The sequence below is a fragment of the Anabas testudineus genome, chromosome 3, assembly GCF_900324465.2.
Source record: "Anabas testudineus chromosome 3, fAnaTes1.2, whole genome shotgun sequence".
NCBI classification, from domain to species: domain Eukaryota; kingdom Metazoa; phylum Chordata; class Actinopteri; order Anabantiformes; family Anabantidae; genus Anabas; species Anabas testudineus.
In genome coordinates this window covers 13,856,291-14,000,469 of record NC_046612.1, presented here as the reverse complement: position 1 = coordinate 14,000,469, position 144,179 = coordinate 13,856,291, and the positions used below count along the sequence as shown (strand labels likewise).

Here is a 144,179-nt window from a genome sequence, read left to right as displayed (position 1 = left end):
CCCTCCCCAAGTCGAGTCATTTGTTATCACCTCATAGCTCCTCCAATTCACTGTGCAACTAGCCGAGTTCCCTCAAGGTGAAGGGTCAAGCCTTTAAAAGGGAATTACTTCACTGACACAATAAGAGATGACAGTTTATTTGACATCTCACCACCACTTCACTTCCCTCCTACATCCATCCCTACCCTGCGTCCCAACTACTCCCTAGGGTGCACTGGATCTCTCTCTCTCTCGCTCGCTCTCTCTCTGAGTACCTGTTTTCTAAAATAAATGCTGAACCTGAATATTTTGTGATTGAACCGTAATCATATACAAATAAAATCTGATGAGGAAAAAGTGAAAATACCATATTAGAAATGAGTGCAGTTGGAAAAACATATATTGAAAGGAAATGTAAGTGCACTTGTATTTCTGGTGTTGGAGGACCACTGTACCATGTGGTACTGGTGTATCCAGAATGTGTTCTGTTGTGTGTACGTGTGTGTGTTTATTACTGCATCTCTGGCAGGTGTATTTAGAAAGAATAGACTGCAGATGTTACTTAGGATTCAAAAGCAGTCCTACAGCCTTCGTTTGTGTTCATGTACTTGCATGTGCGTGTTTGTGAGTGAAAGAGAGTCAGAGAGTGAGTGATTGACACCAGACGTGCGTGTCAGACCCAGGGGGATTGGAAGAGGCCATGTAGCCAGTCTGGCAGGTCATTATCAGTGTGTCACACAGCGGCGTGACGGCTACTTCCTCTGAGACAAAACACACACACAACTCCTTCCTGAGTCATTGAGGAATGCCTATCCAAGCCAATCAATTGGGCGATCAATTGGGGACCAACTGGCAATCCCCTGCAATCAATTCGCCCCGTGTTGCATGGCCACAGAAGTGCCACAATGGCTGTGGCACTTAATTAAGTTGTTAATTGCTGTGTTAAGCTTTCTCAGGTACCCTCCCTAGATGGTAATTGAGAGTGTCTGGACAATTCGGCTATCGGCAGCACTTTGCTAAATTTAATCACAAATCCAAGTAACGGCAAAGGCTGTAATACAAAGAGCCGAACGGTGACAGGGTCAGTTTAGCTCGAGGAGAGACACAGCAGACCGTGGTTGTCCGACTTCTTCAAACACTATTTCTGCTGAGCACCTTGTTTATTACACCATATAAACATCTGGATGACATCACCCAGCTGTGGCAGTCAATCGCAGAGTGAATCACACGCTTTTTTTTTTATTCTAAAAAGTTCCTCCAATGTTTGCTAGAAGTAAGGTAAATTTAACACAATTCTTCCCCACAAACTAGTTAACAAACTGTTGGACCTAGGACTCCCACACTCCACCTGCTCTTGGATCAAGAGCTTCCTCTCTGATCGCAGTCAGAGGGTGAGAGTGGGCCCACACACCTCCAAGGTCCTTAGTCTCAGCACTGGCTCCCCACAGGGCTGTGTGCTGAGCCCCCTGCTCTACACTCTTTACACTTATGACTGTACACCGGCTCACCACAGCAACGCTATCGTCAAGTTCGCAGATGATACCACAGTGGTGGGACTCATCTCAGGGGGAGATGAGTCTGCCTACAGAGACGAGGTGGAACAGCTGACATTGTGGTGCAGGGGGAACAATCTGCTCCTTAACACCTCGAAGACAAAAGAGGTTGTCATTGACTTCCGGAGGACAAAAACTGAGGTCCCGCCACTGTACATTGGTGGGGACTGTGTTAAGAGGGTGTCAGACTTCCGTTTCTTGGGGGTCCACATAGAGGAGGATTTAACCTGGGGAGTACACACCTCTGAGCTGATAAGAAAGGCCCAGCAGAGACTGCACTTCCTAAGGGTACTTAGGAAGAACAACATCTCCCAGAGACTGATGGTGTCCTTTTATCGATGCTCTATTGAGAGCATCCTTACATACTGTGTGTCTGTGTGGTTCAGCAGATGTACAGTGGCTCAGAGGAAAGCTCTCCAGAGAGTGATCAAAACAGCACAGAGGATCACCGGTTCCCCTCTCCTCCCTCTAGAAGAACTTCACAGTTCCCGCTGCCTCAAAAAAGCCCAAACAATTCTCAGGGATACTACACACCCTGGACACTCTCTCTTTGAACTGTTGCCATCAGGGAGAAGGTTCAGGTCCATCAAAACTAGGACTGACAGATTTAAGAAAAGCTTTTATCCAGTAGCAATAACTACATTAAACACCATAAAGAACGGACCATAGTGACAGTATGCTCACTTGTGGGAGTGAGAGCTGGTCTGGAGCACAAGTGATGTGACCTCTTGATACTTGAAGGGTTGTTTGTGTCTTATTTGGTCTTTTGACTGTCTCGATTTATTTATTCTGTTTTTGTTTGTTTTTTATTCCTTTCTTCTATATATATATGGCACAGACTGGTTGGCACCTTAATCTCGTTGTACGATGTTGCAATGACAATAAAGTTTATCTTTATCTTTATCTTTATCTTATCTTTAAAGTTAGAAGGATTGGTTATTGATACAAATATTGATCATGAAAATAAATGAATTTTAATAAAACTATCAAACTAAAACATTTTATTAGTTTTTGTTAAAATTCTTGAGCTGTTTTCATTATGACCTCCATGATAAGGTCTCTCAGGAGTCCTTAAAAGCAGCATGAGGTGCAGATAAGTCACTAAATATAATCACTGAGAAGATGTTGTTCTCTGGATTCTGACGTAGTGCGACTTCATATACAGCATGCTCGCATATGGAGGTACCCAAGATTATGGCAAACAACATGAACTGTCGTTTGAATAGATTTGTCCTTTAAAGTCATTATCCACCACTGTCTGATTACTGCATATCTCAACCTGAAATGTTCAATAAAATCAAACGCTCAACCTCCCTCATAGCATATAGCTTATTCCTCTGTCCTCAACATGGTGCTTTGACTATGGGGGGTTATTATCAGCACTGCCTCCAGCCTGGGTGGGGTTACAAGGGAGGCAGACCACTGCTGGCTGGCACTTTTATGGTGTTATTAACACATGTCCCAATGTTGTGATAACATGCCTTTTGTAGCCTAATCCCATTACTTTCAATGCTCAAATGGAATTCAGAGGGAATGGTGTCCTCCATATTAAGAAACAACTCCAAACACAGCAGGTGTCTAGATTCTTATCCCTGCTTTGCTGGTAAATTAGATCAGTGCACGCAGGAGCCAGAAGCGTATCAAATCATCATTACAAAAAACAAGCTTTTACCGCACACACGGTGCAGACAGTTTCACCGGAGCACATTCACTTCTCTGAGGCCTGAAAATGCTGCATAGCTCTTCAGAGATTTGGTAAAAAAAAAAGTGTTGGAGTGTAGTGGAGCAGGCAACATGGAAGTAGCAGTGAGACAATGAGAAACAACTACTGCTGCTCTAGGCTCTGTGAACAGGCTTGCCATTGATTAAAACAGCAAGGTGTGCAATAAAGCGCAAGGCAAAGTGTTGCCTTCCATATGGACCCCGAGACCCTTAGGCTCTGGCCACCAATTGAGGCTTTCTTTCTGCTCGCTGTTACCCCTTTCTCCTTCCTGCCTCTCCTTCTCTCTCCCTCGGTCCCCCGATGGTAAAAACAATTTTCCAGCCCTCTGTCTCTCACTGCTGCTGCCCGCCACTCTGCAGCCACAAAGGGTCCTGGCTATGATTCAACCATTTACTCCAGTAATTAACAGCACCCATACCACAACAATTACAGTCACTGGGCTACTACAGTCCATATATACACACAGACAAACGCACTCACAAACGCACACCATGTGTTAACAGTGTCACAGTGCGAATGAGAAGGGATAGTAATAGCCAGAAGCGATAAAAATAAAATTTAAATAGTATTAACAAAAAGGTGAGAACAACATGCTGGCACTATGGCATTGATTACCTCATAATTAGACAAGACAAAGCTCTCTCCCTATCTAGTGGCAAAACACTGTAATTACTGCCGTGACAGAAAATCAAAGGCTACTTTGTAAGCAGCAGGAAAAATTAACATTTCAGCCCCCGAAGCTGTATGTCCTGATTAGAAACGTATTAAATCAATGCAGTGCTAACTGCTGGGCATAAATACGTCCCCTCCTGAAGAGGCCTATAATTGCGAGAGCAAAAAAAAAAAAAGAAAAACTGTGACTGTTTCAGTCTCACAAGGATGTGTCATTTATCGTAATGGCAGTATTATGTGGTAAATGTTCACTCCTTTTGTTATAAGACGATGCACATAAAGCAGCAGTTTTTGTCTTTTAGGTTGGAATGAAGATCAAAGTGTATTTTACATCAAATGTTGGAGCCCCCAGGCTAATGTGCTTCTCATTGCAATGAACCAACCAACCCACAGCACCGTTGTAAACGCCATATACACAGAACCAGAAAATACACTGATGAGCTATTTGATACGAAGCTTAATAATAGCAGTAATCCATATGTTCCATGTGTGCGTTTTCCCGTACGTTTACTGTCTTTTATTGTGTTTTTCTCTCATTTTGCTTTGCAGGACATGTTTGTGCGCTGGTAACTTAAATCAAGGTTAAATAAAAAAAGGATTAATTATGTAATAGTCATTCTACAAAATTTAATTAGTGATGTAAAAAAGCTGCTGCTGAACCGTACCCTGGTCATGGCTAGGAGCAATCCAAAGCCAGTTTTATTTGCTTAATTTCACAAGGTGGTGAGTAAAAAAGAAGACGATGGTTTGCTGTTAATCACAAAGCTCAGCTCCTATTTAAATTTTCTAGCACTGCAGACATTTCACCTTGTCTAATTTCTCTGCCTGCACTTTGAACATGTGACTCATCGTAAGCCACATGGGTTGTGACCCACCTAGTTTCTGTTGCTGTTTAAATTGATAAAAGCTGCTAGTGGGAAAGCAACTGATCCCTAGCATCTTTAACATGCTCACAATAGGCTCCTTGGGAATACAACTAATTACTTCACATCTGTATTTATTTGATCCGCGTGGAATTCTCCCTTCTGTCACCAGTGCCGAGCGATGCCAGCTTGGACTAACAGTGATTTATCTAAGTGACACTTCTGGCGCAGAGTCACATCAAAGCAGCACCAAAATCAATAGGGGAAACATGGGGAAGATGGGGAGGAGCAACTTTTTTCCCTTCAGCAAAACTGTCATGCATAAAATCCACCAGCATAAATAAAGCACGCCTGTGCTTGCAGGTTTGCTGAATCAGATAGAGTGGAATAAGACACAAGCTGTTGGTTAAATGGGATCTTAAAGAAAGACTTTCACAACTGCAGCATATTTTGGGAACTTTTAGTCCACAGCAGTCACTGTGATACACCAGCTCCGATGAGAAAGATGTGGCAACTTCATCCAAGAGCAGTTTCTAGTGACCTCTGTTGTAAACTGACTGAACTGCAAACCGCGTGCCCTGCTGTGGACTGAGTAGTAACCGGTGCAGTGAATCAGCTGGTGTAAAGGACTGGGAGGACGAGAAACCCCTAGTAGACATCACATACAGCACATACATACAACCAAAATATATGTTATAAAACTAAAGTAGTGATCCCTTGAAGTTACAATAGTAAACAAACGCACACCATGTGTTAACAGTGTCACAGTGCGAATGAGAAGGGATAGTAATAGCCAGAAGCGATAAAAATAAAATTTAAATAGTATTAACAAAAAGGTGAGAACAACATGCTGGCACTATGGCATTGATTACCTCATACATTTAGTTAGTTATTAGTTATTACTTTGTACTGTGGTTATATGGAGCAGGTATAAATGTGACTTTTAGGTTTAGTTTGTTTTAGTTAAGGTCAAATTACTCTGTTTAAAGAAAGGATAAAATCTTTCCTCCATCGCCAGATGAACATGAATAGCTACGCAGCTGTGTGGTTTGTCCTCACTCTGTGGAAACTCGCTGTGCTGAAGTCGACGTTCTAAAATGTTTAAAAAAAAAAATCTTGTTTGCAAAGTTCATATTGTGGCCTAAAGGTGTTGCGAGAGGAAAGCTCATTCAGTTTCCAAACTACCAAAAAATGGTTTATCACCTGGGGAAGCTGATTTAGTTCCTGTACAAGAATGGATGTTTTGTGTTAATCATTTCGCAAACGAGTCAGAAAGTCATTGACATACATGCTTTGTGGACCATGATCATGCACAACATCCTTTATAGAGTAACTAAACTTGCTGATGTTGACTATGAGCCATTAATGCAAGTTGTTCACTGAAATAACAAAAGTACACACATTCAAAGTTTTTTTATTCTTAAAAGTTTATGACCTGCTGAATAAAATAATGCACTGCAGCCCATGATGTTGATGTTGATGTTGACATAAACTGTAACATTAAAAGAAACTTTAATTCAAAGAATCAGAACAGTTAAATATAATGTGCTTAAAAGAAATGTATATATTTTTAGCCCTATTCATTTATCTTGTGACCATATTTCTATGGAGACCCCCTGATATGAGAATGAATACACTGTGACAATAGTAGAAATAAAATGGTAGTTACAGTGGTGTCTACTAAAAATAGTAAAGTTTATCTATAATGTTTATATTAGATTTATATCAAGATATTCAGTGACCATAAACCGGTGTCCAATTCACTTGATGAGTTACTTTGTCCCCAGTGAGTCCTCGGGTGTCGTGGCACATCTCAGCATGAGGCACCGTCACCTTAACATGCTGTTTCCCTCCAGAACACAAAGAAACGGAGGTCTCTATAAATAAACAACAAATTCTCAGTATCTTTACAACGTCAGGTCTCGGAGGTGATGGCTGCTCCTGGCAAAGCATTCATATAACTGCATAGTTAATTTAAAACAAATCTACATTGTAGTGTTGATTACTTAAGCGCAACTTAGAAAAACAGGACTTCTTAATTATTCCTGTTCACACTGCATTTCCCATACACACAATCGCCTTAAGTGCAAATAAAGGCTCCCATCTGTTTGTAATTACACCACATAATTTCAGTCATTGTGGCTAATCATTTTGACTGCACATTCGATTAAAAGTAGTGCAGCAATGGTGCAAGTTTCTCTGAATTTCCGTGTTAAACCCTTTGTGCTACATACAAATCCAGATGTGTAGCGTGTGTTGCAATAGACGGACTGGAAATGTATAAAAGCTTGTGTAGGCTAACTGGCTCAATACCAAATCCTTTACAGCCCATTTTCCATGAGCACCTAAAATTACACCACTGCTAGAATACTTTCCTGCTAGCCTGTGTGATGCTCTTTATTTGCCTAATCCCCGAATTAAATGATGTTTGACGCAAGAAATTTTAAACCTCATGTCATCAAGCCTCTGCTCTCATCATGTCCCTGTGGTGTCCATGGAATAGGATACGCAGTCTGCATGGCAGGCTACTTCAATAAAAGGAGTTTAGAAACGTCATGTAACATTGTTTTATGGCGTCTCTATGTAAGCTAATGACATTATGAACCCTGGGGCAATGGTGAAAGCTAATGATGGAGGGATGATGGCAATGCAGTGTTGCCATAGTAGCCAATTTCCAGTTGCTTACCAGATGTTAAACATCTAAATGTGCATTGATCGGTGACAGCATAGCCCATAGAGATTTCTTTATTTGCCCCAAACTAAAACAAGGTTTGACTATGTCCCTTTTTAGTTTAACAGAGACTGAGCAGAGAATAAATCATATTATTTTAATTACAGTGAATGCATATGTAAAAATATCTAGTTAATTCAGTTAGACTGCAAAATGATTTCACTAGCAAAGGGTAGATTAGATGGTGTAATTAAGAGAAACACACACACACACACACACACACACACAGAGGACACCCTAATTAAAAAGTGATCAGTACAACAGTTTTGACTTAAAAGCTGTTGGCTTTTTGTTAATAAGGAGAAAATTCACAGTAGTGCTGTAAACTACTGTGCAAATCATTAGTTCATCAATCAATTAATTGACCAACTAGTAAAAATAATTTCATTTATTTAGGAAGCAAGTATTCTCTGTGTTCTCAACTTCTTTGTTGTAGGGATATATATATGGCTCGAGTCGGCTCACCGCTCACATAAGACAGATCCTGATGTCATGTTAGCTGTTATACTGAATTTACGAAATTATTGAAGAATAAATGCAGCATATACTTCTCTCTATTGGACAAGAAAACCTGTAACAGTAACACTGAAACAGAAACATAGTAATAGCCGAAGTAGTTGTCATCATTCCCATCGGCAAACGCTACATGATTTTTCTCATGACCAATTAAAACTCCTCATATCTACCTGCTTATTTTCTTTTCTAATGTAGGTGCGTGGATGGACTGCTCCTCTCTGCTATCTCGTGTCGTTTATCTGCGCCTTTCTTTCTGCAGAGTTTATGTATTACAGTGGTTGAAGCTTCCCTCTCTGTGAAGTTGGCTGGTTCAGCAGCTTGTGATCAGTGCTGAGTCACACACACGATGCTGCACTGGTATCGTGCATCATCTACCATCTTGCGTTCGCTTGGTTTGGTGAAGGATAACCTGTGCCAGCCATCACGCTCATTTGAGGACTCAAACAACATTATTATTCACAGTTAGAGCCTCGCCGGTTAAAAAGGTAAATCACTAACATGATCTTCATGACACCCACCACAATGAGACTAATAAGAGCAGCTCTAGTTACTGTCAAACCGATTTTCTCAGCTGCACAAAAGATGACAACCAAAACACATGACAGGGCCTAACCCAATAAACACCCAACAAGCAATTAACCCAACTATCACCCTATAATCATGAACTGACTGTGGAGCTAGCTGATTCCCGCTTTGCTAGTGATTGTCTCCATTTTGGCAGCATCGCCTTTTGGAGGGAAAACATGGAACATCTGGTGGAAGCAGACAGGGGCTGGCGCTACATGATGGGAGAACAAGTGCCTGAAAGCTTCATTATGTCCCAGCTGTTGGGCTTGCTGTTGCCCTCAGCAAAAACAACCCTGGCAGGATGATGTTCTTGGCAAATACGTTGCAGATTATTTGAAGCAAGACCATTTCTGTGGGGAAACGTGAGCAGAAGCTGTTTGGTGATTTTTGTATTTTCAGCGTGAATTGACCTGTGCATGAGAGGTGAGAGGAGGGAACACATGTGTACAGTAGCTCAACATAGAGTAGTTATTTCTATTTCTCCCATTAATCCTAAATATTAACTTTTAAAAATGTACTGACAATTTGGCTGTGAGTGAAATATCAGCTGTTGTATGCATAGCCTTGAAAAAATCCACTTTGCAGATGAACTGGATCCACTTCTTTCTGTATCTAACAGGCAAAGGATGGTGATAATCATATATACTAAACGTCTGCATGTTACAGCATGTTTTACAGTAACATAATAGCCTATCAGCCTATACCTGGAATTTAAAAGTATTTATTTACTCTTACTCATTATTAGCTGACTTTACAGCAAAAAGTTACAGAGTGAACAAAGTGATTTTAGACACAGTCACGAAGTTGAGCAAAGTATTCAAGGTTCAAAGGTCGCGTATGATGTCTCGTTTTCCGTTTCTAACTTTTCTTATTTTCTTATATCTTTCCTGGGCACGCAGCAGCAGAGCCCACTCTCTCAGGTTGGACAGCTTGTTCGAGTCGAATGCTATTAGTTCTGGGTCAGCACCTGGGCTTTCTCTACACCTCAACAACACCTTTTCACCAGGCACAGATTCCAGCCACCATTAATCAGAGTGGTGACAGCCCATGGATGTCAGTAAATATGTTTCCCTTACTGCCTTTTTCCCCCTTTCCTGTTTCCTCTACTGCTTACTTTATTGTTCTTTTCTCTCTTCATCTGGGTTTAATGTTGACCTGCTCTTGCTTTGCTCTGTTTTATAAATATCAGGAACAATAATTCAGCAAAGGGAGCTTTCCTATACATGTTTAAGTTAAGATAGTTTTAGGTTCAATGCCTGGTTTTGGCAGGGAGAGAAACAGAGAACATATTGACAGGAAAAAAAAAATGGACCAAGGAGCAGAAAATTGCTTCAAGGTGCAAAACTGAACTCTATTTTTTTCTGCTACACCAAACATTCACTTACAACCAGCTTGTTTTTTATACATTTGATATGCATGTTTCTGCACTGAACAGAAGTGTTGGCCAGGTGCTTATGAATGTTGTCGGAACTAAATGTCTATTCAGTTGAGACCGTGTGACAGTTTCCTCTCCTGTGCGGGTGGTACATCTGACAGGGGGAGTGTTGGCTAGCACAGTGACTGGTGTATCTGTGAGTGGGTGACATGTAGGCAGAGGGCCAATGGCAGCCGGTTGGAGGAGTGGGCGCCCATCTCTGCTGGCATGCGGGGCCGGGTACCTGCTGCTGTAATGTAGCCACCCATGGCCGTGCAATCAGGTTGGCGGCTAGTGAAAGCTGATAAAGCTGCAGTCCGCGCGTCTCTCTGCCTGGCAGATGGACCTGCAACCAACCAACGGCAGACGTTACTCATGAAAATAACTCAAGCCGGAGCCAGAGAAGTAAACAGAGAGCAGGAAAGAGCAGGACGAGTGAAAGGGAGAAAGAGATGAGGAGATAAAGAGAGACAGAATGGAAACAACAAATGGTGACCTTTGCAAAGATGGATTTGTTTACCAACAAATGTCCTCGCTGTCAACACCTGCTCCAGAGTGACCTTCACAATGCGGCAGAGCTGACAGCTCTCATCTGTTCATCTTCGTGCCAGCACAAGTCATATCAATTCAACAGACAACATGAGCCATGTTCCTGCTATGTCTGTTGATGCATGGAGCCCTTTCATAGCCCTGCATCTAGTCCTAGTCATTTAATCACTATTAGCTGCAACCATGTGTGCTCAATAAGCCCTAAACTGAGTATCTTGTGATAATAATTCTCACAGTTATTATGGTTTGGATGGACAAAGTCTATCAAAACTAATAATGCTCAGTTCCATCCTGGTGGCCTCAAGGTGTAAGTGTGGTCTGAGAGATCATGTCATCTCTTCAGCATCAACTATAAAATAAAGGCCCACATGCAAAATTAAAGATGTATAAGCCTACAGTACATAAATAAATTAAATCTTGGGGTCATTTCACCGTTGGGCTTTTGTTCATGGGGCTCATTTTCTAATGAGCACCATTAGCCAGCAGACAGCAGTGTTGAGCTGAAAAAGTTCATTGCATAGACTGTGTGTAAAGATCCAGTCTTTGGTTAATTGTCATCAGTTCAATAACACTACGCATAATGCGTAGTGGGAAATATGCCGGCTGGAATATCTTCTATTTGTTCAAATAGTTCAACAAATCCAAATATTGAATCTTTCACTCAGTGTAAACATCAGATCTTAACAGTTCAAGTTCAGTTGGCGTAAAAACAACTCCACTTAAACTTTTAGCAACTTTTCCTCCTGTCATCTATCTGTTTATCTCATAAACAAACAATACGTCGACACAGAGAGATTGCCCTCTTGACAAATGAGGCTTCTCTTAGTGAGAAGGTATGAGGTTTCTGAAAGGCAGGGCCAATTGTTAAACAGTAAAATTCTTCAGCTCATAGATGTGGGCTGTTTTTAATTCGTCACCAAACCTTCATTTTAGTGAATCCATTCAAAAGAATGGTATCAATGTGTTTGTTGAAACATGTAAATGCTCGGATTTCATTGTGACCACAGTTTTTATGTAATAGATTTTTTTATGAGGCAACTCTTTTACTGGAACTATTATGTCTCTGCTGCTTTATGAGAAAACACTAAACAATTCACTGATTAATCAGATATATACAAGAAATGAATAATCCACTATTAATAAAATCCTTCGTTGCAGCCTTAATACATATAATTTCAGATTTAGGAATAGTTCAGACTGTTTCAAATAGATTAAAACTGCTTTTTATTGCAGGCAAATTCCAGTTATTTCAAAGAGTGAACCAGAATAAAACTCCATTTGGCTTTGGTAATGCCACCATCTGTCTTTAACAATTGATTTTCTCATGGTCCCAAAGTATTTGTCATCACAGTAACAGTGGTTTTGAAGCATCTAGCAGGCTGTTCAGCCAACTTTACCTTAAGGGCATCAGAACAAAGTGTGCATTCACGTTCAAAGCGGTGCCGTGCCTCTGTGGCAGCACGAACGGTTTTGGTTTGCATTTGTTTTTAACATAACAATAAGGGAGGAAAAATGCGAGTGTCTGCTTTGGGCCAGTAATTATCGTTTGTGTCTGTTTTTGCGGACAGTGCCAAATTATCTATGACAACTTAGGAAATTTCCAAACTACTAAAGGAAACCTAAGGAGAAATTTTAACCCTGACGTGTCTTCAGAAAGGTCTGTAGTAAGAGTATTTAAGTGCTGACAACTGACCAAACCTAAAGTAAAGTATAAAGTTGAGTGTACACAGTAACTGGGATTTCTAATAATTAATTAATAATTCTAATTCCATAACCTTGATAGTTATTGAAATAAAAATGTGGTTTGAAATGTAAGATATTCACTACCTGACTTCAGCTCCCGCTGTACTTTGTATATCAGCCCTGGTATCACCACAAGATATATATTTTATTCATAGACCAACAACAATAAACAAAAATGTAAAGCAAGACATCAACTTTTTATAGGCAGAGAAAAATAAAAGGTATAATTTTATATAAGACGTCTAAAAAGATCAATTCAGCACAGAAGCATAAATCACAACTAACAAAAATGATTACAATAAACCATTTAAACAAAGGGAAAAACACAAGTACTATAATTTGAAGAGCATATAAAAATTCAAAACGTCTTTGAAAATATTCCCTACTGGGTAATTACTTTGACTATGGGTTTAAGAGCCCATTAGGTTCAGGACTGCTGCATTCAAGGACACTAGAAGCTCTACAAAGAGCTATCATGTCTCAGATTGGTAGATGCTACTGTTTCTGAAACAATCCCACTTTTTAAATCTGTATTTTTAAAAGTCATCATCATTTAGCAAAGGTGTAAATTTACCAACTTTAGGGGTAAAACCATATGGCTTAGCTGTTCTATAAAATGTTGCAGATTAGCACCAATGGGCTGCTATTGACTTCAAACGTGTCAATGTAAATAAGTCCTGTTTGTTACGTTTCAAAAGGTTCACCCACTGTGTCTTTGTGAAGTGTTATGAAACCAGAAGGAAATCAATCCACTTCCACAACAGTGGGTGGCTAAAAGGAAACAGGACCAAAACTACGACTGCGCTCTTCTATGGTATTTAAACAATAACCTTTCCCAACTTCAACTTATTAGTTTTTTATTTTTAGTCTTCCTCATCCTCCTGCTTCCCAAACACTCAATGTTATAAAAATTAATGGCCACATAAAAACACATGTATGTACTACATGTACACCGGCCTAAAAAAATAGGGACATCAGATTTAGAAGAGCTACAGTTATTTACATGCCTCTATCTATCTAAAGATTTCCCTTTGTAAAAAGCTGTGCTTTATACTGAAACTGCCTCATCTTTACAGGTACAAAAATAAAACATGTATCTCCACACCTGCAAGAAGTATTTTCTGTCATATCATGCGAAAACACTTGGAGAGAACAAAGTTGTCAACATGTTATAACCATCCTACAAAAAAAATTCATTGGTAGCAAAATAGACTTTAAAGTCTCAAAAATCATGCGTCTGTCATTTTCACTGGTGTCTATACATAATTCGGGTGTTTCTTTTACAGTCCTGAGTGTGCAAAAAGTCAATATTACTGATGGATAAAAATAAGACCAATGTTATGGACTGGTGAGAGAGAAAATTAAAAAAAGCAAAGGCATCTTCTCGTTACACTTGAAAACCTTCTGCAGAGTGGTCATATCACATACAAGCGTGAGTTCAATTTGCAATCCAACTAAATGTTTGCAGAACAGTACAGTATGAGAACTACTACACTATATGATGCTGCACAATACAGTCTATGCTGTATATAACATACACCTCTGACAAGCTCTACTGCAACTGTGAACTACAGCTGACATTAGCTGCAACTGAATTAACATTTCACAAATATACATTGTCTACTTTAATGTATCCTGAAGGGTCAGATTAGAATAATCTGGTCCACAGTTCACATTAGTTTCAGGATTACAGCTGTCAGAGGGGGAAACGTTTGAATAGTTCCTTGTTTTGTCATTTGTCTTCAACTCAATATGAAGTTATTAAACTTGCCAGAGTAACACAGGATGCATAAAATGACTGAGTATGAAAAACCTAAACAGTTTTTCGGATTAGGCTTGCAGTATGTTCCTTCATACAGTGTTTACAAATGATGGTTGACCATTTCCACGGTGTCATGATGTTCTATCACCTATCAAATGCCCAAATACAGAAACAACATCAAGTGAAATGCATTTAACATGATCTTATACATGCTTTACAAAATTGTTATTAATGCTAAAAAAAAATTATATTCATTTTTAAAATCCATGGTTTGCATTAACATCTGTACAAAAAAACATAATGAAAAATGAGATTTCATCAAGAGGAAAAGAAAAATAATCTCTTAACTGAAAAGAAAAAAACTTCTCTTGTTGCTACAACCCTTCTCGCACATACATGTCAAAGAAAAAATGAAAATAATTCTGGACAAAATGTGGAGATCACACTAACACGATACTGCTTTAATGCACTTGTCCCCTTTTGCCACAAACAGCATGCGTATAAAAAGTGCTACTGACAGCTGGTGGGGAGGAAGGGCTAAATTGGCTGAATGAGTGGAGACTCATCATCTTTCTGTACTGGTGTAGCTGTTCTTGTCTGCAAACAGTCTGTGTGTTTTTAGTCACTGATAGGAGACATTGTGTACAGGAAGTGGGTGGATTTCCCTAAGAAACACTGGAGCAGCGGATGCTGGGGGAGCCCATTTGTGTGAGCACCTTGTCGAGCCACTGCAGAGGCCCATTCAGGTGCAGCTCAATCCAGCAGGGGGTGCTGGTCACTGTCTGTCGCCTGAGACACACAAGAAGAGATGAAAACAGATGGGACATCAGTGAGAAAACTTACAAAGTCAGGTTTTAACAAAGTCAAATGACTCTAAATTTACACACCTTAATGTCAGTTTTACCTCTAATAATAATTTTGTTGTATAACCGGTGGATGTACAGTTTTCTTCCCTGTGTTCAACTATTTTGTTCTTGATTCTGAGCTGAAATGTTTTCAAACATTAAACCTCCTAATCTACTTAGGCTCCTCCCTGAACCCTGCAAATACTATTACTGCAAAGAAGTACTACAGAGAGGAGAAGAAATTGTGCTACTAATGTAATTTATGTGAACTTAAGAGACAGTGTTTATGTGTAAAGTGCCTGGTGAAAGACCAACATCAGCTCAACACCACAGACACTAAAACCAGCTCGTATGTGCTATAAAAAAGAGGAGTCACATTTCCAAAAAAGATTCTGGTTTCAGTGCCTCACCCAGTGTTCACCATGTCAGTTTGTGTCTGTGCTCTGCCAGGGACTTCTTTTAGTTAATGTGCTTTTTGAACGGACAAATCACATTTTACACCAGTGTTGTTTGGACTCCATGTTTTGAGGTAAATTGCGTGAGCTAAGCAATTCAAACCACTAATACTATAATGCCTCAGTCCATGCCAACAACAGCAAGTAAAATTTTTCCTGTATGCTGTCATATAACCGCTTTATGTATTTGACAAACCAGATGAACGTAGACACTTGCCAGGTGTACGACTTCCCTCTAGGAAAATGGTACTGGAAATATGTGTCTGTCTAAAAGCACTAGATGCAGCAATCATCTCAAACGTATTCATTTATTTCATTGTTTGTATTTTGTGAATGAAAAAAATAAAAGTTGTGGTAAAAAAGACAAACAGTTAAAAAAAAGACCCAACAGCCAGCCTGGGAAAATAGGAGAATGAGGTGTGGGTGGAAGTGGTGAGGGAGGGCCTGGTTGGTCCAGTAACCTGAATCCTGTTTTTGAAGTGTCTCCAACTGTCAGCATGTGGTCTGGACAGAAACAAACGTTTCTCCCTTGTGGAAAACTCATGTGCTGAACCAACTCTCAGCCAATCATCTGCTCCTCTTTTATTCCGTCACCTCCTGTCTTGCTATCAGTCAGACTGTGTGGAAAACGGAGATGGGATGGAAGAGGGAAAGTCTGGCATCTCCTTGACACAGCACATGTGTGTTTGTTTAAAAACTGTCTGGGATCAGTTTCTATTGATGAGGGCTCAGCAACGTCATACACCGGATTCACCAACAGATGCCTGGGTACGGGGGCGGATGCATTGTGTGATGTGATTCACAGTCTGTTTCTTTCTATTGTCTGCATTTACTTATGGGCTAGCTATAACCTTGATCGCTCACAACTGTGTTGCTGACAAGTCAGTTGTGGGTTAAGAAGTTCAGGTGATCTGTGACTGCAGGCGTACCTGTACTCCGCTCCCCAGCCCTTGACAAAGCTCATGCGGATGGTGCACATCCTGGTGAGCTGGTACACAGCCTCAAAGCCCTGGTTGACTGACTGGGCAAGAAGGGCAGCAAACTCCTGGTTGTTGAATATCTTCAGGTTACACCCTGGAGCGAACAACAAATCAGGACAGAACCATTAGACAACACAACCAAGAGTCACCTGAGTACTGGAGCTGAAAGATTAGTTCATTAATCGTTTTTGATAGATGGGTTTTAGCTTTTAAGTTTAATTTTCAGATCTGCTGCATTTTCCTTGTCATATATCATCAAAAACTGAATATGTGGAGGTTCTGATATTTGAAGCACATTGACATTTCATTAGTTGCTTCCCAGCTATGTTTTGAGAAAATGATGGCTCAGACGGGAAGAGGAAAAAGTGAATGTAGCAGAGCTCTGAACATAACATAACTTTGATTAATCAGATCAGTATGTGTTATTTTTTTAATTAGTGGACAGTCCACTCTATCTTCCAACCTACAGCTACTCTTCACTTCCAGTTCTGCCTCATGATTTTCTCTTTCCATTTATCTCCCTCACTCCTTATCCTTATTATCTTATTTGTCTCACACTCTATCCTTCTCATTTATTTGTCTCTCTGTCTCTCTCAGCTTGACACACACCTGGAGGGATCTTGCAGACTGTGGCAGGATGCCAACCATAGCGTTGGTTACAGTTGGGGCTCTGGACAAAAATGGCGCTGTCGCTGAGACACTCAGCAAACACTTCTCCTCCGATGTAATACAGCCTCACACCACGGCCTGTTGGAAAACACATAGGACAACAAACTCCTCAGATAAAACTCAAGACAAAATGAACAACAATAATTCCACATGCAGTGTTTTATTTAATGTTGGTAAACTAGTGTAGTGTCTTTCACTATTGTAAATAAACAAACAAACGTCCAGTAGAAAGAAAACAAAAGGCTAAAGCAGCATTACGTGATTGTAAATGATTACTATCTGAGTGAGGTTGTCATGAGCCGTACCAATGTGTCTGCGTGTTAACTCCACAGCTGCGTTGCGGTTAACATTGGACAACAGGCCCAGGCAAAAACGCTCTGAGTTAGAGGGGTCTGTGAAGCCATCCACTGTCAGTGAGGGCTGTGAAGCATGGAAGGTCTCTCCCACTCTCTGGTTCAGTTCATAGTATGAAATAGAGCACCAGAAGGCCGGCTCACAGTACGTCACTGGCTGAAGGTCTAAAATGTAGAGACACAGAAAAGATACAGTCAGAGAGAAAGAAAAAAATTCAAGGTTCAAAATTTTGTGCAATGCTGTGGCTAATATGGTGGCTATCTCAATCTTGGCTACTTTCAAAAGTAAGAAGAATGGGTTTGATTCTTGAAATAATACAAGACGAAAACAGCAACAGAAACAAAAAGAAACAGGAAAAGTAACAGGAGACAAGAGTCAAGGTTGGTAGAATAAGGACTGAGAGAAAACCAGAGAAATAATAGCCAGAAAACTAAATAGAGGTGAAGAGCAACAATAACAGGAAGAGACAAAATGGGTGAAACGTGGGGAGAAAAGGGGCAGAGGTGGACATACAGGGGGAAGAAAAACACCACCAAAAAAACATTAGGCTGAGCTTGCGTCATGAAATGTCAAAGCCATATTCTGTTTCCCAGAAGCTTTTACCAGACAAACTGTGGAAACTCAACCGACCCTGGAACCAAAACGGTCAAATTACAGGCTTATCCATGATAGTTTTCAGTAATTTCAACTGGTTCTGGTAATTTGCTCTCTTTTTCCTTCAACATGGCCACTCTCTAACAACTTCAACATTTTGCCTTGGCTTTGAAGTCCAGAACAGAACTGGGCGGCAGTGCCAAATTAAACTGGTCACCAGCAGCTCTCCAGCCAAAGCCCCCTGGTGTTTTTCCGTCCTCACAGAATAAACGTAGGATATTGTCACTGATGTTATTGTGGGCTGGATGGTGTCTTAGCTTGTTGAATGATTCACATGGTGCAGGAAGACAAAGGCTTCTTTCATCACCTGGTTTCCTCTTGTAAAAATGGAGTCAAATCAAACAGACAATTCCCACCGGGGAGATGCACTGTTGAAACGTTTGTCTGTAAATGCCAAACAGTAAAAAGTACACAAACACACAGTCCTTACCTAAGTTGCTGTGTGTTGGTGAAACAGGATTCGGTGACAAGTTTGGGGAGCTTGTGTCCATGCTGTGGGTCATCTGGTGATCGCTAGTCTCTCCATCCTCACTGAGGTAGCCTGGGGGTGGCGTTTCTGAGACACACAAAAACACGCGGAGACACGCACAACACAAGTCAGACAATAATTATTGGTTATCTATAAAGAACTACACAAAATTAATGTCAACTACAGGATTTTTTTTTGTCTTTAGTTCTTCTCACTTCTGTTTCTTTCATTAACTTCCTCTTTTTTTGACAAGTCTTGCATTAAATAAAATTCTCCCACAACATGGAGGGAAAAATACAAAATATCCGATCTGTGTTTTTCCTCGCTTGTGTTAAAGCTGTGTTGCCTAACAACTGTTGGCCCCTTTAGTTTGGCACCATAAGTCTGAAAGCTGTACTAACCCCAAAAAGTCGTTGAATTATCACTTTTTTGAAACAGCACAATGCCAGAATCTGAGTTAATTGTTTTTATATTTACAAATGCAGCGAACCATATGACGGTGCCCAACGCATGTCCATGTATAATGTTAACAGCTTGACACAGACCATATTCTAACTCAAGAAGCTTGCTGGTACCTGGTATGTAGTTGCTCTGGGGCTCAATGCCAGCAGGGAAGTTGGTGTTCTCAGGGATTGAATGGCTGTAGTCATCCAGTGGTGGGAACTCACTGGGGATTTCTGTGTGTCTGGGCACCAGCACTGGCGGGAGTACTGTGCAATGGACGTAGGAACAGACAGACAAGCACCCACAACAAGTAGTTCTTTAGAGTGTAGCATAGTGATTGGATAAAAAATATAAAAATGTAATGCAACATAACAATAACAATATACTAAAAAACGTGTTAAACTCCTGTTAGAACCATGAAAATATCTGCAGCAAATAAACAAGCTGTCGTACCTGGTGTCTCTACTCTCTGGTAGTGATATGGGTTGACACACACTTCATCCTTCTTCGTGTGGAAGGCATACTCGCACAGCTCCACCGCCCGCAGTTCATGGTGGGACTGAAGGTCGGGCCAGCGCCACAGACGACAGTAGATGACGTGGGGAAGACCCTTTCTGTGAGAAACCTGCAGACGGCCATCCAGAGACCTGGAAACAAGAGGACAGGAGATGTTTGTCAGCATTTTTTACATTTTGTTAATTTCTCCCCGTACCTACCTTCTCAATCTGATTTGTAAACTTATTGTCACAAATAAGATTGGGGTCCCAGATCTTGCATTGCCCATTTAACTTTTCATATAAACATCTCCTTACATCTATTTATGTTTCACATTAGGAAAATGATACCTGACAAAGCTCCACGAGTCTCTTATGTATAGACACACAACCCATACCTCACTAAACCGGTTGTCATATTAGAATTCATCATACAAAACTCTGTTCTGAGTGGTGTTTCCTATCGTTTGCTACTGATTAGTTTGGGCTCGGACACAGCTTCCTACGGAGGACAGTCCCAGCTGTGTGTGGACTGCTTATGAAGTGATGTCTAATAATACACAATGGAAATTACAGATTACACTATATGTAACTAGAATTTTATTGTGTTGTATAACTGCACTCCCTCAGCATGCTGAATCTAATAATGATGCTACCACATAGTAATGACTGTAGTTTGAGGTTACAGATTGACATACTGTAATGGGGTTGTAGCCTGTAATCTCTGAACACAATGACCCACGAAAGAGAAAGAGAGAGAGAAAAAACACTCATCATCTTATGCAAGAGGCAACGACCACATATGTCCTTTCTATCTCTGTCTCACTCACTCACACTCACACAGAAATACAGAGTAAGGGTCAAAGGCTTAAGCTAAAGCCCTTTAGAAGGACAAATATCAGTCCCCAAACAAAAACAAGTCTGTGTGCTGTCACACAGCTGAAAGCTCCGTAGCGTCTCATCTGGGTCACACATTGTACATCCAGCAAGTGAAGGGTGGTGTTTAAATTTTTCATGCTAAAAGCTACTTTTACTCAGTGCCTGCATATTTTAAAAAAGCAGGGTATGTATTTGGGGGAAGGGTATGTTAAATTTCTAATGGTGTCTGAGTGCTTTATGTGCATTCAACTGAGGAAGCAAGCTATCACTGGAGGAAAGATTAGGATCTAAAAAAACACATCCCCAAAAGCACGCAAGTGAGACCTGGTGTTTTAAGATCAGCCTGAGTCACACCACAAATCTGTGCCCAAACGCCTGATAAGAGAACAAATGTTGTAAGAATTAGTCATTACAGGCCTTGTACAGTATGATAGGATTCCTCATATGATGAAAGTCAAGTAATGCTCTGTGAGGGGAAAGGCATCTGAGAAACTACGACTGAGTTGTAAAACAGCAGCCAGTTACTGGTGCTTTATGTTAATAGTTAGTTAATAGCAGCCATGTCCTCAACCATAACAACTACAGCCCATCAATAAGACATTTAACAGAAGGTTTTTATTCATAAATGACACAATGAAAAGGGAAATTGTGCTCTTTATTTTATTAAGCAACTGAGTGTATTTTAATGTCTCTGTAAAAGCTTGACCTTAATAATAGGTAATGGGTGATCTCAGTTAGCCATAGTAAAATCCCACAGGTTTGTCAGCAACATGATAATAATAGATTTCTGATGCTTGTCTGATGAAAAATAACTGCAGTATAGAAAATTATGTGAAGCACAATTTAACTAAAATGCAGAGATCTTTGGATAGCTAAACCACTAGCTATTGAAAGGCAGGTTTACTTATCTCCCTGTGAAGAAAAGACTTTGTTTGCTTTGTGATTTAGGTGAGATTGGCACTGAAGTCCACTTTTATACTCTATTGTTCGATATAAGCACTGTGCTTGTTGTAAAATGTCCTCAATTTTCTGGATAAATGACCATAAGAAACATGAATTGCGTTTTAGGAAGGGAACCTTTTATGTGGAGGAGTTTATTTGTAGAGCATGGGATCTATTACATGCTGGCTAAGAACATAACAAAGCTAAATGGCAGGGGATACCTCATGATCACACAGCCAAAACAGACAAGTGTTTGATCAAAGAACTGCCAAATTTCAGGCTTTTAAATCAAAGACAAACAACAGTGCTCGACTCTCCGTATTTGATCTAAGTGTTGAGAGAAAACATCCAATGATACTGAATCACTGCTCCCACAAGTACAATCTGGATACTTACACAGAGTACATAAATAAACAGGTAAAGAGTTTAGACCTCTGCAAGTCTGTCAGCATTTTGAAGTTGTATTGTAGCTTTATTGATGTTTATCAGCATTTTCCTGACTGTATTATGGTCAGCGTTTGTTAATATCTACTTATGAATACAGTTCCTCTTTTCAATTGTCACGTCTGACCTAGACTGTCATAATTTGATGAGGCTGTTTTCCTAAACCACGTGGGATGCAGCAGCAATTGAGGCCTTTTTGTACCAAGTTAAGTCCCCTAAAAAGTTACTTAAAATGTTGTCAGGCCTCCATTACATCGGAGTGGTATTTAACCTACAGGCACGCTCAGCAAGGGTTGGTCTGGAAACAAAGACTGATGGTAGCTCTGAAGATGAATACTAAATCACAGTTACAAAGGCAGTTGAAAACTTGGGAAATTGGAAAATGGGAAACACATGAAAAGTGTTTTTGAAGAGGAACAGTCATCACGTGTAGCTTCAGTGCTGAAGGAAACAAGATGTGTAACTGTGCATTCAAATATGACCATAAGATTAGCACAACAGACCAGAATGTCATTTGGTGTTACTGTGGCAATGATGTGTTGGCCTTAAGACCAGAAAAAGTAAAAAACTACTAACTTTACTAGATGTGTTGTATGGCCAGACAGGACTGATCTGATGTCAGTGGTATGTGTGTTAGGTCCCTGCTGCTGGGTGGGTGTTTGGTGGAGCCAGACTCTGTGTGGGCTGAAACTAATGTGCACACAATCTGCAGCGGAATTACTGGCCCTTCAGTGTCCTACTTACTGTTCTTCTATTTGCTAAGCCACTTCCAGTCAGTGTTTTTAAGATTTTGAAATTATGGTACGAGTCACAATAATACGTTCATGTAGCAGTGACGTCATCCAGCATTGCCAATTTTGTCCCACTCAATCATCATTAATTATTTCACATTATTAGAAAAGAAAAAGCAGGTTCATTCATATATGCACAGTTCTCTGTCTCTGCGAGATCTGAAGATGCACAAAGACAACAGTTTACACCCCAGCCTAAAGTCAAGACACCCAATGGACAATGGAAAATAAATATGGTATTTGGAAAAAATGAAGAAATGTAGGTAAGGGTTGATATAAATTTGAATTCTGCGTTTCTTAAGAACAAATATCTCTGTGGCCTAAAAAACATGCAATGTAATGTTATTTAGAAAATCATCAAGTTAGAGAATTAATTATTTCACAAAGTTTTAGAAAATGACCATAATCTCCATTGTACATTAAAAAGACTAAACTGTATTTTCTGTCTAAGAACAAATTCAAAGATACTTAATTTATTAGTATGTTAGGCAAGGGAGAAAGCAAAAGTGATTACTGAATCATTAAGATGATCTTACATCTAGCCCTCATAAAAAGTCATAAAAACAGGTTAATATAATATACTATAACATCAGACTAAGAAAGGAGCCATTCTGCATGATGAGTAGTTTCACTTTTCATAATTTGAAGACATTTTTCTTATGATACTCGTACTTACTAAGTAGGATTTTAAATCCATGTCTTTTATTCATAATGGGGTATTTTGCAATGACAATATTCATACTTATTATTAACCTACCAAATGATGTGAATACTTTATTTTTGTGAACAGTTAAAAAGAAAAAAACAGTCACAACACTACATGAAACACAAAGACAAGTCCAGACTCTCTTTGTACCCTTCTCAATCTGAGTGACTCACTTTATTGAAGAGATTTATGGTGGCACATTCAATGACACTTCAACACCTCCCTGACAATAAAAACCACTCCTGCACCACCATCAGGCCTCAGCATGTTGTTTAGAAAAAGTGTCAGTATCACTGTCTAAATAGCCAAATTCCAAACCTGCAAAATGCTCAGAGTTCAGGGTACTTCATCTGTGTTGCAGAGGCACGCAGAGAGGGAATAACTTTGACTCCAAACCTCGTGCCAGGCTCCTGTGTGTTTTTGTGTTTGTGTGCATGCACTTCCAGACTGAAAATTTAAAGGAAACAAATGGGATCTGAAGATTTCCTAGATTTCAGTCCAGGCTGCAGTTTTCAAGCTTCAGCTTCTCCCCACACTGACTGATTTTAACATAACTCACACTGGATATCAGTTATAACACAACACAACTATAAAATATCTAATTGTTTTTAGCACAACTGACTTTGCATAGAATAAATCAATGTTCAGGAAATAATAGTAATGATTTTTGAAAGGGCAGAAGTAACAGTAGAGATAACACTACTACAAAATAGGAAAGTAACCATATCACTACAGCTATGTTTTATATGCAGGTAAACTATACAAAGTAGCTAAACCTCACAAATAGATATAATAATTTCCCAAAAAAACTGAACTGGACCTTTCTGTCCTGCTTTGGTTTTTATTTCAGTTTTTAACATGCACATGCAAGACTATTTAAAATTTGCAAGTGAATCTTCTTTTTGATTCCTGTCCTGATTGAAAACAAGAGTCAGTCCGCTGACATTTCTCTGTCAAGAGACAGTCAGAGTGAAAGTGACATCAGAAAATGAAGAGGCCAATTCGTATAGATTTTTTGCCACGGTGGAAATTGTGTCAACCTCATTGACTGTCATGACCAGAAGCCATGGTTGAACCTGACCTTTACACCCAACCGACATGCCTATGACGGGACTGCAAACTGTGAGTGCACACACGCATACGCACACACACACACACACACACACACATATGAACACGCACACATTTAGTAATCATCTGTGTAAAGGGACTGTCTCATTCTCTTTCTGGAAAAGAGGGAGGGTGACCTTATTAGAATATGATGTGACATTATTATTATTATTATTAATATAAAGAGTAGTATATACATGCACACATTTTATATTTGTGTGGGATTGAGTGTGTGTGTGTGTGTGTGTGTATGTGTGTGTGTATGTCTGTGTGCGACATTCATAAAACTGACTGAGACAGAGCAGATTGAGCTTTACTGATCTGGGAGGAGGGGGGCAAAACAAACACTCTGAGACATTCCCAGTTATGCTCAGAGACACAAACATATACACTGTGTGTGTGTTCAGGCTGGCGATGGGCCGAGCAGCACTAAACAAACACACACACTCTCTCTGTGGGCTAAGACTTTTTACAACTCTTTGCCAAGCTTCGAGCTCAAATGAAAGTCTGAGCTTTAGAAAAAGTTGAAGGCAAATACTGTGAGAAACTAAATCCATTGAGAGTCTACTTTATTTTTGTGCTGTGTTCATAGGTTGAGGTCATCAGGCTGTAATATACAAACTTTATTTAACTAGATAAACACTCATGTGTAATGATTCTGTTATTAAAATAATAATAAGCAGTGGAGATTTTAAGTGCCTCTAGTCATTATCTGTCCTATAAGAGCACAGAGCAGGGAGGACAAAGTGGGTGATGGATAAAGAAAAGAGTGTGCTGTTGGACAATAGGGCTGGCAGACTGTCTCAGCAGCTCAGGACAGCTCAGAGTGTCTGTGACTGGGCCCCCCTAAAGCCCCCCTTGCCTCTCCTCCGTCTGTCCCACTATCCTGCCCAGCCTCCATCCCACTACTGAGAGAGGGCTGAGTGTGGGAGTGTGGGGGTGGGAGGTGAAATGGCCTTTGTGCCTTTCATAGAGTCTGCGGCCGGTCTGTCGAGCCTCGGCCAACAGGCTGCAGCCCAGTGACATTTAGCAGAGGATTGCTGTCTTCCAATAGCAACATGAGAAGAGAAAAAATCATTCACTAACTCTGGAGAAGAGGCTGCAATGAGCTTTGAATAGGCAGCAAACGTCAGGAGTTATTTTCCAGTGTTTAAGTTTAACATTTTTGGTGTTCTTTCCCTGAAACCACTCCTTTGCTTCTATGACGTCACATGATAATGAACACATTTTCAACCCACGCTGGACCTGTTGTGCGACTGCTGTCACAGGCTAATCCCTTGTTGTGCCACCATTCATACAATATGCAACTGCAGCGTTGCACAGAACTACAGCTACATTACACGATCACAAAAGAAAGACAGTTGCGGATTGAGCTCTCTCTCAGCCTCTGTCTCTTACTCTCCCACTTGAATTGAGTCTGTGATTTGAGCTGTAATCAGAAAATGCTTTTAAATGCCAGAGAGTGCTGATGTGAAACCTGTGAAGGAAATGAGTGATAGTGCTACTAGCTGTACTGACAATGACCCCGGTAAAAGCAAACGGACGTTGATGAGCAAGTGAATAAGATGCGAGACAGGGACAGGTGTTGTTATTCAGGTCAGCTGGATCAAAATTACAGATTAATTTGATGGTGTAGAACCATGTTGTTCTCCCTGTAGCTAGTGTCTGTTTGTAGCCAAAGATTGTTTGTGAGGGAAAACATTATCTGTAACACCGCTCGACAACTGCAAGTGAACTGAATGTCAGAGTCAGCCGTCTTCAATCTAATCCAGTCCAACAATACCAGAAGTTGCATTCTCCCATTTACTCTTTTCATTAATATTAATAGTTTAAGCACATAGACATTATAGCCCTGAACCAGAACCTCCGGTTTTTGGTTCAAAGATAGAGCTGTTATTTGAATATGTCACATTTATATTTTAAACTATTCACTGTTTTAAAGCATCAGACTTTATGTATTAAAACTGAAGGACTTAGTCAACTAACTAAAAGTTAGTGTTCCCTTTCTTTTAAACCAAATAATCAAACAATCTTACAGCCTACACTCAGAAAACTTCATTCTTAATCTAATGTTTGGGTTCACACAGACAATTTATCACTGTGGTTCAGCAGCAATCAACTTTATCACAGAAGAAAATGTTCAAAGTGTATAAATCTTGGCTGGTGAACACATTCCAGCAGTGGTGCAACTCACACAGAGGAACATATTCCACACACACACCTCCCACTCTCTCTGGAAAAGCCATCAGACTTCTCTTTTACTTACAAAAGAAGGGAGGGAGGGGGTGAAGGAACCCAAGAATAGAGTGTGAAAGAAAAGCAAGTCTGACCGTGGCCCACAGGTGATATCATAGGGCTGGAGTGTGCTGTGGAGGAAGGAGGCCCTTGTGTGAAATAAGAAACCAGGAGACAGACGACCAGCAAGGCTAGACGACAAATAACAGAGTCTGAACTTGAAAAACTGGGGAGACGATACAGGACTGGGAACCATTAGTTTTACTGCTAATAGTCAATGAGCTGAGCAGCCCGCTTCCCTTTTTCTGAATCAGAATGATGAATGACTCAAACTATTCCAGATGCAAGTCATCAATAATTTTTCTCCATAGCCCAGTTAAGTCAGATCTACTAGTCCATTAAAATTCATGTTTGTTCATTCTTTTAAACAGATGGCCCACACTATATTATCCTCCACCTGCATATGATATCACACAAAGTGGCATTTCTACTATAAAAAATAAATATATATAAGCGTGATTTGAGTGGCAGTTTCATTAATTTGGTATAACAAATTAGCTATTATATTGTTTAGGACTCTGTCTTAAATCAACTGTATTACACTTACTCACTTAAATTAAGTCTTTGATATTAGCTTTCATCTATAAATACGAGCACAGATGTTAATTTACATGGCTTTTCCTGATGCATGCCTGATGCTTTTGGAGCTGAGAGTTAAGGTCATTTGCTCAGTAATTTTGGTGACAACTGTTAACTCTGAGGTCAGTCCCACAGTTTGTCCATGGTTGATTGCTGATTGATTTTTGTTTGAGCTGATAGTCAAAGCTCTGTAATATAGGGCAAAATAATGCTATAAAGCTATGTGAGCTCAGATGTAACTAAGGGTTTAAAAACTGCTTTATTCAGCCCTTTTGCCCTCATATTCACACCTAAAAACTATTTTGAGTGACCAGTATATCTCACCTTCATATTTTTATACTGTTGGATGAAACTAGAGTTCAGAGTTCCTAATGATCCAGTGAGAATAATCAAGATAATATATTTGGGAAATATAATATAATATAATATAATATAATATAATATAATATAATATAATATAATATAATATAATATAATATAATATAATATAATATAATATAATATAAAATAGCCATGTTACACAACTGTGACATTCTGCAACGATAAGCAACACTGCTCCTGAGTGACTATATTTAAGTCAACATTTCACCAGATTGGTGTTTTTAGTTGCTGCCTTGACATCATAGTCTATCAGTGGAGGTCTTAGGTTTCTTGCATTTGCTGAAAAATATGTTGTCATCTTGAGATTCAGGAATGAATAACATAATACAATAAATGCTTAACAGATCATTTTTTCCATTCAATGATCAACAAAGACATTTCCATTCCCTTATTTACTCATCTGAGTCCTGGAGCACTACAACCTCTTCATCATCACCAATGGATGCAGCTATTTGTCAACTACTTTTCCCAAATTGTTCAGCAATCTATTGCTTAGCTGTATTTCTTAAAGTATTTTCAGACTTTCACTTATACATGTGTCGTGACATTTTGCTCTCTCTCTTATTTTAAACCCCCTGCTCCTTCATGTCAAGTTGTTTCCCCACTCAAATCCAGCTGCAGTCCAGCACCCGTAGCTGCAGCAGCGGTGATAGTAGCCAGTGGCACACAAAGGCAGGCTTGTTGTCTGCCTGTGTGTGAATGTGTGTGTGTGTGTGTGTGTGTTCCTGCCTCATGCATGCGCACTCCCCCACAGATAGCGAGACAACCAGGGCCAAGTCGAGCAGAGCAGAGCTGTCTGTCTAACCCCCCTCCACCCCTGGTGAAAGCCACAAACCAAACAACAACCCACTCCCTACTCAAAGCTCTCGCAGGCAGAAAGAGCATTCCTCTGAGCTGAGTAACCACACACACACGCACACACACACACACACACACACAGAAGCATGTATAATGACGCAAAGTTCATCTTTCAAGTTTCCTCTCAGTGGAGTGATGTTTGTATCAATGTAAAGTATACCAATGCTGACTTGCCTATAGAAAATCAAATCCTGTAACTCTAATGTAATTTCAACTAAAATATCCGATGAAGATTTCTTTATTCATGTGAATCCTAAAAATACTAGTAACAACACTGCCATAAAATCATAATATTTAGATATCATCAGTTTATAACTCCACTTAAAAACAATAAACAATTAAATTACCCAGCAGTGGCCGTCAGGTAAAACTACCTGGCTTCTTACTCATTCAGTTGTTTCTAGAGTTTATAAGTCTTTGGTTACAAGTTAAACACCACAACACAAGTACGCACACATACTTGTGCTGTTTTTCGTCGTTCTGTCAAGCAAATCAAACAATGACAGGAATCCTGAACCTAACTAAAGAGGGCAACTTATTGCGGTCATTAGAGCAGCCGACACCACGCAGACAGACAACACACAGGAGCTCTCTGTAACCTGTCTTCTAACGCGTCCTGGCTGAACAATGCTGTCTCGGATGACTCAGGTGTGATACTTGACAAGAAAGCTGTCTGAGTGAGAGACGGTGTGCAAAAAGGAGATGGCACTTTGACCCTATTGAAGCATAATGTAGAAGAAGGTCAGAGGGAATCGCCCAGTATCCAACTGTACTGTTTTTGAAAGTGTTGGTTACTTTGATTATGCAAATCACTATTTGATTTTCAAACATTGTAAATCTCAGACACTGCAGTGCAAATTGTGTCTTCTACATTTCAAGTATTGAACTGTTTCCAAATAATCTAGATCTGCAGCTCTACTGTGCTAAATAATATGTTGTGCATACCACAGCGTGTATAGTGCTGCATTCATGCAGGTGGAGTCCAAAGTGACACAGTAGCTGTCTGTGTGTATTTAATGCCTGTTATCCAGGCTCTCGTAGACACACTTCCTTTGATGTTGAACTACTGTCTTTCTGGAAGACAAACCAGTTTTATCTCAACTATTAGCAGGTCTCTTCTTCTTGTATACAGATCTCACTAACCACAGTCTCCCTTTGATAAGCCGGAGAATCCAACACACTGTCTGTTGCCAAATATTCAGTCTCTTTCTCTTCCTTTATCTAAACCCTCGGTTTTCTGGTTTACCTTTCTCTTTCACATACCGAGGTCCTCAAATTTTAATCTCTTTATACACCTCCAATGATTTTCACTGCTCTGTTCTGTCTTCAATCATTTATGAGTCATCCTCCCTTTATTAAAGCGCATTTTTTCCACTACGATGACAAGGCCACCCCTGTAGCAACAGACAAGACAAGACTGGGAATTCCCAACTCCTCTTCAGTGTTGTGTATTCTCCGTTCTCTCTTTACACGTTTTCTCATTCATCCTCTGCCGCTCTCTCAGAGCCCTAACACTACAGCGCGTAAACTGCATCAACACTTACTGAGTCTGACATTCATCCTAACCAGGTTTTGCGTTGATATTAAAATGAGACCACAGAGTTTGGTTTATAGAAAATTACTACAAGGCCACTTTGGGATTGGTTAAATGCATCTACTTGTTGCTCATTCATTCATTCATACATCCATAACCATTTTTAATGGACTGATCAAAATAATATTAATCTTAAATGCATTATTTGGACCTATTCAAATGTCGTGATTAAGGAATTTATACTGTAATTTGAAAGTAGTAAAACAAAATTTTGGCATAGACTGTACTGTGTATGGGGGGTCTTTAAATTCAAACATTTAACACATCATTCACACCCACTTGATATTTTCATTTTGATTTTCTACAGTATTTAAGTTTTTATGAAGTGTATCAGCAGCCCGTTTGGCTATTTATATCTCTTCTAAAGCTTCTTCAATTCTGTTTTTAATTCACAACCTCACCAAAGTCACTTTCTCTTCCCACAGGTTTGGCCAGTTTTCTTTCCCTTCTTTCCTTAGAGGTGTTGAAACAGTATGGTTTCAAATTTGGCACAGTCTTCATGTAGTCACTGTCAAGGTTCTTCCCAGGCTCTGGGTTTACATGCTCAGTGAACGTTTTCATGGTTCTACATTTGTTGAGCCACTTTTTCCAAATATAAAATTGGCATCTGCACATGGGCAAAGAACAGTTAAATCCAGCAGTAGCCACAGCTCAGGTTGCCTTTTTCATTGTACTCTAAATAATTTCAATATCCTGTATGGTGAAACCTGTTGGCTAAGCTAAAGTGGAAGATACACTGCCCGTCCCAAAAAAAGCCACACACTCTAATATTTTGTTGCACGGCATCGTTTCGATAAGCTTCTGCAACGTCACAACATTTATTCTCGCCCAGATTTGCATTCATTTTTCACCAAGATCTTGTATTAATGAGAGTGGGACCATTGTACAAAGTCTTCTCAATGGGGTTAAGGTCTGGATGGTGGCCAATCCATGTGTGAAAATGATGCGTCATGCTCCCTGAACCACTCTTTCACAATATGAGCCTGATGAATCCTGGCATTGTCACCTTGGTACATGCTTGTGTCATCAGGAAAGAAAAAACCCATTGATGAATAAACTGTTCATTCAGTATATTCAGGTAGTCAGCTGACAATTGTGGTCATCTAAACTTGAACCAATCATGGTACATGGTTTAATTTTAGGAAACTCCCCTCATATCACAGGAACTTGAGTGTTATCAAGTGTCCTGTCTTGTCATTATGACTTCCTGTAAAATGACTTTCCTTTCCAATAAGCATATTTTAAAATGGTTTGACTGAGGAGGAAAAAGTCATCAAAGACATCAGTGACCTTTATATTAAACTGTTTACAATGTCCTCCATGAATCTCAACAATCCCAGCAATGACACAGCTGTGGACCTGGGTCTTGTCTTTTGAATGTCACTTAAGTAATGAGGTCACTCAGAGATATCAGGTTACACGAGTAATGTGCACTGTGGCCGCCTGGTTACTATAAACCCACAGATACATGTAGTAGTTCAGTATTCAGACTTCTCATCTCAGATTTACTCTGGAGGTTCACAGATTTTAGCTGTAAGCTGATATAAGCTAGACTAGACTAGAAGACTTGTACGGGTTAATTTGTGTTAGTTTCAGTTATTATTTTAAATTGATTTAAATGTGATTTTGAGTATAATGATCTCTCACAGTTACATTTTCTGTCTGCAGTGTCTATAATCAGAGTACTGCAAGAGAAGTCTACCTTCTTCGTTTCTCTGTATTTTTTATTTTATCCTATCTTTTATTTCTGTGGGTGGGAGTCTTAATTCCCTCCCTCCTGCCCCAACATGCAACAGTGTGAATCAGACGGTAGTTTTGCTGCCAGGAAGGATGTGTGCAGACAAGACGAAAGCTGGGGAGTGCTTTCCAGAGTGAGTTAAGGTAGTTGGGAGAGAGAAATTTACTCCCCTAGGCTCTGCGAAAATGCACAACACACACATACATGCAACAAACAACTTGGATGAATTATTTTAATATAATGCCAGTGATCCCACATTAAACTGCTACTGGGATCATTCATTACTTTTTGGCTCTGTAAAATCCTGTGCAACCAGATTCATTCTCACACACCCCTATTTCAACACCAGACTCATTTCTACCCACTGTTACAAAAACAGGGTGCAGTTAGTAAAAGTCTGCAACCTTAATGTTTTGCCCGTGATTGAGATGCAGCATTTTCACAGCAGATTACAGCCTTCACTGTTTCCTAGTTGTTAGTGATAAGAACTGAATGGTGTGGCATTCTTCAATGTTTTCTGACATTTAATTTCTTGAACACTAATTGAAAACAATAGCAATAACAAAATAGCTCTTTAATCATCTTCAATAACCTCTAATAGTCTTTTTTGGATAAACAGTTAAGTTTGCATGCCAATGTAAACTTGAAACGAGAGGCCGGAGTAGTCTGTTGCAGAAGTGAATGCAATGAAAAAACAGTCCTAATATTGTATGATGAGGAAGTGACCAATTTAGAAATTTGCAGTACACCATAGTTACACCATAAGTAACTGCAAATATAGGGCAAGTAACAACAACTACATAAATATACAACCTTAACTCATTAGTCAACAACTAACTTTCAAAGTTATGCAAGTAAATACAAAGTTTGAGCATCCAGAATGAAACACAGACAACATATGCTAGTGCCTTTCAAATTACGTAAAAATAACGTAATGTTCTGATCTGTTGTGATTAATGATAACATGTAGACAAGTTTAGACACTAAAATGATTGGGTTGGGATAAAGGAAAGGTCATGGTTTCTGTTACAATAGCTTACTGGTTAATTTTAAGGAAACATGGTGGTTTGCGTTTAAAAAAACCTACTTCCTGTAGGTTAGGTGACCTTCGTCATTATGGTTAAAATTAAGGAACAGTCATGGTCATGGCTAAAAGAAGCTAACACTGACAGTTGAGATAGAACAAGAGGAATCACAATAGCAGAATCCAGTGTCAATCTGACCCTTTAACCTGAAATTTCCCTCTGCAGCTGACTTTTAGCTATTGAAACATTTGTCAGAAGACAGACAATCGTTTGCAATTCTTTTGACCACTGGAGAGCTTTAACAATTAAAGAGCATAAGAATTTTTAGTTACTGGGCAGATAAAGTATAACCTAGGGTCTTTGCCAACACACAGATACAACTTGGCTCGAGTGAGAGTCTCCCTACACAAAACAAGGAAAGTCATTTGTTAGTCATCCTGTCAAATTCAGGCTGCCATATTTCTCATCCACCCCTTAGCCATCGGAAACTGGTGGACTTTCATTGCTTGACGCACTTTACACACCAATGTTTGTGACTAACTCAGGTTTACAGCTCACAGAAAGAGAGGATTTTGAAAGGAGAAAAAAACAGGGAGGGAAGGTAGGTCAACACCACAACACCACAACGGCTTGCTGTTGAGTGACTAACGCTTGGACTTGGACACAAGCCTTCACATTCACTTTGCTTATTGCTCCTAAAAAAAGTAAAAACTGCTCATTGTGAAAACCACAGTGACCTAAAAGGCATGAAAAGCACTGGTCCCATCCAAATGATGGGCAAATGTGATATACTGTAAGGGCCTTTGTTTTCAACGTCAAATGGGAGTGTAAGTTAAAGTGCCTGTGACTAATGTTTTCTCTTGGGATGTGGGCTTTATCTCTTGGGTACACGCATTGTAGCATATATATACACATATGGTGTCCCACTGTCCACATCAACCACACAAGAACAAAAATAACATAAGTGTCTCAATCAAACTCACTGTGTTGGGAGACCACGGCTTCTAACCAGGGACTGACATGTTATTTTAAAATCAAACAGCTTTCTCAAAGCTTAGAAGGATCTCATTTTTACCATGTGGCAATCTGAAATGTACAGGAAAGAGACACAGCAGCACTGAGATTTCCAAATTTCATGGCTTAGATTTGATATCTGAATCAGTTCTGATGAGTAAATCACTTGTTTTTCCTGCTTTCAGCAACAATAATCCAACCTTAAATTATCCCAACAGGTACCTGATCTGCTATTCCACCACCGGATGCAACTATTGACTCAGCCTATGCACTGTGTCTGCCTCCTTCAGCACTCAGCATCACAGCAAGCCATCGACAAGAGGGGTAGCAATGAGCCTAATCAGGGAGTTCATGTGTCAGAGAGATAGGAGCTGACCTCCCCATGGACAGGCCTGAACACGCAGGCAGCTGCTGTCAGCAGGCCAGAACGTAGGGGAATTAATAGAAACAGCAGCTCTCCAGGGACACTGTCAGCCCACACTGACAGCCAGCTCTGATCTGGGGTCATCTTAATGCACTCTGCCTCTTCCCCTCTGCATTAGTGGTGGGAAATATAAAACCTGGATCATGGCAAACATTATTTAACTTTCTGAGGTAGGCTTAGCTGTGAACGCTAGCCCAGGCCTATGCAAGCTGTGATATGCACACTTGTGGCAATCAGGAATGTAGGAGTGCCCCGTGTGGGGTTCAGTTTTCATCCGACACACAGTGTGCTATTAAATCTAAATTGCCCACACATGCAAGTGAGATTTTGCAAGTGGCATAAGCAGAGGTTGAGGTGTTCATTTGTTACATACAGCTCACATAAATAGAAAGACTATGAATAAAACAGCTGTGAATACTAATACTGACTGAACCGAACACAGTCTAAAATGACAACAGTGAAATAAATGCTATGTTTATAAAGGTCCATTATATCTGTTGAAACTTGTAAGAAGATGTGTTATTTCAGCTGTCATTTTGTATATGGCAGATAGTAGGATGGTGTGCACTGTACTTAGAGGTGTTGTTATTTAGACTACCTTCATTTAGGCAAGGCAGCAACTTATAATTGTTTACATTATTGATTGATCTACCGATCCTGATTATTGTTTATTGTTTGGTCTAGATGTGTTTCATATCTTTTCCATAGCCCAAATATTCAAATGTTTAGATGTAAATCCACAAGATATTCAGATTATTATCAGACATGACGAAGAAAAGCTGGAATTGATACGTCTTTGGTATTTTTACTTGAAGAATTACCACAGTAATTTACTGAATACAAAAATAAAATAGCTGATTCATTTTCAACTTAGTGATTTAATCGTTTCAGCTGTACCCTTACAGATATATACTGGATGTGAGATAGACAACATTTAGATAAGTGTCCTAAATGTCTGTCAACTCAATGTATGTCATTATATGTTGAACTGCAGTTTAACATGTGCCACATTACTCCTACTAACATGACACACACATTACCAGGAAGTAAGACTTTGGCATCTCATACACTTCTACCTGTCTCAGCCTAATTGCAAGGAACTAGTTATACAGAACCTTAACATGATAATTTGATGTTGAATGGTTGGGTTGATTATTTGAGAGACAACTAACAAGGTTAATGTAATCCCTTGTATTTAATATGACGTAATTCATTAAAGTAAGATTAAAAATACTGGTGAACATGCATGCATGGATGGTGCAGTTGTCCACTACTGGCTGATGAACTAAGTTGACAGGTGGCTACAGGTGTGATGGTGTAGTCCTAAAAGGGGGGGGGCAGCAGCCTCCAGCATCATTACTGTCACAACAATCCCTCTTCTACTTTGTGCATGTCAAACTTCACACACAGCCACCTCATCACTGTCTGCATCCACTAACACGTTTATACCCAACACTACTGCCTGCAGCATGCAAAATACTCTCTATGAAACTTTGAATTTGTCGGAAACTGAGAATTTGTCTTAGTTTTTCTTAGAAACTAAGCAGGTTTCTAAAGGATTTTCAATACCTGCACAAACCCTGAGAGAGACTGAAAGGAGAGAAACGAGCTCGGCTCCACAGACTCGCCTACGCACTATCACTGCAGCGCTAGAAAGCGTCCCAGATTAAGGCCAAGTTATATAACTTGGACTCCATTTGTGGTTTTGCATCGCATGTGCGTTGCTGGCTCCTCCGTGCACAGGTTATATCACTTCTCCAGCAAGAAGGCTGGAGTGAAATGCTAAATATGATGATCACAGGAAAGTGCTAAATAAAACCGTGCCAGCCGCCGCTAACTTAACGCAAAGTGCACACATGACGACGAGGCAGCGATTGTTTGTTAGCTTCCAGTGTGTGGAGCGATGTTAGCCGGTCAGGCATTAGTTACCTTAGCATGTTACCGTGTTAATGTTAATGCACAACAAACGTAAAGGAAACAGAAATATTGACGCGAGTGAGGAAGTGGAAGTGTCAGCTCCTCTGGCAAGAAAACATGTCATCCATGCGTAAAGAGGAGCAGGCTACGGTTAGCAGGCACCACGACACGTCTGCGTTTAGTGTAACTAAGCTGTAATAAATGAAGCTAACTAGCTAGGATGCTGGCTTCACGGTCAACATCACCGGGGCGCTCCCACCCCCCTCACCTCGGTATGGTGATGCATTTGGTGTTGATATTCTGGGTGGTGATGGCTTTCTCCAGTTCGTCCAGTTGTCCCGTCTTCTTCAGCTTCTTCACCAGACTTTTCACCGCCTTCTCGCACCATTTCTCCTCCTGGCCGTTCTGCTCTCCCTTCTTCCAGCCTAAAAGTCTTTTGACAATCGGGGGGGTGAAAGGCAGGATTGACATCTTGGGTTCAGTGACGACCTTCCAGCGTCGACGAGTCCGTCGCTTTGGAGGAAACGCGCAGACAAATGTTCTTCAAGCGGCCCAAGCAGCGCAGGTGAACGCGTTGTTTAGCTGCACACAGGTTGTTGGTGTTTGTTAGACGCCACACAGAAGCATCCCGGAGTTGAAGCCTCCAGTTTCAGGGCTCCCGGACTGTCTGGACCGAGATCAGCGCTGAACTGTGCACCGCTAGTCTGTTGCGCCGTCGACTTAGTGCTACTCCGCCTGAAAATCTAGTCCCGTCTGCACTTCTTCAACGCCAAGCTTTCACACAAACGCACGACTCCAGTCCCACACAAACTTCGGCTTCAACTCGAACAACATTCAAACACAAACAGGAATCTGCTTTGGCTGTGTTTCCCTCCCCGGTGCACTAAGTATCGATTAGCAAAGTTTAGTTTAGTTCATCCGCGGTGCTCGGTCCGCCGACTAAAGTCTGCGAGAAGTCTGCATCAAATGCAAATGCAGGAGCTGCAGCTGAGAGTCTGCATTCAGGCTCCAGGCTGCACAGCAGACCTGTGCAAGGCCACTCTGAGCAGCTGGCTAAAAGTGCTCTGCTAATATTGCTCAACCCTCGCAGCCGCCTGCTGATAAAAGTGCATGTGGCTCTGCTCAGGATGAGTGGTCATAATCACACACTTCACAGATGATTCAGTTACGTAACGCTGCACAACACAGTTTATTGCACATGAGTGTGATCAGAAGTGACTCTTTATTGTGCTGCTGTTGATTTCTGGCCATTGCCCCAGGACCCCACACCTCCCTAACAGTTGGCTGTACATTCACTGCCAGTCAAAAAGTTGGAGTGACATGTTAATTAAGTAAGTTAAGTTTTTGAAAGAAAAGGAGATTGTATAACATCAAATTGTTCAGAAACACTGTTAGACATAGGCATTACCAGTATTGTAAATGCCTGCTGAGGAATATTTACATAAACGTACAGAGGCCTACCATCAGTCTACTGTCTACCAACTGGATGTTGTTTTTGCAAATGCAAATGTATTAATGTTAAAGGATAACTGTTCATTAGAAAGGCCCTTTACAATGATAGTAACACAGCACGTATCTTTTCATGAAAAACATGGTTATTCATATGCGGTTCTCAACTTTTCCAGGTAGTGTGTTTTAATTAATTGTAAGTAGCTTTTTGTGGATTTTCACTGTAACTCTTGCTGTTATAACTCATGGATCATACATACAAAAGAGCTATATACAAAACATACATTGCAGTATTGGGACTGTTAGTATGCATAATTATATTTCATGCTGAAAGAGTCTAAAAAGCAACAAATGTGGACATGTTTAAATAATTACAGTCTGGATTGTAGGCTACATAAGTTCTACTTAAACTGAGGAAAAACTATATTTCCACAGGGAAAGATGTTTCATTGATTCCGTGGAAATCCACTTGAAAACTCTCCAAATGCAATCATGCATGTGTTTTAGTTTATCTACGCAACACAATTAGGATCCAAAATGGGCCACAATGTACCGAGCTCCTTATTTCCTTCCACATGTTAATAAAGTTTAGTTTAACTTCAAGAGGAAAACACTCTCATTTTCCTTTCCATTTCATTTTTGGAAAATACACACATTCTTACTTATCCTACTGGAAATCATGTGACTGCCATTGCATAAGAATACATTTCACTGAGCCTTGGTGTACAAAGACTTATGAGTTTGACATTCACCATGTCCAACACAAAACCTTCCAGTAATTGCTGCTGGGTTGTTTGTCTCCACATGCTTAAAAAAATGTAGGAGCTGCTGTAAGATGGAGGATGATAGAAGTCATGTAGACAGGTACAAGATGTGCCACCGACTTGCCTGAGCTTGTTAGAGGTGCGAACATATGATGCCTTTTTAACAAGGCGGCAGTTTGGTTTGCAGTGTGGCTCAGCCCCTAAAACCGCAAAATATCGTCTGACATACAGTATAGGCTCACTCATATGCATACACATGTACATCCCCCTCCCTCACACACTCACACTCACGTGCACAAAGACACACACAGTGTCAAAGACTCCAAACTCCAGATGTACATTAGAGTGTGCAGCTCGGCTGAGCTCACCACAGAGAGAGTGATAGTCGAAACGATTTAGGGTGTGAAGCTGTCTTTGTTCTTCAAACTTCAAAAGAAAGTCTTTATTGCATTCAAGTGCTCTGTACAAAGAAACTGGTGCATAAACTGGGTTTTCATCAACAAATTCCAGCTTTTAAAGTTGTGAAAAACACCATAAAAGTGAGATCTGCTCATGCAAAAGCAGAATAACCTGCATGCAGACTGGAAAATATGGAATAAAAGACTTTACTCCCTTTTTTTACCATCTATTGAACTGCATGGTTAAGCCAAATTTAAGGATCCAACTCTTAAGATAAACAGGTTTCAAAAAATTATTTTCCCCATCCTCATATCTTATCAGCAGTTTCCCTTTAATCTTTAATGAAGAGTTCACAGTCATAAAAGAATAGTAGTGTTGACCTGTGGTTACCATTTTAGCATGTGTGTGTGCAGGTGCATTGACCTGCATCCAGCCTCCCCCTCTCTGTGCACAGTGTGTAGTTTGTGCTAAAAATACAACTGGCTCTAGGCTCAGCAGGACAGACCCCTTCCCTTTTATCTATTTTGGTGTCACGGCAGTGTATATTTTTATAACTGTTAAAAGCATGCCAGGGCTGTTTCTTCATATTTAGGGTCGAAAGATCGTATGAGGAGATTTACACTGCACAATGATGTATTGAAGCAAAGAACAGATACAATATAGAAATTATTTGATAAAAACATTCAGGGAACTGTTAAACGTACTTTTCTAACCAGTTCTATCACAGTAATTTACTGTGACCTGGTGCAGTGAAATGATTTTATATGAGCTGGTTTTTACACTAATAGCCATCAACAGCTCCTTGTCTGTGGCAACAATCAAGTCTACAGCTGTAAAACACACCACTCTCTCCCTCTCTGGTGTGTTGGCAGGTTGGAGGAGAAGGCTGGAGGAGCGTGCAGCCATGTGTCACATGCTGAGGCCTTACGGCCCTCTCGGCACCTGTTTACGCCCCCCGGGGACACAACCGGCCAAGACAGCTGGTTTGTTTTGGAGAAGTGTAGAGCAAGACAGGGTGGATCTGGAGAGGCAGGACTGGGGGATGGGATTACAGATGGGCCGCAGTAGACGGGGGGCTAGGACGGGGCGCACAGGGGGAGGACCATGGAGGGGAGGGGTCCTCTGTGAGATGAATTACTGAGCACAAAAGGTACGTCATCGAGAATGAACGGGCAGTGACCACGTACAATCCGATGGATGATAATGACATTGTGCTGGTTTCAACCTCAGGGGACCTGGTTCAGAGTGCGTGTCTGTGTTTGGGTGTGCATGATGTCAGCTGGTGTCCCAATGGAATAGAGGGGTCAGAAAGAATAGAAACTGCGACTCTCTGGATGACGCGATAAGGACACAGATGACCAGTGTTTGACCAGTTTAGGGAGGAAATTACAATTACTCTTAAACACAAACATTAAACTTTAAAACTTATCTGTATTAAAAATACAAGATAAAGTAATTTACTGCAAATTACCCAAATATAAATTTTAACATTTTTCTTATGTCCTAAAAAACTCACTTAATAACTGCGCCACTACAATATCATATTGAACTTGAGCTTAGGCTATTAAATACTTTATTTGCATTAAATGTTATGTTTTAGCTATGCAACAGTGTGCATGTACCTCAAAGCAGTATTAAGTACAGTATGAGCAAATGCTCTCAGCTTTCCACTGGTGTTTGAATGATTCTAAACAGAGATTTCCAGAACATTGTGTAACGTTTTTAGTCATTGAGTCTCAGTGTCAGTGTCAGTGGGACTGCTGCGTTTTTCTCCATCCTCTTAATAAAAGACCAATGTTCAGATGTGTCAGAATCTTTTTTTTTCTGTGTGACTGTGATTATCTATGTGAAATACAAGTGGGTGTTCAGGTACTTTTATGAGTGCACAGCTCAAGTCAAACTTTTGAGAACGTATAAAAGTGTTTCCACAGATCTCCTTGGCAAAATCAAGACGCGATGAGAAAGCGATCAATCGCTCAACAGCTCCTGACAGCTCCTCCAGCGACTGGTGCACATGCTGTACTGAAGGCTGAACATCATAACTGTCTCTCTCTCTCTCTCTCTCTCTCTCTCTCACACACAAACACACACACACACACCTTTTTTTACTTGCAGCAGGGCCCCTCCTTTCTCACTTCAGTACTCTGTAGATGACACTTCCCTTCTTTCTCTCTCTTTCGTTTTTGTCTGCACTCCTCTCACAAACATCCCTTTTTCACATCTATACACAGTTAGTTTCAGTTAAGTTTGTATTTATGTGTGACCATTGTTTAGATCACATAATCCACTTGAGGAGGGGAAACAATTCTCAGTTCAGTTCAAGTCCTCTGTGACAAATCTTTTGAAACTTCAGGCTGTTGCTCAACTCACTGTGCTATGAATAACAGGAAGACAGCTATTTTTCCTCTTAGTATAATTGCCTGTCACTTAGCAAAGTCCTAAGTGGCTGCCTACTTAAATGCAAACCACACATAAAGGTCCACACCATAAACATAAGCTTTGAAAATAAGAACTCTTAAGATTAGTTTACCTTTCTGTGCTTTTCTTTATCATATATGCAGCTTGAAGGCAGGTACTGTGCCGTGCATGTTATATACGTACATCTGATAAGCTGCTGTTTATACATAGATCTGTCTATTGAAGGATAGACTTTAGACTTTTAGGCCTATGATCAAGCAGCAGACAGACTACGTTCTAAATTTCATAGTAAAAAATGAAAATGAATCAAAAGGAAATACTCCCGTACATTACATAAACTGGTTCTACCTTTGTTGCTTTATTGGTTAAGGATTGGACATTTAGATGCATTTCAGTGAGTGTCCTCACAATTATAGAAGTGAGAAGTCAAAATATTTCAAAGTGCATCAATACAGCAGAAAGAAAGGAAAACTACTTTATTCAGATCAGTTACTAGAATACAATATACATAACACATATAATAATTTATATTATCACTGTGAAATTGTAGTTTCATTGTCCAACATGGAGGTCCAAAAAGTGTCCTTTGTCTCTATTGCTGTCTCTAATTGTCTGTTTTGCAGACTCTCCACAGATTAAATGCAAAAAAATGCCCATAAAACATTTAGTGCTCTCAGGCGAGTAAGTTCTGTTTTTGTTTATGTCGAAAGGTTGAGACACTGTGTGTGACTCTGCTGATGCGACTTCTCCCTGATACTGTGTGAACACACTTGAGTGGATCAAACACAAACACATGACTCACACCCTAGGTAGGTCCATTTTCTTCCCTTATACAGTCATGGTGACCATAATTTTTGTTCCAGTAAAAATTTTACCTCCAGTTTATCACCACTGAGCGGTGACTCGTCATGTGAAACAATAATTCCAGAGATAACCTGGTGCTCCTACGATGACTAATTACAAAAATAGAAGCTTGTCCTTTGCGGCCTGAAGCCCAACTGTCATGACTTACCTCTGAGTCACGAGTCACTATAAATGGCTGTTGGTCAATCCCTGTGAGAGCAAATTTCCTGTTGTTAGCATGCCTGCATAATCTCATTGATAGCAGACAGGATATTGAGTTGAGGTCATTCAGTTTGAGCTCATGCGCAGAGGAACAGTCGGCTGCATGTGACATTGTCATTTGGGATCATTTAATAACACATGCTCTACAGGAGTACTTGAACTAAATTGGTTTGGGATGTTGATTCAGCTGAATTTGTAGAGTTTATCTCCTGTATTAGACAACTTGTACTTGTTCCTAAACATTTACTTTAAAGGATGTGTAACTAAAAGTGTGTAACGTTGTTGACAGTAGGGTTCTAAGTAGAACCAAATCATGAATGCTCACTGATGAGCCACTTAATAGGGCTGTTGGTAGATCAGTCATTTATAAAAACCCCAGGGTCAGCGGCTCAACTCCGGGTTCCTCCTGACTACGTGTTGAGATGTACTTGGACAAGACACCAAACCCCACAGTAGCGGTTTCATCTACTGCAGCTGTCCGAACAACAGTGTCCCCAAAGGGATCAATAAAGTATGTCTTTTTTTAAGTAAGTGTCCATTATGAATTCCCAGATTCGGTTTCTTTTACTAATGATTCTTAATCTGCTTCAGCGTGGCTATTTTTGAGCTTTCACAATCATCATCACTTGAACAGGTGTCACTGACACTGACACCAGACGTCAGCGTGGAGGAAGTCCGGCCTTTATTTTGAAATGAGACTCTGTAATATGAGAGCATACAAAAATTTGTACAAATTGAGTAAATGTGCAGCAATTCTTGTTGCATTTTAATGGTAAAACATTCTTTGCATATTTAACTTGGACTTATCAGATAATATTACCTTTAAAATGTAGTAGAAACATATAAATAGTTAATTTCAGGCAAACGTTCAGCATCCATTGTCATATCAAAATGTATTAATTAATGGTATCTATTTAATGGGCTTGTTGTTACAAATGATTAGGGTTTGGTAGAGCTCCTCCTCGAACAACCATTAGGTGATAATGGAGAGACCAAGGGTGAGGTGAGGCAGCCACCTGAAAAGCAGAGAGAGAAAAGAAGCAACAGACAAAACACAGGTTGATAAGACCAGTAACTGCTCTCTATTTGTAACCATATATAAAGAATGTGATCAGGGAAGATGTCAGTCAACTTCCAGGTTTCCCAGTAAATAGAACCTGCACCACACGACCTCCTCCTCATCGTGGAGACCTGGAGAAACGACACACTGTGCAAGAGAGGGAGAGAGAAAGAAGGGGTGAGACAGAGAGCGGCACATATCTGGGATGCTCATGAGATAAAAAAAGAGGATTTGTAGAGATGCAGTGATTTTCAGAAGAACATAATAGTCTCATTGGAAGGAGTTCGTGGACTGGACTGTAATTACATGGTTTGACAAATTCATTGAGACTGAAACTGATCCACCGGCTAACGACTGGTAACAGGGACTCTGAACACATACAACACATTGAGTTCCTCTGAATGTCTGGAGGATTTGTAACTTCATCTTGTTGTTGTTCCTTTGTTTGTTTCCTTGATTGTGCATTTCTTTTTGCATCATCACCTTTCTTCACATTCACCCTGCTCTGTCAGACTTTCACAGCTGATCCGGGGATTTAACGTAGTAACCAAGCAGCCTTTAGTCATCTTACTCCTCTTAACTCTCTCTCTTAACTGAGACTCACGTTTGACATCACATCCTCCGGTAGGATCCATCAATCAATCAAATATAAAGACATCCAAAATATACAGTACAGCTTATGATGCAACGTATGTGTGTGATCAAATAGAAATGAATATATAAAGAAATTAATTTATCTTATCATTACTGTGTCACCACACCTCAATTAAACAGGTCAAATAAAATAAAGTCACAAAACCCCAGTGTCCTACTTTCTGTTGTGTTCATGTAAACACTTGTTAAGTATTTTTTGAGAACAATTGTTAAATTGCGCCACCCAGTGGTAGCACACGTCTTATTACAAGCTTTGGTCATTTTTACATCCCGTTCAACAGAGACAGTGAGGAGCACTTTAACTTAATAGCATCTTTCACTGAACAAAATTAAATCAATCATTTTCTCTGAAGGTAATGGTCCACTGTGATGAGCCGCAGATTACATGATAGTAAATGAACTATGCTGAAGATCGCACCACTATGTGGGATTTGTGTGATACTGTCCACTGCACATCACACTTTACAGGACAATAAAATGGATTAGGTCGAGTAAAATTCCTATTTGAACCATAATTGCACATTATATCCTGCATACAAGTCTTCCATTTGCATTTATATGACAACAAAAGCCCTCAATCTCAAATAACATATGCATAGAAGATTGAGCATTTGGTCACGGGCCATTGATTTTCTTTGTGACTGATATAATTTCTCATTCTCCTAAGCCCTATTCACACACCCCTTGAAAATATGCAAATAATGTCCTTGGGCTACCATTGTATTGCCGCACTGGAACAACACGAGTGAGAGGAACTCCATTGTTGCTGGAGTTGTTATCATTTTCCACGAGCCTTTAAAAAGGCTGCAGCTGATCAGAATATAGCGGCATAAACAACGAGATCTATGGGGTCTGCCTAATGTTGTTTGAAAATGTCTTACATTATGAACAACATAGAAATGAGATGCTCACATTTCTACTGCTCATCTCAGTTTATTCCAACTTTCTGTTCTGCAAGAACATTTGCTCAGAACCTTACTGCCGATCATCCGAACAAATCTTCTTAAGAATATTTCTGATTAGTGCCATTGTCTGCTGATGTTTAGATCCCCTAATGCAGTTCCATCCTTTTCTTTCTTTTTTGACCCCTTAAACAGGTTTGACTGTACATGATTTGTACGGTTCAACCATTTTAACTTCTCAGTTGAAAAGGTGAGAGTACCCAGTATTTCACACAGATAAGATAATCATCACCAAAATCCACAATGCTGTGTAGCACAAATATTTCTATGTTCACTTTGTGACCCCTTAAGATTTGTCTGGGGTCACCCCTGACCTGCAGGGTGGGAACCAATTCAATCTGCAAGAGCATCTTAATGTGTTCAAATGCTGTCGTGTGTGTTTGTGCCTGCTGTGACATGTGGGATCTCAGCTCCCATGTAGGGACAAAAACCCACTGACCACAAGAATAAATTATTCATTTCAGGCTAAAACTTACACTCAAGACTAAGGTTTGAATTAAATCTAGGTAGATGTTTAGATCAAAGTTTATCCGTTGTATTAAATGTTAAAGTCACATCACTCTCACTCATTTTACTCTAAAAGACCCAGATACCATCTTAGTCTTACAACATGTTCTAACACGAATTTACTGGTTAACTTTTGATGTTGAACAAGGATTAGTTATTAGCATGACTTATTATTTCTGTGCCAGATGGTGGCAGCACTGGGCTGAGAGTAAAACTTTGAAAGTGAACAAAGGGTAAATGTTCCTGTCTAAAGCACAGAAGCAGGTAGAGGTGGTTAAAATCAGGTGGATGATTATAAGACATTATTAGTCGGGGTTAGGGGTCCGATTAAAGTAAAGGGAAAACATATTGATAGGGAAACAGATCTACTTTGCCCCAAAACTTTTCCTGAATGAACAAAGTCCATTTCAAATGATGATACAGGTGGTGGTGTCTAGTTCTCAAGTCAGTTATAGAAACTTCCTGACAGTCAAAACTAATATTGATGCTGATATACACGATAAACACATGTTCATATGCAAGAGCATAATAATAAATAATAATACTTTTCCATGCATGTAGCAAATGTAAAGTGACAGATGAATTCTAGATATAAAATGTAACTTCTCATACAGTGGTGTCTCTTCTCTGTGTCTCTGTATTTGTGTGCGTGATGCTGGTCCTTGCAGCTTTAAGGTAATAATTAGGTTGGGTTGGAGTCAGGGATTTAGTTGGGACGGTTTAGGTTAGGGGAAGGAGTTAAGGAATGCATTATGTCCATGTGTAACTCTAGAAAGACAAAGCATGTGTGTGCTTGCATGTTCCAGAGAGCATCCTATACAGACGATTGTGTCTCTGATAAGAAACTAAAGATCTGGGAGACAGTGGGTGTCCGGCTGCCTTTACAGGACAGTAACTGAGTCAGCCTGTTCATCTGTATCACTATCTCTCCGTCTGCCAGCCTGTCTGTCTTCTCTGTGCGGTCAACAATGCATCATATCTATGTAGAGCGGTGGGAAGAATCAGATGCTTTATCTCTGCCACGATGTCATTTCCCATGTTAGGTTTGTTTTTGTTTTGTTTTAACTGCATTGTCAGTTTGAAACCCACTGAGTTCTGTTAAGACAATGTCTATTTTTATACGTTCAAATGACTGTCACACAAAGACATATTTATTTGTTTGTTTCCATGGGATGTTGGCACCCAATGTCAATTTAAAGCTAAATTCTCCAAATGTTGTGCCCTAAAGATAAAAAGGTTTGTAATGTCTGTCTACTTTAATGACTTAAGTCTAAGTCATGCAAAATGGCAGGAACCAAAGGATTGTAACAGAATGAAAGACTTTATTTTGATAGATCCTTTTATATATGTATTTGTGTGAATCTCCTTTCTGTGTGGAAAGAAAATCTCATCTTATCATTTACATACACTGTACATGTGAAGTTATTTTAAGATTTGTCATGATTGATGATTTTATATAGAGTCAAATCCCAATTTGATATGCCCCGATTTCTTCTGTTTTCTGTAAATCTCCTTAAAAACGTACCTACTTTTTTGAATAGGTATGTTTCAAAGACACTTTTGAGGACAAAATTTAAATGTAAGAACGCAAAAAATGAACAGAGAAAAAAAAAGTCAGATTTAATTCAGCACTCAAGACCAACTGTCATGTGTTCACAACTCCTCCAACAAACGTGAGAACGTCAGTAGTTGTAGTAATGTTGCCTTCAGGGCTCAGGCTAGTACTTGCAACACCAGCACACTGACAGGTTGACATAGCTTTCCTGTTTCAGTTTTGATTGACATCTTCATACGACACTGGGAGCAGATCCATTAACACACAGCATAGACTTGAACATGAGCACAGGAACATACACTGTCCAAAAACAAGTCACCACCTGGATTTAACTAATAGCAAATAGGTAGGAGCCTCTCAATGGATAATTACTGCATGAATGATTATGTTCCAGCTGGCATCAAGTTATTGAACCCAAACTGATGCAGTGAGCAGCTTCTTGTGAAAAAGATGTTAATCTGTCTCAGAAGGGTCAAATTATTGTTGTGAATCAAGCAAGGAAAACATCTAAGGAGATAAATTAAACTACTAAAACTGGGTTAAAAACTGTCCAATGGAAGAAGGTCATGTGGTCTGATGAGTCCAGATTTACCCTGTTCCAGAGTGATGGGCTCATCAGGGTAAGAAGAGAGGCAGGTGAAGTGATGCCCCCATCATACCTAGTGTCTACCATACAAGCCTGTGGGGGCAGTGCTATGATCTGGGATTGCTGCAGTTGGTCAGGTCCAGGTTCAGCAACATCATGTGTCCGAAGACTGAGGTCAGCTGACTACCTGAATTGTGAAATTGTGGTTCAGGGAGCATGACTCATCTTTTTCACACTTGGATTGGCCTCCACAGAGTCCAGACCTCAACCCCATTGAGAATTTTTGGGATGTGCTGGAGAACATTTTGTGCGGTGGTCCGACTCTCCCATCATCAAGACAAGATCTTGGTGAAAAATGAATGCAACTCTGGATGAGAATAAATGTTTAGACATTACAAAAGCTTATCGAAATGATGCCACAGTGAATGGTCCAACGAAAATATATATTAGAGTGTGTGACTTTTTTATGGACAGACAGTGTACGTATATACATCAATATAATAATCTGAATTATTTATGATCGACTGTTATATAATATGTTTCCAGAAATGAAGCACTTTATGCAGATAACGTTTCACTAAATAAAGAAAAATATTCTTTATTTAAGCCGATTTTCACAAACTTTTTCACAAATTCAGGCTGGACAGACCATGGTGGCTGCTGCAGGAGAACAAGGCATCTTATCTTCTTCTGTCGAAAATGATGAGCTGAAAATGAGATCTGCAGTTTCAAACATGTCACTGTCAGCACAGCAGTGTAACACAGAGACCAGACCTCTCAGTTCCACCCTTTTATTTCTGTTTTTAACACCTTGCTCGATACAAAGGTTGAGAGATGAAAAATGTCTCAATACCTCTGACTGCTTCAAGAGGAGGTCACACAATAAGGCTTTGTGGCCTTAGCCAGCCGCCGAGGTTCAATAAACTGCTTTGATATGTGGAATAATGTCTGTGTGTGTCAAAGAGAGAAAGAAAAGAAGAAAGAAAAAGAGAAGAGATGAAAGAGTCACGTCTAATGTCTCTAACAATTTTGGGTTGTCTGATGAAGGCCGGCACTTTTTTATACTAAAGTACAGTTTAGTCTTGGTCACAAATGATTTTGCTACCACAGGTTGTAGATGACGTGTGTACAGCCGGTTAAAGCAGGAGTAATTATACTGTACTTACAAAGATGAAAGGCCCATTACATTTCCAGTGTATAATTAATGTTTTCTTAATGGTTTTATTAATGGGTAGGTCTATAACAGGGAAGTCACTTTAAAGGAATAATTCAAAAATTACCTTTAATACTCTTGAACATGTAAAAAGTCAGAACTTATATGGACAGATCTATAATGCTGCCAGCTTTATAGATATGTGCACAGCACAAACTGTGCTGAGCTAGGTCTAGGATTTTAAAAACAAGCTTCTGCCTTATTTATTATTACTAATGCTACTTTCGTTTTTGTTTCCTAGAGATTTGGTTACTGTGAACTCTAATACCAGACCACTTTATAGATTTTTACAGAATGGAGAAGTGTTTAAATGAATAAAGACAGTGTTTTGGGGTGTAGCCAAAGCCTCATTCTTTACACTGATTCATGTTCATTTTAATAGGTTTACATGTGATTTCTAGCACTGGGATAGCCTATATAGCACAGGCGCAACCCAGAGCATACACAGGCTGCCAGAATACAGAATAATGATGCTGGGCTGAATGAAACATCAGCACATTTTCTTCCTCTTCATCATTTCATTATGTTCACATCTATCTGCTGTTTTCCATTTGTTTTCATGTTGGTGCATTTCTTGTGTTTTTTAAATTCTCTTCTTCACTTCATCCACGTTCAGCTTGTCAGCTGTTCAGATCATCTGCATGTTGGTCCTGAATTGACAGATGATCCAGTTTGCATTAATAAAAATAGGAATGGTTTTAAGAACTATTTGGTTCAGTTTTGTAACATCCAGCTCAGAAGGAAGTACCAAGACTGTCTGTTGAGAAAACGCATTTCCACAGGATCTGAGTCAGATGGAAGCGAGACGAAAGCACTGTGTTCATCAAGAGAGACTCCTGAGGCCTCCCTCCCAGTGCGAGGAAACCTGAGCAGGGTCGGTACCAAACTGGAATCTACCGCACCGGCATCCACTGGAGCCAAAACCTCATTCTGGAAGTTTGGAAAGCAGAGTGGAGTGACAGCATTTCCTGCATCCATTTAGAGTCCCACGATATGGAAAACATTTAGACCGCTTAAAGAAGAAAAGTCGAGTCGTACATCGGCTGTGCAGTGATTAATTTTTCTGGGGGTGTTTTGGGTAAATGCAAGTTTAGTAAAAGAAACCTTTTATCTGTGAACAATGACAAATTGAAAGCAGAAGGCGAGTTGGTTTGATACTTGATTGTGTCAGAATTCCTCTTTTTTTATTGTATTTCTTAAATGAATTATATTAAACGTATATGAAAACATCCTCTGCGTCTCTGCTGCAGCTATTGTTTGGGTGGTGTGGCTCTATGCCAGGATAACCAGGCACGATATTCACACCAACCACCATGTGCTGTATACGTTTCACTGTTTTTAAAACTCAAGTATACAGGAAACATGGAAATGACATGTTAGTCCTTCTGTCACAGAGAAGAACAAAAGTGGTTCAGTTCACCATTCAACCTAAACTGTAAAAGTCTGAAAGTGAGTTTGTCTCTGTTCAAATGATCTTTCTTTTTTCTTTATGAGATTAGTTTCTGTAAGCCTGTAATTAAAGTAACATTTACTATATTTGATGACATTTATACTTTAATTATGTTCTGTGTAGCTTCTCCATGGTTCTGGAAAGTATTTTCACGTTTGCTGTCTTTGTCTAAATATTCATTTACATTCACGTGTAGTCACAGTATGTTCAGAACAGCAGCCTGCAGTGATATGAGCACATTTTCTGAGCACTGTTTTCAGTTCTGAAATCGTGATTGAGAAAAACCCTCATATTGAAGGTGTGAGGAAATTTAGTGGAGACGCTGTGTGTTGTAGCAAAGTAATGGGATGAAGGTTGACGATGACGCGTAGTGCACTTCCTGTGAAATGCACTTAATGTCATTCAAGAAGCTTTGTCTGTGAAGACATATGTGTGGTTGTAGGACTGCAAAACATTTAATACATTTTTATTTATCAACTTACTTCAACCCAGCAAATAAATTAACTAAGGTGTGTAACTAAAGAACTAATTAAAGACTTGTGGGATACATGATACTTAGATTGCATAGGAAATCTACTCTGGTCCATTAAAACCATTACACCCATTTTAACATCTGTCATTTTTGACCTTTTCCAGTTTGTTTCTGCCTCTCAGATCAGCCCTTAACCTAAGGGGTTAAACGGGAGTTGAAGAGTCTCTTGGCTGCTGTTCAACAGGCGAGCAGCTTCAGGCAGTACTGGTTGCGGCTCATAGCAGCTGAAAGAGAAGGCTGTCTCCAACGCCCCCCCCCCCTCCTGTGTCTCTGTCTCCATATAATTACACTATGGCTGACAGACATGGTGCTTAAAGTAACAAAACAAAGACGGACAGGAAAATAAACAGCGCCTCAGTCATTCATTGAAAGGGCAAGTCTGAAATCTACATTGCTGAGTTTTACACTCATAGTTTACAGCGAAGGCAAAGTTACGTTTTTGGAAACCATAAAGGTGACATTTGATTACCTATTACCTATACTACTCATTTCCATGTATTAATAAGTTAACAGGAATCTTAACCACAACGGTTAGTATTTTACTTCCAGTGAAAAGACGTGTGTCTGTGTGTGAAGAGATGTATGTCGAGGGGTGTGTATGTGTACTTGTTTAGCTATACACTACAAGGATCAGTTTACAGCGTACAAGTGAGGACATTTTGGGAGAGTGATGACATTTCAGCTGGTTCTCCCTTTCTCACACACCTTCAAAGGGCTAAGGGGTTAATGTTAGAATTAGGTTAGGCTTGGGGGGGTCAGGCGTTTAGTTGTGATGGCTCAGCTTAGGGTAATGGGTTAAGGAATGCATGATGTTAATGAGTGTCCTCAAAACACTGAGGAAGTGATGAAAGAAGTGCAACCTGACAGTTTGGATATGTTGAACATCCAAATAAAAATACATGAAGTGAGGATTTGATTGAGTTCATTACAACAAGTCGCCTGTTTCACATTCTCATTTGACGCGTGTCTGTGTTTTACACTGTAATAAATATGTCAGTTATTGCCATTTTAATATTTAATAGTAATACTGGTACCTTTGTGGGCTTTTGTGGTTGTTTTTGTAAATATAATGTGGTTTAAACACATTATTTGGTTGTTGGAAACATTGATATATGTCAGTAGGTGTAAATAATAATACTGTCTGAATTCGTTTTAGCTGTTTCAGGATCCTGGTAGACTCCACGCTGGTTTACTCTGACGTGGCCTCTGACACTACAACAGAGACATCGTTAATGTTATCAGTGCAGCTGCACACCGGTGCTTTTCTACTGTGATAGAAAAGCACAGGTGTTCCTGTGCTTGCTAAAAAAGTTCAAATGTCTGCTGTGATAAAAGCGTATTTAGACACGAATTATGAAAATTGCAGCTTGATATTGTTATAATCTCAACCTGACTTGACTTGACCACCTTCCTGCCAGCATGGCATCACCACAGCCTTTCTGCCCACTGCCCACTGCAACCACTCCGTCCATTGTTTTATTGACAGCACCTGAGTTAATTACATTCATTTAACCTTCTGCTTTTTTAAAGTCAAAGAAAAAAAGATCACTCCATCACTCCTGAAGTACTGTGAATCAAAACTAAAGACTAACTATCAAACTAAACAATTTACTCTGCCCACTCCACAGAGAGAGACTAGAAAGGGAACATTGGTTTCAGTTTGGCAGAGTCACAAAAATATCATTTTGAAGTTGAAACTGGCCACAGACTGAATGCTTTAATTATATTTTATGGCTGAAGTAACTGAAAACAATAACTTAAGTTTAGCTTTGTTTGTCACTCTTCCATAAATTTATTTTGGTATTACAATTGCTGTACAGATCAAACAGAGTCAAACAACTCTGACCTTTGTGTTGTTGGCTGTTTATTCTTCTAGGATACGTTAAGGTACCTGTTTGTTGCTGAGATCTGTCTGAATGTCACCATTTTCCAGGGACCACACCAATAATCCTGGATTATATGTAGACAGCAAATATCAGAAAAATGCTGTGTGCTCAGTCGTCGTTTAACAGACGTCAGGGTTAACAATAGGATCCTAGTTACACAACAAACTGCCAATTGTTTATTTCCTGTGTTAGAGTTAGGGAGAGACCGTGACTTGTCTGTCATCATTCTTTGGTTGTGAGGATGACATTTATAAACCCTGATGTGCAATCAGCAGCAAGATAGCGAGGAGACGTCTGAGCTGTCTGCGGTTTCACACAACAGGGCCGGCTGACAGCCGAGTTATCGATCCTCGTGTTCTCTGAGCAGCAAAGTGACAAAACACTGTCAAGATGATGATGGTGTGATGAGGGGAGAAGACACTGGATGTCGATGCCTGAGTGTTTTTCTCTGGTGGGCAGATCGCTGCACTTGGGGGCATTTTAAATAGTTTTGGTAGTTAAATCAAGCCACTATAGGTTAAACTCCGCAAAATAGAACAAGATTCAAGTGGTTTCCAATTGAAGAAACGTTCTTATTTTGCTCACAAATCTTTGTTTCTTGTGAAATATTGGATCTAGAGGAGGAAACTGCAGTAAACTGAGCTTGTACAGCTTTAGACCGCGTACTTAAAAAGCAGACTCATATGGTTCTTCAAGTACTAACTCATCTTGTTTTGAGCAAAAACAGAGAATGTCTTCTATTAATTACCAGCCCTTGATGTATTCATTTACATAATTATCACATCTTAATATGGACAAGGATAATTATACGGTGAAGGGGTGGAGCTCGAGAGCCAGTGGCAGAATTAGCCCGTTTTCCTTCAGTTCACACTGAGGTCAGCACGCACCGCAGCCCTGAAGACGAGGGCCAAAAAAACCTCCTCTACCACTCGCTGCCTAGGATCCATTTCATCGTCTTCATGACTTTAAGTCAGGACAAAGGAAAATAATGAAGACAGGGGAATGGGTAGGGGTGTTTTCACATGAGAAAACCGAAAAGGAGATGGAAAAGAACATGGTAAGTTTGTTGGACTAGTGCTGCCAGCAGCAACTCTCCCAGCATAGCCCCTCCTCTGAATCCTTCCATTGTATCCTAACCACAAATCCCACACTTTGCCTGGAAAAGCAGAGAGGAGACTGGACTGAAATATACATTGGAATTTTTGAGGGGTGTTTGAGAATGCCCAGAGCTGTTATAATAAGTTGTATTCAGTTCTCTGCGTTGTTACTGTATATACCAATAAGACTTTAAAGACTTAGACAGTACTAGTACACAGTCTGACTTCATTTCAAACTGCAACCATATTGTAACACTGCTATGTTTTTGAATGCAGCAGCGCTTCATTTTTCCTCAGGAGTGCTGCAACTTTATAGTTAACCCCTCTTTACTTTTCAAGCTAAAGTTAATTACAGGTTTCAGCAAGCAGCCTGCAGAGCTTTAGGGTCAAAACAAAAATGCCTGACTGCCGGAGCTGAGCGAGGTGCTGCCGCTGCTTCTTAAACACACATCTCTAGAGGGTTTAACTGCCTTCTACAGCGTACACTGTTTTTCATCTGTGCCGTCTATTCAAACCTTAAATATGAGTTTCCATATTGTTTCCATTTGTTGAAAGGACACAAAGGTCGTGCCATTGTGCTTTAAACACAGACCTTTCTCCTACCAGAGCTGCTTTGGGTCTGAGTGCCCTGCTGTGGTTCGTTGTGTAATCTCTTGGTTATGCACTGTATTTTCTTACCACTGGCACTGCGATGCCTTTCACAGTGCTTTCATTGCAGCTTATAGTGCCAAGGATATCTCAGTTTTACGACTTATATACAGAGTAGGCATGATGAAACAATTTACATAAAAACTGACAAAGATTAAACATGATACAAACAACTATAGACATTAAAATATGTGTCAGCTCTTGGAGAAACTCATAAATGTCAGTAATAGATACGGTGGGTATCAAGGCACTAAAACCCCACAAGCTGAAACTAGGCTAAAATATCCAGCAGACCACCACAGAAATATTCATTTAATACAAATACTTTATTAACAATGTGTGCATGGCATACTTTTTGATGGAATTGCTAAATCATGAGAACATAAACCAGGTTTGTCGTATTTTTACAGTTTATATTTGCAAAAAGACAGAATCTGTAATGCATATATAGAATCAAAAGTGCATATTCTTGTTCCTTTTTTATTTTGCCCATTTACACATTACACTATACATAAATAATGGCATTGTAAAAATGACTCAAGTATTTACATGTATAATATATTTTATATAATATATAAATTTTATATTAAATCTAGGTAGATTACAATTAGGATACTGGGTCAGGAAAACCTCATGTGAGTCTGTGACTGTGTGTGTGTGTGTTTGTGTGCTATCTGTGGTTGTTGAGTAGCACCTCCAGCCAGCAGGGACAAGAGGTGATGAACTGTCTGGAGTAGCAGGGGCCCCATCCTTTAGCAAAACTGATGCGAACGCTGTGGGGGTCCCAGGGCCCCTCCTGGCACTCAGGCTTTAAGCCGTGCTCTGTCATCCAGCTGGAGCACTCATAGTCAAACACCTTGAGGGAGAAGCCAGGCATCACCCTCTTCACGCTCAGCCCCCGAGCACCGGGTGGGTCCAGCGTGGGTGAGTGGACGAACACCGGGTGCTGGCTGCGATTGTACACCCAGACGCCATCCGGCTCACGGCTCAGCACGATGCCGAAACCAATTTTATTCCGTATCTGTTGGACACTGCTGGTGCTGTTGCCTCCACCACCACCATGGCTGTGAAGTCCATGAAGACCCGATGTGCTGCGGCTGCCAAGGTCATCGCGGCGGCTGAGATATCCGTTGGTGTGGAGCTGGCCGAGGCAGAGGCCTGTGCCCTGAGGTAGGTCATAGAAGATGCTGAGCGAGGGCTCGTAGGCTGGATAAAGACGACCTACGCGTGTGCGATGCTCCCAGTAGGCAACGCTACACCAGTGAGAGCGATGTCCGCCTGTGGTCGAGGAGCCGAGTGAGGTACCAGTGTCTGAAAGGAATAAAGGAGGAGGATAATTTAATATTTGCTCTTTTAATACTGCTTATTTTTAGGTCTCCAACTAGGTATCAATCTAATGACTGCAAGAGATGTAGCAACTGATTAAATGTTAAATACATGGACACTGATATTTTGCTAATGTTAAACTGTATGGTCTTTGTTAAATCAACATATATATGTAATATAAATAGATAATAGACAGTAATGAGCAAACTGTGTTTCAGCCACAAATTATGTCTAAATAAATAAATAGTCTTCCTCCAGTGCCCTCTATCTCCTGCCATAGCACTCCCTCAGGTCCAGACTTAAAGAGGAGGTAGCGCTGTAGAGAGGGGAGTTGGGGGTACAAAGCATTCAGCTCTCTGTCAACCTAGCACAAGTCCATGAACCCTTGACCCCCCAGCCCTCATGCTATCAGCTCACATTAACTCCCACACAGAGTGATGCCATTATTTTGCTCCAGAGACTCTATTGACACAGGATTTAAAGACCCATGTGCCTGTGGCCCCATTCCTTTCATATCGCAGCGAAACACCCCTCTTCATCCTGCAGGGGCCAGAATGGCTGCACCACTTCTTCCGTTAACAAGTTGCTTTTGGGTGAAATCAGGACTCCGATTAGGGTAGGTGTGTTATGTTTGCACAACAGCCGTTTTCATTTCAGGGGGTGGATGGGTGCAGGGGTGGAGGTGGTGGGAGGGGGTGTACGGGGGGTGATGACAGGAGGAGGTGGACGAGATGTGTGTGCGTGTCTACATGTTTGTATGCAAATATAGACGCGCAGGTAAACATAGGAGATGATACGTGCACATATTAGGCCTTAAAACCCATGGGTATGTCTTGTTAAATAGTCTTTTGTTTAATATATGTATTTTCTTAAAGTATTTGATGTGTTATGTAAAACAATTGGTGCCATACAAATAAACTGTAAACCAAAAACTCTTTCTCCATCTCCATCTTCATCTCCATATCCACCTATAAATCATGATTTAATACCTGTGTGCCCACTTTCAGCATTTTCTTATTTACTTTTCCAGTTACCGAGTTAAAAGCGTCTCTGTATGCTTACTTTACGAGTGTTCATTGTGGAATTAATAAGTGCATAATAACTTTAAAAGGGCTCAGGGTTGAATGACAACTAAATTTCACTTTAAGTGCTTGAAGACACTCCTCTACCTTATTGCTAAAGTCTGTTTTTTTCCAATCTTAGTAGTACAGCGTGCCATGTTTTATGTCTCTGGCACAGTTCTTCGTGTCATCATGCTCACCCTGGCTATCATCCAAAAGAAGGTATAATGAGCTCGTGTGAGAGGGGAGTAGGGGGACGAGGAGGAGGAGGAGAAAGGAGCCGGTGGGCAACCAACTTCTTCAATGGAATTTTTAAAGACGGGTTCAAACTGGAGGTTATCAGTATGTTTATGTTTGAGCAAAGGAAGTCGACAAACTGTGTGCTAGCGTGTGACTGCGTGAATGTGCATGCTGCACCATCTGTATGTGAGGGCTGGCAGCAATTTAAGCCTGAAACCATTTACGCAAACCATCATTTAACAGCTCTGTTTGCCAATTAGATAAGTAGCCTTTGTTATTTCATCTCAGAATCACCATCTCTTAGTGCCAATCTCATAGAAACGCCGGCTACACTTCACATTTGTCTTTGAACAAAGAAGACGAATGTAAAGATATGTGGAAGATAAACCTTACTGTAATTAAATTACAACTTAAATGCCTGAACTAGTTTTTATAATGGATCACAGACTGTTAAACCTGTACTTCAAACAATAACAGCACCTCATTTTTCCTCTTACGTTATCTTCTTTTTCTTTTCCTTCTGTTCTCTGTTTCTGAATACTGAAGAAATACTTGATGGTCAGCTTAGCTTTGCATAGACACCAGAAAGCAGAGGGAAACAGTTATAAGGTTTTAAAGTCTGTCTAGTATCACTAGTAAAACTCATTAAGTGGCAATTTGCAGTATATCATATTTGTTCAATTAGTACAAATACTGGAGTGTAGTAGGAACAATGTGTTGTTTTATTGGATGGTTTTGTGCCAGATTCTTTATTGACCAGCAGCAATAAATCCAAGACTTGAGGGACTCACTATCAGTCTTCTTGTTTAAGGGCTCCAACCTTCTGTATGTCGCCAACAATCACTGAGCACATACTCAGCTCTCATTTCCACACTGTAGTTGGTGCTATGAACCAGCAAGAATACAGCAAGGCTGGTGTAGAATTAGAAAGCAGGCAAAGCCAGACATTGCTGTTTCTGATCCTCTACTTGCTTTTATATTCTTCTGGCTTTTATAAATACACTGTTTATGTGATTATCTGTGCGTTTTGGAAGGAGGAGGAAAAGGAAGTGGTTGGGTCGGTGTTTCCTCAGACCAATGAATGCATCAACAACACTGAGCAGGAGGGGTTACCGTCTGCACATTGATTTTTTGAATTTTGAAAGGAATGGACTAAGCTCACGGGCTGGCGGCAATTATGTAATTGCGGATGTTGGTGTGCATGTGTGGTTTGCACAGCCTGCCGCAAGAAAAATGCAGCTAGCGCAATTCTCAACTAAAATAAACATATTTCCCCCAAATCTCCAACTATTCCTCAAAACACCCACCCTCAGTCTGAGCAGAGGAGACTTCCTCCTGCTAACCTTAACCTGCACAGAGTGGAAGAAAGTTGGGCAAAACAGAGGGAAGTGGAGGAATAAAAAAAAAAAGAGAGAGACTGAGTGAAAGAGCGAGCGGGAAAATGAGAGGGAGAGAGCGAGAACCTGCCAAGCATAACCAGCTTCCACAGAAAAAAATGAAGAGAGAGAGGGACTGTGAGAAAGAGAGGGAGGGAGAGAGACCCTCGTCTTTCATCCAGTGCCAAGGATTAGATTCCCCTCCAGTTATTAGACTCTTCCACTGTGCTGAAAGAAGTGGGTGGGTTGGGGTGAGGGAGGTGGAGGCAGTGTGTGTGTGTGTGTGGGGGGGGGGGGGGGGGGGGCTGAGGGACAAAAGGGGAGGACAGAACTGACTGACCATCACCGTCGCCTCTAAGATGCTTTGTTCTGATTTAACATCCTCAACTTTCCTCCCGAAGCTCTTAAACGGCAGAAATAAAATATAATAAAAGGAAAAAGAAACACCCCTCCCTGGCTCCAAATGGTAGGTTCTGTGCAGTTTGAGACAACTATCATTACAGGGAAACTTCAATTCAGCAAGCCACATTTAAGCTGGCGTCTCGACTATCTCTGCCATCAGAGGGCTGCGTTATCGCCAGACATGGCCTTTACAGTCAAACACAACAGGGTTCCTGCTCGCAAACACATACAAACACACACATTATTGCACATGCAGACAAACTCCTTCCTTCTCCCTGTTTTTCCATCGTAAGGGGAGCCGGTGATGTAGCCTGCTGCCGTGTGCAATTAGACATTTCTCTCTGTTTGTTGTTCTATCACATAAGAGCCACAAATATCTGCCAAAGCTGACCACAATCTTTTAAACCTGCATGGCAACCGAGCTACAGGAAAGTTATTCTGTGTCGCTGTAAAATTCCTTGACGTATCTGGAGACAGTTTAGAAAGGGCCTCCAAGAGGAAGAGAGAAAGTAATCAGTTTCCTGTATTTCAAAGTGCAACTCAAGACATGGAATGTCTCAGGTTTTGCATATATTATTGCATCCTGGACAAGTCAGCTGACACGTTTTGTATGATCTACCAGTCATCGTGGACATAAGAACACTGGAAACCCAAATGTTGTTGTCCTGGGTGTTTCACTTACATTTCATAAATGAATACTTTAAAATTAAGAGTGAGTTCACTGAAAGTTGACAAAATAAAAGGTGGTTCCACAGTAGTGTAAACTATAGCTTGTTGTTTCAACCTAAAATGATGAGAGTACGCGCTGCTTCAAGATTTTATATGAAGTTAAAAAGTTGGCAGTTTTCTTCTAACACAACTAAATGTTTTATTGGTTAAGTACTGCATGTTGTGTAAACTTAGTTGGACTGACTGGATTCAACACTGACTTTCATTGTGGTTAGAATTGTTTTCATTATTGAAAAAACAAAGAAGCATCACATAGTTAAACCTAAACTAAAGACAAAGGTTTCCACTGGGAATGTTTTACAATAAATAAATAAAAATAACTCTTATTGCATTCTGGGAACTATGTGATTTTGTACTGAACTGATTAAGTGACATTGCTGGCATTGCTGGCCTATATCAAAGTTATCAAATCCAACTTGTTTCTATTTCATAGCCTTTTCAAACATTCAAAAAATTAAAAGCAAACAGACAAAGTGAGGAATACATCCGGCCAAGTAATCAGTGCTCCTTGAAGAAGTGTGGGCCTATTGATCATTGTCCAGTGTCAGCATTTTCTGAATAAGGAAACTGCACCTATCCAAAAAACTTTACTAATCCCAGAGGGAAATGGTTCAACACTGCAAAGCGTCATATCAGTTTACATCCAATCACTTAAACTCTTCTTGTTCATGTGCACAAAGGCATGTTTACGTGTGCTTAGCTGTTATTGAGATTGAAGTTTAGTGGCTCCAGCAGAACATCACAGCTCTCTGATGATAGACTGATGCCTTTTCTTTGCACAATAACTTTGCCACCGGAGATTGAAATTTGGTAGGAGGTTCAAAGTTAGTCCATTTTCTGCACGTAAATGCTAGAAAAACACAAACTGATCTGATGCACGAAGCGCCGCTGTAATGCAGGATGTTCCTTAGAAATTAAAGAACCTCGAATAATCAGAAATAGAAACACTATGAACGGTGACAGTGACCTGCAGGGATTGCCTATTATATATATATATTATAACTCGACCTGACACCTCGCCGCCTCACCACTTGTTTTAAGGTTAATAAGTAACTTAACTTAGTGTGAATTTTCACTTCTTTGGAAGTGATGAGCTGCTTGAACAAATACAGTAAATAATACAGGAAACTGAAGTGACCGACTTCACTTCCTGGCAGCATGGTTTCTTTTTTATTTGTGCAACATTTACAGTTTCTTTTAGACCAACTTAACCAAGCAGCGAGGAGGACGTTGGAAGTGAAACCTAAAGGACATTAAGGTGTCTCAGCAGCTACAGCATCAGATGATTTATTGTTCCGCATAGTTTCTGTTGTAGCAACAATGTTAAAGTTGATGGTTTGATCTGTACGTTGCCTCTATAGCTGACGCAATCGTGCGTAATCATACCTAATTTATGACACGGAGGGGGCATGTGGTGTCTACATGTAGCCTCTATACATTCGTACCTGAAGAGAAACCAGAGACTCTTACCTGTAAACAGCACTGTGACACAGCAGAGTGATAAATCTGGCTCGACTTGAAGACACTTTAACTGCTTCATAAAGAATGATGGCATACTGTAGCTTTAAGCATAACTGATCTTTTGCACAAATGACAAAGAAAGAGACAAAAGCAGAAGCAGAGGAGCAGAGCTCAGTAGCTGACAAGCCCCCCTCACCGCCCCCTATCCCAACACATTCCTGGACAGGCTCTTTTCCTCAACACTTCCTCCCCCTCTCAGGCAGTCACAGGGGTCAAGTCTCTCATTGAGCCTCACGTGGGCCAGCTATAGGGCCTTCACTCCTCACAACATAATTACACACATTTATTGGTGGAACAGATCTATTTCTTCCACTATGAAGAATGAAATGATGAAATTCCTTCTAAAACTTAATTTGGGGGAAATATGTGAAACTCCGACTGCAAAGACATTTGACATGGGAACACTTTCCACTTCCCACATTTTTCTGTATATTTAATTTGCTTTAACATGAGAGCAAAACAACTTGACAGATCAGCTTGTGGTAGACATGTTAGCCAGCAGTTACACAGCCAGCAAATATCAAGCAGCATTAGCTTTCATTAGCAGTCATGGCTAAATTTAATATTCCATATTCATGGTCTTTTAGCTCATTTTTATTCATCAGCAACTCTGAAGCGAAAAATCTGTCTCTGAAACAGCTTATTCTCCACTATGTTTACTAGTGATTTTCTAACTTTGTCAGTAGTCATTAGAGTTTTTTATTGCAGCAAACAGCAATCTGGTCCAGCTAGAAAGGATGCTATTAAAAGCGATAGGAGAGAAGCAAAAGAGATGCGTAGAAAGACCCTAAACAGCTGATAGGAACTACTGACTTGGACAATTAATAATTTATTTGTTTTCTAGTATTTAAGTGCAAAAATGTGCATTTTGATTTAAAAGTATGTGCATGCACTGCTTGTTTAAATATTTTAAAACTTTAGACAGAGCTTTAGTGAAAGGTCCTAACCTAAAGGTTCATATGGAATCAAAACTAAATCTAAAATTAGATTGATGCAGGAATCAAATGACAAACCAAGAACACACGTTTTAGAGTAAGTCACATTTTTTTACCCAAAATGTGACTTACTCTTGCAGCTATTTAAGTTAACAGAGAACTACAGTACATCATACAATAACTGTTTCTTAGACAAATAGAGCAAGTTGCATTTAACAAGATATTCCATTACAAAATTATAACTTCTCTCAAGTTGATTGTTTGTGATTGTACTAAAAACAGTCAGCTATATCTCCTGAAACCTCCTGAAAATGTTGTTCCACTTACATAAATAGCAATTCTCAGTGCTGTGTTCAGAGCTCACAGCACAGGCGACAGTTTCCTACATTTCATAGAGTCAGACTCTGTCAACATCTGCAAAGAATCTTTAGGTTCAGCAACATGGCAGGATTCCATTAAAAGCCAAATTGTGAGTTGGCAAAAACTCTGAGGGAACAGAGAGCCACAGCCAGTCCTGTAATTTAAACCTTATTTTAAATTGTGATAGCCTGACAACATGGAGTGAAAGAGTAAGAGAGTGAATAAAGGCAAGAGAGAAAGAGACGTGGGGCAAGGGAGAGAAAGACAGCGAGTACGAGCGGAGGCAACAATGTCTTTAAATAATAATGACGAGCCACATCATCCACAAGAACAGAAGTAAAATGAACACTGGAAAAACAACAGAAAAACAAAACAGGCTAAAATAAGACGAGGAAACAGATGAAAAGCTAAAGAAATAACACGTTAGTGGCAACACTGGAGTTCAGACTCTACGTCATCGATTATTACTGATGTGCAGCTTTACATAAACCTAAACATGTAAGTTTTACTTACTAACTTATTCGGCTCTGAGTCTAGGGCCACAGCCTAAAGCTTTTAAAGAAGAAATATTTTAGAAGTCAGCATGTTGACTGTGAGCATCTTCAAGCTCCAGTACTGTACATGTAGCCAGAAACCAGGCGAGAACATTTCTTTGTATCTTCACTGACTGAGTGTTGGAGTCTGTTGGAGGCTCCATCCACTCAGTTTACAGCTTATTTGTGCATGATATTTATACATCTCATGTACACAGGATTAATAGAAGATGAGCAAGAGAAATATAAGACATTTAGAAGTAATTTCTGGGATTGAGGAACCTGAATTGTAAAAACAAAAAAAAAACAAAAACAACCAAACCATTGCAGAAAAAAACCTGACATACGCTGTGTTCCCTGCTTGCAGTGAAAAAGAGCGTGATGGAAAATACTTGAGGAAATGGCAAATAGTTAATGGGCCAGCACTTGATGTTGAATTCCATAGTCTAATGTGTCTCAGTCAGGCATAGGAGCAAGTGTTGTACGCGTGCCAGCAAACAGGCTGGAAGTTCAGGTCACTGAGAGGACCCATCCAGACTTAGACAGACACATTTGCGCTGGATGAAGTAGAATGAGGGTGTTTACATTTTGCATTTGCACAGTTTTTCGACTCAAGACACACCATTGAAATTAATATTCTACTTGGGCCCTGCAAAAGTAATATTTATGCTTCTGTGAGTCAGATCTTTACTAGAGAGCCTCAGTAGATGATTTACAAAATTTTATGCAACTGTGTCAGCCTGGTTTGACCTGGAAAGCTTCACACGTTCTGAACTAAACTCAGTAAAACAACTCTTCAAACTGTCTCCCAAGCTTCCAAGAATATCAGCTTGGCTCCACGTCTCGTAAGTATTAACTGTGATATGTTCAAACATGTATCAGATGTCACTCTCCAGAGTCAGACCCCCTTATCCCCCTCCCAGCTCTTTCACTCGGAGACCCTACTCCCCCTCACCTTCCCAATTTCCCAACATTCCTGGGCTGTGCCCCATCAGTCAAAGGGCCAATTCATGGGGTTAATACTGCAGCGAGTGCAGACAGGACTTTGAGACAGGATGTTTGGCTGATACCTTGCTTTGCTTAAGCAAATAAGTCACCAAAATATGATTACTGAGGGCAGAGAGGGAACGGTCGTCTTGTCTTACTTGAGTGCACCCAGGCCACACCAGTGTCCAACCACACCACGTATCATAGCATTTCTTCACATGCCAGGCCCGACGACAATAACATGGACAAATGTTTCACAACTATAGTGATGTTAACTACGGTAATGGCTGACGAGGACATCATCCGCCTACACTCTGAGTGAGGTAAAATCAAAATGGGTCTACGTCTGCTTGTTAGTCCTGTGAAAATCAAACAATCACATGAAAGAATGCTTGTAAAAACAAGACTAATGGCCTTCAGCCATGCGGGCACCTCTACGAGGCTATAATGATCATTACACTCCTAAAAACATAGATGGAGAGACAACTTTGTTATTCTCAATGTAAAGTTTGGCCTGAGGGTGTGCCAGGGGAAAATCAACTGCGTACATTTTAAAACACTGTATGTGCCAATTAGAACCAACTTTATAATATGAAATACTGATTCAGTTAATCACAAATAAATGAGCAATCTGGCCCTTGCAGTCCCACAGCCCTGCAAAGGTGGCGGGGGCTGATCCGAGATGCCACAGAGCTAAAGGCAGCGTCTACCCCGGATAAGTCGCCAGTCTATCACAGAGCTGACACATAGAGATAATCAGTCACACTCACACCTACCGCCAGAGAGTCACCAAGTAATACATGTTTCTGGACTGTGGGAGGAAACTGAAGGACACTCATAGAGAATGAGCTCCCCACAGAAAGCCCCAGGCCTGGATTCAGACCAGGTCCACTTGTATTAGGATAGGATATATAGGATTTAGCAACTTGAGTGACTTTTTTCAGAAAAATTAAGATTATAATAAACTGATGGATAGAAATATTCTTCTTTTACAGCTAAATCCCAGAGCATGGTTAGGAGGTAATGCTGCATGTTTCCCAGTATTAAATATAGCATTGACCATTTCTAAACAACCAATAATACCAATGCAGTCATATCTGGAAACATCATACGAACATAATAACAAAGGAGAGACCAGTAGAAAATAGTGCAGATAGTCTAAATAAAACATCTCTGCTCAGTAATAGCTAGACGTTGGTGATAAAAGTTAAAACAGCAGACCTTTGCCTCCATTCCTACAAACCACGATTGGTGTGTGTGCGTGTGATTGTGTGTTTTTGTCCTGGCAGAGCCCCTATGTGAGTACTCGGAGTCGATCTTATCACTGAGTCAGACACAAATTCCTCCCTGTCTCCCATACACACAGACGCACTGGGCTTTCTATAGCTGTGAGGACGCTCATTGACATAATACATTCCCTAGCCCCTTACCCTCACCTTAACCATCACAACCAAACGCCTTAACCTGACCATTACACTAAACACTGAGTATTAAACCTCAAACAGTCTTTTGAAGTTGGAACCAAAATGTTCTTACAACAATGGTATTGAACTAAACATTGTCCACATCACCGTAAAAAAGACAAGTTCACACACACACACACACACACACACACATACACAATGGCAATATGCAGCTTAAAGACACATTTTTATTGGAGTCACATGCACGTAGATCTAAACCAACCAAACGTATGTTTTCAAAGCTCGACTGTTTGCTGCAGTTTAAAGGGAACGCTAACTGATCGAATGATAAAAGAGACCAGGGCAAAGGTATGTATTGACCACACCCTGCTGCAGCTTTTCTTCTTAAAGCTAGGGTACATAGCAGGTTTTAAAGGAATAGAAAAACATGGTAAAGTGTCATAGTGCATGTTCAATGCTTGTATTTGTTCTAAAGAAAACATCACAGGCTTCAGATGATATGCCAAAGGATCACCTGCACACACAGAAAAGATCCATTTATGCTCCTGAAAGATCTCTCCAACATCAAGGGCTTTTTAAGCTGCAGTCAATTCTTTGATATCTGTTGGAATAAGCTTAGTGTTCAGCTTATTTCCTGTTGTTTTACCAGCTCCAGCTCAAAACAGGAGTCTTACAACCTGTGAACGTTAACAACAAAAGCTACATGCAGATTTCTTGGCTACTACTGTTGAGCCAAGTCTCGTTCCTACTCATGCTCTTGGCCTGAGTTCCAGTCCTTGGCTCGAGCCTTCTGGTGTGGGGGGCAGGGGAAAGGAGACCACACACACACACACACAGACTCAACCAAACACTCCACACACCACAAACTCATCTATTTCCACTCATTTCACCAGCCAAACAATAGGAGGTACCCTCTCTCGCAACTCAGCTTGGAGATCGTTCAATATTACAACATAAAACTTGACTTTTCACCGACTTGTGATCTTGACTTGACAAACTATGGCTAATTCTTTTGTACATTAACTTAAATTTGTTTAAAAGGAAAGGAACAACATGATCATCGTGTTGATTTTCGTCCTCCTCCTTCTGCTCCTGCAGAAGTGGTGATGTTGTTCTCTGTAATGTTTTATTTTTGTGAGTTTATGGTTTTTGTTCCTGGGAGGGAGTTTACATAATGCAAATTCAAACATACAAATGTTTATTTTATAGGGTGATTTTCAGTCTCTACGTATTAAAGTTCAATACTTTTAGCCAAAGACAAAGACAGGTTTAAATGTTGATCTCTCTATTTCAAAGCCTTGAGGAGGCTTCAGTTTGTCTAGAATCCTGGCTACGTCCCTGCCTCCAAACATGGAAAAAACACATCACTCAAATTACTAACTTTAACAAAGAGGCTACATTTAATTTCTGGACAAACAAACCCGACCAAGTCTCACTGAGACAACCGGCCTTCTGACCTCAATAACCATATTTGACTCGTACAGGTCTGTGATGCTGTGACTACACTACACAGACTTGATAGGTGTCCATTCACCTTTCAACACCGTCCACAAGTGAGCCCGGGGAGGCTTGATCGAGTAAGTTTGTGGGTTTCTTCTAACGCTACACGGACCTCTCCACCAGACCCGAGCATGTAAACAAATAAAGCTCCAGTTTCATCATCTAGAGGGGGCTGTTTCCTGTGCAAACGCGGCCCTCAGCCCCCTGCTTTCCACATATACACACACACACACATGCATGCACACAAAACTCTATACCTCCACCTCATCATAGCCGCTCAGCTCCCCCGCCCCTAAAATGCCAGCCTCTTTCCACTGCTCAATTGCCGAGAGGAATGGAGGGATTTGAGGGAAGAAAGAGGGAAAGGGGGGATGGGTGGTTTAAGAGGCAAGGGCGATTGGGAGTATGCACAGGGATCTTATTGCAGCTTCATCCCAGTGAAATATTTTGCAGTGGAGAAAGCACAGGGAAAGAGAGACAGAAAGGCTACACTGCTGTGCCATCTAGATAGTGAGAGACCCCAGACCCCCACTGTGCTCACCGTGCCTCTGACAATAGGAGCTTTATGCAGTGGAGGCTTTGGTTGTCTTAACAGCCTTTGAAAATAGGAAGGAAAGCGCAACATAGCAACACCAGTAAAGGTGATTTACCCTTTAATGTAAAGGCTCAAAGAGGATGCACGCTACGTGTGTCTGCGTGCACGGCACACAGTCGTGCGCGTGAACCCGCACCGCCATACCTCGCTGAAAGAAGTGCCTGCCTGCTCACAGTGTTTATGTACGTCTGCAGAACTGATGCTATTTACTCACCTGTGTAGTCTCTTGGCGTAATGTGCGGCGGATTGGAGAAGAGGGGGGGCACAGTTTCAGTGTAAGACAGAGTTGAGTCTGATAAATGAAAAAAAAAATAAAAAGACACACACACATAAAGCAGAAGTGTGAGATTCAAATGATTAATCAACAGTGTTGATGATCAATAGCAAGCATTCTGTATATGGTAAATGTGTGTGTGGAAAAAGGCATCAGCTTGGACATGGTGGGGATAGGGTTCACAGACCACTGCTCTACCAACTGAGCTACTGCCGCCCTGTTTGCTCGTCTCTCTTTATGTGCTGTAGATGTTTTCATTTTCATTGGAAGAGAAGGTGATCCCAGGTAAAGCCTGACTAACTCTGCGGCTTTTAAAGCACGAGCAGCTTTTTAAAGATAATGTGCGTTTCCAGTCTATAAATACGATGGTGACGACACCCTCTGTGCCATTTACTGGTTTGTAATGTGGTAGCCATTTTTTAAAACTTACCCAATGGCTTGTGTTCTTCGGAACGGGACAGAGAGTATGGGGGAGGAGGTGATTCTGGAAATACAAAATAAAGACATAAATAAATAAGTTAAAGGCTGTGAGGTAGTAATTCAAAATTATTAATAGAAAAAACTAAAGAAAAACCACTGAACTAATCATGTCTATATACCAGCTGCAGATTTTACTACGTGAAAAGCTTATATTTGCTTGTTATGCTACTTATTGTGTGCACATTGCCCACATAAACTTATAACACTCATCAGACAAGAACGTGACTTCTTGAACATTAAATCATAAACAAACTCTGTCCTAAACAAATTAAATCCATCAGGAACCAGTTTCTTTCTAAAACAGAGTCCAGGTTTCACATAGTCACCAACCAAGAAGAGGTCAAAGTGAAAATATTAAAACGTACAGCGCTTAAATCATCTTAAAACGATATTTTAAAAAGTCTCTAAGTCTTTCCTCTTTGGATGAACCTTCCTCTCATGGTAGTGATTTAAGTCTCCGAGATGTCCCTGAATATAACTGTGCAAACTGGGATCATTCTACAACATAAAGAACAACATAAAGTTGTTTTTCATGAGTTGAATATGTTCATAACTCAGGTTTGTGTCAATGACTTGAGAACATGACTCCATAACTGTGAGCATATGTGGCCTTTCTTCTGATATGTATAGTTCAACATTCACATTCAATCTGCAAATCTGTCTTGAGCCTCGTAGAAAACGCAGAATCTTTCTTTATTCTTGCAAAAGCGTTCAGCTCTGCTGGTCTTGTACCGTCAGAGACCCTGAAAACTAAACAAATGCTGCGACACTGATAGTCGCTCCAGTCCACAGTGGACACGGGTTTGTGGCCGCGGCCCCTTTAAGAGCAGAGCCAGTAATTGCTGGAGTCCTCAGTCAGTCAGATACCCAGCGAGTCAGTCTGGCGCCAGCACTAAGCAAACTGTATATTATCGGCACTCCTTCGCCTAAATAACAAGAGGAGGTCCTCCTAGTCAGAGAAAAGGAGCCTAAGTGCAACTTGAGAGCGACCTTCAATTGGATGATGTGGGAAGCAGCAAAGTTTTGTGCGCATTTAAATAAGTGTGTAATGTGTTTGGAATGTCAAGAGGAAATCAAAGTAATGGTTGACTAAAGTAAAAGCTGGGTTATGAAAAGATTATAAAATCACCAGGGCAGGCAATAAAACATGACATCAGTGACATTTATCCTCCAGGGTTTCATTGCTGCATTTTGAGATCACGCCTGAAAATGTTAAATGACTTTATTAGGAAGAAATAACTGAGTGTTTTATTTTTTTTTTTATTATTATTATTTCGTGGCTGCGATGTTGTTTGACACTTTAATTAACATTAACATTCTTCTTTAGCTGCAGGCCTCAGGCAAACAACACTCTGGGTTTAATGGAAATTCCCATTCATTTCATTCTGTCTTTTATTCTGTGTATGCGCCATCAATCATATGCTGCATTCATTAAATTAAGCCTAGTTCACTTTTATGAGGTTACATTTAGGTCTCTGCACCTTCCACCGGTCTTTGAACCTCCTGGGGTTCTTGAAGGAGCGAGAGGGCCCGATGAAGTGTGATGGATTCATTCCAGGGATGTTTCATGTTGTGAGAATAAGCAGGACAACAGAATGGCACAGTCAGTGCTGTCTTCCGTTCACATTTGATCATTTGCAATGTTAAAACATATATTTTCGAAAGTGGAGGACTCTCCATCCTCGCCCCCGCAGTGTTTTTGTTCTTACCTAGCCCACATAAGCGGCTGTAGTGATGCGGGTTGCAGCACACCTTTGCGCTGTCCACCTCGCCGAAGCTCTGGCAGTGGCAAAGTGCTTTGAGCCGCGCTGACAGCGGCAGGTCGCTCCAGCGGAACAATTTACACAGGAGATACTGTGGAGAGATGTGATGGGCACCGAGTCGCAACTCAGTCGTCGGCACCATGACGCACTCGCTGGTTCCTCCTTTGGTCTCGACAGCCCTCGCCAAGGCGTCCAGAGATCTCTCTTTCAGTCTTTTCAAAAAAGCGTGAGCGGTGCTCACGAGTTCGTCCTCCAGTCCCGCATGCCCCGGTGTGCACTGACAAGCCCCCACTCCATCTTTTCTCGGTGTCCAATGAGGTCTCCGGTGACTAAAATCCCATTCCCCAAACAAACAGCACGTTACAGTCCTACTGTCGCTCTCCTGCTCCGGCCGAGAGCGTCTGCGCTCCGGGGCGCACATGGCACCCTGATCATCACCAGGCTGCTCCTCTTCCTCCCTCCCTGCGCTCCCCGTCAGATCCCCAGCCTCCCCTGTGAGTCCCGGAGCCGGGTCAGTGCGTGTCACCGACCGCTGCTCATGTCTGTGGAGCTTTCCTGAGTGTCTGCAACACGGACCGTTCCGTCCTCCCTCACCTCGTCTGCTTCCATCCTGCCCGTCGTTCTCGGTGACCAGACGGCTTCTCCAGAGTCGCCGTACAAGACCTGAGCGTTTCGACTTGAACATACGACAACCTAGACAGCTTTGGATGCGTCCTGTCGGTCCCGTCCGGGGCTCGGAAGATGCCACATCGATTTACAGCCGTCGCTCGAGACCAGAGGTTTGTGCACGGTGCGCACCAGAAGCGCAGCCGCTCGTCACCGTTTTCTGTCTCTCCCGCAGCATTAGAAAGTAAAATTCAGTCATGCGTTACGTTAAACATCACTAAACGTCTGAGGAAGGAGAAGGCTACGCACAGTCACTGCTCAGTGACCTGCTGTCGCCAACTCAATTAAGCCACAACTCCTGCCAGCCCCCTCTCAAAGCCTTCAACTCCCCAACACTCGGGAGATCCCGCACACAATCCGCAAACCATAGTAAGAGCACTCAGGAGCAGTGTCAGCTTACAGCGACAAAATGAGCATCAGCACATACATCCAGAAGTTTTCCACAGTTTCTCCTTGAGCTCCGTGAACCCGTCGATCCGTAAATTCCGTCCTTCACCTCGAAATAAATCCTCACAGCACTGATATGCCGATGATTTGTGTCGCTGAGTGGAAGGAACAGTCCCGCTGCAGCCTCGGGATAAAGCGCAGATGGTCGGAGACTGTGGTGCCAAACTCCAGGACGAATTCCGTGCTGAGGAGGTGTTTTAAAGAGAGTTGGAATTACTCCACTCTCCACTCCCCTGCAAGTCCTTTTCGGACGGGCACACACACACACACACACACACACACACACACACACACACACACACACACACACACACACCAGTCAAGCCTGACAGAATAAAACCAGGGTCTTTCCACTATGATTTTCAAAATAAGTCTATATTTTCTGTTTGCATGGAAAACCTAAAACTAAATGTTTGGCGAAGACAAATTAACCACCTAGGCTACATATAGCTTACATATCCTAAAATATGGTAGATGCTCACCACAAATCCGCAAAATACACCTAAGATTATTTTTAAGAGGTTATTTCTGTTGGCTTGAAAAGAAGGACTTCAATTAACAGATCCATAATTTCTCCCTACAGGTCCTGGATAATGTCCTGGAAAGAGGTGCTTAATTTTGAATTCAATTAAATATTGAATAATCCTTCATTTAGTGTATTACTGCTTAACTTTTTTTTAAATCATATATATTTGCTTCGTGGTCCGCTTTAAGTTACTGAAATGTGAAAACGTACCATTAGAGTTTACATCTATAATTTAAAAGTCATAGATCTATTTAAGGACACGTTTCCCAGCGCAGACGCGCTGCTTTTATTTTGAAGCCCATTCAGGGTCCCATGTTATTCAGTCTGGTTGACGCTCTCTCTCTCTCTCTCTCTCTCTCTCTCTCTCTCTCTCTCTCTCTCTCTCTCTCTCTCTCTGGGCCCCAGAGGAAAGCTCTGGAGCCATTGGTTGATTCCCGCCATCATGTGCCAGTCTAGACACTTTGGCGGCTAGGAGCCGCACTGATTGTTGCGCAAACACGGTTTCAAGTTTCTTAACTCTTAAAGACGCAACATCCTGCTGTGTTCTGCTCAAACTGGACATATTCCTCAGTGTGGTGTGCACAGAAGAGAAGAGAATCACGGGTGGATAATAATAACAATAACAACATTAACACTAATAGGTCTAATAATAATAATAATATATATTTATAATAATAATAATCTATTACTACGTTTGGAAATGTTGAACTTCTACATTTATTTACAAATATATAAAATTATTACTTCAACAACTAAAACAAAATTCAGATTATATGATGATTACACCATTAAAATGCTGCTGCCAAGTTAATGCATCAAATAGTATAGTAAAAAATACTGTTATACCACTGTGAAGGAGCTGTCCTGCATGAATAATATGGTATAGGTCTTCTGTACAGGAACCAAAAAAAGAAAGGACCTTATACTGTTTTTTAAAAATGCATATTTTAGAACAGAATCAGGAAAAAAATACTTTCCTATCCCATAATAACATTATAATGATAACATTAGAATGTTTATATAATTAAAATATTGATTATAAACTAATAAAGACGTAATAATGCATTTCTAATGTTATTACTCATCATAATGAGTCCTTCTACTTATGCTTTTCATTCTCAACCATCTGTTTTTGACTTTCTTCTACACATCAGATTCATGCAACACCTTGTTATCAAATATGTATTAACAAATAACAATATTACTGTCTAGTTGTGTGTGGGTATTTTTAACATACACTGGTGCCATGCACTGCTAAATACATATAGGTGTATATCTATATTATTGCTGTTAATAGGCTGAGAATTAGCAGATTGGGTTGGTAGTTCATCTCCTGTCGTGTGTGAGTATCCTGCTGCAAAACACTACACGCTCTGAAAAGTGCTATAGTTTATCAAATGTAGTATTTATCATTAACAGAGAGAGGTTAAATTACAAACTCAAACTACCTGAAGAGTGTCTGTACACACAGCAGAGGGACATATCTGAACAGCAAAGATTCCAGGGGGTAGTCAGGGGTTTTGAGTGTCCCCCAAAGGCTTTTTGTGTCTGTGCCAGAGTGACCACCTCCACCACAGCTTAAAACTGGCAGTTTAACAGCCCCACAAGTGCTGGTTCAAGACCATGTTTCTGCCATAAGATTATCACGCTGCTCCTAGTGGGTCACCGTTCACACCTTTAATCCAGTTGTGTGTGCTGATCCAGAACCAGTGGGCCCAATCTCTATTGCAGTAGCTACGTAAGGGAAACGAAGAAGTGGGAGTCAAATTGCAATGATAGAAAGAGAAGGTCGAGGAAGAAGAGGGGACCTGTGTGAGTGTGTGTGTGTTTGGTGCTGCAGAGGGGTTCACTGGGCACCTGTTCAAAACGTGTCCTCCTGTGTAACCTAAGCTGATGCAGAGATGCAGACAGGGGAGACAGAAGTGTTTTGAAAGAGCTTCGTCCAGAAGCGAATGTATCAGTGGCCACAAAAACACCACTGGGACTCACAGACATGGGAGACGTGATTTGTTGGAATTTAAAGTGATCAAACAGATCACAGTCTCATGCAGCCGCTGTCATCAACATGTTTATTACCTCTAACTGTAGTGCTGAGCATTTCTATAAGTATACCCCCCCCCCCATTATGCATCACGTTCTTAGAGCCAGTACTGAAAGATGTTTCAACATTCAGTACAGAAAGTGCTTAATCAATAAAGTGAAATTATTCCATTACAAATAAAATACAAAAGCAGGATCAGCAAAAGACATATTTCAAAGTAAAATACTTTTTATGCAGAAAGATTACCTCTGAGACTGACATCACTAATCCGAGCACTGTTCACTGCCCATCACATCCTACTCTGGATTCTCTGGTGTGAGTTCATGAACAGTTAGTGTGCAATAACCGCACACACTGAGTGACTAATATACAAAGAGACCAAGTGCAATAAGTTATCATTAAATCCAGATATGTTAAATTACACGAGACACTGATTATCTCTATGAAAGCTGACACAGTGTGTAAGAACAGCAACAGTGACTTTTTAACTACTGTATTACAGCATTTGATATTTATAGTCAGCATTTATACTATAATATTACAGTTTTCAAACTATCACCAGTTCTATTCATTTTGTGTACATTTTTTATCACTGTACATTTTGGTATAATACTTTTATACAACAGTCTGGTGCTGCCCTTGATTGGATATATAACAATGGTTTTAAATAATCTTCTAATTAATTAATCTTAATAAATTCTTACTATATGTATATATTATATATTATATTATTATATACATGATATCATTAAGATGTAAATAAATTAATTTGAACTACAATGCAAAGATTTTAAATTAGGTTGAATAAGAAGAAACTGGTTATTGGACACTGCACAATAAATAAATCATATGTGCAGCAATACTATCATTTAATTAATAGTTAAAATTAATCGTTTTTGCGTTCACAAGTTGCATTCAAGAGACTGTTTTCTTGTTTTTTACCTTTTTATGTAAAGATGACAATAAATAATGGGAGGAAGATATGAAATAATCTGTAACAAGGATCTCATCTGGATCTAAAACAGAACAATAATGTTTGTTGATGTTCCCTTAAAACTCTACCTCACCTCTACTGTTCTTCACATCAGTCACCAGTGAAAACCATTTATATTTGTAGACTTAAATGTTCTGTGAATCACTTCCTTCTAATGTAATAAATTCAGTAAACTGTTCTGGTTTCTTTGGATTATCTAGACTGACTGGGTTGCGGTGTTTTGTGTTAACTGACCCTTTAACAGAATCACTGTGAGTCTGTCAGTCGCTGCTGTTGGGAAATAAAAGCATCCTGGTTATGTGTGCGCTGCTGATAAGGTGTGTGGTGTGAGTCTGGGAAGAGGCGGTGGTGGTGTATGAAGGTTGGTGGGACAGCAGACAGGGTGTCTGGCACCAAACCACCTCCCAAAATAAATGCCGTCCCTGCGTCTCTGTGTCTGTCCAGCGGCAGACCCACGGGCTCCCACAGCTCCAGCAGCAGCAGCAGCAGCAGCAGCGAGGTGTCTGGGGCCAGGCAGCCTGTCACAGGAACAACATGTCATCAGCTTCATTGCTCCCCTACTCCTCTAGACTAGAGACATGGCAAACAGTGTGTTGGCCCACCAAGGCCGGAGTTTACTCTGCACTCACACACAAGCATACATAAACATTCATAGACGCACAAACACTCTTTCTGCCCACTTACAGGGAGACTAGGAGACTAGGAGGCCCCTTATGAAAACATGCAGGGGTGCTGGAGATAATGTCTAGCCAGACCTCTGGACTCATGCCAGGCTGCCCTCTTAATCTGAGGTCCCTAAGAACGCTCAGAAATACTGTCCGAGGTTAGTAACGTTAGCTTGTTCAAATATTTATCAGCTTGGAGCTTATCCTGACTTGAAGGAATACATGAATTTCAACGTTTTGAGAAATAGAAATTCAGAAATTTGCTTTTATGAAGAGAGATACATTCGAGAACACGTTCATCAGATTATTGTGAAATTACAACCAGCAACTGCACAAAGGACCTGTTGGCAATGCAGCACGGCTCTGTCCAATTTGATGTTATTACACAGTTTTTTCGTTACAGATATTAAGATACGAAGTCCTAATTAGTGAGCTGTGTTCATTTAGCTACAGTTATGCAGTTTTCAGTGTATACAGTGTTTGCTAAGCTGAACTAACTGGTTGCTTTACTTTAAACAACCAGCAAGAACACAGATTAAGCTTCTCAAAACGTTAACCCGTTTCTTTTAATATTTTAATATTAAGTAGCTAGCAGCAGATAATTTAAACTCAGCGTAGATAAGCTTGGAACTCAAGTAAACCCACTCAGCTCTGCACTTCATATAGTGGAAATTACAATAAAAGAGACTAATCACCTCATCATAAAAAAATCATTGAAATTTAAAATTTAATTGAAGCCTCACTCAAAAACCTTTGGATGTGAACATCTCTGTGATTCTGTTCAATCAGCCTTGGTCACAAGGATGCTTCAGCAGCACCTCTCATACATAAGCTTTACAGCATAATGTATTTGAAAAGGTGATGCACTCTGTCTTTAAAGTGAAGTGAGCATATTTGCATAAAAACACAAACAGAAATGTGTACCGGCTGACCAGATGGTCCCTACATATACTGTCTGCGTGTTCATTTGTGCCAAATCTTGCTCCAGTGACATCAGCAGATTGAACTTTACACTTTGAAGAAAGCGAAACACGTCAAAGAGTTGCCTGAACTGCTCTTCTTGTCTACAGTTCTCAGTTCAGCACACACCCATCCCTGTCTGCTGGACTTCTGGCTCCAGAGAGGGCGTAATCATGCCTCACTCTGCCCTCTCCCTCACAGTTCAGCTCTAATGCTCCACCATCCCTTTGAAATTGCACTCAGCTACACTGTCAATGAATTTCCATGCGCTTCTGTTTTTTTCAAGGGCCACATATTTATTTTCTTTCTCTCTCTTTGTAGGTCTGACTCTCACGCTCACCACTGGGGCTAGGCGAGCCAGTGGCTCCACTAGTTAGCTCTTTAATCACTCTTCCCCTCCTTTCTGAGAAACAGAGTCACTAATTAATGGAAAACACTTTAAGACAGAAGATAGGGGTTTCCTGGAAATTAACCATTAATCTAGACTTCCATTATATGTCTAATAGCACGAGGTGGGTGGGAATGGATGGGTTTCAAATGCTAAAAAAAAAAGGTGATGGTAGAAACACGAGGAGAAGAAATAAGAGCTGCATGAAAAGAGTGTTATTGAAAGCTTTGGCCAAGTTAACACTGTGGAGGTTGATGGATGCTGCAAAACCCAAAACAGAACCAAACTTTTCAGATTTCAGTGGAATCGCATGACGTCAGGTTGTGTTTATGAGCATTAATGCAGACTCTTTTATTAGATAGGTGTGAAACTAGCACAGAACAGAGGAATTACAGCTCTGGAAAAAATAACCACTGCACCAACCAGCACATCTAATTCTGCTTCATGAGGTACTGATGAGGTAATTACCTGAATCCTGTTTGATTTTTTCTGAAAGGAGTGGTTTACAGTTATCCAACAGCAATCTATCAAATGCTGCTTTATGAATGTTATTCAGTGAAAACATTAACACCACTTTGTTTACAAGTGAATGGATTTCTTTTAATTTCATACTAGAGATGTTTCTTTTAATTATTCAATATTATTCAAATTCTGCAAACACTGTGTCACTTTCATTATTTTGATGTGTCGTCCTTTCCTTTAAATGTATGTTTCAATAATAACATATTTTATTTGGAATTTAGGAGGAATATTGTCAGCAGTTCACAAAAAAGAAAACAAAGCTCAAAGTTCATTTCACTACTAGTTTGATTTGATTTTTTAGCAGTGCATTAGCTCAGGATTTAGGATCTGATGATCTGTTGGTCAAAAACTCATTGACAAAATCATTCACCAAATCATTGTCCTGAGATTCTCATAAAACAGAGTCTGGTTTTAATACAGGCCAAGGTTGTAGGACATGATGTTTGTGTGTTTGTTTACTTTCACAGTATTGTATTTTGTTTAGACTTCCATCTGAGGGAACAGTATCTAAGAAAACAAGGAAGGAAACGGGATGAAAACAAAGGAAGAGGAAGAGAGCCCAGTGTGATGGAGCCTCACTGATCCTGGTTCAGCGTCCTGAGTCATGTGGACAGTGGCGCCACTGCTGCAACTAATGGCTGTGGTCACTCACAGTGGACCTTTTATTTATTTATTTTTTAAAGTACAATCATGCAAACAAAATAATAAATTAAAGGGGAACCAACGAGGCTTTTTGTTGTAACCACAACTTAAAATCCGTCCCTGATCCGGAGGTCAAATGTCCAGAATGTGAAATGTGATGGCTCACTGGGGACACCACATTTATTAGTGTGATTACAGTAGGGAGATGACAGGAAATGAGAATGAGAAGACAGCGAGAGATAGAGAAAGATATACAATAACGATCATCAGGCAGATTCAGATAAGGATGTTGCTGTTCATGTCAACGCCTTAACAACGCTGTCGTGCACCTTCTGAAAGCCAGAAAATACACCTGAAGATGTTATTTAATTTACTGTGGCCAACGTGATGGCTGGTATTGATTTTCTGTATGCGGGGGAATAAAGAGATTATTGCATCACAAAAGTAGGAGGTGAAAGTTTCAGGGTCTGAGAGTGTCAGTATATTATACTAAAAAGTAACAAATGCATTGTATTTAAAATGATAAAAATGAGTGAAAGTGCCAGTATATATAATTTAATTAAAAACCCATCCAGTATCATGACATGTTATTTAATTATTCATGCTGATGCAGTTGGTAAATGAAGTCATATAATTTTGTTTTAAATGTCTTACTTAATTGTGTGAGACTGATGCTTCGAGGTATCCAGTCACCCTGTTTACATCTATTTATTTAGTGACCATGCAGAAGAGCTTCACATTCAGAGGCTACCCCCACAAATGCTCATATTCAGCTTAAATGGAACGTGCTTTTGGTAAAGAGACAACTTAAAAAATATTCAAGGCTGAAAAATAAAATCAAGTTTGAAATATAGCAAAGTGCATGGTTCATTTAAGAAATTTGCTAGAATATAAATACAGTTCAGCATCATCCATGTATATATATATATATATATATATATATATATATGATTATGATGATTAGTTTTTAGTTGGAAACAAGTTATTGAACCCACACTGGCACAGTGAGCAGCTTCTCATTTCTTAAACAACTATGTCTGAAGACACATCCTGCGGTCGAGGAAAAGATGTTAATCAGTTTCAGAAGAGTCAAAATATTGGCATCAAGCAAAGAAAACATCTAAGGAGATTGATGAAACCACTATAACTGGGTTAAGAACTGTCCCCACTGGGAGGATAGTGGGGAACCATCAGCGTCGAGGAGGAAATGTGGTCAAAAAAAAAAAAAGAAATCTTGAATGACTGTGATCGGCAATCAATTAAAAGTTTGGTGAAATCAAATCTTAACAAAAACAACAGTAGAACTCACGGCTATGTTGAATAGTGAAAGTAAGAGCATTTCCACTAGAGAGCATAAAGACTGGACTCTGGATCAGGGGAAGAAGGTAGAAGTTTAAAACCTTCCAGGTGAGGATTTGGCTCCAGTGAGCTAAGGAAGATGAATTCTTTGAGATCTGCAGGTTGCTCCAGTGATTGTTCATGATTTTATTGTTTGAGAAGTTGATATCAGGTGTGTTTTTTATTTGTTTATTTATTTTTTGCTGAATGATGGTAAAAGATGAGTTTTTTTCACATTATTATTATATATTCACACAAAATTCACCTTCTAATAGAAGTGACAAGTGAACAGGTAAGACATTATAGACATTGGGCCTTCATCTGTCTCCAGTTTGAACTTTAGATACTTCTTAAATTAAAACACGTCATCACAAGATGGCTGCCTTGAGCGCTCCAGGATGTTCCAGTCAATGTTCATGATTTTCCCTGTTTCAGAGGAGGTTGCAATCACGAGGTTATCTGTGAGCTCTATGCACACAGACGAGACACAGTTCAATGATGGGAAGAGAAGAGTTTGGAGAAGGGAAGGAACTGCTCATGATCCGGAGTATACCACCTCATCTGTGTATGGCGTGGGCATGCATAGCTGCCAAAGGAAATGGTTCAATGTACAATGTAAAATGTACACTGTACAGTACAATGAATACACACACACACAATCATACACAGACACACACACATGCAAGTGAAATGCAGGAGTAATTCTTGACAGCTTCCTTTTAAGGCTGTGCTGGGAGCTGTGAATGCTGCCAGGCGGCTGTCGTCTAGGATGATACTGGAAATAGTGATGCTTATTTATTGTTAGTATAAGAAAGCATGTGGAACATGCAGATAGAAAAGAAGTCCAGAGTGGTTTAGTCTTGCCTTAAAGATATTTAATGAAAACTAGTGTTGTGTTATGGTTCTGGCCACTCCCTAACTCCAACTCAAACTGCACAGTGTTTGGCTCAGTTTAGTCCAGAGTCAAAACAAGGTCGGAAGAGAGCAGAGATGATGAACTTGAAGAGGACTACACCCACAGCTCTGCCAAACACACTCGGAGAGCTCTGATTCTGTTTACACAGTGGAGGCTGAATGTTCAAGGGAACACACTCTGCATCCCATGTAATTGCTTGTGATTCTCTTTCTTAACTTCAAAGAGAGGGAGTGCTGCAGTTTAAGGGTCAAAAGCTCAACGGTTGCTCAAATGCCCCCCAATTTCCTGTTTTGTCTGACTCTGTGAGTCAAAAGGGATCTAAAATGTGAAGGCCATGTTCTGCTGGTGCCAATGAGACCAAAGGCTCCACTCCTGTGTGCTGGCTCCTTGTTTTATCTCAGGTTGGATGTTTTTTTTTTGCTAACTTGAAAGCATTTATTTTACTCTTTAGGAGGCAATGAGTGTAAACAGTGGGGATTTTTTTTTTAGTTATAGCATAAAAAGCTTCACACAATATCTTAAAAATGGAATGCAGCCTCCCTTATTTCATCCTGTCACGATGAACCCTTTTTACTTCCATGGTAAACAAGAACTTCACTCTCCCACTCTTTTCTTCCCTTTCTATCCTAAATCAACAGCCAAGACAGGGACACTCGCATGAAGTTATTTTAGGATGTATCTCCCTATTCTGTGGTGCAGTTCAGAGTAAAAGCAAAACAATTTTCACTGAGAATTTCCTTAGTAGACAATTGGTTCAAATAATTTAATCTAATTTCTGCACATCCTACAAAAACCACAACAGTCAGAAAAGACAAAGTACATATGTGAGTTTCGAAGGGGGTGGGGTTACAAGTGAGTGAGTGGCCCCAGTGCTAAATTACACTGAAACATGGTCCCTCTCAAAGCCCACATCTGGGATTGGCCCTGACAACTGGATGCCGTGCTGCTCTAATTTTGGTTACTTTGTTTATAACCCTATAATAGAGAAAGCGTAGGACCACAGGGCTGGAATGAAGGAGGACAGTACACAGACAAAGTAAAAGTAGACATTTTGAAAAGTAAATAAAAAAATGAATTCCTGTATGTATTTGATTAGGACAAACTTTGTAGCTTCCTTACTGTTTTGTTTCCTTATCACAGTGATTCACCTTCAAACCTAAGGACTTCAGGTTGTAGCTTGTTGAGCTCGGTGAGCATGGATGGAACAATAATGAGAAATCTGTAATTATACTGGCAGTAAATCTGGGCTTTACCAGCCCACTCGCTCTCTTTGGAGTCTGAGCATGAACATAATCACTGAATACACTTTGTCAGCACTTGGATAGATTGTATAAAGTCACTTAGTCAACTTGATAAACAATATTTTTGCCCGAGGACTAGGCTTAACCTCACCGGATGCAAATAGAAAAGTAAAATGTGCAGCAGCTGTGTAACAAGTTGCTGATATTTTTTCAGTATTTGGGGATTAAACTGTCGTCAGTGCATTGATGTGTCAGCTTCAATATTAAATCTCTAATATCTCTCAAATATGTAAACAGGTTAGGGAGTCACTGAAATAAAAAAGCAGGTGACGATGTCTGACGTGCTGCAGCTAGTAACTTAATGTGATGTTTCACTTGGTCTGACATAACTTGTCTGCATGTCATATTGTCTTTAAAATTACAACTGAAACGGTGCTTCCCAAAGACTTAATCTGCTCCATCATTTTGTAGGTTGGGAACTAAAACCGTTGCTTTTACAGTGTTTTCTTTATATGGACTCGGATACAGTCAACTGAAGGATTACAAGATGTTGATCATCATTTATTTGCACTTTTGATTTGGTAACTGGACAATGCAAGCAATCTGAACATCTTGGGTCTTACAGATGTATGAAAACCCTTTAAGTCAAGTGTTTTGTAGTTTCATACCAATAACATGACATAACAATTTATCTTCTCTGCTCGTCAGGCATTTAGAGTTGGAGCAGTGACAGCAACTCTGGTTCTTTTATTCTATTCAAATTCATAAACCCTTACAGTACGCAGTGGTTGGACCCTGCCAACTTGAAAAACTATTGTTTCTTCAGCTCAAATGCATTTTAAGGCAGTAGGAAAGCAGGCTAGTAGGAAAACTGAAAATGAGTCATAACTGAAATCACAACATAAAAAAGAGAAGAACTTTCTGACAACTGAAGAAAAATAATGTTTTTAAAAATGTCTCATCATAAACTTCACATAGTGGACGAAGATTTTATTGCAAAAATGCGTCTGCAGGGGGCAGTGTGACGTGTGATGATGAGTGTGATATCTGGATAGTCACTATCCAAAGAAGGAACATTTCAGAATTCAGGCAAAAATGAATTATGGAGGGAAGGAGAAATTTTCCTGAATAACTTATTAGTTCTTTACTATCTGTATATTAGATTCAGCATATAAAAATACTGTTTGGTGTGCTCTGCATCATCAGAATCTCTTCATCTGTCTGCGCTCTTGTCTTCTCTGCTTCTTCTCATTCACTTCCTCTGGTGCTGATGGGCTTTCTGCCATAAACCAGGGACCCAAAAAGTTCACCCACAGTAGGTGCAGGGCACGGGCCGGGGCCTGATACACACAGAGAAGATAATATAATGACATGACATGAGTAAAGTGAAAAAGAACAGGAAACCAGTCCGAAAAATAGCAGCAATCTCATAGGATGTATTGAGGAATTGGACAAAGAACTTCTACAGTGGCAAACAAAGGTAAGTACACAATTACCAGCATCTTTTCTACAGATTTGTTGGTTTGGTTTGAGCTACTTTCACAACAATTTGACAATATTTTGACTCTGCGACTCACAAGAAGCATCTGCTAAAGAAGAAGTGATCAAGAATTGTGGATTTATATAAAAATGAACATGGCTACAATGTTATTTCAAAAAGTTTAGATGTTGATTAGTCCGCATTTAGATAAACTGTGGAAGTTTGCCATCATTAAGGGAAAACTGAATCCCAGGGATAATGTCAGGATGGCTCAGCAGCTCAGCATAAGGTGGGTGATGCAGCACCTCAATGATGCTAAACAAATTATATTTACTATAAAATTAAGAGGCCCAGTCAGAACTCAAGACCTCAACCCGTTATTAGAGATGCTGTGGGAAGAATGGTCAAAAATTCCTGCTGGATGTTGTGAAGCTGTAATCCACAGCTACATGAAGGGCTTGCTTGAGGTTACTGCTGCCAAGGGAGGTTTGAATCCAATGGCTCACTTGCTTTTCTACTAGAACTTGAAATTTTTCACAGGTGTGTTCAATAACGATTAAGAGTTAGACTTTAGAATGAATCTTTAGACTGAATGATTTAAATGTTTTGTTGTTGTTGTGATAGTAGTTTAAGCACATTGTTTTTGCCTGTACTAGTGACTTAGCAGAAGATTACAGCACATTGAAATTCAAAGAATTCACAAGAAAGCATTCCCAAACTTTTACTTGCCACGGCACAACAAAAGATCTTACCAGCAGCCAAAGATACCAGAAATAGCTTGAGATTGTGCTGAGCACTTGCACTATGGCTGTGAGAAGGATGACGTCCTTCAGGTGCCTAAAACCGAACACAGACAACAAATTATCATTTCATGTTTAGTTTCAGTGACAGAGCAACACAAGGAATTCAGGAATTGTCAGCTGTTATTAATGTACATGTTTTTGCATTTACTAAGAGCATAATTAACATGCACCCATCATTGCTCACGCAGCATCTTTAGTATTATTTATTATATGCGCAATTTAACTGGCATTGATTTGCTTAGTGTACACTGGATATAACCACGTGCAAGAAAGTACTTTATATCAAAGTAGCTGCATATAATCAAGTTGTTTTCATAGTATATAGAAACAAAAGGTGGAATTTCAATTGCCAATGTATTAAGACCCTATTTATACTGTATATTATTTGATATCTTACTCTGCCATGCCCTGCTCCATGTTCAAGTCTATTCCTCCATCTAGGAGACTTCCATCCTCAGAAAATGCTGGCTTGGCCATGGCAGCCATGGAGCGGTAACTCCCGACATACACTGCTAGTGCAAACGCAAGCAGCAGCTGCAGGAGTCATACAAAGTTTAAGGTGAGGAGGGCAAGAGTGTTACGAGAAGTTACATTAGATTCTGGCTTTAATAAACACACATACCCATGTCCAAAATGTAGATGAACCGTAGAAAACCAAAAGATTCACTGCAGCATATATCGCCTGGGTAAAGGTTAAAAAAGCAGCACACACACAGTAAACGGAGCAGCTATACTTAGACAATTAATTAATAAGTCAGTCAACAAAAAAATACATTTCAACTATTTTGACAATGGATCAGTATTTTCAACCGGTTTGTTTCTTCAGACTAAAACAACAGTATCGAGGTTCTCACATTAGCTCCTAGGATGACTCTTGTGTAGAACTTCAGAGTCACTTCGTTCTCCTCGTAGATCTGCTTCTTTCCCTTTGTGCCAACTTTACCTTTGGGCTGTTGGGAAAACACAGTGAGCAGATTTAGTGATCTCAGACAACAACAAATCAATGCAGAACAGGCTGTAGAACAGGTGTAGAACAAGGTAAGCTTTTCAGATATGCCTCTGGTGCTTGGCAAGATCTTGTGCTTTCTGAAGATTGTAAATGTAACTTGATACCAAACTCTACAATCCTTTCTTGCATAAATAAAAATGAACTGAAGATGTATTTTTAAGCAATTAAGTTTCCAAAAAGTATAAATATCAAGGCAACTACAGCATTTTACTCTAACTTTGTGTTCATGTATATTTATTATGCTGCCATGTTTGCTCATGGTCCATGTTTGTACACTCTTTGCAAACCTGTATTCAGTTAAATGTAGTCATTTGTCTCTGTGCTGTCATGTAAAAACTCATACATTATAATAAAATAAACCTAATCTGATAAGAATTAATGATAAAATAAAATTCAAGGCATTTTAGCTGCATATAGAATAAACCTGGTACTTTTACATATTTGTCATTTACATCCAATTTTGTTCCATTACATTGCATTTGTGTAACAATTCCTGGTAATATAAATAATAAATTAAAGTGACCTGGCTGCAGATAGAAAATTAAATAATTCAATGAGTCAGTGAGCTTCATTGCTAATGTTACTGTCAACAGCAGGTAAATTAAATGAGACTTTTTTTAATGTCTTTACTGGATGAAAGTACATTCGTTGCTGTTAAAGACTTTTTAAGACCAGCATAAATGCATAATTTCAACAAGATGACACAGGAGGCTGCACAATCCTACATTTCAATTGATTTACAACCAGTGTTTCTTGAAGTAGTTAAACCTGCTCGTATGTATCGTGCGCATTCTTCTGGCTCTTTTTGACAGCGAGTTATCTCTATGAAATATTGCTTATGGGAAAACCCGACACTCTAAAGCGTGCAGTGGAATCGCTGTAGCTGAGCCACTTTGCACAACAACAGCATGAGCTAAAGACAGCTGAAGTAAATGGAGTTAAAGTGGATCAGTGAGTTGTTGGTGTATCGGTCTGTCTGTGCTGCAGCTGCATGTGTCTGGTTGTCTCACCGCCATTCGCTCTCTGACTCGGGGCTGTTTATCTCGTCCACTGCGTCTTCTTTAACATCGACCTCCGTCTGACCCGCTGCCGCTTCTCTTCGTTATTATGTTACGGCATCAATAAAGAAACACACAACTCTCCCTGTCGTGTAATTTCTTGTAACACATCAGCATTGGGGTATTCCAGCGGGTCAACATATCCGGCGCATGAAAATGTCGTCATCACTCGTGTGACGGCGACGGTACGTAAAGGTTGGTGACAGGCCACCACCTGCTGGTTATTTAATTTGATTTGATGTATTTACTTATTTATTTCATATATTTTCACGATTAGTAGATGTATATTTACCAGAACATTCAGAATATGCTGTTTATTATTGAACAGTAGTACCCAAACTTATTGTTACAAACCCCTAAATGTTATTCTGCCCTCAGTGTACTCGTTGGGAGCACACACATCCAAGGTCAAAAGAAGTGGATGTTTTATTTTTCCCTGGAATCAATTGTGAAACAGTATTGATCAGCAAATGACAGTGATCACAAACGTGAAAAGGGCATCATACCATATACATATAAAAATATATTAAATGAATTAGTACAGCTACAAAGAAGTGTGAGTCACAAAAGTGTAGTTTAAAAGGTTTAACTAAAATTGCAAAAGGATTTTAATTATAACCTGGAAAAATAATTAATTAAAGCCTATTAACCAACTGAAGCTACTGTAAAACTGTATTTTACACCGAATTTCTCACATGCTGTAGAAAAGATGTATTATATTGAACAGGCTGCGTTCCCTTGCCCTTATTTTTCATACTAGACAGAAATCTGTTTTACTTGTTGTTATATTGAATAACACCAGTGTAGGAAGAGGTTGTCAAGCACAATTAAAAACGAGCATCTACCAAAATGGAGATAATTTCAAAATATTCCAATTAATAACATGTTGTTTTCCTGCACACATTGTAAATAGACTATGCTTCATATTCACAATTGAGAATATTGAAATATATAAATATTGTCATACCCACCAGTACGCACATATGCACACATTTGCTGTGGGTCTTTTTATAATGTGATGTGGAGCCGTGCTGAAAAATCAGTACTAACTGTTTGTACCACACAGTATTGATCATTTAGTAAAGTTAACATACTGAGATATATCTGCCATCAATATGTCGAGCGCCCAGTTCGTCGTCCCTTTTCGAGACGCAATTTTCTGACGCTTCTCGGCCGCCGTAGTCTGGATAGCACATCCAAATAACAACATCTCTGCTCGATTCACTGAAAAGTCATCTGGTCCCGGTCAAGGATCCTCTGCATGCTCCTTAGCTAATGTAATGGTGGTACATTCAGTTAGCCAGCCTCAGTGTTGAGCTGACAGTGTGTGCTACAACATGGAATATCTGCTGCAGGTGAAAATCGGCGCTCTGGTCGGTTTATTGCTCTTAACTCTGTTTTTTGGTTTTATTCCTGCTCGAGTCAAATGGTTCAGACAGACAAACGGCACAGGTTGGTCAAAACGCTCATATAACGTTATTATAAGCAGCTGTTAACCTTAGCATGAGTGTTTATAAAGTAAGCTTTTATCACTGTTATGCTGTTGAATTCGTGTGAAACCTAAGGTAATTTAACAGTGTGGATTGAAGTATGACTGTTTAGTTTGATTGGATCACTTGTTGCTTTATCATTATTATTAATGTACACTTATACCGAACTAATAAAGCAAAGTTACCGAGCAGTTTGCAGCTTTTATTCCTATTATTTGATTTGTTAGTATTTGCGGATTGTTAAGTGAACCTTAAATTGCCAAACTTTTAAATGAGGATTGGTGGAACAGTCGCGCCTACAGCGGTATCTGTCTACTGGGTGTTAAGTAGTTTCACCATCTGTCTGTAGAACCAAATCACGAGTTTTAGCTGTAGATGAACATCCGTTGATTTTATCAACTGTGACAGACAAAGCATTAACGATGTGATAACTGTTAGTGAGTTGACAATGTACAGATACAGAGGGGGTAAGTCACTGATCACAAGCCAAACAACAGTCTGACACAGTTTAGTAATTGTTACAGTTGTCATTAATGTAAATCTACAAAGGGTGATGTGTAAATTCATTACTACAATTTCTAAGCCCCACTCTGAGCCCTGGGCTGGAGTCACCTGACAGGGATAAAGCCTAAAGCTTTATAAATATGAAGTCACAGGCTGGTGTCGATGGTAAACGTTGGCTTTCCCTAAATGGAAGTGAAAGTATCATTTCTCTCTATTACATCCTTGAGTCTATGTGTGTGTGTGTGTGTGTGTGTGTGCGTGTGTGTGTGTGTGCATTACTGCCCCAGTGACTCATTTTGACTTCTCATGATATGTCACATGATCTCTAACTTTGGAAGGAATGATAGTGATTTGAGTGCCTTGTCTGAAATGTACCACTAATGCTTTAGTTTTAGTAATTATATAATAATTATTTTTATTTCACAAATTGGTAATAACATGCTAGAAAATGTAAAATTAATTAACATAGAGCATAACAATTCCTAACACAGGTAGATTTTCTAGATTTTAAGTATTCATGGGAAACAATCTGCCCTTTATAACATTTTTAAATAGCACTTTTATCATTGTGTGCAAGCTCACCTTGACATATTTTATGTTTTTATTTTGCAGAAACCCATCGCATAGTTCAGAGTCTAATTAGCTGCTTTGCCGGTGGTGTTTTCCTGGCAGCATGTCTGCTGGACATTATTCCAGATTATCTGTCAGACATCAACACAGAGCTGGATGCTCGAAAGGTGGAGGTACGTTCACGTTTGCATCATTCTGGCAAATTCACATTCAACAAATATCTGAATTTACTGTAAGATATATATTTTTTTGTGTAAATAAAAAAATGTTTTTCACTTAATCCATTCAATCATTCAGTTCATTCAAATTAGATTTTACAGCATTGATCAGTTTGCTCTTATGTTGATGGGAAGCATTGACTTGTCATAGTTTATAATAAATGCTTTAAAAAGGAAATTTACCTGACTCTTCAGTCAAGAAACAGAAGCAGATCATCCTAAAGCTGAAACTGTATAATGTTTGATGTTTTTACTTGATGATTTAATTAACTGTTATTTTTGTGCCAATGTGTCTGTTGATCAACTGATGCAATGTAGAGACGATATCTGTTAATGCATAATACACATATAGTTTTCTATCTAGAAGTTAGTTAAGGGCAACTGTACTGGTTGTTTACTTATTTTATTACAGAGAACAAAACATTGTTGAGCTGTAAGGAAATAAATGCAGACTAATTGGTGTGTCAGAACTTTGTAGTAACTGTGTCCTTCAGCAATAAAACAACTAACGTAGTTTCCTCCTCGTGTATCTTCTCTTCTCTTCATACTAATCTTGTCTCTATTTACTCATTTCTGAGTTTTCCAGACTGAACCTGCAAAGTGTTTAATCTGCTGCTTCAATTGTTTTGAACAGACCAGCTTCCCCCTTCCAGAGTTTATCATGGCTCTCGGCTTCTTCATCGTCCTCATTCTGGAGAAGATTGTTGTGAACTGCAGAGAGGTGGGAGGAGCTCAAGAGGAGAGAGCACCCCTTATACCTGAAAACAGAAACGGGCACAGCCACGGCCGGGGACCACACCCTGACCTGGAAGGCAGCGGCCACCATGTCCACATGGACTTCCAGGCTCACTCCTCCTTCCGTTCCTTCATGCTCTTCCTCTCTCTGTCACTCCATTCAGTTTTTGAGGGTCTTGCTATCGGCCTACAGAACACTAATTCAAAGGTAAGGACAGCAAGAGTACTTCTTCTGCTTGTACTTCTGGTGAATTTACTAACTTTGTTGTTGTCTACATTTTTTCTGCGAGAGAAATTTTACATTCTCTCAAAACATTTGCAGATGCAAATGCAATGCAAATCTATAAAAAGTACCCGGCTCTATCTCCTCTGGTGGTTTATTACATGTCATGTACTACGGAAACATTTAGTTGTATCACAGTAAATTGTTGTTCATAAACTTGGAGTCATATTTACAGTGTTGTCATGATTCAAGAAAAAAGCTGAGTTTCGATTTGTAGCTTCAGGACGCTGTCATGTGAGTCTGTGTCTCTGGTCACAATACAGCCTGAACAGCTTCATCATATGATTAGGACGTTTGACCTATAAGTAATTCTATGTTTACAAGTAATAACATATACAGTATATAAATAATAACTTTAGACAGTTATAAATGAATGAAATGCAACATACTGTGTAAAATGCAGGGTCCGAAAGTCTGAGAGCACATTAAAAATGTGATTGTTTCAAGTAAGTCTAATGGAAACTTTGAGTTTGAACATTCAAAATAGAGTAGAAATATTTTAGTTTTCAGAAATCAAATTTGTGTCATTCACCATCTTTGCCCTTTCATACAAAAGGTCAGATCTCCTTGAGTTTAATGTGCTCGATCTGACTCGATTAATCTCTTTTCAAATGAGATCGTATTGGTAGAAAATCTAAGATCACACATCAACAAAGAACAGTTCCCTTCAAAACCCTGAATGCAGCATTGTGTGGATAAAACGTAGGACCAGAGTTTAGTGTCTGAAAGGAAAGTTCGGTTTTAGAGGAAGTTAACACAGCTGAAAATTTTGTTTTTGCTGAGCTGCAGAAATTTAATTTTCTTACCCCGCTGTAGTGATTTAGAAGGGTGTGCAGGATGTGGTCTGTACATGCTTGCAAAAGACTGCCATGTTAGACAGAAGTGTAACACAGTTAGAGCTTCTGAACACAAGAGATCAGTAATGTTCAGTTCAACATCAGCCTGTGAGTTCATGTTAATGGCCACAGCTGATGTTGTGTGTTTTCGAACTAGATAGCATAGAAAAATCTCTGATGGTTGGCAAATGTATGTTGTCTTGTTGTATATATTGTCAAATTCCCAAATCCTATTTACCTATGAAAATATGATATAGCTTCATATACACGATGAATACTGAATTTACTGTTGTCGGTGGACGCTGTTTCTTCATTGATGTTGCAAAAAAAGATTCTGTATTATAAGCAGATCAAATCATCTTTGAACCTCTTTGTTTTCTTTAGGTATTAGAGATCTGCATCGCTATACTTGTCCACAAGAGCATCATAGTGTTCAGCCTCTCATTGAAGCTGGTCCAGAGCAGCGTGCCTCCACTATGGGTGGCTGCCTACATCGGAGTGTTTGCCATGATGTCGCCTATAGGCATCGCCATCGGCATCAGTGTGATGGAGGCTCAGCTGGGAGCTGGAGCGCTGATCCAGGTCGTCCTGGAGGGCCTCGCCGCGGGGACGTTTATTTACATTACCTTCCTGGAGATCCTCCCACATGAGCTTAACTCTCCCGGGAAGCAGCTTCTCAAAGTGCTCTTCATCCTGCTGGGCTTCGCCATCATGACAGCTCTGACGTTTTTAGGCTGAGATCCGCCGGGATGGTCTCTCTGGGCACTTGTGCCACCTACTGCACCTCCTACAGATTGGCTGGGTGACTTTTGTACAGAAGACAAACTGTCTTAGACAAGTTGGCTGCTGCACTGTAACATCCAGCTGTGGGAGTTTTTAATGCCAAAGGGAACACATAATGGTATTTTATTGCTTTTAATATACTTGAAAAAGATACAGGGGATGACTCTGGTTGGTTTGTGTATATGTTGTTTTTTTTTTTAAAAAGGATTTTATGTAAAGAAGAACTACGTACTCCAACAACTGACACTAACACAGGATACCACTGAATCAATCTATCATCCTCCCTCATGACCTTGGTATGAAACATGCTTAAGACCTGCAAATAAAACCACCATGTCTGACCTTTGACAACGATGCCACTGGAATCAAAAAGACTTTCACCTTGTAATTAATTGAATCATATGTATTTTCAGATCTTTAATGTTTACATTTCATTTGAAACTAATTCATATAGGAGCTACAAGTGACCCATGATAATGTGGTAAACGCTGACATGTTAGTGCAGTGTAATGCTTTTAGATGTAGTGATCCAGTATTACACACTGGATTATCATGTATTAACATTAGTCCACTAAACTTGTGTAAATGTAACTGACTCTCTGATGCCTTAAGAAACTGTTTGCCAAAATAGACACAGTAAAAGTGTCAAAGATGGGCAAAAAAAAAAAAATTCTTTTTATACTGTTCGCACTTTCAAATAAAGACTTAATGATTATTTCCACAAATAAGACTTGATTTGACAACCCACTATTTAAATAAATATTAACATCATGTTGACCTTTGTCCTTGTTTATTTTTTTCTGTTTTGCCACTTTGCTTGCTCTATGGACATTAGACTCAGACATACAGGGTGTCTGCACGATTGTGTTGTGCTTAGAGGAATCAAACTTAGCAGCACACTGGGGATATAATTCAGTTTTAATCTATAGTAAGGACTGACGGCCAAAATGGTTCACACATGTTAAGTTGTAGTTACAAAGAATTTCCAAGTGAAAAACAGATTTTAAGACATTATGGCACATGTTTAACTTTGTGCTTTCAGTCTGTCTGCACTCACACTCGTATTGAGTCATGTATATAGCTATAGTTCTTTGTGTCTGTTTAGTCACAATTCCTTTTTTAGTCTGTGTGATGATCAGATTGTTTCCTCAGCACAACGAGCAGCAGGAACTTGGCATGTGTGAGTTTGTTTGTCATGTAAAAGGGGCAAATGTTGCCACAAAAAACAAACTTGTCAATTCAAACATGGCAGGTATCACATTTTGTGCAGATGTGGAAATTATCAGCATCTGGCCTGAACTGATAAAACTGTTTGGTTGTCCCAAAAGAGGAAGGACTCTGCTTCCACTGCTTGGTTGTTGATTTGCCAGTTGTCACTGCACCAATCTGTGCGTTGTCCTGTGTAAAATAATTAGTAGGCTACTGAAACCTACAGGTATTATTTGGTGCCTTGTGATCATTCAGATATGACTTGTTGTCTGTTGTTGATCAGCATGTAAAGACAAACGTAGAACTTTTTGCCAATGTTTATTGTGCACAAAAGTTAAAGAATCTGTGTTGCAAATGCTGCACTTAATTGTACTAACTTGTATATGTGTAAAATATTATGTGCAATAACAGGTCAGAAATTACATTAAATTCTGCTAAGTCTATTTAAACTACTAAAGAGCAGTTTTAGATATGTTGTAGATTCTTGCTGTCTACAGGGGTTCGCAGATTTTAGTTTGTCTTCATCTAATTCTAATAAATAAATGACATTGAATTTCTGTATTTACTGTTACTAGATGGTTCCTTCTTTCCAGGTTCTTGGGGATTTGAGTTGCCATTTAAGTACCAGATAACAGGCACCAGTGGGTGGGAGTGTTGAGCCTGAGGTGGATCTCCTACAACAGTGCTTCTCACAATTTTAACACCAAGTACCACCTCAGGAAATTTAGTTGTAGTTGGCCTCACTATTCAGCTACAGCTATACACAGTTTAAAAATTAGACTGTTATAATATATATAAATAATATTTATTATTTTCATCCACTGTAAACCTTTTAAATAAAGACAAGTCGTAAAATTGTAATTAATAATCAGTGTCACATTGAATAATAATAAGTAACACCTTCCTACTACAGTTCATCAGCCAAACTATTTTCCTTTCTGTCTTTGATTTCAAACTTGAGCTAGTCCGAATGTAGTGAATAATTCAAATGGACTCCTATAAGTAGCAAGTAATTTTTTTAATTGCGCAGATCTTTTTCTGTTGCAAACATTAGTGCTCTATCATCCATCATATACTCAGCACTAATGAAATATCATTTCCCCTCTGATAACCTTCAAATTACAGATCACATTAATATTTTCTACATCCGAAACAGTGCAGGAAATTATTGTCTATGCGCTTGTATTCATGCGGGCTCATTTGTTGGCTCACAGGGTCAAATAACCAGCAAGGATGCTTTCACATCAAAGGATTTCAGAGAGAGAAAATGCTTGTATCTGATGCAAGACATGAAGGCCTCTCTAACCCCGTTTGTTTTTGTTGCCAAATCTGCATGAAGGTTATTCATGAGCGTCTACTAATGAGACCTGCTGATAGAGGAACAATAACACAGTACAGTAATTCTGCCAGTTCTGGACGACAGAGGCCTCAGTGTGTGGAGGAGGGAGACCCAGTGAAGCATCAAACCTAGTGTGGGACAGACACTTCCTCTGTTCACCCACAGCTCATTAACCTCTTCTATTAGCTCCTCTCGCTTTGGCTCTCAGACATGATGCAGATGTACTGAATGTCTTAAAGCCACGCAAGGTCTAAGCTAATGAGAGGGACGATAAAGTGTAAATATGTATTTCCCAAAATGGGGCCGATACTGGTAATGTAAATGGAAACAGGTGCATGTGAAAAGCAGTTTGATGCTGTGCAATCATGAATGAGCAATCCATCAGCTCAGTACCAGTGGTACCCGTCAATGAGGATTTGAAGAATGTGCAAAGAGGAAACTGAAAGTGTGACTGTCCCTTCACAGGTGATCATCTCTCTCATGTGACGCGTTCACAGGCAAATCCCACCTTTCATGTCACATGTGCGGGGTCAACACCCAGTCTGAATCACGCTGCGACCAGAGGGATGAGAGAGGGATGTGAGAGGGCAGCAGAGGGAGGAAGAATGTGCTCATTCTTCAGCGCTATGAACCATTATTGAATGTTTTAGAGGTAAATAGACTGAATAATTTATATTCAGTCTATTTATTTATATTAATTTACTGTTTATTATCTTGGCTAATGTCAATATAGAGTACGGTGGCCCAGAGGTGAGAAACAAAACACAGGATGAAACACATGAACAAAATAGTTCAAAGCTTTTACATGATTTTTTTATGTTTTTATAATACATCAATCTAATTATCTACTTGTATTATCTTTTCAGAAATGCTGTTGCATTTAGTTTTTTTGTTGTTTAATTTGCTAATTAATTGTTGTATTTAAAATGAACGCTCTTTACTGACGTGTTTTCAGTTTTGTGTATGTTTTTTGTTTTCTTTTTGATTGGACCTGATCCCTGTTGTTGTGTTTTCCAACATGTCAGATGATTTAAGATGACAGATATTCTCCATCTCAGCTCCCCCTCCACTTCCCAGTTTGCATTATGTAGATTAGCCACTCATTGTAATCCACTGTGTCATGTTAATCCTAGTCTGAGTGACATTTTCAGTAGCTCCTCCCCTCGTGGTCCTCTCTCCTCCTGTTGTCTCCACTGTCACTCTGTCTACTTCTCTCACCCTGTCTGCTACAGGTAAGGCTGCTCAGCTCTGTACTTTCTAAGAATTTCTAGATACATCATCATATTAATGAAATAAAAGTAAAACAAAATTTCTGTGTCTAGGAGGAACTCTTTTTTTTTTTATCAGATGTTTTATGTCACATAATCCCTGTTTGTAAATTGTAAATAGTTTTGTTCATTGAACTGTTATCTGTATTAGCTTTTGTACATATTTGGTTACAAGTCTTATAACTTGGCATTAAATTAAGATATTTTCACTGGAGAGGGGACAGAGGGCATCTGTGTCATGACTCTTGATCAAAGCCCTTTAAATGAGCTAGTATCCACATTAGTATGTAGCTCTAAACTAGGCTGACTAGTCTAAAGCTGCCTTATAATATGTTTTAATTAGTTTTGAAGAATGAGATTAATTGATCAACGGTACTGTTTATTTTCAGTGTGCAATGTCCAGCAAATAGTAGGTCTATATAATAGTATTATATTCAGGTCATAGCTAAATATGAATACAGATCAACTCATTAGTTTCTTTACAATGCAAAAATATTTGTTGTGCCTGTTTCCTAATACAGACAAAGATAAAAATCACATATCTCCTTGTTGAATTTGTACATGAAGCAAGTCTGTTAGGATACCTGACATGACTTCAGAACAGTACTAAGTTAGATGGCTATAGACACAGTGTTTAATTTGTTAAACTAACAGGGATGGTTCAGTTTTATAGCAGTCCACTATCAGCTGCTGTTTTGCTACAGTGCTGGGTCAGCCTGTTATGTAAAAAGATGTCTGCTCCACTGACAAGTAAAGAAACCTCTCTTCATGTGTTCGTATTCTGTTTGTGCCAAATCTTTCTTCACAGTGTCAACAAAGCTGGTGTGAGACGCTGCAACCATGGCTGCTGTAAGTTTAGTTATTGTGAAATCAGACAGCACTTGAGTGCCACTTTGTCTCTTCTTCAGTTTCCCGCAGTTCGTCAGTGTTCAGCTCGCAGCTCAGTGGCTAAACAGCACCGGGTCTCAGAGGTTTGATTGTCAGCACATAATTCTGTCTAATGCCGTTATTGTGCCAGTGGATGCTGGCTCTGGGATGGACCCTTAAGCTGTTTTCAAAAAGTGGCTTTAGAAGTCCTTTCTGTAATCATGTGAAGCAGATTAAGCAGCAGTTCACTGGTGTGCAGTGTTTGGGGTCTGATTTAACTCAGATGGTCTTTACGGGTGTACGTGTGGTGAATCTGTGTGAGCATTTGTTACCAAAACTTAAAGTCATGTAAAATCAGTCTAGATTTTATAATGTGTGACGTGAAAGGTGGAACAACAATAATTTGTCAGTGTACAGAAGAATACACAAAAAAGACACGGTTATTTTTATATAATCTGTTGACACGTTCATTTAATGCAGACTGGATCTTTCCGTATGGTGTCAGAGGAGGAGCAGGCCTTGCGTTCCAAGCTGGAGCATTTGACAGTGAAGGATCATGGGTCGGTGTTTGGGCCATGCCACAAACTGCCGAGCCACACTGTGCAGAAAGTAAGAAATCACAACTCAACTAATCTGTTGAACCTGGTTCAGTCATTGATCATCATGTATTTTTCTACCAGGCTAAGGATGAGCTGAACGAGACGGAAGAGAGGCGGGCGTCAACGCTGAAAGACCTGCGGGCCATGATCAAGGAGAGGGCGGAGGAGCAAGACGATCTTGCCAAACTAGTGCTCAAGCAGTTTGGGGACAAACCGGACTCTCTGCTGCTGCGCTTCCTCAGAGCTCGCAAGTTTGATACTGTCAGAGCCCACGAGCTCATGAAGGGTGAGTGATAGAGACCTGCTACATCATAAAATAGATAGAAATGAGGTCTATTTCAGTTGTGCTGTAGAGAGACAAACTGAGATATTAATGATCAAAAAGGATTTTTGCACATTCTTATGTGTTTGATTCAGTCTCTGCAGACATTTTCTAATAGCTCCACTAAATGAGGCTGAGACCTCCTTTGTGCTTGTCGTTTGCATGAGTCCTGCCCATCACATCACTGAGACACGGAGGAATGTGTTCATTAATTGGGGCCTTTGAGGTGGTTCTGAGTTACCTCCTGACAAAGCCGTGCTTTGTGTTCAAATGGGACAGCAAGTTTCTTTAACCCACACTGTTCTGCTGGGAAACTTCACAGTGCCTGTGCCGATTGTGCCGCATGAAAGTGATGTGATTAAACAGCAGACTGGTTTGATGCTCATATGACAAGACACTGTGTTTATTGTTCCTATGGATGGTTAAAACACACACACACACACTTTTGTTGTATTTTATTTTATTGTTTTCTCAATGATGAATGTAGAGTTAAATATTATACGGAAGGCATTTTCATAATGCCAAATTTATTCCAGATAAGTCATCTCAATGTAAATGTACAATTACCTCTAAATTCAAACAAGAGCTTTGATTTATTGCTCTGATATTTAGTTATGTTGTAATCCTATCACCAAAACTTACAAATGACCCAAAATCTCCTCATTAAAATTTAGATTCAGATATTGTTTTTACACATTTTGCTTTGAATACTTCCTCACAAAAACAGAAGAATAAGAGAAAACACACATTTATGAGTACTTGTTATAGTGTGGTGTAGTGAACCTGTTCTCTAGGGTTGATTGCAACTTGCTGAACACACACACATACACACAAACACACACACACACACACACACACAGATGGACTCTGTTGCACTCTCTCACACACTTACTGTTGATTAATTGGTGCCTCAGTATGAACAGGCATAGAGCAGCACTGTAGATGCACCAGGACAGTAGCATCATTGTGTTTGCTCCGGGCAGTTGTGCTCTGTACACAGTGTTTGTGAACCATAAAGGTTATATGTGTGTTTTCAGCCCTCAGAGAAAAACATTTGGCTCCCTAGTTTGGCTGAAATTGAATTAATTGATTGATTTACTGTAGTTAGCATAAGGTTATAAACATGACCTTATGGCAAACGCTTTTATCAAAAGCAACTTACAAGGTAAAGGCAGGATGAGGGTAAGGAGGTCTTGACTAAAGACCCCTACTGGACGTAGGCCACAGCTGGGATTTGAACCCTAGTCTCCCACATGGAGGGGCAGCAATGTCATCACAAAGTTGATTCCAACAGCACATGTGGATGTGCCATCTTGGAGTAACTGGACTATATAGCAACATGACTGGGCTTCACACTACCAGCAGTGAAAAGGATACTCGCAAAATCAGTCAAGAAGGATAAGAAGCACTCCTTTGTCTGTGACCACCACATGCAACAACCATTCGCTTTCTGGAGGTTGTTTTGCTTTTTCCTTTATTTGCATAATCTCTTATATGTTACATCTTGTAGCACAGCACAATCACACATTTGACTTTGAGTCAAAGCAGAAACAGACAAATCCATTAATTGGTAAAGATAAAAATAGATCAGCAAATATTTTGAGTGAATCCTCATTTGAGTCTGTAGAACATAAAAAAACATACTGTCCCATGGCTGAACCCTGCTGCACTGTAGGTTACGTGCGCTTCAGACAGGAGTACCCGGAGCTGTTTGAGAATCTGACCCCTGAGGCAGTCCGCAGCACCATCGAGGCAGGCTACCCTGTGGTTCTGCCCAGCAGAGACAGGTATGGCCGTGTGGTCCTGCTCTTCAACATCGAGAACTGGGACCTGGAGGAGATCACGTTCGATGAGGTAACGTTCACAGCTGAGTGTTTGACATATGTATACAACAGATTGGTCAAATTTTGTGAACTCAATTTTAACTTTTTGAAGAAGAAAAAACAAACAAACAAACAGTAATTAGGGCATCAACAAAGATTTAGGGCACCCTACAAATTCACTGTGTGGAAGCCCAGAATAGTCCATGAATTTGAATTTTTATGCCATTAAGTAAAAATCACTGAATAATTTATCATGATAAATTAATGTCTGGTTGATTTGAACACACCTGATTTCATCTTTCGAAGTTTGTCTTAATGAAAATAGGATTTTTCCATGACTGTGATATGTTTAGGACAGGTTAAGTCATCAGGCCCCTGAAATAAACAGTGGTCCTCTGAACCTCTGTAACAGTGTATTATTATTTGAAGAAAAGCTCATTTGTTGACGTCTGTGTGTGTATGTCACAGATCTTGAGAGCGTACTGTGTGATCCTGGAAAAGTTACTTGAGAATGAAGAGACCCAGATCAATGGCTTTGTCCTGATTGAGAATTTCAAGGGTTTCACCATGCAGCATGCCTCAGGCATCAAGCCGGCGGAGCTCAAGAAGATGGTGGACATGCTGCAGGACTCTTTCCCTGCCCGTTTCAAAGCAGTGCATGTTACCCACCAGCCTTGGTACTTCACCACCACATACAACGTGGTCAAACCGTTCATGAAGAGCAAGCTGCTGGAGAGGGTCAGAGAGAACACTTCACTCCATCAACATGTCAAACTAAATCTGACATACAGTCTGTGATGCTGTTTTTTTCTCACCTAATTGCTGTTGCGTCTTATTGCAGGTCTTTGTTCACGGTGAGGAGCTGGACAACTACTTCAAAGAGTTCGATTCAGATCTCCTGCCTGCAGATTTTAATGGGAAAGCCGCCGTTGCAGACTACCAGGCCATCGCCACCAAGCTCTTTGGCTCTGAAGACACTGCTCTCTGAACCGTCCTCCTATTTCAAACCCAACACTTTTAGCGTCCTTCATCCTAGTGTTCATCCTAGTTCAGATACAGTATGTGGTTCATTTTGAAGCTAGGTTGACATTTTCCAGTTCCTATGAGCAAACACAAGTTTGTTAGGAGCAGAAGTTTGTAAATGTGCATCATATGGTAATAGAAATGGGAAAGCAAAAAGGACATTTAGATAGATAGTTCTGAAGATGTCATTCAGTTAAAGTACAAGAAAAAGGAGTTTGTGATGTAATGGTTGTAACTCACAACCTCAATGAGGCCAAATTGGGTTTGATTTGCTGTTCTTTGCCTTAAATATGAATTGTGCTTCCTACAGAATGGCGAGGGAAATGACTTATGCCTACAATCCTCTAAGATGAATGACTACAGAGGTGTATCACAGTCAGGAGTCTGAAGTTTAGAAAGGTATGAAGATAAGAAATCTGATAATGGACACACCAGTATGTGACTGTTTTTTTTTGGAGCAGGGACCTCCTGATGCTGTGCCACTGTCTCTGTCTCAACAGCCTTGTTTGAATTGTTCCAGATGCCTGATGTACTACAAACATCCATTATCATTATCTATTCAATAAAATAGATATTTTTTGTGTGTCTGTAGTTTTACAGTAACTCTGATTTGCCTCATGCCACCTACTCTGATGGCTGTTTTACAATACAGTAAGCTTTACTTCATAAAATAAGTAACTATTTTCAGCTAATTCTCTTTCCAGAATTGTTTTCAGGCTCAGTGTCACCTTAGTCTGAACAGGGTTTCATTCTAACAGATTGAAATCCACTGTTTGGAGTTTATCAACTGTATACTACTTTGATGCAGACTGTACTTATTGTTTAAAATCAGAGCTCGTATAGCTTTGCATATTTCAATGCACTACAACAGTGGTGGAGAGTAACTAAATACATCTACTTATTGTGTTCTACTTAGGTACAACGTCAACATACTTATACATCACTTAAGTATTCATTTTTTCTACTATATTTTGGAAACATTTTGGAAACATTGCAGCTACATACATTAGATTTACGTTTGTGGATACAGATTCTAAGTAGAAATAAGTTATATAAAAGAGTACCATTGGTATTTTAAGTATATTTTGATACATATCTGAACTGGGCATTTTGTCCAGTAACTCAGTAGGATTGAGTATTTACTTAGTACTCCAACTTCAGTGAGTAATCTGAAGTGGTAATGCTTTTTCAGTAAAGTGCTTTTTTAGGCAAGTACTGTATATGCAGTGGCAAGAAAAAGTATGTGAACCCTTTAGAATTTCATGGTTTTCTGCATCAATGTGTCAGAAAATGTGCCCTGATCTTCATCTAAGTCAAGAGCATTAACAAATATGATGATAACAGAAACAAATTTGACAAATAGACAGACTTTTCCCATGCAAACCCCTGCCCACCACAATATTAAGACCACTAGGTGGCTGTAATGTTGTGACTGCTTGGTGTAGACTTTTAGTTAAGTATTGAGTTGGAACCACATTCCCATCATTTTTCCTTTAAATATCTTAATTCAGAAAAAAACTTAACACATTTTAAATACCTCCACATTGTATATCTTCAGGTTCTTATGTCTCTTGTGTAAATTAAGTAGTGAACCTGCAGTTGCCACTAGGAGGCTTAACTTTATTACAAGCTAACGTCTATGTCCTGCTAATCCCACAGTCACCACAGCTGTACCATGTTAGTTATAAATCTAGGTTTTAATAACACAACAGCTTCTTCCACAACATTTGAACTAAAGAGTATCTTCAGCTGGCAATAAAACTGAAAAGGAACAGTGGTTTCTTTTGAGAAAATAATTTATTTTAGAACACAATAATTATATTTTTTTACATAATAAGATCACACACAGACACACCCACTCCCACCCACCACTAGTCTTTTTCAACAAGTGATCAAAATTAGTGCACGCGATGTTGAGTGACTGTGTACGCCCCTTGAAGTTTTTGCCACATCCCTTAACTATGTTTAAGCATCCAGGGGTTTGTAAACACAAAATTAAAGCTGGATAATGATTACTGCACGTTAACATACTGTGGGCTTTAGTTGACTTTTCTGGGCTGATAAGATTTCAAATGACAAACCCTGTAAGAACGAATACAGCAATGTTCATACAAATTATACGTCCTTGATTCTTCAGTTTACAAGCAATTAAACATGAGCCCACAATCTTAAAAAAAACAAACAAAACAAAAACAAAACAAAACAAAAAAAAATCTCACAGCACAGACTTCAGGATAAATACAGAGGAACACATTTTCATATAAGCAAAGTCGAACACATTCCACCAGAAAATGATCTTGACGTTTATGATATGTTTTGGTCTTTGACACTACTTCCATAATTAGGATGTATTAATTATATTTATTTGTTTATTTATTATTATATGGTTTCATCCCTGGTCCCTCAAATATGGTGTTTTTTTCATTAAAGTGTAGAAGTTTTGGTTTTTTCAATCAGAGGTGGTGATATGACACGTTTAGACTTTACCGTATGTTTACTCATTAACACTCGTGCTCTGTTTATTTGCACATTAACACAGAAAGTCATAGCATTATAAAATACAAAAATATACAAAAAAGATCAACTAGAAAAAAAAATGCATCCAAACCTGCATTTCTGTGCAAAGTTGGAGGGAAGCAAAACTCTTAAAAAGAACACAGACAAACTCTTACTGCAGATTTGTGCTGGTGTGAATGTTCCTCTGATTTTCCTACAAGCAACCATGAATCCAAAACACAATATTTTTAGTTGTTGCTGAAATGAGAGCTGTGGACAGAGCGAACCATATTATCTCACTGTTGGGTGAATGAGAAGATGTAGTTAGGTTTCCTTGACAGCAGATGGCAACAGTGATTTGTGGTTTGAACAAAGCAGGATGAATGGTATTAAAGGCTCAGACACACTTTTCAAACAGGGATGCACCAACCTAAACATAAAACTGGACGGAGTATCGCCCATGATGTCAATGATCCACATTATAGCAATTTCACTGTTTCAGTGGTTACTAAAACACTTACAGTGACATCGTCAACTAAGTTTAAGTTTAAGTTTAACTTAGTGCCTCAGCAAACCCTGGTAATCACTTCACCTTACAATACACAAAAATGGTTGTACTGAATTCTGCACAGTGAGGCTGAGGTAAAATTATAACTGAAAAACCTTAACTTAGGTTTGAGTCTCATCTACACACAGAGCACATCTAATACCAAACTCTAGCAAATGCTGCAATGTGCAAATACTATCAAACCAATGTTTTGTCTTACGAAATGCACTGTTGTCAACCACTGTGTATCCTTTCATCATCTCAAACCACCCATTAGTCTCATCACAGTGTTCAAAAGCAGGTTTTAGACTACAGATTACTTGGCTGGACTTCCTAAGCCCTTACAAAAAGGTTTTAATCAGATTCAGGTTTTCAAAGGTCCACAGGTCCCAGTATTGCAGTATCACTTCACCTAGACAAGTTTGTGGTAAATGCCAACAATTCAAACGCTGCGTTAACAGCTTGTCCCAGTAAGTTTTGCTTTTAAATTTGTCTCTTCTTTCTTGCATGCAGTATGAATTCCATCTAATTATACAATATAACAATTAACAGTATTTTACACACAATCCACTAAAATAAAATTTTGGTTTAGCGTTGGTATCCTTAGCCCTCCCACTCATCACACCTCACAGCTCAGATTAGAGAAAAAACCAAAGTCAGCTGAACTTTGCTTTTATTAGGACCACGCTGGCCAACCGGTGCATTTTCAAAACTAAAAACCAAACACAGGATCATCTGCTGGAAAATGCTAAATTGTACTAAGATGTTTGCACCAAATGAAGAGTTGTGCAGTAGCAGTGAGCCTGTGTCTGTGCAGTAAGGATATCCGAGGCTTGGCTTGGACCTGCAGCTGGTCAAAGGCAGACTAAAGAGTAAGAGGGCTCGAAGACACCGACAGACAACATCGGGAACATTTGAGACATCGAAATTTTGTTATTCTCACTGCCTCCAGTTCTTCTTCTCACTAACAAGGAGAGCTAAACCATCAATAATCTCCACGCCTGCACTTTGACTAATGAGAGGGGAAAAAAGGCTGTGGCATATAGGAATTAAAGTGCACTGAATAAAAGTGATAGAATTCGACCGAGGGACTGTGTATGGATACATCTGGGGTTGATCCCTGGTCAGATCTGGTATGCCCGCAACACTTCCATGTCATGAGTATAACGCAAGTGTCAAGACGACATCATGAGCTGGAAATAATGTGTAAAACTCACCCTAATACTTACATTTTTCTATTGAACATCTTCTACAAAATGTAGCTACAGTACACCCAAAAGATATTGTAACACCCAACAGACCACGAAGACAAAGTTTGGATCACATGCTCTGTCACGGTCACAGGTCTTTGACTGTCTGTCTACACAGGCACACAGAGACATCCACACTACATCTGAGCCACATACGTACATACATACTAGAAAGATGCTGTCTTGGTTAGAACAGCAGACTAGACTATATGGCCTTGGCGGTGATAAGCAGTGAGCTTCTTACAGGTGCAGCATGTGGGCACCAAGTGTAGCACAGTCCACGTTTACTGGACTGGAAGAGGCTTCTTGTGTGCTCTTGTTTTTCCACTGGACTACTCTGAATTAGAGCTCTCACTTTCCTTTCGATGCCAGCTTAACTTCTGGCGTCTCTCACGATATTTGGTCAACAACTCCATTAGTCAATAATCGTATACACGTTAAAAAAAGCGAAATGTTCCTGCTTTGAATTCAAAGTTCTCGCACAAAGGCAGTTTGTTCCCTCACATACCGTGAGGTGATGACAATTACAACAGAGAACTGTGGTGAAGGCTTGGAGATGTGTGAAAGGGAAGTGTGGGTCAGTAGTGGTGAGTAGCACCAGAGGAGAAGGCAGAAAAGACGAGAGCCTGCTCCAACACCACTGTCCCAGTGGTGTCGGAGCAGGAGAATGGTGAGGGGTAAGAGAAAGAGTGAGAGAGACACAGGACTCAGGGGCTTAAGCTTTTGCCCCTTCACAAGCACTCTCACTCATTTCACCACTTTGGCATGGTGGCTTCTGTTTCTCCCACTGGCACATGGCATTGGCGTAACCCACAATTACTTTGTCCATCCAGGTGAGGGGTTGGGGGAAGAGCACCGCACCCTCGAAGAAGCCCAGGTGGCCTCCGTGTAGCGTCAGGGCGAAGATCACATTTGGCTTCTTTGCTGAAGGATGACAACACATAGTAATAAGTCTTCTGCACTTCATATAGTGGCTATTAAAAGCCCACACTGGACTGGACTGCTAATATGGGCATGCCAGGAATCATTTTATGCCTGTCCTACTGTAGATAGTGAGGGTGTGTTTGCATGGTCAAACAGATAACAGGATAACTCAGCTTCTGACAGGTATGTTCACGTGGCAACTCCCAAGCTGAAAGTTTAGGCTGCCCACCCGAAGTCCGTTTCCTTCTACAGTATTAAAAGAGAGTTTTTCCTTCCCACTGTCACCTAGTGTCTGCTCAGTAGGGATTTGTTGGGATTTCTATGTAGTTCTGTAAGGTCTTAACCTTACTGTGTAAAATGCAATGACACTTAAGGGGTATATAAATCAACAGTATCAAAACTTAAATCATTACATTGCTATGGATGCAGACTGTCTAATGACCATCAAAAAAACTGGCACTTTAGTAGTAGTCTCTGTTAGGTTACAAAGCCACTAAAGGTTTTCTAAATAGTTGAAAATAGTCGGCTAATGGAAAATTACAGCACATGAACAGGTTTGTGACACGCTTGTCTTGACCGACATGTCTCTCAGGTTGTCCCACAACCTTTTGATTGTTTGGCTGCCAAAACTATAGGGACACACCTGTCCATGCCCTTATAGACAAAAAGCATCCATCAAAAATAATTCTGTTTATATATAATTTCAGAAGAAGAACCTGAGTGAATTGTACACAGCCCTGACCTCCACCCAGTCACACTCTTTTAGGATGACGTGAATGCCATCACCACCACCAGTGTTGAGCCTTGTAAAGGCTTCATAATGCCAATTTTCAAATACTGTAGAAAATAGAGTGGGGGTGATACACATCAATGCTCATGGCTTCTGAATAATGTAATACTCTTATGTCCGCATAAACAGTAGTAGATGCTACATACAGACTTTAAAGCCTCAACTGTGAGAAGGTGACTGATGCTTGATTATTATTACAGAACGAGGCTGTGAATCATAGCTTTTATTCATGCACAATAAAAAAAAAAAAAACAGAGGATCAAAGTGGGTCATGTCCACACTCAGACTAAGCATTAATCTCTTTGTGATTGCTGTATGAACCCATGGCTAGTGCTGCAGCTGTTGACAACCAGGCACAGTGGTCTCTTGACAAGACTGGCCCAGATCTCTCTATTCTCCATTTTCTTATGTGGGTTAGTTGGGGAGCTTAGTGCGGTGGACTAGTGATTAAGATCCTGCAGGACACCACTGTGCACTAGTCATGGCAGCTGCTGAGCTTCCCTGGAACAATTGAGTACTCGTCTAGACCTATAGCTAACTATTGTTTGTCTTACTCTCATGAGAAATACCAGAAAAGACATTACTCATAGAAGTGCCCTCTGTGCAACACACTGCTCTGTTCAGGGTGCAGAGCCAACACATGCTTTAAAATACAGCCTGAGGTTTCAACTGCAGTTACTAAGTCAGACAGGACAGGCCTGTTGTATGGAGGAAGTTAATACAGGTTCATCTACTGCTTGGCAAGCTGCACTATATGAAGCAAAGTATGGGTGACTATTTATGGTTTTGTTAGGGCCATAAATAATGGAATAATGATGATGATGATGATATTGGCCTTTGTACATGGCCACACTAAGTTTGAAATAAAACACTCACAATGTGAGTGAAGTCAAGATCCAGCTTAAATTCAAAAGTGGCATTAACCAATAGGAAATACAGTAATACAGCCATTCTCATACATGCACCCTTATTTCTGGCAGCTCATAAATAATGTAATAAGATGAACAATTAGAAAACATAAGAATGCTTTTTATACTTTAAACTGCTTCATCTCAGAGTTTCCTCCCTCAAAACACTTTGCCAGGCGTTTACTGCAACGCCAGTGACACAGTTCTGTTAGCAGCCACACATGCCCATGACATAATGCTGCCTTCCCCATGTTTGAAAGATGTGGTAGGCTTTAAAACATGAGCTGTTCCTTTCTTTCTCCATATATTTATGTTGCCATCATTCTGGTAAAAGTTAATCTTGGTTTCATCAGTCTAAAGAATTTTATTCCACAGCTGGCCGGGCTTTTACGTGTTTACTGGCAAATGTTTATTGCTATCTCTCTGATGGGTTTATTTAGTTTTTCCAGCCTAATAATGGCCTCCTTCACTTGCACAGACACCTCTTTGGACCTCATGTAAAGTGTTCCAGTAAACAGCTACCAAATGCAAATGCAACACTCAGAACCACCCCCAAGCCTTTTATCTGCTTGATTAGTCAAGAAGTAACAAGGGAACAACCATGCCTGGCCATACAACTGCTGTGTGCTTTGTTGACATTATTTGGTGTTAAACATATAAATATGAGTAGAATCACATGATATACACAAAATTCAGTGTCCATGCTACAAATTAAATGATGCATAAAATGTCAAAATCTTACTTGTTCATTGCTAAGGCAGACATAGTTCAAATAGCAACAATCAACTAGCTTTATTACTTCTGCCATTGTTATCTTGGCACACATTAGTTACCTGCAAGTGTACGAGGAACGCTGAGGAGTGAATCGTGAACCAGAGGATCATCTGCAGCGTTCACTAACAGCAGTGGCACATTCACCTGAAAATCCAAGAATTAAAATCAATACATCAAACAAACACAAACAAAGCAAAAAAGCCTGTCAAATAAAATGTGAGGTGATGTGAGGTATATGCAAAAAGAGCTTACATTGTGAATATAATGGACACAACTCTCCTTCTCATAGTACTCTTTGAGAGAGCTGTGGCCGTGGAATTTTCTATTGAAACCCAAAGAAAGAAAAACATCAGAACAATTTCTAGAGACATGAACCTTAAACCTTAAACCTGTTTGAGAAGAACGTCTCATATTTCTCAACAGTGACAAATAGTTTCGCACTACTGTAAGTAACTAGAAAAACAGATAAAGATCTCAGATCTGTAAAGTGCTACAACAAGACAATACTCAGAGCTGTGGTTTGACTATAAACACATACCTCATGATGTTGTCGTCAATCTGCATGAGGGATGTTGCTGTGTAGAGCCGACTAAGATTTGCATCCATCATTTTAAATGAGCTTCCAAACAAGCTGTGCCTGTAACATAGAAAAAAGACACAAGAATAAAAACCATAGACTGCTCAGTGTGCACACTCCACACTCCATTAGTGCACTGCAGTAAGGCACAGGTGCACCTAATGTTTAACATTTGAAAAAAATACAAAGATCCTTCATAGTATTTTAAGATCTGGACAGATCTTTGATGTACGTCTGCAGTTTTTCATGCGAGTGTTTAGAAAATCAACAAGCTATATTGTTTGTTATATGAATGTAAAGTTAGAGTGCTCAAATCTAAATCCCAGACAATAGCAAACATATGACTAGAACTTGGCAATGATAAAAGAACAAGGGTTAACAGTGATACCTGTGTGAGAGGATGATCTTTTTCATGTTGTCTGCCATGAGAAAGTTATAGAAGCGTCTGAACTGATCCCACTGAAGGAATGTTTCCTGGGCCCTGAGTGATAAAAACAAACACACAGGAAGTTGGTTTGGGCAGCCTTTGGGCATTTCAAACAGCCCACTGAATGTCCTGTGTAATCCCCTGGACAAAGAGTGCGACTGGCAGAGAGCAGCAGTGGTGTCAGACATTAACATGCAGCTCACCGACAGACAGGATGAAGCAACACAATGGTAGTATTCACCAAATAAATGACCATTTGAAAAATAATCAAAAAATTAAACCTCTCTGTGGATCCTGATTTGAAAAGAACACTGATTTAACCTTTCAACAAATCCTAGCACATCCAAGTTCATAAAAGGCCAGTCTGTAGAGTGCATCCTTCTGCCTACTGCCTGCATACAATCTTCCACAGCTTGTAACATCTGCCAAGAGACGCTTGATGTATTTAAAGAATAAGTCTGCTGATTTTCTAACAATGAATGTATTTAAGTATTGTGTGCATTCAGAACCTGATTAAAGGTGTAACCCTGAACGACCTCTTACTTTTGACAAAAATAAAATACATTTAAAACAATCAGCAAACCTAAAATTGAAGCTGTGGGTCAGTCCAACATGAACAGTTTCGATCACATTATGCAGAAAAAGATTTCGGTGAAAGTACAATAACTAGTACTATAAAATGAACAGTGGAATACAAATGGCTGGATGAGCCACTCATTTCCTAACTGTAGTTTGCTTCAGTCACATTTCAGTCATTACTTTTAATCATCATTTTAGTCTAAATTTAGTCAGTGATATATGTTCATTCATCACTGACTATATATTATACTATATATTGATGTTTAACCTATTAATTAAATTATACACAGGGAACATTTTTTTTGTCTGCCAAAATATCCAATCTACAATATCCTGTTTCGTTCTTTGCAAAAATATCCTAATTTTGCAGTTCAATGTTCATTAAAAAAAATCTGAAAAAAAAAAAAAATTAACACAGATGATTCACACATTCAAACTGCAAATGATTGGTTAAAAAGAAAAACAAAGTTCAGTGTTTTGAGAAGGGCACTGATCTAGATTGTCTGCTGAAAATAAGACACTTAGTTTGTCCCATCTTTATTAGTCATGATGAGCTGAAAAGAGATTTTGTATTGTTTAATTTTTGTAAAACTACTTTTTCAATTTTCATCATTACAATTAAGTAATTAAACAAACCTTTGTTAAACAAATACTTTTCACTGAGAAAATGAACACTGTGCACCACTCTGAGACAACTCTTAGAGAGACGTTTTTAGTTGCTAAAATAAGTTTTATATGAACAACCACTAATAATTTTGTGGCATTATGATATATTATTTATAATATACAGACATATAGAAATGTGTGTACATTAAGTGCAATTATAATTATAATAAGGGGCTTCAAGCCCATGCATTTTTTATTAAGATATGAGAGGACAACAACCCACCTGAGAGCACAGTATCCCTGACAGACGCTGACACAACACAGCACTCGCTCCTGATTCACCCTGTTCTCACCCAGATATTTACATACAATGTTTCCGCCCAAACTGAAGCCAATCACAATCAGCTGGGTCTGAGGATATGCCCGTTTAATGTAGCCGACCATGGCTCCAAACTCCCATGTGCACCCTGTAACAGAAACAGCACAGTTACCAATCAGTACATAGAGTAACAGCTCTGTAGGACAAGATGTTTTCTCTACTCAGCAGTTCCAGCTAAAGGTGACTTTAGGTCAGGGTATTAAGTATCCAGCTCAAATCATGTAGCCTTTAGCTTAAAGGCAAAATTAAAATAATGTAACAGTATACTAAAATCTGTCCAAATGATGGCAAATTACACTATTAAAACATCTTTCATTATACCATATAAGAATGACTTGACAAAGCACCACTGAGCAAATAAAATACTAATGTAAAATTAAACAAAAAAAAAGGTTCTAACTCCTTGATACTCCTGATACTGAAGTCAGCTTGTTGGCCTTACCATAAGTGAACATGCGTGGGGAAGTGAGCTCCATGTTGGGAAGAGCTCCCAGGTGGTTCAGCACAGCGCAGCGGTAGCCATCATTCTGGGCATGATCCACAAAGGTTCGGATGTATTGCTTCTCACTGTGGTTACCAATACCAGGGCATATCACCATGGTGATGTCATCTGATGAAACAGGAAGAAGGATCAGAGCGATATTTGCCAGTGAGAAATGTGTAAGCACAGGCAGGAAGGAGAGCATATGTATATCACTCTCCTGAACAGCACAACAACAAAGCATTGCAGCTGAGCCAGTACAAAGAATTAGACAGTTTGTCAGTCAAATATAGCTTTAGCGAAACAGAATAGCAATGCTACTATTTTGGGAATCAAATATCGTGTGAGCCTAAAGCTTTCTGAGAGGACTACAAGATCACAGCTGAGGTGACAGGGTCAGGGTTCAGCTGAGGCATTCAAAGAAAGGCATCCATCTTTAAATCTGTTATCACACAACTGCATTACACAAACATTGCCTTACTTAAAAATCAGTGAACCCAGAAACACTCAATTTTACTGTCATAGCTGGCATGGAAATTTTGGCAAATATACCTGGAAGCTGGACATGATAGTACACGCAAATTATTCTGTTTTATTTAGTCCAACATCCCATGTTTGTCCCAGAGGGATTTACAGCTAAGATACAGTCTACCCCTGACCCTTGAATCGAATAAGGACGAAGTCTATCAGGAACAACAAAATTGGAGAAACCTCAGGAAGATCAGCAGAGGAGGGATCCCTCTTCCAGGATGGACAGACATGTAATAGGTGTCGCATAAACAGACTAGGCAAAAGCAGCAGTAGTAGAATTACAATATAAAGCAGCAGAATTACAATATTCAACTAGGAACAACAAAGTATGTGAGATTTATATGTTAGGCCTGGCTGTAGAGAACCAGTTAGCCATCATCTAAGTATTGTCCAAAGAGCAGAAACCAACAATACAAAAAATTCATTACCCCCTGTTCGATGGTCACCCAGTGGCTCAAAAAGGTCAAAGGTCGCAGTGGCCCCATCCTGCATGGGTAAATACTTCCTGATTCCCTTTGGGTGCGGAGAGCTCACCCGACCAAGTTTTCCATACAGGGCCGTCTGGAGGTGGCCGCTCTTACCCCATAGTAAAGGAGGAATGTACCTGGATGACACAAAATATAAGCTTATTCTACTTATGCACCCAATAAGAACCCACGAACAATTTACAGTAAACATGTAATCTAAGGACATACATTTGTTTTGGTGGGACACAGCCATTAATACTATGACACACTGTCTGCATACAAAGTCACATTGCTGTTGCTTCCAGCAGACACCAGTGTGAAACATGAGTCTATTGATATGTTTCCTATGTTATGCAGAGCATTTTAGTCACACCTCTGTAGGAGTTTGCTGGAGGAGTCAAGTCTTTGAATTACATAATAGCCCTTAGAAATATTCCTTATGTTGTGTATTTTCAAATGCTTGTGAATAACTTGACAGAAAGCTTGAAAATCAATGACAGTGTAATATTACAATCACAGATTATATGTATGTCTGCTTTTCATGCAGGCAGAAAAAGGCAATAAATCAATGTTCATTTCATATTATTGATATATATTGACAACAAATATAGTATTGAGAGTTTTTGGAATTAATAAAAGGGGCATCAGATTTCATCAGCAGACACCATCTGAATTATTCTGTGAGTTGCTTAAAATGAAGTGAAGAGCTTGATGAAAGGTGATGAAATATGACCATGATAAACTGTAAACTAAACCTAGAACATACTATATGTACCAAACGAGGGGACAGTGAGTAACTGCAAAGAGAAAAAGGTTCAATTACAATCAACAGTTACACAAGCCCTTCAATCTTGTGTCTCCTCAGCTCTCAGTGGCTCTAACAATGATTGCACCTAGAAAACACACTCTTACATAATAGAATTGTCCATGAATAAGCAGACTACTTCCAGTTGTTGATAATGTAATCACCTCCAGCATGCGCCGCAAGGAAAGCTGTTTAACCACACCTTTCTAGAAAGTGCTCTGCAGGCTTAATCTATGACTACAGAAAGAGGATGACCTCATTGTTGTAATCGGCACAAGAGGTTAAGCACAATGGCAGGTTAGCTGAGTCCATCAATGTGAGGAAACAGACAACTTAATACACAAACAGCTTTCCGTCCATGTGTTGGCACTTTTCCTCCGATCAATAGTTTTTGACAGCCTAAATTACAGCCACATACACTTAAAATTGAGAAATTCTACTTAATTTTACTTAATTGTAGGTTTTGTGCAGCATTTGTGTGTCATTTTGTTTTCCTGAACTGAAATATAAGACAATTTTACTGCAGTTTACTTATCATTATTGGTGTAAACAAACCTTAAATTAACTTAATTAACCTTTAAAAGTTAGTTTCATCTTGAGTTCCAGTATATAATAAAAAATTTTCTTTGACGTGACAGTAAGTTCTCATCTCTTTGAATTTAGGTTTAAAGATTTAGTTTGAATTGAAATCACTGTCCTTCACAGTGGTAAATGTCACTGTCTGAAACACAAAAAGATAGATGTCAGTGTTGTTTGATGAAGCAAAGGTACAAGTCCAGAAATAATCACTAGCTTTTGATAGTAACAAGCTGGGGAAACATGTACCGATGTTTGTAACAACTAATAACACTAAATGGCTTGTCCTGACACTTGTTAAAAAAAAACTCTGCTTGAGAAGGTATGTCTAAAGGTATATAATCACTTCTAGTAAGTGCATTATACTGGATCATATCCAATGCGACTTACAAGGGGTAGGCAGGGTAAGCGTAAGGAGGTCTTGCCTAAGGACCCCTACTGGAGGTAGAGCTGGGATTTGAACCCCAGTCAATATTGCTGTTTTTAACATCACTGACTAAAATTAAAAACAGTTGTAGAATCTTATACATATCCCTAAATATAAGTTAATGCATCTATTTGTTATTTTTGTCAGGTGAAATTAATTAATGGAAAATAAATTCCTGTAGATTAATAAACAAATCTTACTGACATGCTAACACCAAGTTGCACTTCTAGTAAAGTTTTGTTCTGTGTGGCCAAACACCTGTGTGCATGTTCCCCAACAAGAGAGATGTTTACTCTATTACCCTCACAGCACCCTGCTTTGCATTGTGTAATTGATTTCTGTTATGCAACACCACGAGGGGATTTAAATGTGACTTTTGACAAAGTGATGCTGTGACATCAACATCAACAACGCCAAAGGGTTCCAGTGTTCCTGTGTTATCTCAGTTAAACTACACGCTGGGACATTTTTGTGAGCAATAACTATGGCAGTTTAGGAGGGAATAACAACAGGGTAGACACAAATGTAAACATCAGTGCAACCTTATGAAGCACACTGCAGCTGAAAGGCAAAGGGCTCAGTGACATTGGTTATGCAAACAGAACCTTGTGATGGAGGCTTGCAGAGTGTCACCCTACATAGCTGAAAGTTTGTCTGGAGAACATAATATTGTATGTTTATTGTAGGTTTACATTTAAATTTAGTCATTTGGCAGATGCTATTATCTGCAAGGTTCAAACTGAAAATGTACACAGTCCAGTCTTTCACAGCAGAGATCAGTGTGAAGTGTTATTGGGCTCTGTTGGGAAGATTTATGAGTATGATTTGCAGTGAAAGGCAAAACCACATGTATTTGCCACATCTACAATTGTATTAATTGTAGGTGGGGGTATATACAGTGAAAAAAGATTGGGCCTAAAATTGAACCCTGGGGACCTCCGCTCTACACATTATCGGGGCAAAAGATAAGAAACAGAAATAAAACCTTATGATCGGACAAATGGTTCAAACTGCTGTAAAGCTCTAGTAGATAAAGTGCAACAACCCAGGGCCAAAGTCTGTTTATCATAATGTCAGGTTCCACTGTATCAAAATCTGCACTCAAATCTACGAAAGTGAGAATATAAGCAAAATTCAGCTAACTTAGCTAATGTTAGCATTAAGTTGTTCAATAAAGTATATATTCAATATAGAGTATGGACCCAAAACCAACCAGCTAATTATTGTTAGCATTAGTGTTTTCAGTAAACTTTCAGTTCAACTGAGGTGTTGGGTCAAAGGCAATACCTCTACAAGCTGCAAGTTCCTCTACAGGTGAATTACCACACTGTCTGCAACTATTCTTGTTGCTCTCATCTCCATTGCTCCTCTTTGCAAAGGTTCTGTGTCAAAGCTTAAAAGTAAATGTAAAACAGCACGTGTGCTGAGGAGTTCCACTTGCTTTAATGTGGTTTTTGGTCTTCATAATAGTGCTGGTTATCTTATCATCGGTGTGTTTTTGAAGGCAGAAGAAAAGGTGGTGGTTGGGTCAGGGTCCAAAACGTATTAACATATCACTGAACCATGTCATCACTTTGTCAATGTTTCTTTGTTACAAAAAATATGAATGCTGTAGTCAACAAAAATAAAAATATAGAAAATCAATGATATTTTTAAAGGAGGGGGAGATTTTCCTACAGTACAAATTACAGAATGTCAGCCATCTTGCTAACCTTTAGCCTACACAGAGAAAACCTGCCCTGTTTCAACAACCAAAGGTTTGCATCAATCAATATGGAAGATTCAAATTACAGTAGATATTACGAGTTACGCTTGCATCGTCATATAAACAAATCCTACTGCCCTGCAGTGAATAAGCTTATAATTGTAATGGAAGTGTGAGGAACCATGTTAACCTTTGGGGTAATGCCAGAATTGCCATCTGGTGTTTAATTTACACCACAGTTCAGAGTAAAACCAGACATCTCCGGTACAGACACTCTGAACACTGATAATGGATGGGACCAATGCAGGACAAACCTCATATCTTCACTGCAGCCCCAGATGGCCAAGCACTATGTCCATGGTAACACTTTGAGTGACAGACACAGAGCTAAGAACACAACTCACTCTTTGGTAAGCTGAGGGCAGGACTTCAGAAGGAAGCGATTAAGGGGCGTGTCCTGGTAGGTGAGGTCTGGGGGTGCAGTGGGACTCTTGAGGTTCAAGCAGCGGACGATGATGTAGAGCACTGTGGCCACCGCTGCCAGCTTCATGCCATCAAACATTGCTGGCAGCTCTGGAGAGATGGTATTCACGTCTGTCTCGTGGGTGGACATGATTATTCTAAAAGAAAAAACACAGAGGACCCACATTCAGTACTTTTCCTTGTGAAATAATAATTTCAGTAATAAGCATATTTACACTTAGAAGAACTGTATTTTTTAAAGAAAGGTACAGAAATGGAAAGATGAAATGTCTGATGTCCAACTGACCTAAATACTCTGCTGTGTGCCAAAGGCGCTTTAGCAACAAATCTGAGAATACAGAGCCAGAGAATCTTAGTCAGATAAGACGGAGTCAGTTATTTAATACACTCACCTTAATTACATTAATGCTGTACAAATAGGAAGCCTTGCGTCAGAGAAGACAGAGGTGCTGACACTGGTTTAAATAAATCATTACTTTAAGTAGATACACTTTAATTCTACACTGCGAAACATGGCTACTAGTGCAATGCACCAATACGGTTAAGAAAAGGCTTTTACTTACTTATGTTCAAGTTTTACTTCTCCCAAAAGATTCAAATGCAAAGAGGTGAAGTCACAGTGAGGTGGTCAAACCTAAGGAGCAGAAAAATAAAGTCAAGGTTATCTGACCACGCTTGATTGTAGTATTTTAACAGTATTCTCTCCAAGCACTTTTCACCTTAAGACCACGTCAATGTTCTTAAGATTGAAGAATTTATTCTAATAACTGCTAAAATTAACCATTATCTTCCAATCGGAGGTGGCTCCGTAGTCCTAAAGCGGTGGGGTGACATTTGCTTGATCTCATCATCCTGATCAGTCATGTAATTGATTCACTTTTTCCAATGTATTCAGGGCAATCCTCGAATACAATGCAATGAAAGTCTTGATTTTGCAAGAGAGGACAAATTCCTACTTGTAGGCTAAATATAGTAAACGCTTTCATAGAAAAGTGCCCTTGCAATATGTAATGTGCATCATTACTGGGAGGTAGAGCAGATTCAGACTTAGAGACAGTCCAGATATTTCTATGAACATTGTTAAGCTATGACACCAAGATTAAGGACAGTAAACATGGGTTGTTAATTACAAATTAAAAAGTCAGCGAATCACTTGCTTTCTAGAAGTGCCTCAGCAATTTCAAAATAGGTGAGTCAAGTACCAGTTTGCCTCTCCCTTGCTGCTGCACTTGTTTTCATTATTAATTCTTTAAATGATTTTTTCAGGAAACACCATCAAATTCATGTTTTCCCTTACAACTGATTCAAAACAGTTAGTAGATAATCAAGATAGTCAATTTTCTGTCAGTTAACTACTGGTTGTGGTTGTTATTCCAGTTCCCTGTCACAAACTGACTTCAATATCCCCAAGCATGATACTTGAAATTAACCGAATGAATATAATTTAACCCTTCAAAATAAATATAATAATTAATTCATAATTCATAATAAACAAATAGATGTTGATAATGGTATAATAAGTAAAACAAGTGCCGCTGATTTACAACACCTCACCATATATCAGGAGCAGGTATATTAATATGCCCACGTGTTTCTGTTCACAATAAAACCCATAGTAGCCTCTGATCATTTAGTCTCAATAATCCAGTCTGTGAAAAACCAAATACATAACAGTGGTCGTCTTTAAGTCCTGCCCATCCTTAAAGAGAAAGTTTACACAACTGCTTGCAGATTCTTTTGGGTTGTCACCTTTAATACACAAGAGCATTAGTTGGATCATGTAATGTTTATATTTAAAACAAATTAGCTGTAAGTTAAACGACTCAGCCCCAAACAGACACAGTCAGAATAATCCCTATCTGCATAAAATCAGCCTCATTAAAAAAAAAAACCCGCCCCTCATCCGCACAGCTAACACCCGCCTCATCCACTGGTTATGTGCCTGTTAAATCAAGTTAATGTCAAGAGAAAGTGGCAATTATAATAAAGTTAATCCACACTGTGTCAGTAAGGTGACTATGGATTTAACGCCAAGTTTATTTAGCATTGCAGCAGCTGCTAATATTGACGTTAGCTCTTCCCCCTTTGTCACGACAAGCTAGAAAGGCGTCTCACAAGAGTACCTACAGTTTCATAACGTTGACTAGCCGGGGAAAGGGCTGTGAAGAGGGACATTTATGGACATTAAACTGTGCACAGGTGTTAAATATATGTATCTAAAGGCTAAGGCGAGACTATGTGCATCTTTATTCGCCCTACTGAAATAAAAAATGAAGCACCTCGTCTCTGTTGTGAGTTTGCACAAAACCCGGACTATTTACGCAACGACTCCACACTGAAGAAAACCTACCGATGAAAAATCAGCCCGGTTATAACATTTGTCTTCTTTACACTTGTTTAATACGTTTTATCTTTGATGGTCAAGTATTTTACAGTCCGTAGGGGTTAGCATCACCTGAGTCCGTTAACTGCTACCCAACCACAAACACAGCAGCGGCATTTAAAATGTACTTACCTCGGCTGGGGAGAGAAATTAAATGAGCTCCTCAATGCTCAAAAGCCTTATTTATAATCGTGGCATTTAGTTAGTTAGGTTTGTGTGTCTCTGAAGCATCAGATGTGTAGGACGCCCTCTCATTCGCAGAGCTGAAGCTAACGAAGCAACGAGTCGACTTCCTACAAGAATGTGTCATTTGCATATCAGCCTTCCTATTGGTCAAAACGAGCAATGACGTAGTACATGAGCCAGTTTCCACGCCCATAAGTGTAGACCATTATTAAAGTTTCTTTTTTATTTATTTTTTATTCTATTTATTATTTTCTTTGTTTTTAACAAGAAATGTAATGCAAATTTACCAATTTTTCCATAGTTTTGTTATTATTTTAAAAAATATAATACCAAGGTTATCCCACGTTGTTTGTGCAGACAACACCAAACGCTAAATAAATCATATTTGCAGTGCAACAATTCCGTAAAGTCGAACGTAGTTAAGACGAAAATATTCCAGTCAATGTCTAAATCCATAATCAATATTTTTTTAGTGATCCCTTTGTGAATAATCAGCATTTTGATGTGTTGGGTGAGCTCAGTCGGCAACGTGACGGGAACGTGAGCTGATGCGTGTTATACAACATCCCAGCGAAGCCATTCAGTAGAGAGGCATGTCAGCAAGAGGAAGATGATGTGGTAGCTGATTATGAAAACAGGCGCCGGTCTCTAGATTTAAATATAGAAAAGAACATACCAGGGTTAATAAGGACAAGTGGATATATTAAAAGAAATAAATATCTGATGACTTTATCTTAAAGTCAGTGCTTTTGTAATACCTGGTGTAGTCCAGAATAATAAATTGTCCTGCAGGGAGTGCCTATCACAGGGGGTAGGCTTATTGAGTCCATTTCCTAATGTACTTGTATTCTATATATATGTATTTATATAAATTTACCAGTGTCTATGTAATAGAAATCTTTTACCCTTATTTTTTTACTTAAAATGTTTCTAGGTCATCATTTAATTTGATTTAATTTGTATGTCAGCAGCATCATCCAGTACTGTTTACAATACATTGTTTTCTTAGCAGTGTACTTGTACTTTAGGACTTAGTAAATAGAACAGTATGTGCTTGTACAAGTTGCCTTTTTTATGTAATTAAATTATTGTAATGTAATTATAATAATGTAATTATTTGAAGTGGTACTTAGTCAGGTTCACTTCACTTTAGGTTAAGTATGTGTTTATGTACTTATACCATGTCAGCCCATAGGCTGCTGATTGATTCATTCATTCATTCATTGAAGATTAACTATGTTTGATCCTCCTTTTTGTTGTTAAAAACCTTCCATTGCTGTGTTTTTGAGACAGGTAAGTGTGATTAACAGCAGTATTTAATTTCTCACTCATTCATACATTCTTGGCTGTACTATAATGTGTTACTACAAGCTACGATTTATGTTTAATTTACACTTCACTATTCATACACATACATCAGGTATGGAAACTGTAATTTACAAGATCTTGTTAGTGTACATTTACTTGCGACAAATCTGCACAGAGCAGGCCAGCAGCAGGGTCTACTTGAGCGCTTGCAGCTACAGAATAATATCACCTGATGGCAGCAGAGTCTTTTCTGCCTTCTTTACCTCAGTGATGTATGTGTATAATTATAACTGGACTATTAAAACAGGTTACTTCAATTCCTGAAGTAAACAATTCTATTTACAGTGTTTTGATAGATTTTTACTTATTTTTGACCTGTTGCTTAAGATCCTATAAAGACAAAGGCAATATTGTACTGTCTATTTGTTTATATGGTTCATAAACCCTTTTGTTATAACATTGAAGATGAAAGTAAAAGTCCTACCATTTGAACTAGAGTAAATCATATGTTTAAACCTTCATTTCAACAGAATCACTGGTGGGGCAGCTGTAACCTTTACAATTTAAATTTTTGACTATGGTCCAAAATGGTCAGTGAATGGTGGCCTGAAACGTCTGGCATTGGTAACACCTCTACTTGTTTGCTCGAACAAAGAGATAAAGCACTGTGCTGTGGCAGCTGAGTTCTCAAATAATTGGCAAAGATCAAATGCTGAGTTTTCCCACAGGGATTAAATAAGGTATTAACTTGTTTAGCCACAACAATTGTAATGTTTCACCTCCAAACGATAGACCAGTCATTTTGTGACTCCAGACAATGTGTGTGTGTGTTTAAATGCCCTGTTGAGCTACAGATATTTTTATCACCAGAAATGAGTGTGAGCTTCTTCAAAGTCCAGGTAGTTCAAAGCCCCATCTACTCAATCTGGGAGAAGTGATGCCTTCACATGTTCACCAAGAGGCAGGATATTTATTTTGTTCATTTCAATGATGTCAGGTCAAGGGGTTTGTTCGTGTATATGTCCTCTACAATCAGTCTAATAGTTGTTGGATAGAAACTGTTAGTAAATCTGGTCCAGTGTTAGTTCATACTTTCTGGTCTGTGACTTCTCAGGTTTATAACCTGTAAGAGAGTGTCCTCCTACCTAAGGAGGTAAGGGTGGAGCCAATGATCTAGAGAGCTTTGGTTCCTCTAGTCCAGCGGTCACTAACAGGCAGACAGCAGTCCGGATCCGGACCCAGAAACTGTCCCATAAGGACCCGGAGCTACAAACCAAACCGAATGTTTTGATTCAAAATTTAGCAGGACACCTTAAATTTGTGAAATGTGATATTTACAGTAGTTATTTAGTGGAAGCGAGAACGCATTGGCCAATTGAATGCGAGTTAAGCCATCCCACATGACTTCACTTAGCCAATCGAGTCTGTGGATCACAGGCGGGAAAATTAGAGACTCAACAGAAGATGAGAGAAAGTTTGAGGTTGGAAAGGAATTAATAAAAAAAGAGACAGAGAGGAGAGATACAGATGATAGAGATGAGAGGCAAACGTTGAGAAAAGGGACTGTGAGACTGAAAAAAGAAGTGGACAGGGAAAAGAGAGTTTTTAATCCAGAATGGACAGACTACCCACTCAAATCTGAAGTGAGATCACAGAAAGTTGCTTGTCTCAGAGCCCAGTATGACCAGTCCACCAGGATCTTGAGCCACATGCTCAATTCGATGTTACATAACAATAAATTTATCAAGATTTTTTAATTGTACTGAATTAATTTGATTTGACAGTCAAGTAGCTATTGATTACATGCAGGCTACTTAATAATATATCGCGGTAAATAGTTAGACATTATAATCTTCTGGACCTTTGCTTCCAAAAAATTTGTTTAACCGGACCTCTTTAAATTTTTGTTGAATACCCCTGCTCTAGTCAGTCTGCTCTCCACAAGTCCTTAGTAGGCCTGAGGTATTAGGGGTTGATGGCTCAGTCCAGTATTTGTAGTCTTCTAATGAAATAAAACTTGTTCTTGGACAAAATCAAGTTCCTAGAGAAGCTGCAACCAAGAACCTGAATCTGTTATAAAAAAACAACAAACAAAAACAACACATTTTTCTACTCTTTTGTTCTCACATCTCTTGAAACAGAAACACTTTTTTGATAGCACTTTGCTTTGTTGTTTTTTCTCCTTGACTTAGACTTTGTTTGCTTGCCTTGTTCCTCACTTGTAAGTCGCTTTGGATAAAAGCGTCTGCTAAATGACTAAATGTAAAAGTAAATGTAAATGTAAATGTTTTCCTCTGTACCCAATGTACCCATTTCCAGAGGGGGATGTGCACATTTGAAAATGGAACTATAATAATTACAGAAGGATTAACTCTATTTTAACTGTTATAACAGAAACATCAGTCCATAGACAGTAAACCTGCTGCTCTATTATTTATAACAGTAAAATACAAGCAAAATAAATATCTAGTAAAATAGCTTCTTTGAATTTTTTGCTGTTTTATTAAGCTTGGTGAAGTGAGAATGGCCGAAAATGTAAGACTCTTGTTCTTTGTAAGAGTAAACAAAGAATTAAATAGTTCAACTTTAGTGTTTGCTGATGACCTTTCACCTCTCCGCCCATTAGAAGGCGTCACGCATCGTTTATTGGGTAAAAACAGCCCAGCTTCTGTGGAGGTCACTTCGTCGCTGTTGTACCGACCGGTCAGGATTTGGATTGCTGTGATTTCCGACAGCACTTTAAGGCAGCATTAGTTTGCGGTAACGTCGCTCCGAACAAACAGACGTGCGGGACAAACGGAGGGAGACAAATATGAAGCGCCACGAAAATCTAATAGCAGCGATCATCACAACATTTACTCTTCTGTTTTGTCTTCATTCAGTCAGAGGTAAGTCCCCCTTTAAAACCCCCGACACGTAAATCTCACGTATGTGTCATTTGAATGTGATCAGTCTCTTTTATACAGAACTGTTGATGAACCAGTTTTTTACTGATGCTGTGTCTGATGCATTTTAACACCAGACTTCTTTCGCATTTTCATATAATCCCAAAAGAGGCTGAACTGTGCCACCTCGTCTTATTTTCCATGCCATTTTCGTCTTTTTTTCCCTTGACGATGTCGTTTGGGTCTAAATCAAACTGGTAGGACTTGTACTTTTACTGACACTAGGACCAGTTTTGTGCCTTCCTGTTAATGACTCTTGGTGATGGCACTGGAGCCTGTAATGAATGACAGAGGGCTAGATATGCAACAGGTTGGTCAGGTTATTATACAACAGCTTTGATATAATTGCATTATTCTCATTGGCAGTCTTCAACTGTTTCCATAAACAAATGACTTCAAGTGAAATGACTTCAACACAGATCATGAAGAGCTGCAGTTTTTCCCAAAAGCAGTCAATACATAATTTGTACACCCTCCATCTCTAGATGCCAGCTTATTATTGTCATGGTAGAGGTGATTAAACATGTTACTACCCTGTTATTAGGTTTTGTGAGACTCTGTTATTACACAGTGGTTACGTTGTAAGAGGCCGGTTTATAAAAAAGTATAGGTCTGCTTGCAGCAGTGAACAATTCTTGTGTATGTTTTTGTTTTGCTCACTCTTCTAACAATAATTGTGTTACAAATGTAGTTTTGGCTTCTACTGTAACATATTCCTGTCCCTGGGTACATCCTTTGTGATCTCAGTAATCAGTAGTCATGTGCCAATGGTCAGGAAAATAACGCCATATGTGATCTTGTCTGGAGCCGACGTGAACCAGATGTCCACTCATCGAACTTTAGATTGACCTGGAAATGTGCTGCCAGCCAAGAGCACTTAAAATGCAAATCAGTGCACACCAAGTGTTCTGCATGTCTCTGCTGTATGTGGCTGTTGTTATTCTGCTGCCATGATGTTTGTGTACATTCATTCATTCATTTGCGTTGCTCATTACCCACTGGTCACTGAGGTGTGCGGCGTGTCCTGAGCCACTCGTGAGCTGCTGCTGCGCTGTCATGTTGTGTAACTACTCATTCCCGAAAGAGACCTGCATGACTCTGTGCAGCCCGGCTAATCCTGCAAGCACTTAATCCTGCACATAGACACGCTATGTTGTCAGTGATGGCTGAAGAAAATCTGTTACGATTGTTTACAGCATCAGAATTTCTATTAGAATCAATCGATTACAAAATATCACTACGTATACTGACAATAATGGTTAGCTCCAGTCTAGTTTTTAAAAAGTAGGAAACACAAACTGTCACTTTAAATCATCAGCACTCCCTCATCAACATTTATTATCAGTGCTCCTTTTAAAGGATTGTATTTCTTGCTCATGTCAAGTCTTGTATCTAGGTTTATTAAACGTCACAAAACCTCATGGTAACTCCCATTTGTCTCTTTACGAATCCGATCAGTTACAGTTTCTACAGTCTGCCAAATTGCCAAGGCTTGATAACAGCTGTCACAGCTGAGAGTGTGTTTTATAACAGATGACAAAATCGGCAAATTCGTTGTGTTCACATGCTCAGCATCACATTTACATTCCTCATTATGCTGCACACAAAGACAAAAGTCTGCAGTGTTTCATGTTCCTACAGGTTTTATCAAACAGATGCAGAAGTTAGAGCTTGAACGACTCTAACGTGGCGTTTGATGAGTCAACAGGCTGTTTAAAAAAGTTTTTGTTTCTTTGACAACTCTACTGTGACTCATGAATCTCTGTCCTGCCACTCCTACTGGAGGTCCTGATTCAGGATCTGTGACTCAGCACCGCAGCATCACTGTTGATAGAAACACTCAGGACAAACAGTCCAGCAGCACAGAACAAATACAGTACATTCCTCTTTTGACCCTGCTAACACAGATTCTGACAAACATAAAAAGACAAACAGCTGGAAGGTGGAATTACAAACAATCATATATTAGTGCCTGCTGCAGACAACAAAGATGCTTTGACAGTTATTGCAAATAAAGCCAAATGTCAGACGTATTCCTGCTGTTTGTACGCAGATTCTCTACTCTACTGTTAATTCAACAATCGCATCATTCGAGATGTAGTATGCATTGTAGTTTGTGCTGTATTCTTGTTAATTGTAACTACTGGAAGTGAAGGAATGAGTATGTTGGTACTGTGCTGACGCTGGACAGGTTAGACTTTAATAGTTGCTGTAAAGATTTTATACCCTTTATGTTTTTCTCACGCTCATTTCCTCAGGTGACTACTGTGAGGTGAATCTTTGTCACAATGGAGGAACATGTGTGACAGGTGTAGGAGATGAGCCCTTCATCTGTATCTGTGCCGATGGCTTTGGTGGAGACACCTGCAACACGACAGAGACAGGTAGGAAGAAGAGCAGGTTTTTTGGATAAAAGGTATAATTATATGTGTGCTAACAAAAAGGTTATCCCCTTCTTCTGTCATTCTGTCAGGACCCTGCAGCCCTAACCCCTGTAAGAACGATGGGATGTGCGAAGTCATCGCTCAAACGAGAAGAGGAGATGTTTTCAATGGATACATCTGCAGGTGCCAGCCTGGCTTCGAAGGAGTGCACTGTCAAACCAGTAAGTTACTCCTGGACATGGATTCTAGTCTCTAGTGTCTTGCTATTTTAATAACCAGTAGGTACAGACATGAATACATTATCAGATTTTATGGTCTGAATTAAAAAAGCAGAGAATCTAGATACAAAAATAATAATATTGTGCGTGAACACATGAGGGTTTTCCATCCTGGCATAGCATCAGCTGTGAACGAGATGTGCAGTCAGCTCAGCAGTTTCATGAAAGGGTCTCATTCAGTGGGATCTGTGGTCATTCTGTTTGGCTAATTAGTAGAAAACTACTCTAAGTCTCTTAGCATGCAGAGGCCTCCCACACAACACTGAATCCACTGAATCTGAGCAGAATGTGATTATGGTGAATTTAAAAAGATCCTCTTGAAATAATGAATTAAACAAAAGGACACTGAATTATTGCAGAGATGTTGGCTTATTAGCAGAAGAATGCCTTCAACTGTGAATGTCATTATCAGCAACAAAGTATTTCTCATCTTTCACAGATACCCAAAGTTGGGAAGGTATAAGATCTAAATATATGTAATTCTCAGAACTTCAGTCTATAACTGAAGTAGCATTTTTGTGAATGAACAGCTCGCCCACCCAAAGCCCACAGTCTGACCACCAACTGCAGTGTGTGTGCAGTCTGGTTGTCTGCACCCAAGCATTTTCTAATTTTGATTCAGTCTAACATCACAGTGTGGAGGTTCAGGAATAGGGTGGGACCTGTTTATGTACAGAAAATGCACTGATATAAACTCAAACTTAAAACTAAGGGTATGATAGTAGTTAGTATTACAATTTGCGTTTCGTTGCATCTAAACATAAACATTGGAAAAACATTGTTGATAAAAAATAAAATGTTCGGCACATTGAGCACCCTCCAGGATCAATTTAGAGAGCAAATCAGTTCAACTATTTCACAGTTTGTGAGAGCACTTGTTTCCCAGTGTTATTAGCTGTGCTGTGCTGTCACAGCCGTGCAGCCAAGTTGTGATCAATCCTCTTAGTATTAACGGGAACAAGAAATAAACAGACCCATGTGGCATTACGTCAACCTGTCGCCTGCTTTAGCTCTAAACTCTAGTTTCTTAAGGTCAGTAAGACAGGTAAAGTGTGGAAAATATGATTTAATTTATAGAAGAATTAACATTATTGTGGACTACAAGCATGAATAGAAGTGAATTAGAGTATTTCTATAACTTGTGTAGAAGTTAATACACATCAATGTGTGACATAAATGGGGATATACTACATATATACACATATATACAGGGACGTGTTTATAAACAGCACCAGAGATTGTATTCAGACCTGACTTGGCTGCTGACTTGGCTGCAGCAGTAACTGTCTCAGTCTCAGTACATATGGAAAAACCATAAACCATTCAGTTAAAACCACCAATTTCCTGAAAGCATTACCGCTTTGACTGGATCTTTATATGCAATTCATGGACTCCAGAATACAGCTGTGCATAAAAAAAAGCATTAACAGTGAGGTTGTTTGGTTGACATATTGTTTAATCTAATGTGTAATACCAGAATCCTCATCAGAATCCTCATGAGGATGTATCCTCATGATACACCTCATCATTCGGTGTATTATCCCTCCTGTAAGACAGGTTATTGTGACTTTTAAGACAATTGAAAAGAGTGCAATATGCTGCAGAAGAGATCAATTATAGATCATCTCACTGCACTACATAAAAAAAGGAGACATGTAGTGAAAGAATCCCACCTAGTGTAGATTGTAGAGTATTACATGCTTTGTTGCCATGGTATTCTTCTTTTCCATTTGGCTGTTCCCTATCCCCTATCCTCTCCCTCCTCTTCTCTCACACCAACTAACTTCATGTCCTCTCTCACTACATTCATAAATCTCTGTATTTTTTGTCAGTGCTGCTTTCTCTAATCTGTACAGTATCGCTGGTCTCACCAAACACTTTTCGTTTTACTTTACTTTTCCTGACACTTTTCTCCACCCGTTCCGTCCTGCCTGCACACGCCTCTTCACCTCTTTTCTACAGTCTCCGGAGCTCAGAACCGTTGACCTTAAGTACTTAGGGTGAGGTTCCAGGCTCCACCTGTACACTTCTCCTTCATTCCTCAGGGCATCTCTCCATAACCTTGTTAACCTTCCAAGTCCTCATATGCCCTTTGTTTGGCCTTAGCCACTTCTACCTTAACCTTTCTCTCCATCTCCCTGTACTTGTGTCTGCTTTCTTCAGTCCTCTTAGTGTCCCACTTACCACTAACCTCTTTCTCTATATACACACCTAGACTTCCTCAATCCACAAGTCTCCTTGTCTACTTTCCACTTCTCTGACTCCCTACCTGATCTTGACTACCCAAAGCCTGTCTCACCTCCTCCCTGAAAACAACACTCCATTCTTCCTTTTTCAACTTCCACCACTTCGCCCAAAAAGCAGGATCTTTAGTCAAAGAAGAAAATCACAGAAAACTAATGTACTTATAAGGTGGAATATGAAATGTCCTCTGCTGATGCCCCCTCAGTGCTGCTAACAGGAACATCATCATGTTAGATGTAAGAAAAACTACTTGTTTGAGACACAGTGAGGCTGTTGTGGTAATTTACCCATCATCTGTCTCTCTGTTCTCTCACCGAGCCTTTAGTGAGTAGGTTTGCAATACATTATTTGTTATTGTTGGTTCTCAATAGATCCAAGGTTTATGGAGTTAACAGTAAAAGTACAATTTTTTTCAGATGTGAATGATTGTGCCAATGAGCCCTGTAGGAATGGAGGGGTATGCAGAGATCTTGACGGAGACTACACCTGCCAGTGCCTCTCACCATATGTTGGAAAGCAGTGCCAGCTACGTAGGTTCACTAACTTTATTATAAGTTAGTTTATTTTTCTTTTTTCACACTGAAGTATGTACTACTTGAGCTGCTTTTAGCTGCTTTTTCACAAAAAACAATATTGTCAAAGTGCATTTTTTTCTGCAATTGCTTTCAATATGTTAAATGTAATAATCACTCATTTAAAGAGTGAAAATTTTTCCCCAGGGATTAATAAAGTTTTTAGAATCTTAAATTGAATAATAGTTTTCTATAAAGCAACTTTAATATTTAGCCAAATTAATTTGATTATAGAGAACTGATGTATTTTTAGCAGTTTACAATTATTAGTTTCCACTTTGATTATAGTCTAGTTGTTGTTTTCCAGGTTGTATTTCTATGCTGGGGATGGAGGGAGGCGCAATCGTGGAGTCACAGATTTCTGCCTCCTCTGTGCACTACGCCATACTGGGTCTGCAGCGATGGGGCCCTGAGCTGGCTCGGCTCAACAACCAAGGCATCGTTAATGCCTGGACGTCAGCTGCCCATGACAGAAACCCCTGGATTGAGGTAAGAAGCCAGACACATTATTAAAAAAACTTGAGAGATTGTGATGACAGACCAGTGAGAGCAGTGAAGCTGACTAACACTTAACCATTTGGTAACAACTAGATAAATATGCAGAAGAAGATGCGTCTGACGGGCATCATCACTCAGGGCGCGAGCCGAATGGGCACCGCTGAGTACATCAAGGCCTTCAAGGTGGCTTATAGCTTTGATGGAAACACTTACACCACTTACAGAGCAGATGGCCAACGAAGGGACAAGGTGAGAGAACTTCTCTTGTATGATTTCTAACAATGTGTTTATTCTTAAGCAGTTTTTACTGTACATGATAATTAACAGCAGACTCAGGAAGCTTCTTTTCTCAAGCTTACTGACACAATCGTCTGTGTACTGTATGTGTGTGCTGCAGGTGTTTGTGGGCAACACGGACAATGACAGCACAAAGACCAACCTTTTCGACCCTCCCATTGTAGCCCAGTATATCCGCATCATCCCAGTGATTTGTCGCCGGGCCTGCACGCTGCGCATGGAGCTGGTGGGCTGTGAACTCAATGGTGAGCACACAGAAAACATCCAGTACAATTTTAACACACACAGAAAGGTGGCAGATAGTCAAAGCAGTTAAATAAACTAATTTAATAAGGAAAGGTTACGGAGTATGTTTTATTTCATAATCAAAGCAAGCATAATGACAAAAAGTTAATTTAATCTGCTTCACATAACAGAAATTTCGCCTCTTGTTTATTTTTAGCCTAAGCACAAAATGTGTTTTAGAGAAACATGCATGTGGAGCTTTGTGCCCTTTATTGCTTGCATTCTTCTTGTCTATGCTCCTTTTTCTATTCCTTCTACAAGTGCACTGGTGGAGGTAAAATGATTTTAATTATGACCGTTCTTCATTTTCTTTAAATGGTGGGTGAAGTTGATTTGTCTTTGCTTTGGGTTTATTCATGTGTCTTCTACTCTCTCTTCTCTTTCTCCTTCTGTCACTTGTGGTTTCTTCTCCCTCCTTCTTCCTGTTGGCTTTTGATTTACAGTTTATTCAAACGCGACAGGTTGCTCAGAGCCTCTGGGAATGAAGTCTCGACTAATCTCGGACGGGCAGCTTTCAGCCTCCAGCTCTTACAAAACATGGGGCATTGACACCTTCACATGGCACCCTCAGTTTGCCCGACTGGATAAGCAGGGAAAGACAAACGCCTGGTCTCCTGCCCACAACAACCGCTCAGAGTGGATCCAGGTGAGATATCCTTAGTGGTGAAAACACAGAGCACAACGTTTTTTGAAGGCAGTAAATGTTTCTGACTATAACAGTTTTCTCCTCCAGGTTGATCTAGAGAAGACAAAGCGCCTCACAGGCATCATCACTCAGGGTGCTAAGGACTTTGGAGTGGTACAGTTTGTGTCAGTGTTTAAAATTGCTTATAGTAATGATGGAGAGTCATGGAGCATCGTAAAGGACGAGAACACCAGCAAGGATAAGGTAATCCCAAAATGTGCTTTGCTAATATGGTACACTGTATGTCTCAATAATGTAATACTGCTTTTCAAATTTCTTGCCCTCAAGATATGGGGGAGTAGATTCTTATTCTCATTGTAGTCTCTTTCTCTGAAGAGAGGAAGGAACGCTTTTATTTCTGTCCTTTTGTTTTAGAGAATTTTAATTACAAAAGTTACAAACCGCGGCTCTGAACATCTAGACAGCATCTGGGTTGTAAAGTTGCCAGGGTGTTCACATCTCAGATTATTAACGACTTATAATAAATAATCAGTTCAGTTTAATTCAGGTTATTTCTATGGTGCCAAATCACAGCAGTTGTCATCTCAATGCTCTTTATGTAGAAGAGAGTTTTAGTTAGTTAATTTAGTCTCTCTCCTCACTCCTTCAGATATTCTCAAACAGCTCAAAGTCACAAAACCAAACTGAATTTATTTTAGATACATATAATAACTGTGAACATTATTTGCAGCTTTTCCAAGGCAACATTGACAACAACACCCATAAGAAGAATGTATTTGAGCCTCCATTCTATGCCCGGTATGTTCGAGTCATTCCCTGGGAGTGGCATGAGCGTATCACCTTACGAATGGAGCTGCTGGGCTGTGATGACTAGAAACCCATCAGTAACCATTTACCAGTGATCCATCGTCATTCAGCCGCTCCATCTCGTCAGACCACCGTGGAGAATGGATGTTGAACAGAATCCATGAAGATCATGTTTGCTGAATAGCTTGGACTTTAACACTTGTAGCACTTTCCAACTAGTTGCGTTTTTAAGTTTATTTTAATAAAACATTGCAGCTTGTAATTGCTCACAGGAGATTTCAGGCTCTCTCAGATCTGGTCTCGATAGTGCTCTTCACTTTGCCAGTTGTACTCTGAGCTAAATTGCCTGCTTGAACTTTTCTGACCTGCCTTTGTGGTCCCACATCTGGGAATAACCCAGTTACCAGTTTACTAAGGGCATGTACTTAGCTAAAACTAATGCAGTCTAATGCAACACTCTACATGTAAACATTGGTTAATTTGATACACTCAGCAAAAACTGAACATGATCACCTTCATATTTTGCAGGTTACCTAATAAGCTTGCAACTAAGGGTCGACAATAAATGCTGTTGTGTTAATCAAGAACAAAAACTTGTATAGTGAAGCAGGGCCTGTGCAATACAGAATGTATTTCCAGCTCCAGAAAGAGAAAATGTGTCCAAGAGTAGAAAATTAAAATGTAAAAATCTGAACTGCAGAACATGCTATGTAAATGAAATGATGGAGTAATGCTCTGTATGGTTTTCTGCATTTTTCATGTGACGTCTTTTTTTAAACATTGTGCAGGGTTTCAGCTTCATTCTTACATGTAATGTCAGTGTATTTTAATCCTTTTTACAGCAACAAATGTAAAATATGTAGAACATTGTCTGACTTTTTTGTTTTTTATTCATTGTTGTCCTTTAACATTAAATCTTAAAAGAAATGTTTACACGTGTTTCTTTGCAAATCAGAAACATAAAACTTTGTTTTGAACATCACCGTCATTTCCCATTGCTGGCTATATATATATTTAAAAGAAAGAAGTAAGTGAAGCGATTGTCTGTAATCTACAGATATGGTCACAGCAACTAAAATCCACTTTACTACAAAACATTTTTGCCTTTGACCTGTGACATTTGGCCTCCAGGTGATGTTCTGTGTTCTGTGAATTGACAATTAGCTTATTACAGGTGTTGCATTTAGTTTAATGTCGGACAGAAAGTGGGCAAGACACAAAATTGAAAAAGTGGAAAAAGTATGATTGTTACAGCCGACCTGCAATGTAAAAAATTAAACATGGATCACACCCAAAGCTGTTTGAAGTGTCAGCATCAGTTTTCCAGAACACATAAGCAATGTCATGCTACCCTCTACTGGCACCATCTTGTCACAACAAGTCTTAACAAACATCACTGGTTAGTTATTTCTCTTTTGACAAACACTGGTCCAAGTATTACAGACAGTTCCTCCAGCTGTACATCTGACTGAGGCAGGCTGAGCCGTCAGGGCATAAATCTTTGGTTGTTCTTTATGTAGTACCCGGAACATTTTTGTTACTACATCAAAAGTATAAATCTTAAGCAGCTATTCTTCTTGTGGGATCTTTATACCACAAATGCTTGTTTTAGTCCATAAGAAAAAAAATAACACTTATTCCTGATGTGCACACATCAAACTCTGCTTCTTACAACTAAACCTTAGGACGTGTAAACAAAAGGAATTGTCTTTGTCTGTAAACCCCATTTTACTCAAACTCAGCTTCAAAGGAGTCGCTCCATTTTCATCCTGACCTCTGCCTTTTTCTCTGGGGAGAACGTTTTTTTTTTTTTTTTTTTGTAAAGAAGCTGGTAAACAAAACGAACAATGAAATTTGCCAGACATATGATATAACTGTCACTTCCATTATGTTGGTGCCTGCTCTTATTATGTTTGAAATACTAGAAACATAAATGTCTTGCTGGAAATGAAACAAGTCCATTTAAATAGACATAAATGCTAAAAACTGAAACATCTATGTGTGAAGTGGGGGTGGGGGTGGGTGGTTGTGCTTCTTCTGTTTCTTGGAGGAACAGCCCCGCATTATTCTTAATCCTGTGCTGGAGATAAATTTCAAAACAAAAGGAGACAGTCTTAATGTCCAAGTGTTGCTTCATTAAGGTCCAGTTCCTTCCTAAGTTACTGGCTTTTATTTGTATATCGAAGGCAAACAAAGAAGACATACTCCACAGCATGTTGCATGGCAGGAATCACTATCTACTTTCCCACTCTCCTTGTGGGATGTCACATCGACATTGAGCTGATAAAACTTTGATCATCTCAACAGAATACATTATTACATGTTGTCGCATTACATGCAGTCGTTCTCTTTGCCGCCTTTGAAAAATAATTTTCTTCTAGTTTGATTAGTAAGTACTGCACTGTCTTTACCTCTCATACAGTGTTCATGAAAACATGCACATTACACGCATTTCTGTGTGTGTGTGTGTGTGTGTGAGTGTATATCATCTGTGTTTAAGCTTCCTGTTATTCCAGGTATTTCTTAAAGTACATATATAGATATAGAAATAAGTGAATTCTTCCTCTTTCATGTGTTCAAGAGCACTAGGCTTAACGCCTTATTAAACTAGTGAATGTCTGGGCAAAATTATACAGTTGTCAAAGCCTTCAATCACTTCCAGGAAGACTTCGAGCTTTTGCTGTTTCTCCATTCACATGTTGTTCTTGCATAATGCAAGACCCAAACCCACACTGACCAGATTCAATCACCAGCCCAGTACAATAAAATGGCTGAAGGAGGACTGAAGGCAACACCCTGACTTTGTGTACGGATGAAAATCGTGAATCGTCATAAGAAAAAACATGAACCAAAGAAAAATACAATAATGTTTAATAAAACGTCTTGATACCAAACATCCATCAGTCATTCTAATACTGAGATATTTTATATTCCTGTTCAGAATAATTACACTTGATTGCAGTCAAGCATATAGAGAGGGTTAGGCTCGAAGACTCAAAGGTTAAAGTTCAAGACAGAAAGAAGAGCGCAGTATAACAGTGGGACTGTGCAACATGTATGTGTCAGATCAAAATACAGACCTGACAGAGAAAATCCAAATGTCTGAAATAGAGGTTTAATCCCATCCAGCAGATGGCAGCCAAATATGTAGGTGCTCCCACAAAAACAGCAGAGCTAAATGTGAAGTAACATTTGAGCTGTATTAACTCTCAGCTTTATTACAAATGCAAAACCTTTGGAGAAACTTACCATATTATTATCAGCACTTGTGTAGTACTATCTGTGCGATGGATCATGTTGATAAAATATGACCTATCATCTGTATCACATGGCCAGACTGGATAGTATATTCCCTCAATTCACTGTGAAGAAACTGCAGTCATGCTGAAAATTTGGCATTTATGGAAATGCAACTGAATTAAATGTGAAGAATGCAGCCTGACACGAATGTGACTGCTAAAAATGTGACGTGAAATGTGACAAAAGAGAAAACTAGAGAGGATCACACAGTTACCGAAGTGTGCTCACATATACAACAATCTCTCAGATTTATGAGACATTTCCATGTGGGACAGGGCAATATTTGCTGAGCAGCATGACTCATCATGTCAAGTGAGGTTCATGCCAGTGACAAAATCTGCACCTGCAACACAAGCTGAATGTTTACTGAAGTTCACCACTGTGAATGTGTTTTATATTATGGGTTTTAAATGGATCTGGGTGGGCATCCACACTGCAGACAGCTGTTAGCATTATGGAAGTGTCATGGGAAAGGTTAACGTTGAGTCATTAGCTGAACTATGCACATAAATAATGTCCTGCGCTGTTGCAACAACTTATATTCGTCAAAAGGATCCAGATTCATGCTCTGACCTCTTCTTCCATGGAAGTGCATAGCATAATATTAGTGGATAGACTTCTGACATTTATTTAAAATCATGGCAAATTACTAGTTGTATTATATTGAAACAGAATGGAAAAGAGAAGACAGTATCATTATACAGCTACACAGACAAAAACCTGTGATGGAATAAATGAATAAAATAATATGATGCATATGAAATAAATGTTTGCATAAAAATTTGCCCTGTATGTTTTTTTTTTTAAACTTACAACAATAGCATTGTGCATAGTTTCACACTTTGAAACTAAACTGAATCATCATCTTTGTCATTTCTCTTTTTCTATACCGCTCCACTATCCTGCACAGCCACGCTAACCCTAAACGTAACGCTCTCACTTCCTTATAGACCTAAACAGACTTGTTTGTTGTCTACATGCCCTCAGACTTTCCTACCAGTCAGTCACCTGACTCCACACCCACCTCCCCACCTGTTTTGGAGTCCCCAGTAACTTACAGTGTACAGTCAAATGTTTTGGTGGTTACTCACACATTGCTACAAACTGTTTGAGAGTTTTCCCCCAGGTTTCGGAGGTATACTGAAGAATAATTCTAATAATTGTATAACTTTCAAAGAAAAGCAGGTAAAGCAGAAGCCCATCAGTTGTGATAAAACAGGATTGGATGGCTGTCAATCAGTGACACTAACAGCCATCACTTCATTACTTTTGAATATTTCATTACTTCATTACTTTTGATACATATGAATACATGATTGGACCCTGTATTTTTACTTTGCTTAGGTATATTCATTGAGTTATTCTTTTACAGTTAGTCCATGTTACTAGTTAAAAATGCCTTGAGCAGATCCTATTTCAAGCTACTGAATTCCACAACATTAAAATTAAAATTCCTTTGATATTCTAGATACTTATTTTTGCTACTGCAACCATCACGCAGAGTTGGGATACAAATATGCTACCAAAACACCTCTATTCAAACTTAAGGACACATTTCATCTGGTACATAGTTTTATTATATTCATCAAATCTCTGATGTTTATTATGAGACTTACTGAGAAAGCGTAAAGCTAACAATTCATGTGTGTAAAATAAATTACTGCATCACGGACAAGAACAAGAGGGGGATTCACAGAAAAGGTCTTCTTTATCAAATCTAGTAAATACATGAAAGACGTGATCATGGTACGCTTTCTGTCCCAGGAAATCTTAATTACAATTTAAAGGTGACTGTGTTACCATTATGTCACATGGTGGTCAAATGAGAAGGCAAGAGTTCATCATGCTTGTGGATATCAACCTACAGAATCAGAAGACGTGTAGAAGAAACATTTTGCCAAATTCAACCCAGAGATATTAACATTTTTCTGAGGCATATTGTTGATCCAGGCTCCAAATGGCCAGCGTGAAGCTGGGTCAAACTAAGAATAGAAATCTGAACATAAATAGAAGAGAAAGTTGAACTGAATTCCACACTTGGCGACTTACTCTTCATAGTTGAGGTTGTCAAGGGTGTAAACCAACAACATAAGTATATTTTGGTGTAACCTCAGGAAACAGTGTCATAGAGTTGGTTGGGAAGTTTCTAGATGAAATGAGTTCAGCTATAGGCTGGTGAAATAAAAAACTATGTCAGAGAGATAAGAAACGAGGATGACAATAGCTTTCTGTCTTTGGTTCGGATACAAATATGTATATAATAATGTAATATAATAATGCTAATGTTGTTCAACATTTTTTTATAATTGTATAAACAATAAAACTCTTTTTCAATTAATGGGAGTCTTATATGGTGGTGGAGTGTACTGTATTGCTAGTTGTTAATTGCTGACAACACTGCTGAATGCTCAGAATTAATTAAGGTTCTATTAGTGTGTGATATTACGTTTTACTTTAATTCCTGTTGTTGCTGAAGCAGTAGGCCCCTATTTATTATTATTATTATTATATTATTATTATTACTATTATTATTATATTATTATTACTATTATTACTGTATTATTTCATCCATAGCTGGATGAGATGGTGCTCATTTTAATAACTAGTTGGTATAGGTGTTAGAAGCAAATAAGACCAGTTAACAAAGTAAGCTTCTATTGTGATTTTTATGTTAATAGTTTAGTATTAATAATTACTAATAATTAAATGGATTGTTATTTTACAAACAGCCTGATTCACTGGATTATAACGTATGTAAGACATCTATCACTTTAACAGCTACATCTATACATACTGTGGTATTTGTACTTTTACTAAAGTAAAACTTGTACTTGTACTTCAGCTGCATGAAAAGTTAAAATACGTCACGGATCCGGGGGGGCGGAGCGTGGGGGGCGGGCTGCGGTGAGCCTTGCTTGTGATTGGTTCTTGCGGCTTTCCCCGTAGCGCGAGGTGTTTAAATAGCCAATCACGGCGCTCTCTGCAGTATGTGTAGTAGTGGCAGTGAGCACGCGCTCTCTCTTAGCGGAAGACCCCGTCCGGACGACAGCTCGTCTCTGCTCTTACTTACTCACTCAAACCCAGGTACCATGGAGGAATCGAGTAGTTGACGTTTCCTGCTGCAACCTTCTCTTTTGAAGCTTTCTTCCCGTCACATCATTGTGCTCCAAAAGCCGGTCTGTTGACATTTTGAACCCACCGACCTTTTTCGATCTTTGACCATCCGAAAACATGAAGTACATCATCGGCATCGGCGGGTGAGTCCTGCGGGATGAATGGGCCGGGTGCTAAGCTAGCTAGGCTAACCGCGGTGTTAGGCCCTGAAAGTACCGCACACGTGGGGAAGGGCGGTCATGACATCCGTCAGATCGCTCCTTCAATTTTGGCTGTGCTGTATTGAAAGATGGATTACTCCAGTCTTCACTCGGCAGCTCCTGTAGACACTTGGTATAATCTTATATGACAAAACGAATCGGTCAATAAACACAGCTAAAGCTAACGAATGCAAAAAAAAGAGGAAACCCGCCGTGTGTCAGGTTGACCCACCCATTTTGGTAGATGGTGTAGAAATTAATGCCTCTAGGCCATGTCGATTGTCTTGTGTTATAAGTGTGTGAATAATAAGCCTGATTGCATTATTTTTGAAAACTGGCGTTTTTGTTTTGGAACTGGTGCTAACAGGCTTTGATGGGTAATTTACAGTATAAATGGCTTGCACTGAAAAATTGAATGCTGTATAACAAAATGGATGTCGCATATACAATATTTACTCTCAGCTTCTTGCCTGGGTTACATCAGCCACCATTCATTCTCTTTTATTGCTTTGCAGCGTAACCAATGGAGGGAAAACCACCCTCACCAACAGACTGATCAAGAACCTGCCCAACTGTTGTGTCGTACATCAGGATGACTTTTTCAAGGTGAGCCACATGCATGTCTGCCTGATATTTTGGATATAGTGTATATACCCAAAGACATTGGTCACAGTAACACAAGCTGGTGGTGTTTCCACTGTCTGTGTTATTACAGTATGACCTAGTGTGTAAAACCACTGTCAGAGCAGAGTGTAGCACTAGTGGAATGTACCTGGGTACATCTTATCAATGTATGTTTCAGCCACAAGATCAGATTGAAGTTGGTGAAGATGGCTTTAAGCAGTACGATGGTAAGCCTGGGTTTTCAGAGTTTGTCTGTGTCTGTGTGGGTGGGGTGTCGTGCGTGTGCGCGTGTGTGCGTGCTCTGGCTGTAACATGGTACCTTATTTGTAATCTGCATGCTATATAACCTATCTTGTATACAGAAAATGTTTCTTACTCTCTCTCTGCAATTTTCTATACATTTCTTTTTTCCTTCCTTCCCGCTTATTTTTTCTCCAGTCATTACTGCTTTGGACATGGACGCCATGATGAGTACCATCTACGCATGGCTGGAGAACCCGGTGAAGTTTGAGAAGTCTCATGGCATTAATAACAACCTGGATGCTGAGATTGTCCCAAAGTCTGACCACAATGAGGAGGGGACTCACATCCTTATTGTGGAGGGCTTTCTGCTTTACACCTACGGGTAAGAATGTGTGCTCATTTAATTTGTGGATGTCTTCAACTGTTAAAATAGGACCAGCAAGCCTTAAAATAAAATTCTCTACCCCTGCAGACCTTTGATTGACGTGTTAAACCAACGTTACTTTATTTCCATCCCATATGAAGAATGCAAAAAGAGGAGGTGGTAAGTGCTGCAAGTCTGAGACACTGTTAACAAGAGTTTGAGGTCTAATGTTCTGTATTAACTTATATTTTGGCGTTTTGTGTGTCTCAATGCACTGCAGCTCTAGGAACTACGCGGTGCCAGACCCCCCTGGTCTGTTCGATGGCCACGTCTGGCCCATGTATTTGAAACACAAGAAAATCATGGAGGCATCAGATGTTGATGTTTGTAAGTTTCTTCTCTTTCTTTTCTTTTTTTTTTCTTTTTTCTTTTTTATTCTTCATTTTAGCGTTAAACATTAAATTTTCTCATGTTATGTGTATCTTTGTCATTACAGTGCAGCTAGATGGAACCTTGTCAAAGGAACAGCTGTTTAACTTTGTCTATGGCAACATCCTGAATAATATCCAGAAGACTCTTTAACTAACAAAGGTACACACATCACCTGACAGTCCTGTTACAGAATCATTTCTTTTAACCAGTTGTGGGTTTCTGACTTTTTTCTTCCCCTCTAATTCAGGTCATATGATCGGCTAAAAGGAGCATATACCCGGCCTGCAAGCAGAAGACCACCTTGCCTTAAGTTTCTACCTGGCAGCTCATTTAGCTGACTGCTATGATTTCTTTTTTTTTTGTTTTTTTTTTTATGTAACTGGCAGCATCAAATGCTGGCATGATTTTTATATCTACCATATTTATTGCTTTGTTACGGCACACACTCCAATGAGAGTTGATGGATATATTCAGAGGATGGTTGCATATGTCAATAAATGAGCCTCCTTCCAACTATGTGATCTTGTGATTACTTTAAGAATATAACAACCCCTGCTCCAGCTGTTACACTAAAGGAAATATGAAATGAAACCCTACACGATGGAACTGGAAGAAATATAATCTACTTCTCAATATATAGTACCCTTTTCAACACTTAAAGACATAGGCAGCTACTCAGTTGGGTGCAGTGAACAGATGGTTTTCATTATCTTACTCACAGCCAGACTTGCTGAGCGATAAGTGCAATCACAAGGGTGAACCTGGTGACGTCATGTGGAGTATGCTTATCTAAATTCAGACACATAGGCCCATTTCCTTGGAATTTTTTTTTTCCCCCAAATTATCAATTTACCTGCTTCTTACAAAGCAATGACTTTTATTAATTTATTAATATGTTATTATTTTTGAATGTATTTAGATAAGTAGTTTAGATTGTTCCACTAGTGAAAAAAAAGCTTGATGCATTACTGAAGACATCCATATGGTAATATATGTTTTAGTGTGCTAAGCTATACAAAAGTACAGTGCATTTTTAACTTTAACAAAATAGTGATGCTCTACGCCAGTGTACCACTGTGCATGAATTTTAATGTAGCGATAACTTGTTATGGAAAAATACAGATGACGAAACAGCTTAATTTGGAGTCTGGAATTATCCAGTCATGGGTGTGTCAGACTCCTCTGAGGAAGTGAAATCCATTTCATGCTGGATTTTCTTTGCTTCACTGTAAATGCTGTGTAACTATAGGTATGTATGGAAGTAGGCCAGAGCTTTAGTAATGTTGAGGATTCTGGGAATGAGGAGTCGTTTGCACAGACAATAGCAAGAACCACAAAAAGAAAAGCAATCAGTTATAGTAACGGTGTAAAATATCCTTGAAATACGGCTCAATATGAATGTGTAATATTTGTCATTCAACTCAAACAACCTGCCTTTTAAAACAAACTGCATTGTACGTTTAAATCTACTGCAGTGAATAAGTTTTTCCACTGTTTAATGTGTCATTGTGGAATAAAACCTCTTCAAATGTTGATATTATGCTGTGTGCAGCAGAAATGTAGGTCTGAAAAAAAAGGCACATGTATTAGTCACAGTGCACAGAGCAGCTCTTATGGTTTTCTCTGGTTCTAGACTGATTTTTGGCACATCAGAGTCTGTGTAGAGACAGGATGGGCGCACACACGGAGAACATCTGTCTTTTAAGCTTTATCTTTTTAAATGTGCTTGCACCAACCAGTGGAAGGCTTTTTGGGTTTCCACAAATTTGTATTAATTATATTTTTGCATTTTTATGGCTGCCTCACTATTCATTCGGTGGATAGTGAAGCCTTCCTTTCTGCTATTACAACATACCCGAGCTAGACAATACACAGTACATGTATGTTCCACTCAAGTTTATGTTGTCCGTTTAGAGACTGTTGGGGGGGAGAGAAAGAGGCATAGTGATCCTATTACAATCCATCCTGGGAATTTCCTGTAGCCTACTTTAAGTTCAAGCAGGGCTAACAACAAATATTCTATCTGCTAAAATACAAATACACCCTATCTGCTTAAAATGCAGAACTTCAGCTTCCAACGTTATACTTTATGTTCATTTTCCTAAAGTAACAAACAGATTTCAGGTTTTGAATGTTCTCTATGTGTGCTTCTTGTTTAGTACCAGGTGTTCTGTGTACCAATGCCCTCAAACTGCACACACTTTAACAGAAACTCAAAATATTCATAACGTTGCTGCTAAAAATAATTTGAGAGGGGTAACTCATTTTAAAGTGGGTGTTTAAAGTGTGGACGCTAGCCAGTCTAGACTCAAATGAGAGATAAGCAGTTATATAACTTTGACGGCAGCTGACAAGGCCTTCCTCGAAAAGAAAAAAAAGTAAAGGGTGTTTGAGATCTGCACCAGGATATGGCATGGCATAAAACATAGCTACATGTGTTTTACTGTTCTCAGCTGCTGTAATATTTTAGCTTTTTGTGGTTTTGTGGCCAGAGAGTGCCCAAAATGTTAAACACAATAAGATAGAACAATGTTTTAAAGTAAAATGGAACCTAGCTTGCAGAAATTAGATTATAATGAACTACATGACATCAGATCCAATATTTCACGGATAAATAGATCTGTGTTGATAAAGGTCATCGTCGTCTCACACTGTACTCCCTCAGACTACAGCAAACCCTGCATTTTCCGAAACCACACCACCACCACACTAGAGGTTATAAAGAGAATGGATCTGGCTGTTACTGGATCTTGTTTATGTATCTGAGAAAGTGCAGGTCTGCCTGTCTTTCTGTCTGCATGAGCAGTGTCTGTGCTGAACGCGTCTCCTGCGCCGTGTCTCTGCACACCTCTCCACAGTGCATCCTAAAAACAGAGGAAGCAATAGTCTGCTGTGGTTGACTCAAATAGACCATATAAACAACACTATAAATCCTCCCTTCAGACCTCTAACTCCATACAGTTAAGGTTTGGATTATCACATCTCCACCTCACACAGGTCAGACAGCCATGCAACCACTAACCATGCTGGCACTGGAGGTGGCTGCGCCTCTGTGGTTGCCTGTCTGAAAACAATTTCTTTGTCTCACTCATAGCTTTGCAATTCGTCCTTCGTGGACATCAACATCTTTCCTTCTGTTTTCTTCTGTTACCAAACCAAAGAAAACAACAGAGACAGGGCGCATTCATTTAATCAAATCATCCTTTCTCTGCACCACAACCACGCTGCTCTTCAAAGCCTCATTTCTCAGCCTACGAGTTGTTCTATATTTATTTCTTTTACTACAGTCTAGGAGAAGCCCAGAAAACCAGCCGTTCGTGCCATAAAACCATTTGTGGCCCTCGGTGTTGTTGTAAGGAGTTGTTTTGAAAATGTGACCCTGCAGATCCAGCATGGTACCGAGGTGAGGAGAGTTAGTGCTGCACCTGTGAGGCGCATGTGAAATGGCACAGTGAGCTTTTCACCTTCTCCACCCACTTTGTCTGTGTTTACACTGAGTGGAGCTGGCCGTGGGAGAAATTATACCACGGTGCAGACACAACAGGACACTCTGTAACCCATACATGGATTAGACACTTAAATTGTACCAGTGCCGTAGTTGCAGCACTTAAGTCGTGGAAGGAATATTTAGATCATTTACTTCAGACAAAGTAGCATTACCACAATGTAAAAAGGTTTGGTTACAAATTAAGACTAGAAAATCAATTACTTTACTTGAGTATTTGCATTGTCTGCTATTTTATACTGAACCTATTATAGTACATATTATTTTTCACATTAACATATTATATCCAGCAGGTTAACCTGAGTTCAGTGTCTATGTAAAACCATAGTCTGCAAAAATGTTAGTACTAGCTGTCAGATAAATGTTGTGCCGAGTAGAGTAGTACTGTAAAACAAAACATTCAAAACTGTTTTTTACTTATCTAGTTCTTTCCCACGACTGTATAATGTAAATAAATAAGAAATGCAATACCCCTGTATTGGAAAGATGGGATGGTTACATCTGTTGAGTCACAGAGAGCGTAATTACTAATGTTCTCCATGCAGATTTATCCAGACTTGCGTATGTAGCGTTATATAAGACCAGGTTGGGAAGGGAAAGTAACCTCACTCACTCTCACTTTGGTCAAAAACACCACAAAGGGATATGTTTTCCAGGACCATTGGTTCCTCCTTCTCTTCACATGGCACTCAGCGTGCTTGAATATTACCATTCCAACCAAATGGTACAACCTGAAGGAAATAAGAAGATGATGCAACCAGAACACCATATCCTGTTATGGTGGGTCTGGGAGAGGCCTGGTGCTGCCAGTTTGAAGCAGACCACAGCCTCCCACTCCTCACCCCACTGAATCACTGTTTACTTAGACAGGAAGGCCGCCTGCTTCACCATCATCAACTGTTGCTGCTCCATGACTCGCTTGTGGCTTTGGTGAGGGGGGGGTTGTGTTTTCCCCGATGGACAAGCTTCTAAAAGCAGAGACAAGTTAAAACCAAATGCTTGGAAGAGCAGGGCCTAGCCTCGGAAACCACTGCTTCTCTGAGCTGTCTACCTCTGCAGCCTCACCCCTTCGTCTGGGAGAACACAGCCCTATTCAGTCAAAGCCAGTCCGAGTGGTTCTGATAATCAGCTGGTAAATTGTTGTCATTATTATTAATATTATTATTAATATTATTAAGGTTATAATTTCTTTTATCAAGTGTGAAAATACACTGTCCAAAAAAAAAGTCACCACCTGGATTTAACTAAGCAAATAAGTAAGAGCCTCCCATTGGATAATTACTGCATGGATGATTATGTTTCAGCTGGCAACAAGTTATTGAACCCAAACTGATGCAGTGAGCAGCTTCTCATTTCTTAAACAACCGCATCAGAAGACACGTGAAAAAGATGTTAATCTGTTTCAGAAGGGTCAAATTATTGGCATGCATACATCATGTCAAGCCTGTGGGGGCAGTGCTATGATCTGGGGTTGCTGCAGTTGGCCCAAAGACTGAGGTCAGCCGACTACCTGAATATACTGAATGACCAGGTTATTCCATCAATGGATTCGTTCTTCCCTGATATCATGGACATATTCCAAGATGACAATAACAGGATTTGTCAGGTTCAAATTGTGAAAGAGTGGTTCAGGGAGCATGACTCACCATTTTCACACATGGACTGGACACCACTGAGTCCAGACCTTAACCCTATCTATGGGATGTGCTGGAGAAGACTCTCCTATCATCAATTTAAGATCTTGGTGAAAAATAATGCAACTCTGGACGAGAATAAATGTTGTGACATTTCAGAAGCTAATCGATATGATGCCACGGTTAACGCATGGCGAAATCAAAGCTAAAGGTGGTCAAATGAAATATTAGAGTGTGTGACTTTAGAGTGTACTGAACAACTGGTTATTGGCCAGATTATATGTTCACTTTACCTTTGTATGCAAGTGTTGATTCAATTATTTATTCAGTTTTCTAGACAAACCCTTTCTGGAACCTTTAACTGCATTTGCTCCAATGTACATTCACTAAATGGGATCTGATGAGTATCATCAAAATTGTTTGTACATAAAAGAATACAAAATAAAACTAAATCTACCTCCATATAAAGATGAAAGCAAAAGGCTCAATAAGTAGAACTTTTGTCTTTTTTTGGTATTCACAATATGCTGACCCACTTTCACAAAAACGAAACAACAATAATTAGTATTGAAAAAAAGTGTTCTTATATGGAACCACAGTATTTTGACAAAAAAAAAAAAGTCAAAACAAATCCCAAAGTCAAGGTTCTGAAAACTACTGTATATTCTAGAGATTCTGGACCCCACTGTGGCCACACTGTGGTGCAGTTTCCGCTCCAAGACGGACGAGGCGTGGGTGGACCAAGCTAT

The 144,179-nt window shown here is 39.6% G+C and overlaps 8 protein-coding genes across 11 annotated transcripts; 4 read left to right on the top strand and 4 right to left on the bottom strand.

Moving 5' to 3' along the window:
* Window positions 1-12,436: 12,436 nt before the first annotated feature.
* smad3a (SMAD family member 3a) lies at window positions 12,437-37,183 on the bottom strand. Its single transcript, XM_026378458.1, has 8 exons — window positions 36,402-37,183; window positions 19,396-19,589; window positions 19,074-19,208; window positions 18,460-18,585; window positions 17,327-17,539; window positions 16,962-17,099; window positions 16,302-16,446; window positions 12,437-14,861 (listed from the first exon to the last, which is right to left on the bottom strand). The coding sequence occupies exons 1-8, from the start codon at window positions 36,602-36,604 to the stop codon at window positions 14,738-14,740; spliced, it is 1,278 nt and encodes a 425-aa protein (XP_026234243.1). The 5' UTR covers window positions 36,605-37,183; the 3' UTR covers window positions 12,437-14,737.
* A 17,502-nt stretch (window positions 37,184-54,685) lies between these two features.
* Window positions 54,686-71,244, bottom strand: smad6a (SMAD family member 6a). Its single transcript, XM_026378757.1, has 4 exons — window positions 69,831-71,244; window positions 68,072-68,125; window positions 67,582-67,659; window positions 54,686-55,689 (listed from the first exon to the last, which is right to left on the bottom strand). Exons 1-4 carry the CDS (start codon window positions 70,567-70,569, stop codon window positions 55,049-55,051), a joined length of 1,512 nt encoding a protein of 503 aa, XP_026234542.1. The 5' UTR covers window positions 70,570-71,244; the 3' UTR covers window positions 54,686-55,048.
* Window positions 71,245-81,778: 10,534 nt separating this feature from the next.
* tmem208 (transmembrane protein 208) lies at window positions 81,779-85,752 on the bottom strand. Its single transcript, XM_026377501.1, has 6 exons — window positions 85,533-85,752; window positions 84,368-84,463; window positions 84,136-84,195; window positions 83,911-84,047; window positions 83,463-83,547; window positions 81,779-82,570 (listed from the first exon to the last, which is right to left on the bottom strand). Exons 1-6 carry the CDS (start codon window positions 85,536-85,538, stop codon window positions 82,433-82,435), a joined length of 522 nt encoding a protein of 173 aa, XP_026233286.1. The 5' UTR covers window positions 85,539-85,752; the 3' UTR covers window positions 81,779-82,432.
* Window positions 85,753-86,760: 1,008 nt separating this feature from the next.
* slc39a1 (solute carrier family 39 member 1) lies at window positions 86,761-91,776 on the top strand. Its single transcript, XM_026379162.1, has 4 exons — window positions 86,761-87,032; window positions 88,187-88,317; window positions 88,997-89,305; window positions 90,601-91,776. The coding sequence occupies exons 1-4, from the start codon at window positions 86,918-86,920 to the stop codon at window positions 90,952-90,954; spliced, it is 909 nt and encodes a 302-aa protein (XP_026234947.1). The 5' UTR covers window positions 86,761-86,917; the 3' UTR covers window positions 90,955-91,776.
* A 2,979-nt stretch (window positions 91,777-94,755) lies between these two features.
* LOC113174653 (retinaldehyde-binding protein 1-like) lies at window positions 94,756-99,996 on the top strand. The gene is made up of 7 exons (XM_026378735.1): window positions 94,756-94,779; window positions 95,624-95,664; window positions 96,163-96,291; window positions 96,363-96,567; window positions 98,279-98,457; window positions 98,895-99,164; window positions 99,268-99,996. The coding sequence occupies exons 2-7, from the start codon at window positions 95,656-95,658 to the stop codon at window positions 99,412-99,414; spliced, it is 939 nt and encodes a 312-aa protein (XP_026234520.1). The 5' UTR covers window positions 94,756-94,779; window positions 95,624-95,655; the 3' UTR covers window positions 99,415-99,996.
* Window positions 99,997-101,510: 1,514 nt separating this feature from the next.
* Window positions 101,511-117,848, bottom strand: LOC113174317 (monoacylglycerol lipase ABHD2). 2 transcript variants are annotated; one of them, XM_026378216.1, is made up of 12 exons: window positions 117,697-117,848; window positions 115,745-115,815; window positions 115,468-115,509; window positions 115,103-115,318; window positions 111,147-111,322; window positions 110,149-110,316; window positions 109,611-109,794; window positions 108,104-108,196; window positions 107,677-107,775; window positions 107,391-107,460; window positions 107,198-107,282; window positions 101,511-104,666 (listed from the first exon to the last, which is right to left on the bottom strand). In XM_026378216.1, the coding sequence occupies exons 4-12, from the start codon at window positions 115,309-115,311 to the stop codon at window positions 104,458-104,460; spliced, it is 1,293 nt and encodes a 430-aa protein (XP_026234001.1). In that variant the 5' UTR covers window positions 115,312-115,318; window positions 115,468-115,509; window positions 115,745-115,815; window positions 117,697-117,848; the 3' UTR covers window positions 101,511-104,457. The 2 variants fall into 2 exon arrangements, with proteins under 2 accessions (XP_026234001.1, XP_026234002.1); XM_026378217.1 differs by lacking the exon at window positions 115,468-115,509.
* Window positions 117,849-121,734: 3,886 nt separating this feature from the next.
* Window positions 121,735-130,946, top strand: LOC113174848 (EGF-like repeat and discoidin I-like domain-containing protein 3). Of its 2 annotated transcripts, none has more exons than XM_026379017.1 (10): window positions 121,735-121,946; window positions 124,262-124,387; window positions 124,477-124,608; window positions 127,326-127,439; window positions 127,789-127,970; window positions 128,073-128,228; window positions 128,377-128,521; window positions 129,005-129,207; window positions 129,295-129,450; window positions 129,938-130,946. In XM_026379017.1, the coding sequence occupies exons 1-10, from the start codon at window positions 121,871-121,873 to the stop codon at window positions 130,079-130,081; spliced, it is 1,434 nt and encodes a 477-aa protein (XP_026234802.1). In that variant the 5' UTR covers window positions 121,735-121,870; the 3' UTR covers window positions 130,082-130,946. The 2 variants fall into 2 exon arrangements, with proteins under 2 accessions (XP_026234802.1, XP_026234803.1); XM_026379018.1 differs by having other exon boundaries at window positions 121,736-121,946; window positions 129,023-129,207; window positions 129,938-130,944.
* Window positions 130,947-136,317: 5,371 nt separating this feature from the next.
* Window positions 136,318-138,807, top strand: mibp2 (muscle-specific beta 1 integrin binding protein 2). 2 transcript variants are annotated; one of them, XM_026379153.1, is made up of 8 exons: window positions 136,318-136,571; window positions 137,144-137,234; window positions 137,431-137,479; window positions 137,691-137,877; window positions 137,968-138,039; window positions 138,140-138,246; window positions 138,356-138,450; window positions 138,539-138,807. In XM_026379153.1, exons 1-7 carry the CDS (start codon window positions 136,546-136,548, stop codon window positions 138,439-138,441), a joined length of 618 nt encoding a protein of 205 aa, XP_026234938.1. In that variant the 5' UTR covers window positions 136,318-136,545; the 3' UTR covers window positions 138,442-138,450; window positions 138,539-138,807. The 2 variants fall into 2 exon arrangements, with proteins under 2 accessions (XP_026234938.1, XP_026234939.1); XM_026379154.1 differs by lacking the exons at window positions 136,318-136,571; window positions 137,431-137,479.
* The last annotated feature ends 5,372 nt before the right edge of the window (window positions 138,808-144,179 follow it).

Bases quoted from the DNA above. Each gene is read 5' to 3' on its own strand.
- smad3a (XM_026378458.1), bottom strand. From the start codon at position 36,604: ATGTCAATCCTGCCTTTCACCCCCCCGATTGTCAAAAGACTTTTAGGC. The intron at 19,209-19,395 runs GTACGACAGCTT...TCCATTGCACAG, and splicing joins CCAGAGAGTAGAGACACCAG to TACTCCCGCCAGTGCTGGTG. The intron at 14,862-16,301 runs GTACGCCTGCAG...TGTGTGTCTCAG, and splicing joins GGCTGGGGAGCGGAGTACAG to GCGACAGACAGTGACCAGCA.
- smad6a (XM_026378757.1), bottom strand. From the start codon at position 70,569: ATGTTCAAGTCGAAACGCTCAGGTCTTGTACGGCGACTCTGGAGAAGC. The intron at 68,126-69,830 runs GTAAGAACAAAA...TTGTATTTCCAG, and splicing joins CAGCCGCTTATGTGGGCTAG to AATCACCTCCTCCCCCATAC. The intron at 55,690-67,581 runs GTGAGTAAATAG...TATTCCTTTCAG, and splicing joins TACGCCAAGAGACTACACAG to ACACTGGTACCTCACTCGGC.
- tmem208 (XM_026377501.1), bottom strand. The intron at 84,196-84,367 runs GTGAGAACCTCG...ACCTTTACCCAG, and splicing joins GAGTCATCCTAGGAGCTAAT to GCGATATATGCTGCAGTGAA. The intron at 82,571-83,462 runs GTAAGATCTTTT...TGTGTGTATCAG, and splicing joins TCTGGTATCTTTGGCTGCTG to GCCCCGGCCCGTGCCCTGCA.
- slc39a1 (XM_026379162.1), top strand. From the start codon at position 86,918: ATGGAATATCTGCTGCAGGTGAAAATCGGCGCTCTGGTCGGTTTATTG. The intron at 87,033-88,186 runs GTTGGTCAAAAC...TTTATTTTGCAG, and splicing joins CAGACAGACAAACGGCACAG to AAACCCATCGCATAGTTCAG. The intron at 88,318-88,996 runs GTACGTTCACGT...TGTTTTGAACAG, and splicing joins TGGATGCTCGAAAGGTGGAG to ACCAGCTTCCCCCTTCCAGA.
- LOC113174653 (XM_026378735.1), top strand. The intron at 96,292-96,362 runs GTAAGAAATCAC...TTTTTCTACCAG, and splicing joins CGAGCCACACTGTGCAGAAA to GCTAAGGATGAGCTGAACGA. The intron at 99,165-99,267 runs GTCAGAGAGAAC...GTCTTATTGCAG, and splicing joins AGAGCAAGCTGCTGGAGAGG to GTCTTTGTTCACGGTGAGGA.
- LOC113174317 (XM_026378216.1), bottom strand. From the start codon at position 115,311: ATGTCCACCCACGAGACAGACGTGAATACCATCTCTCCAGAGCTGCCA. The intron at 110,317-111,146 runs GTAATGAATTTT...CTGTTTCATCAG, and splicing joins GGGTGACCATCGAACAGGGG to ATGACATCACCATGGTGATA. The intron at 104,667-107,197 runs GTAACTAATGTG...GTCATCCTTCAG, and splicing joins CGTTCCTCGTACACTTGCAG to CAAAGAAGCCAAATGTGATC.
- LOC113174848 (XM_026379017.1), top strand. From the start codon at position 121,871: ATGAAGCGCCACGAAAATCTAATAGCAGCGATCATCACAACATTTACT. The intron at 127,440-127,788 runs GTAGGTTCACTA...GTTGTTTTCCAG, and splicing joins TGGAAAGCAGTGCCAGCTAC to GTTGTATTTCTATGCTGGGG. The intron at 129,208-129,294 runs GTGAGATATCCT...TTTCTCCTCCAG, and splicing joins ACCGCTCAGAGTGGATCCAG to GTTGATCTAGAGAAGACAAA.
- mibp2 (XM_026379153.1), top strand. From the start codon at position 136,546: ATGAAGTACATCATCGGCATCGGCGG. The intron at 137,480-137,690 runs GTAAGCCTGGGT...TTTTTTCTCCAG, and splicing joins TGGCTTTAAGCAGTACGATG to TCATTACTGCTTTGGACATG. The intron at 138,247-138,355 runs GTAAGTTTCTTC...TTGTCATTACAG, and splicing joins GGCATCAGATGTTGATGTTT to TGCAGCTAGATGGAACCTTG.